This window comes from Spermophilus citellus, assembly GCF_964194105.1.
Source record: "Spermophilus citellus genome assembly, chromosome: 2".
Lineage (NCBI taxonomy): Eukaryota > Metazoa > Chordata > Mammalia > Rodentia > Sciuridae > Spermophilus > Spermophilus citellus.
The window spans coordinates 236,648,597-236,770,492 of NC_138183.1; the positions used below are offsets into that span (position 1 = coordinate 236,648,597).

The 121,896-nt window shown below is 52.3% G+C and overlaps 5 protein-coding genes across 8 annotated transcripts; 3 read left to right on the forward strand and 2 right to left on the reverse strand.

Moving 5' to 3' along the window:
- Positions 1–25,547: 25,547 nt before the first annotated feature.
- SLC35C1 (solute carrier family 35 member C1) lies at positions 25,548–34,610 on the forward strand. The gene is made up of 2 exons (XM_081278840.1): positions 25,548–26,965; positions 31,116–34,610. Exons 1-2 carry the CDS (start codon positions 26,428–26,430, stop codon positions 31,670–31,672), a joined length of 1,095 nt encoding a protein of 364 aa, XP_081134966.1. The 5' UTR covers positions 25,548–26,427; the 3' UTR covers positions 31,673–34,610.
- Positions 34,611–54,821: 20,211 nt separating this feature from the next.
- CRY2 (cryptochrome circadian regulator 2) lies at positions 54,822–89,205 on the forward strand. Of its 2 annotated transcripts, none has more exons than XM_081273139.1 (12): positions 54,822–55,068; positions 62,626–62,734; positions 65,098–65,240; positions 66,987–67,171; positions 68,127–68,215; positions 74,587–74,727; positions 76,347–76,658; positions 76,894–77,045; positions 77,165–77,367; positions 77,698–77,790; positions 78,946–79,125; positions 87,074–89,205. In XM_081273139.1, the coding sequence occupies exons 1-11, from the start codon at positions 54,854–54,856 to the stop codon at positions 79,083–79,085; spliced, it is 1,782 nt and encodes a 593-aa protein (XP_081129265.1). In that variant the 5' UTR covers positions 54,822–54,853; the 3' UTR covers positions 79,086–79,125; positions 87,074–89,205. The 2 variants fall into 2 exon arrangements, with proteins under 2 accessions (XP_081129265.1, XP_081129264.1); XM_081273138.1 differs by having other exon boundaries at positions 78,946–79,087.
- Positions 89,206–91,132: 1,927 nt separating this feature from the next.
- MAPK8IP1 (mitogen-activated protein kinase 8 interacting protein 1) lies at positions 91,133–109,918 on the forward strand. 2 transcript variants are annotated; one of them, XM_081282644.1, is made up of 12 exons: positions 91,133–91,414; positions 101,831–101,936; positions 103,971–104,273; positions 105,761–105,842; positions 106,143–106,955; positions 107,104–107,179; positions 107,626–107,798; positions 108,062–108,171; positions 108,325–108,441; positions 108,543–108,613; positions 108,710–108,808; positions 109,141–109,918. In XM_081282644.1, the coding sequence occupies exons 1-12, from the start codon at positions 91,314–91,316 to the stop codon at positions 109,211–109,213; spliced, it is 2,124 nt and encodes a 707-aa protein (XP_081138770.1). In that variant the 5' UTR covers positions 91,133–91,313; the 3' UTR covers positions 109,214–109,918. The 2 variants fall into 2 exon arrangements, with proteins under 2 accessions (XP_081138770.1, XP_081138771.1); XM_081282645.1 differs by lacking the exon at positions 91,133–91,414 and adding an exon at positions 100,463–100,749.
- Positions 109,919–110,020: 102 nt separating this feature from the next.
- Positions 110,021–111,024, reverse strand: FREY1 (Frey regulator of sperm-oocyte fusion 1). The gene is made up of 3 exons (XM_081279078.1): positions 110,557–111,024; positions 110,306–110,379; positions 110,021–110,155 (listed from the first exon to the last, which is right to left on the reverse strand). The coding sequence occupies exons 1-3, from the start codon at positions 110,658–110,660 to the stop codon at positions 110,034–110,036; spliced, it is 300 nt and encodes a 99-aa protein (XP_081135204.1). The 5' UTR covers positions 110,661–111,024; the 3' UTR covers positions 110,021–110,033.
- Positions 111,025–113,600: 2,576 nt separating this feature from the next.
- PEX16 (peroxisomal biogenesis factor 16) lies at positions 113,601–121,205 on the reverse strand. 2 transcript variants are annotated; one of them, XM_081279077.1, is made up of 11 exons: positions 120,440–121,205; positions 119,812–119,847; positions 118,652–118,728; positions 118,205–118,338; positions 117,970–118,070; positions 116,985–117,065; positions 116,706–116,858; positions 116,527–116,599; positions 116,233–116,352; positions 114,340–114,404; positions 113,601–113,790 (listed from the first exon to the last, which is right to left on the reverse strand). In XM_081279077.1, exons 4-11 carry the CDS (start codon positions 118,276–118,278, stop codon positions 113,732–113,734), a joined length of 726 nt encoding a protein of 241 aa, XP_081135203.1. In that variant the 5' UTR covers positions 118,279–118,338; positions 118,652–118,728; positions 119,812–119,847; positions 120,440–121,205; the 3' UTR covers positions 113,601–113,731. The 2 variants fall into 2 exon arrangements, with proteins under 2 accessions (XP_081135203.1, XP_081135202.1); XM_081279076.1 differs by lacking the exon at positions 120,440–121,205 and adding an exon at positions 120,050–120,332.
- Between the last annotated feature and the right edge of the window lie 691 nt (positions 121,206–121,896).

Genomic DNA, 121,896 nt, shown 5'->3' on the forward strand with positions numbered 1-121,896 from the left:
TGCAGATGCAGGCACAGACACACACTTGCACAGATACCCACAGTGACACACACATGCATGTGCCTATAAACAAACACAACAGGGGCTGGGGATGTGGCTCAAGCGGTAGCGCGCTCGCCTGGCATGCGTGCAGCCCGGGTTCGATCCTCAGCACCACATACCAACAAAGATGTTGTGTCTGCTGAAAACTAAAAAATAAATATTAAAAAAAATAAAATAATAAATAAATAAATAAACAAACACAACAGCAGCAGACACACAGACCCATAAGGACATTGGCAATAGGGACTCAAAAGTGCACACGCAGCTATGTTCAGAGGGAACACACAGAGACCAAAAGACACACACACAGAGGCACACGTGCATGCACACACAGCTACAGCTCACACACACAGACATGTAAGGCCCTTTGCTTCAGAACATGTGATTTCAGAACGTTCCACAAGAGGGCGGCAGGCTCTAGAAGTCAGGAGTCCCCGGTGAGGTGGTCTTCAGAATGGGCCCAGAAGTTACCAGGGACCCCAAACCGAGAAAGCCCAGGACCAGATGAGGGTACTTGTCCCAGGGTCCTACCCAGTGATCCCCTACAGGAATTATGATCTGAAGTGGGGAGTGGGGGCGAATCTATCACTGTCACCTTCCTATTTAGACAGGGAGGACAGGGAAGGTAGGGATATCTCCTCAGGGTTTGTCAAACACTGTCCCTAATTTCCTGGCTGTGGGGTACTGAGGAAGTTACTTGGCTTCTCTGTTCCTCAGTGAGGTACTTGATCCTTGCTTCCCCAGTCCCTCCCGACACCCCCACACAGACACCTTCTGGTGTCCATAGGCATCCAGATTTTCCGATCTCTGTTTCTCCCCATTCAGGTGTCAGCTGCCTGTCGCAGGTACACCTCCCGGAGCCCCCTCCGACGGGGCCCACCCCCATCAGTGTTTTATTTGCATCAACACGGCTGCTTGAAACTGCCACGCTCACTAACTTGTGTGCATGCTGATTGTGTCTCCCCCAGGAGAACGTAAGCTTCATGGGATCGTGGGGTGTCGGGTTCCCCCTCGCATCCGCAGCACCCAAAGTGCCGCGGCAGGTGGAAGTCGGGGACCAGGATGCTCTCCGGGGTCTCTCGCTCAGGCGGCCCCAGCTCTGTGCAGGTGCTGCCCTCTCGTGGCGCTGGGTCCCCAGGGCACTCTTGGCTCTAGTCCAACCGTGGACGCCCTCAGTCCCGGCCCACTCATCACCAGTCTCCAGGGCCCATCTCCGTGGGACTCCGGGATGGAGAGGGAGGTCCACCCCTCCTGGGGTCAATGGCATGAGAAACCCTTCCTGACACCTAGTGTTCCCACGGCCAACCTCACAGTTAATGAAGCGGAGTTCAGTGTCAGCTGTGGGTCTTGGAAAAGACGCCTGGGGGTGGACAGAGTGAGACAGTCCAGCCCACGTCTCCAGATGACGGAAGGGTCGCAGAGGCCCAACCCAGGACAGGAAGGTGACATGGCCCAGCCTGCGGTCACCCTGGAATCCCCCCATTTATTCTCCCGGCCCACCAGTAAGTCCGGGGGCGGGGCCTACTGCCAACCGCGCGGGTTCCTGACCCGTGTCGCACCGGAAACGAATGAAAGCAAAAAGGACGCGATGCCAATCTCCCCCGCGTGGCACGTCGTCCTTCCGTGCGCTCTCTGCCCGGCTCTGGCCCAGGACTGCGCGGCGCGCCCCCCGCCTCTCTCCAGCCCTCGCTTCCTTCCCGGTGTTGACTTCAGGCGCGGTTCCAGCGCCACCACTGAGAGAACGCTCGGACGACACCGTCACGGGACACAGAGGAGCGGCGCAGTGGTGTAACTGCGGAGAGGAGGCGGCCCGCGGCGTCTGCGGCAGAAATTAGAAACGGAGGCGGCGGAACCGCGCCTGCGCCCAGGAAGGTCGCTGCTGCCCGCCCAGGGCCGCGGCGCGGGGGCAGGTTCAGGGTCCCGGGAGCGACTCGCTCGGCTCCTCCGACGCCGAGGTCCCGGAGGGGCTCGCCTTGTTTCCCAGAGAGCGCGAGGCCGGCACAGTTTAAGTTCTCAGGAAGGGTGACCTCACGCTCAGGGGTCCTCCCTGCGTTGTCCTGAACCCCCGGAGGGTGGACACGTAGGACACACCCCGCAATTGCGGAGGAACTTCCGACTTTCCAGCCTCCAGACCCCTACTTACGCAGGGCGGCGACGCCGAAGTCCCCAGCCCCGCTGCTGCTGTGACTCCCCGAGCCCTCCTCGGGGACAGCTGCTCTGGCCCAGTGGGGAGGGGGCTCCCCAGCCCCATGTGGGACCTGCAGCGGCTTCAGATCCCTGTCGGGGGACAGTGGAAGGGGGCGCGGGGTGAAGGAAAACTGGGTCTGAATTAAGTATTTGCAAGACCTTCAGACTCTCCCCGGGGCCAAGGGCGGCTCGTCGGCACAGCCCTGGGGCTGCCTCTCACCTTTCCTGCCAGGACGCGTGCTCAGAGCCCGGCCCGGGCAGAGAGAGGGGAGGGAAGTCCTGCCAGCCCCCACCCTGGGATGGCAGAGGCGGAGCAGCGAGTTCGTCCCGGGTCCACTCCCTCCCACCTGAGCAAGCCCCGTCGAAACCTCCGACTCTACCCTCTGCTTCGGGCACTGTAGATGGCGGGGTGCCCACCCATATCCCAGGACTGTCGCAAAAAGGAAATGAGGTCCCCCAGGGGGTAGCACCTGGCTCTAAGTGCAGAGAAATGCCACCAAGCTCTTGTCGTAATTAGAAAGGCACCAAGTGGGGCAAATATTTCCTAGGAGCCCGGGGCAGGTGAGGACTAGCGTCACCATGAGCCTCAGCAAGTCCCACGGAGAACGACCCAGCCAAGAGGATCCTTCCCACTAATACTTGAATTCACCAGCTGGGAAGTGACCAGGTAAACTGCACAGGGGACTGAGGGCGGGCAGAGGGCCGGGCCCTCCAGTCACTTCCGCCTCTGAGCTCCCTCTAAGACGGGAGGTTGGGGGACAGGAGCCTCTGGCCTCTTTTCTCTTGGGTGCCTATCCAGGTCTGCCCCTCCCTACCAGATACCCCATCCCAGCATAGCAGTCCATCCGCAGACTTGCCTGGTGAGTATGTCCATCAGGAGACAAAGCAATGCAGGTCCTTCACCCCACCCACTAAGCAGCAGGGTTGCCAGCCCCAAAGCGGAGCCTGCTGCCTGCAGGAAGGCCATCTGTCTTCTCCTCTGGACCCCCACATTCCCTAGGAACTTCAGGGCACTCAACAGCCAGTCTGGCCCCATTTCTGCCAGGTTTTAGGGTCCTAAGGGCAGGGAGCATCCAGGTGACTCCGCCCCCCCACCCACTCCCCCACAGAACCTGGATGTTGGGACCTGTCTCCTGATTGGACAGGTAAAGGATGGGTGCGGCAGGACAGGTGCCCAGATGCTAACATACTCCCCACCTGTGGCCTCCAGTTTGTCTCAAGTGTCCACTCAAGACCCAATGATGTGACCAAGAAAGGACTGCCCAGACCCCCAGGTCTCAGCCCTTCAAGAATCTTAATCACTTGTCTTCCTCCTCCCTGACCCCCAGATCCTCTTCAGTTTGTGTCTAGTCTCTCACCTGGAGAGCCAGGCACTTCCTGCTCTTCCTAACCAGCTCTGGAATGGGGACAGTGATGGGGAAGCAGGGGCTTTGGATCTGAAAATCCTATGGAATCCTTTCCTGTAGGGGAAATTCACTGTGTCACAATTGCCCGTGTCCTCCCCATGCCAAGTGACATTCCTGAAGACTATCTTCATTAGTTAAGTCATAAGAAACCCTGGGCTCCAGGAAGAGTGTGAGGCAAGGACAGGTGGTAGGGGAGGAGAAATGTAAGCTGCATGGTGACACTAAAGAAGTCCAGGTCCTGGTGCCAGACCTGAAATTCTCCCTCCAGGAAACCCTTCCAGGCTGAGCGGGAAAGTCCAGGGTCTGGAAGCGATGTTGGGTGTTTCCTGGTGCACATCCAGGAACCTCGTGGCCTGGAGATCCCTTCCTCCAGAGGTGTCAAACCACCCCAGTGCATATCAGAGCCAGTGAAAGTAACTGTTCTCCTAGTGGACCCCAAGCCCTTCCTGTCTGGGCTGTGCTCACAGCTATTGGGGGAATTGCTTGGCCCATATGTCTGCCAAGTGACCTTCAGCCTCTGAGCCTCCTCTTCTACCTGAGGATGGACATGAACTTAGAGGCTCTCCCTGCCCACCCAGGTGTTACTATGCACCAGCACATGAGCAAGATGCCCAGCTTACTCACAGGGCACTGAACATCAGTGTGTTTGTTGAATGGCTGAATGGTGAATTCAGAACTTGGGGACGCAAGATCTAAAGCTTCCTCAAAGGTAAGCCTCTGAGCCTCTCCCACCCTGCAACTGCCCTTCCTTTGCCTTACACTGGACCCATTAAAAAAAAAAAATCATCTTCATAGGTACTAGCTAACTAGCCACATGCTTAGCCTGATCCCAGATAAAAAGATCAAAAAAGTTCAGTGTGACCAGTCACTGGTTTTTCCTTTCAATGTAACTAGTAATTACTATACACCATGGAGGTAATCCAAAGAATAGCAGCAAACTTTTATTGAACACCTACTATATGCCTGCTCCAGGGTACTGCATGCATGATCTTGTGATGATCCATGAGGCAGATCCTATTGTTAGCCCCACCCCACCCCTTTCTATTTTTCTTTTTGCAGTGCTGGGGTGGTCCCCAGGACCTCACACAGACTAGTCCCGGGCTCTACCACTGAGCTGTGCCACAGCCCCTAGCTCCCACTTTCCAGGCCTGGAAACAGGCTTAAAGAGGTCAAACTTGGCCAGGCGCAGTGGCGCCCCCCTGTAATCCCAGGGGCTCAGGAGGCTGAGGCAGGAGGATCGAGTTCAAAGCCAGCCCCAGCAAAAGCGGGCGCTAAGCCACTCAGTGAGACCCTGTCTCTAAATAAAACACAAAACAGGGCTGGGATGTGGCTCAGTGGCCAAGTGCTCCTGAGTTCAATCCCTGGTACCCTCCCCCCAAAAAAACAGGTCAGATTTGCTCAAGGTCACATAGTAAGCTGGTGACAGAATTGGGGACTTGATGAAATCATTCTTTATACATTTTTGTTGTGAGACCTTTGCATCTTTGCATTCCTCTCTCAGACTGTGGGATCTGTTTTAAGGCCATTTGCTGCCTTGGTCTGTTTGACCATGTTTCTGCAAACTGTCAACTTTGTCATCCTAAGAGTGAAAACATTTGTGGGATTTGTAAAAACATAGCTAAATCGTATAGTGGACACGGATGGATGGAAATGAATCTTAAAAATGCAGCAACTTGGAGAGAGTTAACGTCGCTTTCCAAATGCATCTGAAAATTGCAAAATCTCCCCAGGGCGCAGCGACCTTATGGAGACATGAACTAATGGCAGTAAGCATTCATTTCTGACCGAATTCCTTGCGTGTGGAGTAGAAAAACTGTAACATTTGTAATAACTTTGTCAGATACATGCATAATTGCTGGAACAATATTTGAAATTAAAATTCCCAAAGTCGGAAGCTAGGGTGGGAGAGCAGGGGGTATTCACACAAGCTAACCTGCATTTTAGAGCTAGCGCCACGGCACATCGAATCTCATAACCCTCGAAAAACAGAGCCGGAGACTGTTTCCATCAACACTTTTTGGTACCAGCTTCACTGAAGTATAACATACAATGAAACGCCCAGATTCGTAAGTGTAGAGTGAAGTTCTAACAGACGTGCGCACCCCCAAAACAAGCGCACGGTCCAGACAGAGATTGATGTTGACGATGGTGAGGTGGTAAACACTTGTGTCATTCCAGAACATTCCCTTGTGCCTTTTGGTAATCAAGCCACCCTACCCCCGGTCAACCTACCAGCATCCCTCTATCACGGGAAGTTGTTGATCTGTTCTAGAACTTCATAGAAATGGAGCCATACAATAGGCACTCGCTTGGGTCTTCTTTCACTTGGTTGAATGTGCTGAGATGGAGCATTTTGCTGCTTGAACCACGCCTTTTTTTCAGTTTACTGAGTAAGTTTCTATTCATGTCACTAGGTAGTGTTCCATGACAGGAACCAACCATGCTGGGTTATCTAGTCACCTCTTGATGGACGTTTGGATTTTCTCTTTTTTTTTTTTTTTTCTGCTGCTGGGAATAAAGCTACTATGAAGATTTCTGCATGGGCTTTGATGTAGACATGTGTTTTCATCTCTTCTGAAAACAGCTAGCAGCAAGAGAGCTGGGTCGAACAGGAAATGCTAACTATACAGAAGCAGCAGAATTGTCTTCCATGTGGCTGAACCATTTTGCCATCACCCAGCCCTAGGTGAGGATTCCAGCTCTGCGACCCCCACCCACACACACACACACCATTCTGACAAACATTCCCATAGGGTCAGCTTTGTGTTTTTCTTCATTGCAACTTAGCAAGGTCCTAAAGCAACTTAGACCCTGTCTCAAAATTTTAAAAAATCTCATGTGCAAACAAATTGTCTTTTATCCAGCAGTCTGCTCGCTTCTCAATACCACACGTGTGCACGTTGTATGTCCACATACTACACAAATGCAGTTATGCACACACACTAACACCTGCACCCTCATGTGCACCCCCTGTGTGGGAGAGGGGTTGGGGATTGGCTCCTGCCCAGGCACTGACTGACCCTGAGCAGGTCACTTGAAACTGATTCTCCAACTGTCAAATGTAGACAGCGACCCCTGCCCCCCAAAACCAAACCATCACGTGTTGCATGAACTGTGGAAGAAATTTTGATGATTTGGACTTCATTAAAATTGTTTGAAAAGCTCTGCTCTGCAAAAGAAACTGTTAAGAGAATAAAAAGGCAAGCCACAGACTGAGGGAAACCATTTGCAAAACATATCTGATAAAGGACAGTTAACAACTAGTCGAAGAACCCTTAAAACTCAATAATAAGAAACAAACAACCCAGTTTAAAAATGGGCGAGAGGTCGAAACAGACACTCCACCCAAACAGGTGTGCAGATGCAGAGAGGCACCTTGACAGACAACAGGTAGTCACATATTAAAACGGCAGTGAGCTAGCACCACACCTGTCAGGATGGCTGAACCCAAGAAAAGACAATGTCAAGTGCTCGTGGGATTGGAGCAGCAGGACCCTCGTCCCTGCCAGTGGGAATGCAACACGGCTCAGCTGGCAGATTCTCACACAGATAAACATCATCTTACCAGAGGACCGAGTGGTTACACCCCTAGATAGTTACCTCAAGGAGGGGAAAACTTATCCCCAGAAAAGTCTGCCCATAAATGTTTGTGACAGCTCTATTCACAATTGCCCAACACTGGGAGCAACCCAGATGTCCTTCAAGGTGAAAGTGTGGTGTGTCTGTGCAATGAGATCATTCAGGGCTGTGGGCTGAATTGTGTTCCCCCACCAAATTCATATGGAAGCCCCAGCCCCTCTCCCCATGTGACAGTATTGGAGATCAGGTCTCTGTGGAGGTGAAGGTGCCATAGTGATAAACGTACATGCACCTAACAACAGAGCTTCAAAATATGAGGCGCTGGGCATGGTGGTACACACCTGAAATCCCAGCAGCTTAGGAGGCTGAGGCAGGAGGATCACAAGTTCAAAGCCAGCCTTAGCAACTTAGCAAGGTCCTAAAGCAACTTAGACCCTGTCTCAAAATAAACAAATGAAAATTAAAAAGGGCTGTGGATGTGGCTCAGTGGTTGAGCTCCCTTGGGTTCAATCACATATTTTATATATATATTTCAAAAGGGACAAAATTGAAGGGTGAAATACAGTAGTATTTGCATAAATCTAATACAATACAAATTAAGGGAGAATTGGCATCCTTACTACTCAAGATCCTTTGATTCCTGAACATCATACATCTCTCCATTTATTTAGTTATTTAGTGACCTGTCTCATCAGTGTTCTGTGGCTTGGAGCCTACCAATTTTTGATATATTTTGTTAGATTCATCCTTAAGTATTTCAGGTTTTCCCTGCTATTATAAATGGCACTTTTAAAAAACTCAACTTGCACTTATTTATTTCCATATATAGAAAAGCAATTGATTTCTTCTATTGATCTTGTATTCTGCAACGTGCTTAACTCACTTTTAAGCTCTAGTAGCTTTTTAAAACAGCAGTATTAAGACATAAATCACATATCATTTGCCCATTTAGAGCATACAGTTCAATGATTTTTAGTATTTTCACTGAATTCTGCAAGTATCACCACAATTATTTCAGAATATTTTCATCATCCCAGCAATATATAAAAGAAAAAAAAACCCTTCCTGTCCCTCAGTCATCCGGCTCATTCCCTCCACCCCGGGGCCTAGCCAAGCACTGCTTCCTTCAGCTGCTGTCTCCGGAGGTCTTCCTACTCTGGGTGCCATGATGGGTGCTGTTGGAGTTTGTCTCCCGCAGTCATAGTCCATGTATTGGAAACTTCTCATCGTTTGGTGGTGTGAAGGTGGTGGAAATGTTAAGACGCTTGCTCAGTGGGAGGTGCTTGGGTCACTGGGGACACTGCCCTCAGAAGGGATAATGAAGTTCTCATGGGATCTGGGTTTTCCTTGAGAATGGGTTGTTATAAAAACAAGTCTGGCCCCACCCTAGTCTCCGGCTTCCTGTCTTGCTATGTTTCCTCTCCCCCTTACACATGCTCTCATACACCCTCCCACCATCAAGATGCCACCCACCACCATCACGATGCCACTCACCACAGCACCCTCACCAGAGCTGAGCAGGTACTAATGCTCTGCTCTTCGACCTCCAGAACTGTAAGCTAAATAAATTTCATTTCCTTATAAGTTACCCAGCCTCAGGTACTTTGTTATAGTAATAAAAAATGGACTAATACACTGGACTATTGTATAAATGGATTCATACACTATGATTTTTGTGACTTACTTAATTCACATAACAATGTTTTCAAACTTCCTGTATCAGCACTTAATTCCTTTCTTATGGCTGAATAAAATTCCATTGTATGAATACGCTACACTATACTGATCCACTCAACCATTGATGGACAGTAAGGTTGCCTACACCTTTGGATTATTATAAATAATGCTGTTATAAACATATATGTTCAAGTTTTTAGACCATATTTTTTTGTGTGTTTTTTGGAGTATATCTAAGAGTGAGATGGCTGGGTCATATGATAACTCAATGTTTAATCATTTGAAGAATTTCTACACTTTTATCCAAAACAGCTGCACCCCTTTACAGCCCCACCTACAGCTACAGATCTCCCTGAGAGCACCGCTTTTACTGCATCTTATAAGTTTTGGTATGCTATCATTTCATGTTTACTCACCTTTAAGTATTTTCTAACCTCATTTTTAATTTCTGCTTTGACCCACGGGTTGTTGAAGAGCGTATTGCTGGGCTGGGGCTCAGTGGGTGAGCACATGCCTAGCATGTGTGAAGCACTGGGTTCAATTCTCAGCACCTCGTGTAAACAAATAGATAAACTAAAGGTCCATCAACAATGAATAAAAATATTTTTTTGAAAAAAAAAAGCGTATTACTTTCCAGGTGTGGTGGCACACACCTGTCATCCCAGTGGCTTGGGAGGCTGAGGCAGGAGGATCACAAGTTCAAAGCGAACCTCAGCAACAGCAAGGCCCTAAGCAACTCAGTGAGACTCTGTCTGTAAATAAAATACAAAATGGGGCTGGGGATGTGGCTCAGAGGCCAAGTGCCCCTGAGCTCAATCCCTTAAAAAGAAATAATAATAAAATAAAATAAAAAACACTGAAGAAACCAGGAACAGAAGGCACTTACCTCAACATTATGAAGGCTAACCTGACAAACCCAACATCATCCGGAGTGGGGGAGAGCTGAAAGCCTTTCCCCTAAACCAGGAACAAGACAAGGTGTCCGCTGTGAGCACTTCCATTCAATGTAGTTCTCAAAACTCTACAGCCAGGGCCGTCAGGCAAGAGTCAGAGGTTAAAGGAATACAAATAGGAAAGAGGAAGTCAAGCTGCCGCACTCCGGCTGCAGCAAAATAACCCGGGGGTGACGAGCAACTTGTGTACATTGATACAGCAGGAGTGGGAGCCATTTATTGTAGGACAGGAGGGGTATATATACATTCCACACAGCTTATCTTAATTAACATAAGCTAGATACAGCAGTCAACCAATAAGGAATCTCCACACTTAATGGCTCGCTGGCGCCACCTCACAAACCACTCCCTCTGGCAAAATGCCAGGGCAATCCTGATTTGTTTACAGACTCTAACATTAAGCTGTCCCTGTTTGCTGATGACATGATCCGCTATCTAGGAGACCCCAAAAAATCCACCAGAAAATTTCTAGAGCTGATAAATGAGCTTATCAAAGCAGCAGAATATAAAATCAACATTCACAAATCAATAGCATTTCTGTACTCCAACTGTGATTCAGCTGAGAAAGAAATCAGGAAAACCATCCTCCTCACAATAATCTTTAAAAAAAATGGGAATTAATCTAACCAAGAAAGTGAAAGAACTCCTCAATGAAAACTATAGAACACTGAAGAAAGAAACTGAAGAAGACCTCAGAGGATAGAAAGAAAGACCTTCTGTGTTTTTGAAGAGGCAGAATTAATTATTATCATAATGGCTATACTACCAAAAGTATTGAAGAGATTCAGTGCAATCCCCACCAGAGTGTCAACAATATTCTTCACAGAACTATTTAAAAAATTCATTTGGAGGAATAAGAGACCCAGAATAGCCAAAGCAATTCTGAGCAAGAAAAGTGAAGCAGGAGGCATCACAACGCCCAGGCTCAGATTATACTACAGAGCGACAGTAACAAAACAGCATGGTGTTGACGTCAGAGTAAACAGGGAGACCAGTGGAACAGAACAGAAGACACAGAGACAACGCCACAAGCTTAGAGCCATCTGATATTTGACAGAGGTGCCAAAAATACAAGTTGGAGAAAAGACAGGCTTTTCAAAAGATGGTGCTGGGAAAACTGGATATCTTTATGTAGAAGAATGAATTTAGATCCCTGTCTTTCACCCTGCAAAACAATCAAATCCAAATAGATCCAAGATTTAGAAATTAAACCAGAAACCTTGTAACTGTTAGGAGAAAACACAGGGTCAATCCTCCAATGTATAGGTGCAGGCACTGATTTCCTCAATAAGACTCCCAAAGCTCATGAAATAAAACAATGAATCAATGAGTGACATGCCAGCCAGGCATGGTGGCACGTGCCTGTAAATCTCAGAGGCTCAGGAGGCTAAGGCAGGAGGGTTGTGAGTTCAAAGCCAGACTCAACAATGGCAAGGTGCTAAGCAACTCAGTGAGACCCTGTCTCTAAATAAAATACAAAATAGGGCTGGGGATGGGGCTCAGTGGTTGAATGCCCCTGAGTTCATTTCCCAGTAGTGAATAAATAAATTAATAAATAAGTGGCATGCCATCAAATTAAAAACCTTCTGCACAGCAACGGAAACGATTAAGAGAATTAAGACACAGCCTGTAGAATGGGAGAAAATCTTGGCCAGCTACTTCTCTGATAGGAGATTAATTTCCAGAATATATAAAGAGCTCAAAAACCTCAACAACAAAACAAATAGCCCAATCCATAAATGGGCAAAATAACTAAACAGGAACTTCTCAGGAGAAGAAACACAAATGGCCAAGAAATATATGAAAAAAAAAATGTTCAGCATTTCTAGCCATCAGGGAAATGCAAATCAAAACTACCTTAAGATCTCACCTCACTGCCATCAGAACAGCAGTGAACAAGAACACAAATAACAATCAATGTTGGCAGGGATGTGGGAGGAAAAGTACACTCCTAGATTGTTGGTAAACGGCAGATTAGTACAAGCACTCGGAAAAGTCTGTGGAAATGCCTCAAAAACTAGGAACGGAACCACCATTAACTCGCTATCCTGCTCCCCGGTGCTTACCCAGAAGATCCAACCTCAGCCTACATCATGACACGGCCCCACGACCTACAGCAGCACAGTTCACAAGAGCGAAATGATGGGACTGTCTGAGGACAGGTGAGTGGATGAAGAAAATGCGGTCTGTGTACACAGCGGAATAACAGCATTTGCCAGTAAATAAGTGGAAATGGAGAAGATCCTGCTAAGTGAAATAAGCCGGACTCCAAAAATCAACATCAAATGTGTTCTCTCAGATGTGGAGCCGGAGCAAAATAAGGGGGGAAAGGCAGGGGAAGGGATCGGGTGACAGAGAGAGAAGATCAGTGGGTAGATGTAGGAAGGCGAGAGGGAAGAAGGAAGGGTCAGGAAAAGACACAGGAAATGAACTCAACAAAAGCACATTACATTCACACACTAAGACACCAAAGGGACTTCACTTCTCTGTAGAAGAAAGGGAAGAAATACAACGAGGGGAGAGGGAGGGAGTAAAGGGGGTGGAGCTTGAAATCAAGTTCCTTGCATGTATGATTTTGTCAAAATTAATCTAATTAAATTGATCTAATTACTACATATAATTATGATGCTCTGATAGAAATATTTTCTAAAAACTGTGTGTTGCTCAATGTCAACATATTTGCGTGCTTTCTACATATTTGTGAATTTTTCCAGCTTTCTTCTGTTACTGGTTTCTAGTTTTATTCGGTTTTGGTTAGAAGAGATGCTTTTCTAACATAGTCCCTTTCATGGGGGGACACCCTGTGTGCACCAGAGAAGAACTGGCGGGTCCTGGTTGCCAGTGGAGCATCCCACGCGAGTCAGTGGTGTCTAATTGGTGCATGGTGTTGTTCAAGCCCTCTCTTTCCTCTTGATTTTTGACTTGTTGCCCCATCCATTATTGAAAGGAAGATATTCAAGTCTCCAACCATGGTTGGAGGAGTGGCTCTACACACTGAATCTTCCTGTCCTCTCAAAATTCACATATTGAAGTCACCCAATGTGACTATATTTAAAGAAGGGACCTCTCAGGGAGTAATTAGGATTCCACAGGATCATAAGGATGGGGCCCTGACCCAGTGGTATTAATCTCCCTATAAGAAGAGAAACCCAGACTCCCTCCCTCCAAAGGCACAGAGGTCATGTGAGCACAAAGCAACATGGCGGCCAAGAAGACTTTGAGTGGAGCCTGCCTTGCTCTCACCTTGACCTGGAACCTCCCAGCCTCCAGAACTCGGAGAAATAGATTTATGTAGTTGAAGCCACCCAGTCTGCGGTATTAGAGCAGCCCATTAACTGGTGACTTGATAAGGAAATCATGCTCATAATAAAGGGAACAAATGACCATCCATGGAGCACGGATGAACCTTCAAAGCACTAGGGACAGGCATGGATCAGGAATGACCTGGGGAACCGGATTGTTGTGGTATTTACCCACGTGTATGTGTTTGTCAAAACTCACAGAACTGTGCACCCAAGAGCATGTAAGGAATCTGGACGCTGGGGCAGAGATGTGACTTTCTCTGTGCCCTCAGGTGGTGAGGCACTCGGGATCACATGCTCCACGCCCCCCTCGCTCAGGCGTCCCCCGTTTCAGCCCAGGTGGGTGGAGAAACAAGGTGCTTGTTATTTGTAAAGGAAAGGGATACCTCTTCATCTCCAGACACTCTCGTTTCTTTCATGCTCTTTGTATTCTTTATCATGTCTGCGTGGTAGTTAATTCACCCTGGATTTTATTGTACTTCGATAGCAGAATTTTTCTTCCTTGTAAAATTCTGAGGTGGCAAAACAGACATTTTTCTTTTGATACCACAAGATAGGAATGATTCCCAAGCAGACGCTTTCTCAAGAGATTAATGGTCCAAATGGAATTAAATTATTTTGTTTAATGTTAAAAATGCTATTCTGGCAAGCAATTCTATAAAGAGTGGAATTATACAAGATAATTGAATTTCTATTATCCTGCCTAGTATTCTTATTTAAATTTGTGCAAACATTTGTTGGTTCTAAAAGAATAAAATGTTCTTTCTAAAGTTATCCAGCTAACACACTCTTGATGTTCCTATGAACTATCAGCCTCTTTTTCTATTTATTTAAATATTTGAAACTTAACAATTACTTTGGCACATAAAATTAACAGCTTTCAATTATCATTCATTACTGTGCCTTTTCACCCTGGAATAACAAATATATGTGTATCCAGCAACTGATGGAAATCACGTCAACACATCAAGCACAGCAGATTTTTCAGCTCGAGTGACTTCTCAAACACTTACCTGTGTTTGAGAATGAATGTTCCAACATTAATAACAAACCAGAATGACCTGCCTCGTTTGTGTTCCCAGTATGTTTACCGTGGTTAAATACGATGTCCTTTTCCTGATCCCGGGATCCCAATTTTAGACATGAAACGACACCGATAGGATTCAACTGTCTCATCTTCAAAAGGCCGAAGCCCTGGGCTATGTATGGTTTGAGTGTTTTGTGTCCCCCAGGTCTGTTGTGACTTGGTCCCCAGGTGGCACTGTTGGGTGATGGGGGCCTAATGGGAAGTCCTTTGGTCACTACAGGTGTGAAGCAGTTCGCCTGCCACCAGCCTCTGGTGTCCTCTGGAGTAGACTGTTTTAAAAGGAGCAAGCCCGGTCCCACCTACCTTCTTCCTTTCTGCTCCTGTTCCAGATGTGACCACTCACTCTGGAACGCGCTCCTGACATTGCATCTGCCATTCGCCATGAGTTCCCCACCAGAACTGAGCCAAGGCTAGCACCATGCCCTGGAACCTCCCAAACTATGAGCTAAATAGACCTTTTCTCTCTATAAAGGGAGGTGCCACAGGTGCTTTGTTACAGTGATGCAAAGCTGACTAATACGCCAGGTTAAATAGAAGGATTTGGCTGAGTTGGAAGAGGGGAACAAAACGAGTGCATATGGACCTGGGATGGTTCTCATCTAGATTGGAGTCTTTTACAGGAAGTCAAAGGGATCTCTTCCCTACATGCAGGGATAGTTCCACAGCCCAGGTCTTCATTCAGTCAGTCACCAAACCTTCATTGAACACCTACTATGTGCCATGCTCTGTGCTAGACACCAAGGATCCAGTGGTGAACAGGAGAGAGGTGAGTAATCAAAGCCAGCCTCAGTTCCACAGTAAGGTGAGGGACATACTTGACATACTTGAATGGCCCCTCTACTGACCTGCCTGTGGCACAACATTTGTATTCCCCGCTCGGACTCTGGACTGGCCCAGGGACTTGCTTTGGCTAGGAGGATAAACTGTGCCAGTTCTGAGTGCAGGTCTCACGAGGCCTTGCCACTTTTGCTCCGTGTCAGATGTCTCATTGCCACAAATCAGAACAAGCCGGCCCTGCCTCTGCAGGACGAGACATCCATGGAGGAGAGCTCAGCTACCCCGCCTGGCCAAGGACATCCCAAGCCAACCTAAAGCAACTTGACACCAGACGTGTGAGGAAGCTCAGCCAAGATCAGCCGAACTTCCCAGTTGACCCGCAGACTCGTGGGCTCAATTTTAAGAGCTTGGTTACACAGCAATAGTTAACTGCTACAGAGGTTAATGCAACAAGGAAGGATGTCTAATGCCAAGAGGGTACACAGCAAATGGCTTAAAAAAATAACAGCCCAGGAAAAAATTGGCCTAAGGAAAGCCAATAAGAAGTTACTATGAGACAGACACTACGATAGGTGGGATATTATTGCCATTTTATTTTTATAAATAAAGGGTCTGTCTCAGAGAGGTTAAGTAACTTGCCATGGCCACACAGCTTATAAAGAGGTGGACCCAGGACTTAAACGTAGGTCTAGCAGACTCCAGAAATTAAGGTTTTAACTGCTATAGTGTACCTCAAGGAAGAGGAGGGAAAGCACAGTCACAGTGATTCCTTTTTTAGGGGGTTGGGGATACTGAGGATTGAACTCAGGGAACTCAACCCCTGAGCCACATTCCAAGCCCTTCTTTGTATTTTATTTAGAGACAGGGTCTCACTGAGCTGCTTAGGCCCTCACTGTTACTGAGGCTGGCTTTGAACTCCCAATCCTCCTGTCTCAGCCTCCCAAGCCATTTGGTTTATGGGCATGCGCCACCACGCCCAGCCACAGTAATTCTTATTATGGATTTTTGGGGTTGCCGGGGGTTGAACCCAGGGCTTAATAAATGCCAGGTAAGCACTCTACTCTGAGCTACCCCCAGCCCTCAAATTATGGACTCTGTGGCTCCAGAATTGGAATTAGATCGGTTCACTTATGTATTCATTCACTCATTTAATATAATCTATAAGTTAACCATTGGTTCTTTTTTTTTTTTTAAGGATGAAAGGATAGTTTTTTCAACAAGCTGTGGTGGGAAAACTGGAAATTCATATGTAAAAGAACATTGTATCCTGATCTTACAACATGTAAAAAAAATTAACTCAAAATGGATCCAAGACTTAAATGTAAGACCTGAAACTGTAACAGTCTTAGAAGGAAACAGCGGAAAAGCTTCATGACTCTGGATTAGTGATTTCTTGAATGTGACACAAAAGTAAAACAACTAAATGAAAAACAGGTACACATACAACATCAAACTGAAAATCTTAGCCAGGTGCAGTGGTATACGCCTGTAATCCCAGCAGCTCGGGAGGCCAAGGAAGGAGGATGGTGAGTTCAAAGCCAGCCTCAGAAACTTAGTGAGTCCCTAAGCAATTCAGTGAGACTCTGTCTTTAAATAAAATACAAACAAGGGCTGGAGATGTGGCTCAGTGGTTGGGTGTCCCTGGGTTCAATCCCCAGTACCAAAAAAAAAAAAAAAAAAAAACAGAATCTTCTGCTCATCAAATGAAACAATGAAGAGGGTGAAAAGGTGTGGATCAGATATCTGATAAGGTGTTAACATCAAGAATACACAAAGAAACACTATGTAATAAAATCAAATAATCCAATCAAAATGTGCAAGACCTTGAATAGACATTTCTACAAAAATGCTACACAAATGACCAACAAACTTGAAAAGATCTCAGCCTCACTACGCAGCAGATCAATGCAAATCGAAACCACAGTGAAGGGGCTGGGGCTGGGCTTAGCATGTGTGAGGCACTGGGCTTGGTCCTCAGCACCACATAAAAGTAAATAAAGACATTGTGCGTCCATCTACAACTATATAAAATATTTTTTAAAAAAACATAGTGAAGTAACAACTCACCACTATCAACATAGCTTTAATTTGAAAAAAAAAAAAAAAAAAAAAATATATATATATATATATATATATATATATATATATATATATATATATATATATTTGCTGGCTAGGATGTGGAGAACTTGGAAGCTTGTTCACTGTTGGTGGAAGGTAAAATGGGTCTTCCGCTATGGAAAGCAACATGGAACTGCCTCCAAAAGTCAAAACTGGATCCATCAAGTGATTCAAGAATCAATCTCTCTGCACACTGCCCCCACCCCCCGCTTTTTTTTTTTTTTTTTTTTTTTTTTTGGTACCCAGGTTGAGCCCAGGTGCTTTACCTTCGAGCCCAATCCTTTTTATCTATCTATCTATCTATCTATCTATCTATCTATCTATCTATCTATCTATCTATCTATCTATCATTTAGGGATAGGGTCTCACTGAGTCTCACTGAGTTGCGGAGGCTGCCCTTGACCTTGCGACTTGCCCTTCAGACCTCCCAAACTTCGCCTGCGCGGCCACCAGGGGGCACTCGCGTCCCGCCTGAGCCCAGCGTCCGGCTCGCGCTGCAGGCTTAAGCCCGGGGCCGGTTTGAGCTGCCGGCCACCGTGATTGGTCAAGGGCGGACATATGACCTGAGCCTGACCAATCAGAGTGAAGCTCAAAGCTTCGGATGAACAGTGATTTTTGTTTTTCCCCCCCAGACTTAAACCAGAATGGGGTAAAGCCTAGAACGGTAGAGGCCATTCTGCCACCACGTGGGGCCCGAGAACAAAGCCGGTGCTTGGAGAAGAGCCCAGTCCGCGATCTGCGAGGACAGTGTCCCTGTGCCGGATCAAGCTGCACCTAAAGCTGCGTCGCCTCTTGGAGGTTCTGGAGCCTGTCGCCTCGGCCCTGCTCAGCCGCGCCCCCCAGCGCCCCACTCAGGGTCCGAGTTGAGAATCGGCCTCATCAGAGGCCACCAGCCGGACTCCCTCTCCATCTTACAGGTGGAAAACGGAGGCCCAGAGGTGAAGAGATGGGTCAGTCTTGAGACTGAAATCACCAGGCCAGAAACTAGAAGCCTGGGGGGCTTTCCATGGCGCCCAGGTGTCTCCCCAGAAAGAGCGAGGTGCAGTGGCCCCGGGAAGTAGGTGTGAATCAGCCTCTCTCCTCCCAGCCCAGCCACAGCGAGAAAAAGCTATTGCTAATCATGGTCTCCCTGGGACTGAGCAGTCAAGCGACAGGTTTGGGGTTTCTGTTGTGTTGGTCGGGGACCTGGGTTCTGTGCAGGCGTCCTGCCCCTGAGCTGTACCCGCAGTCCTCAGCTTTTGGTTTTTGGACCTGCTCTAGTTTCCTAGAGCTCCCGGAGCAAATTGCCACAAACTTGGTAGTTTAAAAGCAACAAAAAATTATTCCCTCCTTATTTGGGAATAAATCCAAGGGCTAGGGTTGTGGCTCAGTGGTAGAGCACCTGCCTGGCACTCATGAGGCCCTAGGTTCCATCCCCAGCACTGCAAAAAAAAAAAAAAAAAAAAAAAAAAAAAAAAAAAACTGGGAGACTGAAAGTCAAAAAGCCGGGAAATGGCAAGGCCCGCTCCTACTGGAGGCTCCAAGAATCTCTTACAGGCCTCTCCACTTGCTTTTGGTGCCTGCCAGCAATCCTTGGGGTTTCTTGGCCTTGAGTCATATCAGTCCAATTTCTGTCATCTACTTCTACCCTCATGTGGCCTCTGGCCATGTATGTCACTTCTGTCCGTGTCTAAATCTCCCTCTCCTTTTAGGACACCAGTCATAAGTTTAGGACCCATGTTAATACAGTATACTTTTTTTTTTTTTTTTTTTGGTCCTGGGTATTGAATCCAGGGTCACTTAACCCCTGAGCCACATCCCCAGCCCTTTTTTGTATTTTATTTAGAGACAGGGTCTTGCCAAGTTGCTTAGGGCCTCACTAAATTGCTGAGGCTGGCCTTGAACTCACAATCCTCCTGCCTCGGCCAATAAATGCAGCCATTAGTAAAATACTGTTTGCCAAGAGGAAATGACACTGTCCTTCCCATGGATGAGCTGCTAATCTGGGGAAACACATTCCTGTTCAGAGATTAGACAAGTTCATATTACAGGAGTTTGGGAGTCTAACACATTTTACTGCTCTAGATCGCAAAAAAATCCAAGAAGAGCTAGGCACAGTGGCGCAGGCACACCTGTAATCCCAGCGACTGGGAGGCTGAGGCAGGAGGATCACAAGTTGGAAACCAGCCTCAGCAACTTACCAAGACCCTTTCTCAAAATAAAAAAATAAAAAGGGCTGAGGATGTGGTTTAGTGGTTAAGCACTCCTGGGTTCAATCCCTAATACCAAAAACAAAAAATAAAATCCAAGAAAACCAGCACCATCAAAGCTAAGTGCTTAATAGAAGCCGGAGCAGCAAATAAAGGTGATGGCTCTTGTAACTGTTAATTGTTAAAAGGAGCCAGCTCCTTGCTAATTCTGGGCATCTCTCATGGCTTGCCAGGGGATCCCCTCCCCCACCTTGAGTCTTTGGCTGTATTAACAGGCTCTCGCCCCTGGACGCGCAGCTCAAGCTGAAGGATTTGTCAGGCATATGCCACTGCACACAGCTCCACTTCATATTCTTTATTTCATGGACATAAGATTACTGCTGCCCTTCCAGACCTCAATTCTGCATTTTAGAGACAAAGAAACAACAAATACTGTTGCTATATCCAGAAAGCAAAAACTTTCCCAGAAATCCTCTGCTTACTGCTTCTTGACGAAAAAAGACATTTTAGGTGGGCACATTGACTTACAAAATATAGGTAATGTTAGTAAGAAAGGATAAATTAATACAAAGTAAACCAGGAATCTGCAAAGTAGAGCCATAGAACCAAATCTGGCCCACTACTTGCTTTTATTAATAAAGTTTTATTGAAATGCAGCTGTGCCCGTTTGTTTACAACACTTCAGTAACAGTGTTGAGTAGGTTTGAGAGACTCTAAAGCACAGAGTTTAAAGTATTTACTCTCTGGTCCAAAACCTGAAGTAGAGAATTTGTGGTGTATGCCACAAAGACCAACAAAGTAAAGAATTTATTTTCTGGAAACAATTTAATATTTTCAAAAGAGCATTTCAATAACAGTATGAAAAAATCAGCACATTTTTGCTCTGCTTACAAGAATCTTACAGTCTAGTATTACTTTTTATTTTTAATTATGTATGGGATGAGCAAGGAGCCTTATAAACTGTTCAGAGCTTAGACTCAATGAAGTTCTTAAATTGCTGCTGATCCTCAGATGTCCCTACCCATGGCTGGTCTTTGACTCATTGCACAAATAGGTTCTGGGCACCTCCTATGGCAGGTGCTGTGACGGGTCCTGGACAAGGATAGGATGGCTGGATGGGGAGTTGCACACAGATGAGAAACTGAGACCAGAGGCAAGATGTAGAGAGACAGATCAAACTAACAGTTTCATTTTACCTGGAACATTAGTGAGCAGGAAAAAAGAAATAGAGGCGCCACTGGGTGTAGGGGTAAAATCCTACCTGCTCTAACAGAACTGTAAAGTTGCATAAAAACCCAAATCGATTCCTCTATCACAGTCGCCTCAAAGAAGGCAGGTGATCTGCGTCACAGCCAGGGGCTCTTGCTCTTGCTGTCATACTCCTCCCATAGCCCTGAAGACATTGTCCTTGTCTGTATGGTGTGACGGGGTTATAGACACATTTGATTTCCAGGTTATGGGAAGAGGAGGAGGAAACATGAATGAACACACCTATAAAGTTTTAATGCTCAGTCGGCGCCGTGGTGCACCCCCATAATCCCAGCAGCTCAGGAGGCTGAGGCAGGAGGATCACAAGTTCAAAGCCAGCCTCATCAACAGCAAGGCAGTAAGCAACTCAATGAGGTCCTGTCTCTAAATAAAATACAAAATAGGGCTAGGGTGTGGCTCAGTGGTCGAGTGCCCCTGAGTTCAATTCCCAGTACCCCCTCCAAAAAGAGTTTTAATGCCCAGACCTGGGAAGGAGCATATACCACCTGCTGCTGTGGACTGCATGTTTGTGTGTGACCCCCATCCCACCCCCATTCATATGTTGAAACCCTAATCTGTGGCATGATGGTATTTGGGAATAGGCCTTTGGGAAGTAATGAGGTCATAAGATAATGCTAAGTGAAGTTAGCCAATCCCAAAAAACCAAATGCCAAATGTTTTCTCTGATATAAGGAGGCTGATTCATAGTGGGGTAGGGAGGGGGAGCTTGGGGGAATAGACAAACTCTAGATAGGACAGAGGGGTGGGAGGGGAAGGGAGGGGGCAGGGGGTTAGCAAGATGGTGGAATGTGATGGATATCATTATCCAAAGTACATGTATGAAGACAAGAATTGGTGTGAATACACTTTGTATACAACCAGAGATATGAAAAATCGTGCTCTATATGTGTAATAAGGATTGTAATGCATTCCGCTGTCATATATAAATAAAAAATTAATAAAAGAATAAAAAAAAAGAGTAGAGCCCAGATGATAGCATTAGTGTCCTAATATCTACTGTGAGGTCAATCTCAATCTCTCTCTCTCTCTCTCTCTCTCTCTCCCCCCTCCCTCTCCCTCTCCTTCTCCCTCCCTCTCTCTCTAACCCTGTGAGGATACAGACAGGGGTTGTGCCAGCAGCTTCCTCTGAGACTTCCTAGTCATTGTAAGCACTGTGTGTTCGCTGTTTCTGTAAACACACCCATCTGTGGTATTTTTCTTGTAGCAACCCAAATAATCAGACACTTCCCTCAACATCCAGAAAGTCACATGGATCATCCACCCATAAGAGAGGCTGGGAAATGTGGTCTCCGGCGGCACAACCTTGGCACTAGCTACAATCCAATTATTTTGGATGAATGGAAGAACGAATTTTGGTAGAGAAATGGGTGGTGTCTACCACATAGGGTAGGTTATAGGAGTTCCGCTGAACTCAGGGACAGTAGTTGATGACCGTGTTCCCAGGAACCCTCAGCCCTGCAGGTACAGATCCACTGTCCTGTGCACCAGGGAGCTTGGCCCTGGTCACCTTGTCGGTGGAAACTGTCTTCTGCTAACATCATTGGCTCCCAGCCAAGGCAAGAAAAAGGGACACTGCCCATCAAGTGACCTACTTCCTGGCTTATGGCAGCCCTTCTCCTGCCACTCGGCTGACCCTTTGTTCTGTCTCACACCAAATCCACACCCTGGGCAATTACCCCTGGCCAGACCTAAAACTTCCTCCTTTATGCAGTTTTCCTGAGGGAAACTCAAAAGCAAACAGTTGTACAGAGTCCACAACCCCTGATGCTGGGACCTCTAGGAAACATCCCCACCTCCCCGTTCCCCAAAAGGAACCCAAAGGACCAAGCAGGGGAAAGCTGTCAAACTGGCCTCGGTTACAACTTAACCCAACAGCGACCTGAGTGGTAAAATTTCAGGTTCGGTGTGAGGAGAGAGAGTGGAGATGGAGACCCTTGGTCTCCTGGCTGGTGGAGAACCCTGACTGTCCCAGTGCTGACCATCCCCAGGCCGTCTTGGTGAAGAACATCCCACCTCTGTACAATAGGTGTCCCTTCCCAGAGGCTCCAGGTGGTGGCACATTCACAAAATAAATTAATTCTTTCAATGCGCCAAGGAGAGGGCCTTCCAGGTAACCTTCCAGAGGTGAAATTATTTGTCCTGGTGGACTATCGGGCCTCAAAGAAAAGAGACATGAGAAGGCAAGCTCTTTTAGTAAACAGAAGCCCACAGTTCCCACGGGTGGCCTGGAAGCGCACTCTGCAGGTGGGGCTCAGAAGACCACCTCTGTCCCTGTCAGTCTTTCCTTTCCCAAAGGTGACCACCCGTATCCTCCAGGTGGAGACCACTCCATCACTAGGAAGCAGGAAGTCCCACCCTGGAGGAGGAAGAGGGAGTGCAAGTGTCCCTGAGCTGGTAGAAGAGGTCCGGGCCTGGCAGAGCTCACTCTGAGGAGCTGGGACATACTCTGTGGCTGCCAGATGGTGTTTATTTCCCTATAACCCTCCCACTTCCCAAAGCCCTGTAAGGACTGTTAAGCTCAGAAGAAGGTTTGTGCAGTCAGCATGTGAGAGCTCAAAAGTATTGCACAGGCTTTACCTTTTTATTATCAAACTCTTATAATGAATCCCCATGTCCCTGTACCCAGCTCCAATAATTATTAACATGTTGCTTATCTGGTTTTTTTCTATTGACCTTACAAAAAGAAAAGTCTCTTGGCAGAGTGCTCAGTATTTTAAAGCAAAACCCAGACATGACATCATCTCACCTACAAATTAAGCGTTATACAAAAATTATGGGATGCTATTATGCCAGGACCAAACCCCTACACTAGGCCTCAAAAGACCAGACCAAACCAAAATGGAATTACTAGCTGCGACGTAGGAACTTTTAGGGGCAAGCACCTATGCTTGTGGGAGGGGAAGCGGCTGCCTTTTTAGACTGTTAACATCCTTCAAGTTGCTTTTCTTCAGATTAGGCCCTCCAGAGAAGGCTACAGGGAACAGGTTTAGACCAGCCAGAAGTATATAGTCCCTTTTCTAGAGGACCTAGAATAAATTTTGCTCGTTATAATCTAAATTATTATTATTATAATACTAAATTCTCCACCCAGGAGGTGTTCCTCACTGTTGTCTTTGAATAAGACCCCGGATGAAGACGCAAGGTTTGAAATTGCGCATGCGCAGGAAAGCCCCCCCCCCCCCCATGGTGTCAAGTCTTTCCATTTTGGATATAAGTCTCCTGAGTAAAAGTCCCTTGCTTCCTTTGCTCTGAGAGACACTGCTTTGGGAGTCACCCTACCTGCTCTTTCTACTCGCTGCAGGTAATTGACTTTTCTTCACTCTTATTTTCTGGAATTGCTCCTTGGTTTTGCACCACCAAGGGGTGAACCCACGGGGCCACGCCAGAGTCACTGGTGCTAAATGAAGTATGATCAGATGAAACTCCAAGTGAACAGATCCCAAAACAGACCAGTTCTTCTTGAAAACAGGAGATTCCAGTTGACCGAGTTAGAACAATAAGGTCTTTCTGCTTTAATTCTTACACACACACACACACACACACACACACACAGTAATCTGAAGTAATTTTATATGTCAACCAAACCATTTTTTCTATTGTTCAATTTCCTTGTTCCTACTTTACAAAACCCACTGTCTGTTCCTGCCTGATGGGAGCGCCCATTCTGTAGAATGGAGGCCACCCTAGTCCATGAATCATTTATATATATATATTTTCAATCTGTAACTGAGTTGCAATTTTCTTTTGAACAATTGTTTTATTTAATGGCATTTGAAATATTACAAACATGACAGTTCCTTGTTCAACCACACAAGCTTGGAGTTTTGAGCAAGGAGGGCCAGAACCCCTGGATCCCCCCTGCCCCACCCACCCACCCCCACCCCGCTTCCTAGTTTGACAAAGAAGGGGCCTGAAGCCCAGAGGAAACAGGCTGCTCAATGTTGGGGCTAAAGCGACAACAGAGAGAAGTTTGTCCTTCTGGCGGCCCAGTAACAGAACTCGCCCTGGGGGCTGACTTCCCCGGGGCCTGGTCCCTGGGAGGGGCGGGGAACCCTCCACGGTTACCAACGGAATCATCCGCGCATCCTTCTGGGCGCTGCGGGCCTCAGATGCTGTCAGGTCGTGGGACCTGCCAACCGCGATAACAGAATCCAGGAGCCCCAGGCGGGCTAGGGCGGGGTAGCGGGGGCGGGAATGGCCTTGGGAAGACGAGGGAACCAGCTCCCACAATCGGCTGGATAACGCCCCGCCGCCTCCGGCCAGGACGAAGCTAGCTTCGGGTAAGGCTGGCTTCGCGCCGGCGCCCGAGACCGGGCCGGGAGCAGGAAGTTGTCCCCCTGGGGTGCGGCTCCAGGGTGCGGCGCTGCAGGTGCAGCGTAGGGTAGTGCAGGCCGGCGTCCAGTGCGCTGGAGGAGGTGAGCGCCAGGTGCCTTCGCAGCCCGGGAGCGCGGTCTTGGGCACCGGAGCTGGGCTGGCGGAGGGGATGGTATTTTCCCGAATGGGGTAGGAAAGGGGTGTCGAATTGAGGCTGAGAGCTAGGATCGACCCACCAGAAGGGTCCCGAACGCAGAACCGGGGCGGACGAACTGATGTCTGCAAGAGACAGTGTGGCCTCCGGCCTCTGGAATGTTTCTGGGGGTCTCGGGCTTGGGAGAGGGAGTGGGAGCAGTGAAAATGGGAGGGGGACCGTAACAAGGTCTGGAAGAAATGACCTGCGCTCTGAAGAGAGGCGCCGTGTCGGTATAGGGACTGGTAGAGGACTGGGGGCAGTGGAAAAGGAGGCAGGAGGGCGTAACACGGGCCGGAAAAGTGACCTGGGCTCGGCAGAGGGCCAAGAGGTGTAGAGATGGTGCCAAGACTCTGGGGCGCATCCCGATTCTGAGAGAGGGAGAAGATGGACCCGAACGCAGCCAAATGGGTAGTAGAAGGAGCATCTGGAGCAAACAGTGAGGATGGGCGGGAGAGGGTGGTAGAGCCCCTCCAGGAACCGGGCGAAGCTCAAGCACCCAGAAAAACCTTCGGTGACTGTGAACTGCAGAGCTCTGCGGCAGGGCAGTGAGCTGGGGCGCAGAGGCAGGTCAGACAGGCCAACGCGGGCTCCGGGAGGCTGTGGCTTTAAGAGCAACCCGGGGCGTGCGGGCTCTTTAAGGAGGGGGCTGGGGGCGTGTCAGGAAATGAGCCTGGGCCCGCCTCGCCCGGGAGGCGGCCTCGGACGTCCGGAGGCTCCGGGGCCCAGCCGAGCGGGAGCCCGCGCCGGGGAAGGCGCGCGCGGCGGCCTAGCGTCCGCCCGGCTTCCACCCACATCCCCAAAGCCCTGCTCCCCGAGCGCTTGGGACCCGCGCTGCTCCCCTCCTGCGCCACCCCACGGCGCGCCCTCGGCGCCGCCCTGGGCCGGCTCCCCACTCCCCGTACACCCCTCGCCCTCGAGCCCACGCCTCGCTCCCGCCGCGCGCCTCCGCACACGGCCCGCGGCCCTCTCCCCGCCCCGCCCCGCCCCGCCCCGCCCCGCATCCCGGCGCTTCCCCCCGCCGCTCCTGCTCCTCTCCCCCGGTTTCCCCCTGCAACGCCTCCCCACTAGGCCCCAGCCCCGGTCCCTCGCTGCACCGCTCTCCCGGGCTCACCCTCCAGGGTCTTTCTCCTGAGCTCCCAGGGAGAGAGCCAGCGGTGGAGCAGGACAGCTGTGCTCACCCCAAAGCAGAACTTCATCCAGAAGGAAGGAGGCCATTAGGCCACCCCTATGTGACAATCGAGGGCTGCGCCTGCAGAAAGCAGCAGCTCCCTGCCCTGTCATCCAGGGAATCCGTTCTGGCCGCCCTGTGACCCAACTCCTCTGCTACCATGAACAGGGCCCCCCTGAAGCGCTCCAGGATCCTGCACATGGCGCTGAACGGTGCCCCCGACCCCTCTGGAGAGGCCGAGGCAGGCAGCGGGGAGAAGCCCTTTCTGCTGCGGGCACTGCAGATCGCTCTGGTGGTCTCTCTCTACTGGGTCACTTCCATCTCCATGGTGTTCCTCAACAAGTACCTGCTGGACAGCCCCTCCCTGCGGCTGGACGCCCCCATTTTCGTCACCTTCTACCAGTGCCTGGTGACCACGCTGCTATGCAAGGGCCTCAGCACGTTGGCCACCTGCTGCCCTGGTGCTGTGGACTTCCCCACACTGCGCCTGGACCTCAGGGTGGCTCGCAGCGTCCTGCCACTGTCGGTGGTCTTCATCGGCATGATCACCTTCAATAACCTCTGCCTCAAGTACGTAGGGGTGGCCTTCTACAACGTGGGCCGCTCTCTCACCACCGTCTTCAACGTGCTGCTCTCCTACGTACTGCTCAAGCAGACCACCTCCCTCTATGCCCTGCTCACCTGCAGCATCATCATTGGTGAGTGATTGGCTGGGGCCCCACCGAATAGGTAGGGCCGGCACAGGGCCAAACTGTAAAGAGCAACCAACCCTTCCAGGCACCTTTGTCCTAGTTCCCTTGGTTCAGCAGTCAAAGAGGAAGAGCCTGGGGCCCAGAAAGAACACATAACTGCCCAGGGTCATGTAGCAAGGTAGTTGCCCAGCGTGTGCCAGAGTAATAATTGCAATAATAATAGCAACAGCGGCAGCAAAAGTGATTGACATTGAGTTCTTAAAATGTGCCAGGCACACATATCCAGGCACTTTACCCATATTAACTAATACTCATAACAAGGTCGGATTATAACCCACATTTACAGAAGGAAAGCTGGGGCGCGGAGAAGTTCAATAACTTGTTCAAGATCACAACGCTGATCACTGGCGAAGCTGGGATGTGAACGCAAGCGGCCACATGCTTGACCTCTGTAGCATGTTGTTTCCCAAAAGCTCAAGTGTCCTGAGTACCCATCCCACTCTCTTTGTAGAGGACAGTGCATCTTAGTAAATACACCATCACCCTCTGTCCTTGCTAGCCCTGATACCATCATCTCAGACTTGACCCTCAGAAGACAATTACTGATAGTGGTTTTATGCTCTCATTTCACATACAACATCTCCTTCGACTGCCTAGAAGTCCTATGTGTGATGGTATCCCATGATCATCTATCTCCATGCAAATGAGGAAACTGAAGCTCAGAGAGGTTAACTTACTAGCCCGGGACCACAGAGCTGGCAAGTAACCAAGCTAGGATGTAAATCCGGATTGGCCAGACTCCCAGGCCTATGCTTCCAGTCTGCTCTGTTCTTGAACACTGGAGGCCAGAGCTTTACTGTCCAATTCAGGAGCCACTGGTCACGTGCACATTTAAATTGGTTAAATGAACTTTTAAGTATTCGGTTCCTCCTATGCAAGGGTTATCACCAGATTCTGCAGCCACGTTTCCCTTGCTCTGTGGCCTCATGTGGCTAGGGGCTCTTGTGTTGGACAGCACAAGCCGTAGAACATTTCCTTATTGCCAAGGGTCAGGTTGGGCAGCACTGCTCTGCCACCTAGGAGTAGGATCTTTATTTGCACCTGCTCAGGTTTTTCCTCAGCACCATAACGTGTGGCTTATTTGGCCTACATACTCTTCCCTGGTGTCCCAGAGTCCCCGACTCCATGCACTAATGGAGGGGGAAGGGCCCCTCCACACCATCTGTCCTCGAAATTCTCTCCCCTGGTTGAACAGCCATTGGACCTAGGGCTGCTGTGTCTTAGGCCCAAGAGGGGAGAAGAAAGAAGGGCAAGGTTATCATGGGAGGAGTGGCCAGCAGCCCTCCCCAGGGAACCCCCCAGCCCCTGCTGCCTCCCTCTGGGCCTCACCTCCTCTCTGTCACCCCAGGGGTCTCCACTTAAGTGTCTCTGCCTCTACCAGACATGGCGTGGGGTGGGCCTCCTGGTGGGAGAATTTGTGTGCCGGAAGAGAACTGAGCCCAGGTCCCCAGAGTAACCCAAGTGGCCGTTGGCAAGATAGCTGCTGAGAAAGCGCCTGCTGTTGCAAGACCTGCCCCTATCTGCAGGTCCCCTTCCTTCCTCCTTTGGGAAGTATGTCTCAGCTACTACTCGAAGCCCTCCTCCTGGCCTCCCATGTCACATAGAACCTCCAAAGCTCCCTCTGCTGGACAGTGCCCTGGGGTCTGGAACCTTGAGGTTGCAGTCCCAGTTGGCTGGGGGGCTGGGGGTGCTCCGGCTAAGCTGGAGTGGGTAGCCAGCCCTGTGCCCCCCCACCAGCAGCCTGTGGGTACCTGTGTGCCGGGGCTCTGCCAAGACAAGGAGGACTGCGTGTCCGGGGCCTGGGACCTAATAGGTGCCTGCCGTCCTTTTTCTTTTTTTTTTTTTTTTTTAGTTGTAGTTGTCAATACCTTTATTTATTTTTTTATGTGGTGCTGAGGATCGAACCCAGGGCCTCGAAGGCGCTAGGCGAGTGCTCTACCTCTGAGCCACAACCCCAGCCCCTGCCGTCCTTTTTCTGAAATAGGTTTCCCTTTCCTTTGTTGTCCAGGCTTGTCTTGAACCCCTGGGCTCAAGCGGTCCTCCTGTCTCAGCCTCCCAAGCTGGACTACGGGTGCGCACCAGGCGTTGAGCTGTGTCTCCTTTAATACATGCACCCGCTGTTCAGCCAGCAGCGATTAATTGGTCACTAAGCATGTGCCGGGCTTTGGTGTCACAAATTTGGAAAAGGTAGCCTCAGTTCCCATACTCAGAGGGCCGGGCCATAGTGCCTGGCAGTGATAACAGCTCTGCCCGGGGGGTAAGGGCAGCGATGGGGACCCAGGAGGTGTTTGGGGAACCCTGGAGGAAGGGGAGTGGGAGGGGGCCATCTAAGCAGACTTTCTGGGGAAGCCCTGCCTGACGCCAGGCTGCCCAGTTAGAGCTCAAGGGTGACCATGCGGTGCAGGCCTTGGGGGCCCAGGTGAATGAACCGAATTTTTCTTGACAGCAGTTGGGAGCCACAGAGAGGCCTTGCACCTGCCAGGACCTGGGCAGGTCTGTGCGCGGGAAGATTCCTCAGGTTGCAAGGTTAAGAGTTGGAAGGTGCTAGGTGCCGTGGGGCGTGTCTCTAAGGAGGAGAATCCCAGGCAACTTAGCAGGGCCCTGTCTCAAAATTAAGAATAAAAAGGGCTGGAGATGTGGCTCATTGGTTAAGTGCCCAGGTTCAATCCCTGATACAAAAAAAAAAAAAAAAAAAGAATAAAAAGGGCTGGGGGTAGCCCAGTGGTAGAGCATCCTGGGTTCCATCCCTAGTATCCCCCCACCCACAAAAAATAAAAAAGGGAATAGATTGGTTAGAGTGGGGAATCAAGAAAGTGCCCCAGATCTTTACAAATGAAGGAAACTGGAGCTCTGAGAGGTTAAGTAACTTCCCCCAGGCCACTCAGCTTCTGAAATGCACAGCCCAGTTGGAGGTCAGGTCTCTCTGACAACCAAAGCTGTTCCTGCTACCCCATCTTATTGGCTGCTAGGGCAGGAGATGTCATGTGTAAAATCCAGCCCCCACCTTCTGGGAGCATGGGGTCTGGCTGAAGAGACCAGTCTATCAGATGCCTAGCAGCCCAGACCAGTTAGAGGTCAAGGGCAGGAGGTGTCAGAAGGGATTCCTCCTGGAGAGGCCAACTTTGACCTTGAAGAGTGAGTAGAATCCCTCTGGAAAGGAGGCGTTTTCTGGGGCAGACATGAGGCAAGGACACTGAGGCCCGTGAGAAGCAGGGAGATCCAGGTGCTTGTGACCCCCGGAGGGTGCAGCAAGCCAGTGTGCCCGCCCAGGCTCAGTGCAGACTCGCTGGTGGGCAGCGGGGAGCTGTGAAGGCTCTCAGAGCAGGAGGTGAGTCTTGGGGTGACTGTCCCCAGGTGCCTCAGGCCAGAGTGATTCCAGCTTAATGCTCCTGTGATAAGGTCCATGGAGAAGGAGCCAAGCCTAGAGGCCCTGGCCCTGGCCCAGGGTCACCTTAACACTAAGTGGCATTATCCCAAAGCTGCTCCTTCCAGATGCCCAGGGCCAGCACAGCACGCTGTTATCCTATGGCCTCTTCACAGTGTTTCCGAGGCAGCTGGGGCAGTGGTCCGTGGAAGGACGTTCCCCTCTGCTGGATAGGAACGGGGCCTCACTCGGGCCTCTCCCCCAGCCCTGGGATTTTGCTGGGGGGAGAGGGCCGGTGGATTTGTGGAAGGAGGTATGGGGAGGGCGGCGTGGCCAGGGCCACACAATGGACTGTGAACTGTGGGGTCAGAGTCTGTCCCTCTCCCCTGCCTTGGTCCACGAGGCTCCTACAACAGCATGTCGCAGACCAGGTGGCTGAGGAACGGCTCCGAGTCCCCCACGGTGCTGGAGTCTGGGAAGTTCAGGATAGGAAGGACATCGGCAGAGTCAGTGTCCCTGGGCCGAAGGTGGTGCCTCTGCTGACCTGGCATGGTGGGGCACAGGCCCCTTGCAGGATAGCACTGTTCCCATCCCTGAGGCCCCTGTCCCTGAGGTCGAGGCCTGCGGCATGAACCTGGGCACTGTGCCACTCCACCTCCGGGTGCAGTCTGTCTCCAGTCCTCACGGTGCTCCTCCCCCTCTGCCCCCGCCCTGCCCCTCTCCCTGCTGCAGGTGGCTTCTGGCTGGGTGTGGACCAGGAGGAGGCCGAGGGCACCCTGTCCTTGGTGGGCACCGTCTTTGGGGTGCTGGCCAGCCTGTGTGTCTCACTGAACGCCATCTACACCAAGAAGGTGCTCCCGGCGGTGGACGGCAGCATCTGGCGCCTGACCTTCTACAACAACCTCAACGCCTGCGCCCTCTTCCTGCCCCTGCTCCTGCTGCTCGGGGAGCATCAGGCCCTCCTGGACTTCGCGCAGCTGGACAGCGCCCACTTCTGGGGGATGATGACGCTGGGCGGCCTGTTCGGCTTTGCCATCGGCTACGTGACCGGGCTGCAGATAAAGTTCACCAGTCCCCTGACCCACAACGTGTCGGGCACGGCCAAGGCCTGCGCCCAGACGGTGCTAGCCGTGCTCTACTTCGAAGAAACCAAGAGCTTCCTGTGGTGGACCAGCAACGCCATGGTGCTGGGCGGCTCCTCCGCCTACACCTGGGTCCGGGGCTGGGAGATGAAGAGTCAGGAGGACCCCGGCCCCAGAGAGGGCGAGAAGAGCACTGTGGGGGTGTGAGCCTCCTCAGGGACCTGCAGCCGCCAACCCCAAGGGTGAAGTCGGGGCTGGGACGGCACCGAAGGCTCTTCCTGCGGACCCCAGGGTGAAGTGGACATTGTTTACAGACAGATCAGAATACGGGGCTGAAAAGGAGCCAGTGTTCCAAGTAGATCAGAAAGTTGCCAAACCTGTCCCCACCCCTGTCCTATTTATGGACACCATACTGAGGGGAGCACCCTTCCCGTCCCCCACCAGGTCCTCTACCTCCATCATCCCTGGGGTTGGACAGGGCTGCCCCCTCAAGGGTAGTATTGGTGAAGTGAAGTCTCACTTCTACTCAAGGAAGATGGGGTGACCCCAACAGCCAGCCCAAGCTGGTCGGTCACCTCACATCTCCCAGGCCCTGGGCGGGAGGGTAGCCCTGGCCCCGCAAACCAGCCTGTGTTGGGAGGTTGTGGGGCCGAGCCCAGGGGGCAGTGGACCAGTGCACCCCATTCTCTGTGTTGAAAGCAGCAAGCCACGAAAGCAGGTGAAGGGTCAGTTGTGCCCGTGCCTGACCTGGGAATGGGCTGGGTCTTGAGAAAGTGCCACCTCTGTGCCCAGGCTTTGCAGCTTTGGAACGTGAGGGAGCCACATGTCTCTTTCAGGTTAAGTGGAGACATGAACCGCTCCCTCAGTCCCTGGGCTGAGATGAACCTGCCTGAGTCCGCTGCCCTGGGAGGGCCACTCTGGTCTCCGAGCATCTGCCACAGGTACCTGGCTGAAGTGACAGTCTTCTCGAAGCCACTTCTGCCTCCCCCAACGCCTCCATCCCCGGGAGGGGCCGTGGGGCCAGAGGGGAAGCTTCTGCCCGGGATGCTCCCCCTCCCGGCTCTGAGCCTCTCTGTCATTAAAAGATCAGCGCCTACACATGCTTCCCTGGGGTCCTGAGGTCGGGGTTCACAGACCTTCCTGTCCCTGCCTTGGTCCCCCGGGCTCCTACAACTGCACGTCAGACCAGGCAGCTGAGGAACAGCAGGAGCTGAGCCCTCAGTCCTGGAGGTGGGGAAGTTCAAGATAAGGCGGGCGCCACAGGGTCAGTGTCCCTGGTCGGAGGTGGCCCCCTGGCATAGTGGGGGCACCAGCAAGCCCCCTTGGCCTCTAATCCTGTTCCTGAGGGCTGGGCCCTGCCACCTAATGTCTCTAAACAAACCCCCAGACCAGAGGGGGCCCCTCGCCACAGCCTGAGGGTTTCTTTCACTGCCCTGTCCCTCCCACTGGACATTGGCACCTCCCGCCTGCTGGGGTGGTATCTGGTGTTGTAGGAACAGCAGCAGAAGGCCAAGGAGATGTCTGCCTGCCAGCGTCCCCTCCAGCCCCCCCCCCGCGTCCCAGGTGGTTCTCATGAAGTTGGTGGGCCAACGCCCCAGGCTCTGCGAGCTTTAATAAAAAGAGAAAGCCCCCGTGTGTGCACCGAGGGTGAGGCCACAGGTCCTCAGGGGACTTGGGAGCATGGCCCTGGGGAGAAAAGCTCTTAGGACAGGGGTTGGGTCCAGATCCACGCTTCCTGGGAGGTGTGTGGCCAATGGCTGCTGCCTGGGGCTCTGTTTCCGTCACTCATCTTCGGTGCTCCCCTACCCAAGGTGCAGGCCATCTGCCCCCCATTGTACACACGAGGACACTGAGACTCGGAGGGGGGCTCCGCTTTCCATAGTGCTGAGCTGTGACCCAGCACCTACTGTGTCCCTGACCCCCGCCCAAGTCTATTGAATCCGTGGGTCAGGGCTGACCTGTGACTTGCTCAACAGAAAACAGATCACTCAGCTTCTAAGGACTTCATTAAGCCCAGAGCTTCCACTCTGCCTGCTTCCCACCTGAGGTCAGTGGCCCCTCCCCACAGATGAACACAGCCACACAAACTGTAGGTGAGACCAGCAGAGGGACCAGCCAGTCAACCAGAATCTAAAGAAATCGTAAACTGTTGTAAGCCTCTAGATTCTGGGGTTTTTTGCAGCAATAGTTAACTAATCAGTAGGTGGGACAGAGTTCTGTGAAGGAAACAGGTTTCAGAAGGGCAGGAGCCAGCATCCTGTGGCCGGCAGCAGCAGGAGTTCACAGACCTCCAGCCGGAGCACCCCACAAATCCCCACAGCTCACTTGCAAGGTCATCCCAGCCCCTGAAGGGCAAGGCACCCCACTTCCGGGCAAGGACAGACCATTGCTGGAGGGCCTATGGGTAGGCCCCAGAGGGTGCTGGGACAGCAGCACCCACAACCCTGGAGTGTTCCCTGTGGTGGACACTGATGGGTGAGAAATTGTGACCCAAAACGTTCTGATTTTTTTTTCCTGATTTGATATTTCTTTGTTCAGAAAATCCTCTTTGGTTTTGAATTTGCCCAAGCCCTTTATTTTGAATTGAGGAAACTAAGGTATAAAAAGGTTAAAAGAAGTTTCTGAGGTCACGGAGCAAATGACTGGCTGAGCCCAAAGTAGAACATGTGTCTCCAAGATGCTGTGTTTGCTCAAGGTCACATGGCTAATTGGCTTTGAGTTATTTTTTTTTAATATTTACTTTTTAGTTTTTTAGGTGGACACAATGTCTTTATTTTATTTTAATGTGGTGCTGAGGATCGAACCCAGTGCTTTATGCATGCCAGGCGAGTGCGCTACCACTTAAGCCACATCCCCAACCCTGAGTTATTTTTTAAATTAAGCAAACACTTAACCTTTCCTAGGTATGAGGCACTGTTGAAAGTATTTTTACAAAATTTCAATTCATTTGATCTTCCTGACAATCCTATTGAAAATGGGTATAGTCATCATTTCCTATCTTACAGACGAGAGAAACTGAGGCACAGAGAGACTGAGTAATTTGTCTGAGATCACACAGCTAATAAGTGTCAGAACTAGAAGTTAAACCCAGGCAGCCTGGCTTTCAACCAAAAAAACATGGTGCTTCCCTAGTATAAAATATATATATATATATATATATATATATATATATATATATATATATATATTATTTGGGGGTTCTCTATCATAATAATCCCATAATATAAATAAAGGTAAGATAATCTAAAGGTGAAAAGAGTCCAAGTGTTAGGGTCAAAAGATCCAGACTCAAAGCATTCACTAGCTGTGTGGGTGTAGCCAAATCACTTACTCTCTCTGATCTTATTCCTCATATGAAAGAAAGTTGTTCTATATTAAGAGAGAACATGGTGACTTAAGGAATCAATATATGTGAATTTTAGTTGCCAGATGGGAAAACTGAGGCCCCACAGGGTCAAATGACTTGCCAGTACATGACAACAGAGCACAGCACCCCACTCTCCTGGTCCACCTTGACTGGCCAGCTTCCCACGGTACCTTGAGGATGAGGAAGCTGCCTGCTTGGTCCCAGTGTGTCCCCCAAAGTTGAAAATTTAATCCCCAGTGCAAGTGTGGAGAGGTGGGGGCCCCTGGAGGTGTTCAGGTCCTGGGGACGGAGCCTTCGTTAACAGATTAAGGTCGTGACTGCAGAGTTGTTATTTGGGGAGTAAGTTTCCTATAAAGGCAATTTCAGGGCTGGGGGCTGTGGCTCAGCAGTAGACCACTCGCCTAGCACGTGCAAGGCCCTGGTTTGATCCTCAGCACCAAATAAAAATAAATAAATAAAATAAAGGTTTTGTGTCCAACTACAACTAAAAAATAAATAAAAATAAAAAGCAAGTTCAGTGAGCTGGCATGGTGGTGCACGCCTGTAGTCCTACTCGTGAGGCTGAGGCAGGAGCATCCCGAGTTCAAGACCAGCCTTGACAGCTTAGCAAGACCCTGTCTTAAAAGAAAAAAAAAAAAAGAGGGGGCTGAGGCTGTATGTGGCTCAGTGGTCAAGCACCCCTGGGTTCAATCCCCAGTATCAAAAAAAAGTCCCTTGCTGCCCCCCCATCTCCTCATCCTCCCCCTGCCACGGGGTGAGGCAGGTGGAAGGCCTCCCCCGAAGCTGGCCCCCTGACCCTCTCTCCCCTGACATCAGAACGACAAGAAGTGCATCTCCATCCTTTGTAAATTAGAGTCTCCTTGTTCCATTGTGGCCGGACAAGGACACCTCTCCCCAGACACCGTCCTCACCCACCTGCCCTTTGGTTTCTGTGAAAGGGCTAAATTTAGGACCTGAAACCAGCTGAAATGGGGACGCAGAGCCTGCTGTGTAGAAGCAGCTGGTGGGGGGGGGGGGAGGGAGGGAGAGGGTTGTCACCGACACCCAGTGGGACATCGTGGCCTTGGAGCTGGGGATGGTTTGGAAATCAGTCCAGCCCCAGATTCTCCTGTCCAGCCCCGGGGCTCTGAGGAGCCATGTGATGGGCAGAAGGGGCCAGAGCTACCCGGAACCCTCCTTCCCGGCCAGTGCCCTCTCACTGAGCATGACCATAGTTTTTAAATGTGACTGTGGTTAGTTACTGACATGAGTTGAGCACTCACTGCGGCCACGTGCTATTCTCAGGACTTGACGTATTTACACCTGAGACAGAGTCTAGTAACATCCCCGTCTCACAGACAAGGGGACCGCAGAGAGGTCAGCTGCAGGCCCCAAGCCACTCCGTAGAGGATAATAGGATTCTGACCCACGGCCTTTGCAACCGTCAGGCCTGGCAACTGAGCCACCCCTGCAGCGACTGGCCCCAAACAGCAGGACTTGGGCAACAATGGCCAGTTTCCTCCTTCCCCGGCCCCACGGCGCCATCCAGGACCAGTCTATCAAGCGGCTGCCCGCCTCCATCTCCCGCCTCCACTCCAGCGGCAGCCCACCCACCTGAGCTTCCCCTTTCCCCCACTCTAAAGCTGTCCCCTCCTCGGCCTGCCTTAGAGACTGTGAGCGGGGCTGTCTAAATGGACAGTGGTGGGCCCTCTTGCTACGGCCAGCTCTGAACAAATAGCCTCTGTGTTTGCATTTGGGTGGCCAACCAGGGGCCGGTGGACCTCGCAAAAGGCTAGAAATTTCAGATTTTCAAAATACCACTGGGGACCTGGTTTACCCTGCTCCTGGCCATTCTCAACTTCCAGGCCTCAGTGCAGGGTGGCCCTTCGCTGGAACCTGGGTTAGTCAGCTGTCACTGTGGCCAGATAACCACCTTATGCAGGTTTAATCTGGCTCACGGTTTGGAGGTTCTAGTTTGTGGTCAGTGGGCTCCATTGCTTTGGGGCCTGTGGTGAGGCAAGGGGGACCAGGGACAAAACAGCTCAGCTCCTGGCCAGGCAACAGCAGAAAGAGGAGGGGACTGGGGTCCCACGATTCCCTTCAAGGACATGCCCCTGGTGACCTAAAGATCTCCCACTAGGCCCCACCTCTTCAAGGCTCCACAGCCTCCCAACAGTGCCTCCCTGGGGGTCAAACCTCTTTGGGTGAGTAGCAGAATCCCAGTTCAGCATCTGTTAGCTGGGTGGCTTCATGTGAGCAGAGTTAACACCTCTGCAGCCCAGTTTCCCAGCTATTTCCAAGCTATGTGGCTATGGGCCAGTGACTTGACCTCTCTGAACCTTGCTTGCAGGGTGATCCTTCCTATTCCAGAGCTCAGTGCAGTGATGGATGAGATTTTCCTGTTGTATGTGTGGCAAGGGATCTGGGACACAAGCAGCAGATGTGATCTCTAGATGGAAGTTCACAGCAGAAAGAACGATGAGGCTCAGTCCCCAAGGCTATGTGGACCTGCGGATCCAGCCTGAGACCTGCCGGAGTAGCTTCCAGCCTCCTGGGTGGGAGAGCAGTGCTGGCAGGAGCTGGAGATGCCTGGGCACTATTGCTGCATCCTTTCCCGCCACCCTCGACCACTAAATGCCTCTCCGCTGCCTCCCTCCTTTGTCAGTCTCAGGAGAGATGAAACTATTTATCACAGCAGAACATTCCTAATGAAAACACCCTGTGAGACAACTAGTGATATCCACAAGGACCAGCTGGATGGAGTGGACAGTTCTACCCGAGGGAACCACTGCTCAGCTCCCATCGGGTCTGCCACTTGGGCATGTGGGTCTTGTCTTGGTTCATTTGGGGTTGCTATAACAAAATGCCTGATATTGGATAATATGTAAAGAAAAGAGGTTCATTTGGCTCATGAGTCTGGGGGCTGGGAAGGTCCAACAGCATGGAATCTGGAAAGGGTTTCCTGGCTATGTCACAACATGGTAGATGGCATCACATGCGAGAGTGTCCTGGTGTAAGAAGTCACACAACCAGGAAAGAAATAAGAAACCCGAGGACGGCAGGCCTCTTCTTTTATAACAACTCCCTCTTGTGGGGACTGACCTACTCCTGCCAGACCTGGCCCACTCTGAAGACCAGCATTAACCCCTTCAGGAGTGCAGTAGCAATCCCAGTCACCTTCTACGAGACCCTGCCTCCCACGGGTCCTACCACCTTTTGGTATCATTTGGGGACGAGCATTTTGCTGGGGCGGGCGGGGAACCATGTCCAAACCATAGCAGATCTATTTTGCTAGAACTTCTCGTTTTTCAAGAGGAACCAGAAACCTGAAACTTTCTGTGCAGTCTCCTGATTTTTTAAAAATATTTTTTAGCTGCAGGTGAACACATTGCCTTTATTTTCTTTTTATTGGTGCTGAGGATGGAACCCCGTGCCTCTCGTGTGCTAGGCGAGCACTCTGCCTCTGAGCCCCGCCCCAGCCCTCAGTCTCCTGATTTTTGATCAAGGTTACAATGTTTAAAATGCCTTCTGGGCTGGGTGGCGCCTATGCGGCTGGCTTCTGCTCGGGCCACGGTTTCACAATTTCTTTCTTAGTATTTAAATCCCTTGGAAGCGCATCACACCTGTGAGAGGTGGAGTAGGCACAGGACCCCTGGGGCAAGGCGACAGCATCTCTGGGAACCAGGAGCTAGTGAGACTGTGGATGTGGCGTCGGTTGACAGGTTGACCAGTGCCGTCTTTCTCCGCCTCCCAGGCGGCAGGCTTCCCCTAGGGATCTGTCTGGCTGCTTCCAGGATTTTCCAGAAGCATGAGGAGAATAAGTAATCGCAGGCCCTGGAGTGTGGGAAAGGCTGTCCTGTCTCTCTTGACTGGGTTCTTAACACTGTGCAGGGGAGCAGGAGGGAGCCCATCGGGGTTCTGTGGTTCTTTTGCTAGTGCTGATAATAACAGCGGAGAGCAATAATAATAGCGACAGCGCCTTCGGTTACTGTGAGGAATTCTTGCACAGGGCCTGGTGGTATATTTTGAAAGGGTGAAACAGTGACTTCTGTCCGGCCAGTTTCCTCCCCCAGTTTCCCCAGGCTCACATTAGCTAGTAAGAAAGACTTCACCAGCCGGTTTGGGCACTCTGGCAGCCATCGCTGGGCGTTTACAGATGACAGCCTCTTCCTGGCCAGAGACCCTCATTTTGTTCAGAAGCCAGGGGACCTCTTGCCTCTTTGAGGCCAGGCCCTGCCCCAGCCCCACGGGTGACTCATGATTGGTCTAAACTTTGTCAGCAATTCTTACATATTGGCGGGGCGTGTGTGCGATTCTGACCGGTGAGATCCAAGGGCAGGTAAAGGGGGTCTGTGCTTGAAGATTTTCCTCTCGCTTACAAAGGAACTGGAGGAAGGGTTTAGCAGGGTGCCTGGAACTGTAGTGACCACTTTGCTGCTACAAGGATAGTCAAATCCTAAGGTTGATGAGCCACAAGAGAGCAACTGAGTGCCTGGCCTGAGTTCATGTCACTTAGCATCCTAGTCTTCTAGTTTCTCAGGTGCCCAGTGCTCCCAGGTGCCACAGGACCTTTGTCCGTTCTACTCCTTCTACCTGCAGGACTATTTTTCCCTTCTTCCTGGTTAGCACCTCTTGCCCCCTCAGATCGTAGATCCAGTGATATCCAACAACAAAAAAAAAAACACCCAGACTTAGATAGGGAGAGACTTCAGTTGGAAACAGAGACTCTTGCACTGTGGCTCTTCTTAATGACACTGTATTGCACAGTTGTGATTGGCTGAGCGAACAGATCTTAAGTGTTTCTGTCACAAATAAGAAAGTAACTCTATGAGGTGATGTCCAGGCTAATTGTTTCAATCGTCGTAATCATTTTACAACATATTCAGACATCAAAACATCCCATCGAACACCTTACATGCATAAAGATTCTCATTGTCGATGAGGCCTCAATAAAGTGCAAAAGGAAAGATGGGAGGGAGGGGTGGGGAGGGACACAGGGGAGGAGGGAGGGGAGACGTTGCCATAGAGAGAATGTTCCCGGCTCAGAAATCTACAAAGCATCTTGGAATCAAGCAGAAAAAGTTTTTTTTCTTTTGCAGGTGATGTTGGAGCAAGCAGAAGTAAGAGGAACCTTTTTAGAGAAGTGGAGCATGCGAAGGAAGGTGGCCCCGGGGACTGAGTGGAAGGGTCTCCCTGTGGGGAGCTGTTCCCAGCAGAAGGTGGCCCGGGAGGCACATTCCACTCCCCTTTTGCCCTCGCTCAGGGTCAGGAGAGCAGAACTCAGGAGCCTACGGGAGAACCCCGGGTACACTTTGATAAAAAAAAAAAGCGAGATTAAGAAATGGGCAACTGAACACTTGGTCAACCAAACCCTCAGTGAAGCCCTTCCTCATCCTCTCAACTTGAACCCCGAAGCCAGACTGCCTGGATTCAAGTCCCAGCTCCACCACCTACCAACCCTGAGACCTTGGACAGATTCCCCAGCTTTTCTGCGCTTCTCTGCATGATGGTGAGTCACCGTGGGATTGAATGAGTTGAACGGGCCCCTGGTACACAGTAAGTGCCTAATGAACATCAGCTGCCACAGTAGGGTCCCTGGGCCTGCGGAGAGCTGCACTCAAGCCCCTTGCCAGCAGGACCGAGGCCTCTCTGGCTCATGACCAAGCTGGTAAGGCGGCTGTTGCGTAGAAGGTTCTTAGTAAATGTTTTAAATGACACCAGCTTGCAAGCCACGGAGAGTAGCAGTGGAAGGAGAGGAAAGCTCATGAGCCCTCTGGGCTGGCAGCAATTTGGTGAGAGCCCCAGGAAATCCTGTGATTCACCAAGACCTGCCAGTTGTCCAGGGAGCCAGCTTCTCTGGCCTGCACCTCTGGCCGGTCCAACCCCATCCCCCAATGGAGCTTCACTTGCTCTTCCAGGGGAAGGAGGCCGGCACCTTCTGCAAGGCGCCTGAGTGATGGGGCCTGGAAGGGAAAGCTGTTTTGCCTGTTGGGCAGCTGCTTCCTGCCCCTGGTGAGGAGGGCCCTGCCTCTGCTGTTCCTGTGCCTGGCTGGCTGGGGGACTTGTTTGGGCTCCGTAGTTCTGGTTTTATTGACCTGAAGTTTTTAACATCAATTTATCCCCCTGTTTTTTTTGGGGGATACCAGGGATTGAACTCAGGAGCACTGGACCTCTGAGCCACATCCCCAGCCCTATTTTGTATTTTATTTAGAGGCAGCGTCTCACTGAGTTGCTTAGGCTCTGTTGCTGAGGCTGGCTTTGAACTTGTGATCCTCCTGCCTCAGCCTCCCAAGCCACTGGGATTGCAGGTGTGTACCACTGCACCTGGCTAATTTATCCTCTTTTTGTTTCTTATTTTTGGCTCCTTTATCAGTTTAAGCACCAGAAGAAGAAAAAAAAGAGAGAGAGAGAGAGAGAGACAAAAAAAAAAAAAAAAAAAAAAAAAAAAAAACTCAAGGTGGCTGAATCAGGAGTCATCAAACTTTTTTTGTCCAGGAGTCAATGGTGACTATTAGGCCTTGGAGCTCCTAAGCTGCAGCTCTACCTTTGTGACTTAGGCCATCTGTAAAGCAATGTTCAGGGCTGTGTTCTAATAAAAGTTTATTTGCAAAACAGGTGGCAAAAGATTCCAGTTATATGAACCCTCTGGAACTGGAAATCTCTAGAGGCAGAAAATAGCTGGGCGGCTGCCTCGGGCTGCAGGTGGGAGGTGAGGAAAGATCTGCTGAAATTACCTCCTGGGGGTGGTTGCCCAGCTCCCTGACTATTATAAAAGGTGCTAAAGGGGGGCTGGGGTTGTAGCTCAGCGGCAGAGAGCTTGTTTAGCATGTGTGAGGCACCAAGTTTGATTCTCAGCACCACATAAAAATAGAAGTATTGTGTCCATCCACAGCTAAAAAGATATTTTTTAAAAAGGTGCTAAACTGAACAGCAAATGGGTGCATTTTTGGTATAAGTCTTTTTTGGTAAAGCTGTTTAAAAAGAGGAGCTCTGGGCTGGGGATGTGGCTCAAGCGGTAGCGCGCTCGCCTGGCATGCGTGCTGCCCGGGTTCGATCCTCAGCACCACATGCCAACAAAGAATGTTGTGTCCGCCGAGAACTAAAAAATAAATATTAAAAAATTCCTTCTCTCTCTCTCTCTCTCTCTCTCTCTCTCTCTCTCTCTCTCTCCCTCTCTCTCTCTCTCTCTCTGTCTTTAAAAAAAAATTAAAAAAAAAAAGAGGAGCTCACCAGGACTCAGAGAAGCACTATTCACAATAGCCAAAAGGTGGAGACAGCCCAGATGTCTGTCTCTGGATGAACAGATAAACTAAGTGCCAGGTACCCTCACGATGGGACCCTTGCCTGTGTCACTCATGACAGGGATTCGTTCTGAGAAATGCATCCCGGGGTGTTTTCACCATCGTTTGAACCGCAGAGAGCACTGACACGAAGCTAGAGGGCGTAGGACCATCTCTCCACGTGGCCTCTGCGTGCACAAGCCGATGAGCTTGTGCCAGCGTAGCACAGCATGCTGCTCTCCAGTGGTCATTTTTTATAAGTAGGCAGAGTCCACTCCAAAATAAGGAGGGAAAGATGACATAATGGATACTCAAAGCAGGAGCAGTCCCTTGTCCTCCTCAGCGAGCTTGATGACGCAGCCGGTTGCACGTGCTATGGTTTTACAGAGCTGGTGGGGCGGCACGTATGTCAACACCAGCATTACCACAGACGGGTGAGTGTCGCGTTGTGCCACCAAGTTACGAGGATGACAACGTCACTAGGTGACAGGAATCTTTCAGCTCCCTTTTAATCTTCTGGGGCGCCCGTGGTACAATAGGCAGCCCATTATTGACCCAGACATCGGGATTGCATTGGTCAGCCCTAGAAAGTCCCGACACAGGAACAAACAGGCTCTTGCTCCTCCCCGGTTGGCAGGTCAGTGGACTTCCCAAGGAATGAACTTATACTACTTTTGTGTGGGGGGCGGTGCTGGGGATGGAACCCAGGGCCTTGTGCACAGGAGGCCAGCACCCTACCAACTGAGCTCTCTCCCCAGCCCTTGTACTCCTATAACTGAAAAGTACATTCTGCTAAACAGAAGCCCAGGGGTAACGCCGGCCCTACCACCTCTGGGGGCTTCTGGCCCACTTCTGCTCAGAGCCCCCTCCTCCTGGCCCTTCTGGGGTCTCAATTCTGTCCTTGAGCCCTAGCACATCCATGTTGACTCCCTCCAGGATGAGCCCAGAGGTTCCCAAGTGGAGGTCATTTGACAATTTCTGGAGACAGGTGGTTGCACAACCCAAGTGATCCCAGGGTTCCTCAATGATTGTTACAGCATCTGGTGAGCAGGGAACAGAAATGCTGCTAAACATCCCAACGTGCTCAGGATGCAATAAAGAATGGTCTGATCCAAAATGCCAAGGTGGAGAAAACCATGTGCCTGAGCCAGAAATAATAACACGATCCCCACTAACCACCATTCTGGAGGGTCTTCCAGAGGCGGGGCACCAGGGGATGAGCACTGCACCATTTAGCAAATGAGAGCCATCCAGCAGCCCTAAAAGTGAGGTCAAATGGTGATCTCTATTTTGTAGATAAGTGCCGCAGTTTTGGCTGGGCACAGAATCACGAGCCACTCAAGCAGGAACAAAACTTTATTTTGAAAAAGCCGCCAATACTCTGTAGGCGCCGGCAAGCCAAACCCGGTCCTCCCACGCGGGCGTCTGCCGGAACTGCGAGTCTCCCAGAACCGGGGGTCCCCGGACCTCCCCCGGAACTTCCTCCTACTATCCTTCCCCAACCAATGGGAACTCTCCATGAGTCCCGTAACATGAGTCCGGTAGCAGGCCAAGGTGAACAGCGGGAGTCCAATTTCCATATGAATGTAAATCTTAACATAATCATATCTCAGTGGCTAGCTGGCGTCACTTTACAACCAAAGGTGCCATACATCATATATTTGCTTGTGGCTCCTAGCAGATAAGGAAACTGCAGCCCAGAGAAATTAAGTACTTTGTCCCAATCACACAGCAAGTATCAGAGCTGGAATTCAAATCCAAGTCTATTTGATTCCAAATCCCATTCAAACTCCCAAGGGACCTGCAAACGTGCATCACTCCCTCCTCCCTTGAGTTAGGGTAGGTGCTCTTTTCTTGGGCAAGAACTTGTGGAACTTCTGGTTGAAATAAACAAGTCCCCGGGCCTTGTTGTTGGGGTTGGAGCCCCTGCTCCTAGGTTTGCGTTCTTGGTTTGTCCTACACCCAGAATGCGGACGCCATTGCCCCAGTCAGATCTTGACCTTCAGGGGAGGAGTTAAGGGCAGCTTTCCTGAGTGGTGAAAGCCACAGAGTCTCAGCCCCAGGGGATCTGCAGGCGGCCTCCAGCCCTCTTCCCATAGGCCCCAAGTTCCAATGGCTCCTCCCTGGCTGGAAAGGCAGGGCCTCCCACTCGCAGTGTGCTGGGGCAAACCTGTGGCCCATTTCCTCCGCCCTTTTTGCTCAAGGTCTGCAGAGTTCGAGGTCTCAGAGACCAGGTCCGGCCTCATTCAGTGTCAGCTCCTCCCTGACAAGAAAGAGGCCATTGGCTACTCCCTACCTTGGGAGGAAGCCTGCGTGTGTCTTCAAGAGCTGAGATCCCACCTGTCAAGCCTCCTCCCGCCATGCCTAGGGCCGCTCCAGGGAGCCATAGTTCCTCACTGGAGCTGGTGGCCAGGGATGTCTTGACTCTGCAGAACACAAGACTAATGGGCCCCACTCTCTTCCAGAGAAGAGAGGGACAAATGAGTGGGGCTCTGAGTTCACCTCACCAGACCCGACCACCACCTTCCTTTCTGAAACCTCTACATTGAAGCACAGCTCGTGTGCAGGCGAGCAGACGGATCGTAGACACACACGTCCTCATGACACCACAAAAGGAGCACATCTGGGTGAGCACCATCCAGGTCACAAAACAGAACATTAGCATCTCCCCAGAAACCCTGCCAGGTGCCCCAGGCTGTCCTGCCCGTCCTAGTCCATGGCACCCAGTATCCTGAGACCAACACCATAGTTTTTGTTGTTGTTGTTGTTGTTTTTAATATTTTTTAAGTTGTAGATGGACACGATACCTTTATTTTATTTATTTTTATGTGGTGCTGAGGATCGAACCCAGTGCCTCACGCATGCCAGGCAGGCACTCTACCCCTGAGCCCCAGCCCCAGCTGTTGTTGGGTTTTAACTTACAAATTTAAGTTCTTTTGAACACGGACACCTATAGATTCGTGTATTTAAAACATTGTAGGTACTAACCCAGGGCAAACAAAGGACCCCATGACAGCAAGGAAACACTAAATTTGCAAATAATGCAAATTTGACTTGGAAGCAATGTCTTTGGACCTTAGAATTTCTGAGTAGAATATCTGTCTTTTAAAAGTCCTGTTCTTGGGCTGGAGTTGTGGCTCAGTGGTGCAGCCTTACCTAGCATGTATGAGGCCCTGGGTTCCATCCTCAGCACCACAAATAAATATATAAAATAAAGGTCCATCTACAACTAAAAAAAAAAAAAGTCCTGTTCTGGGAATGGGGATGTAGGTTACTGGCACAGCACTTAGGGCACTTGCCTAGCAGGAGCCAAGTCCCTGGGTTCAATCACCAGTACTGCAAAACCAAAAATAAATAAAGTCCCGTTCTGGTGCTGAGGCTTATTGTGCTTCCATTTACGATGCTTTGTGATTTTTCTAATCATGGCTTTGTTGAGAATCATTGAGTACTCTATACAATGACCCACTGTCATGATTTAGATATGAGATGTCCCCCAAAAACTCATGTGAGAATTCAAGAATTTCCAGAGGTGGGCTGGGGATGTGGCTCAAGCGGTAGCGCGCTCGCCTGGCATGCGTGCGGCCCGGGTTCGATCCTCAGCACCACATACAAACAAAGATGTTGTGTCCGCCGAGAACTAAAAAATAAATAATAAAAATTCTCTCTCTCTCTCTCTCTCTCTCTCTCTCTCTCTCTCTCTCTCTCTCTTTCTCTCTCTCTATCTTTAAAAAAAAAATTCCAGAGGTGAAATGATTATGCGCGGTGTAACCTACCCAGTGGATTAATTCACTGATGTGGATTAACTGGCTGGTAACTGTGGGCAGGCAGAGTGTGGCTGGAGGCAGAGGTCACTGGAGGTACGCCTTTGGGGTTTATGTTTAGCCCTTGGTGAGTGGAGCTCAGCTCTCTCTGTGCTTCCTGGTGCCACGCCCATCTGCCATGATGCTCTGCCTCCCCTTGGGCCAGAGCAATGGAGCTGGCCAGACAGGGACTGAACCTCTGAAACCGTGAGCCTGAATAAACGTCTTCTCCAAGTTGTTCTTGTCAGGCATTTTGGTCACAGTGATGCAAAGCTAACATACCAGTTCAAGTGTCCACTCCCATGGTCTTAACATAGCCACAGGGTTGTAGAACCATCACCACAATCAATTTTAGAATATTTTCATAACCCCATTTCCTCCTCAGCCCTCGCAGCTCTAGAAAACCACGCTCTGTCTTTGTGGATTTGCCTACTATGGACATTTCATAAAAAGGAAATTCTAAAATGTGTGATCCCTTGGGACTGGCTTCTTTCATGGAGCACAACTGTTCTCAAGATTCATTCACGTGGTAGCCTGGAGCACTACTTCCTTTTTATTGCTAAATGATAGTCCATTGAATGGATATACCACATCTTATATACCCATTCATTGGATAATGGACATTTGGTTTCTCCTTTGGCTAGTCACACCACATGCTAGTTTTGCCAGGCTATGACTTTATATAGCATACTATACACATGTAAATGTTTTCTTTTGTGCCTGGCTTCTTATCCATGTCGCCACCAGTCACTATGGGTCGTTCATTTTCACTGCTGTATAGGATTCCTTTGTTTGGGTATACCAATTATTTTTCTACTCTGCTCCTTATAGACATTTGAGTTGCTTCTGATTTAAAACTATTGCTAACAATACTTTCATGAACATTCTGGTAGGGTCTTTTGGTGCACATGTGCACAGGTTTCTGTTAGTATGTGTGAGGAATGAAATGACTGGGTCATTGGGTGTGTAGTACACATTCGTAGAGACTTTGGTTATTTCAAAATTGGTATATAATGCCAGTATTCTAAAGTGGTGTGTCCATGGACACTCCCATCAGTTGCTCACATCCTCCTCGAGGCTTGGTTGCATCAGTCCTGTAACGGCCTCCAAGCTGGCCGGCCTGTTCTGGGACCTCACTGTGGCTTTAACTTGTGAATGAATGAAGGTGGAACTTTTGTGTTTCATTGGCCACTTAAATCTCCATCCCTGGGGGTGGCGGTGGGGTAAGTGCCTGTTTAAAGCTCTGGCCTAGTTTCATATTTTGTCTCTCTACTGGAATTGACTTGTGTGAATGTTGTAAGATAAAGTCAAATTTCACTTTTATACTTTGGGAGATCTGAATGGCCCACCACCATTACAGGAAAACCCACCTTTCCCCTGCTTTTTACGACGACATCTTTATCATGTGTAAAAGGTCCAGATTCATGTGGTCGGTTTCTGGTTCCTCAATTCTGAGCCATTTGCCTATGTATTTTGCTCCAGTTCCATGCTACACTTGAAACATCGTCACCATTGTCACCATCGTCACCATCGTCATTATCATTTCCATTTCACAAATTAGGAAACTTACTTAAGAGTTTGCCCAAGTATGTACTCGATTTGATATTTAATGGCAGAGCTGGGACCGAATTCAGGGAGCCTGCTTTACAGTTCACGCTTTCAAAAGGCTATATGGGTCACCCATGGTGGTGTACTTTTTTAATCCCAAAGACTCAGGAGGCTGAGGTAGGAGGATCTCAAGTTTGAGGCCAGTGTGGACAGTTTAGTAAAAACTTGTCTCAAAATAGAAAGGGCTGGACTGAGGTTGTAGTTTAGTTGTAGAGCGCTTGCCTAGCATATGTGGAGGCACTGGGTTCGATTCTCAGCACTGCATCTAAATAAACGAATAAAGGTCCATCAACAACTAAAAAGTTAAAAAAAAAAAAAAAGAAAGAAAGGGCTGGGGATGTAGCTCAATGGTAAAGCATCCCTGGATTCAATCATTGTAGGGAAGAAAATCTTTACAGGGCTTGCTTTTTTTTTTTTTTTTTTTTTTTGTGGTAGCAGGGATTGAATCCAGGGGTGCTCCCTGAGCCACATCCCAGGCCTTTTTGGTTTTTAGTTTTTTTTTTTTTTTCACTCCCATCCGCCTTTTTTTTTTTTTCATTGTTCTTTTTAGATACCCAGTCCTTTTTAATATTTTATTTAAAGACAGGGGCTCACTCAATTGCTGAGGCTGGCTTTGAACTCACTATCCTTCTGCCTCAGCCTCCCAAACTGCTGGGATTACAGCCCAGCTACTTTATGGCTTCTTAAGATGAATTGTTCAAAGAACACAATTTTTTAGAATTTATTTATTTATTCTAATTTGTTATATATGACAGCAGAATGCACTTCAATTCATAGTACACATATCCAGCACGATTTTTCATGTTTCTGGTTGTTCACAGAGTAGACTCACACCATTCGTGTCTTCATACATGTCCTTGGGGGTAATGATGTCCATCTCATTCCACCATCTCTCCTACCCCCTTCCCCTTCCTTTCCCTTCCTCCCCCTTTCCCTATCTAAAGTTCCTCCCTTCCTCCCATGCTCCCCCCATCCCCAATATGGATCAGCATCCACATATCAGAGAAAACATTCTGGGGATGGGCTAACTTCACTTAGCAAAATATCCTCCAACTTCTTCCATTTACCTGCAAATGCCATGATTTTTTTTTAATGCCGAGTAATATTTCATTGTGTATATATACCAATTTCTTTATCCATTCATCTACTGAAGGGCATCTAGGTTGGCTCCACAGTTTAGCTATTGTGAATTGAGCTGCTATAAACATTGATGTGGCTGTGGGAGAGCTGGGTCAAATGGTGGTTCCATTCCAAGTTTTCCAAGGAACCTCCATACTGCTTTTCAGATTGGTTGTACCAATTTGCAGTCCCACCAGCAATGTATGAGTGGGCCTTTTCCCCCACATCCTCGCCAACACTTATTGTTGTTTGTATTCTTAATAGCTGCCATTCTGACTGGAGTGAGATGAATTTTTTAGAGTAGTTTTGATTTGCATTTCTCTAATTGCTAGAGATGTTGAGCATTTTTTCATATATTTGTTGATTGACTGTAAAGCTTCTTCTAAGAAGTGTCTGTTTAGTTCCTTGGCCCATTTATTGATTAGGTTATTATTATTTTTTTGGTATTAAGATTTTTGAGTTCTTTATATATTCCAGAGATTAATGCTCTATCTGACTAATGTGTGGTAAGAATTTGTTCCCAATTAGTAAGCTCTCTATTCACCTCACTGATTGTTTCTTTTGCTGAGAAGAAGCTTTTTAGTTTGAATCCATCCCATTTATTGATTCTTGATATTAATTCTTGCACTATAGAAGTCTTATTAAGGAAGTTGGGGCCTAACTCGACAATATGGAGACTTGGGCCTGTTTTTTCTTTTATTAGGTGCAGGGTCTCTGGTTTAATTCCTAGGTCCTTGATCCACTTTGATTTGAATTTTGTGCATGGTGAGAGATAGGGGCTTAATTTCATTTTGTTGCATATGGATTTCCAGTTTTCCCAGCACCGTTTGTTGAAGAAGCTATCTTTCTTCCAATAAAAGGTTTTGGTGCCTTTGTCTAATATGAGATAACTGTATTTATGTGGGTTTGTCTCCGTATCCTCTATTCTGTACCATTGGTCTACAAGTCTATTTTGGTATGAATTACTATTGCTCTGGAGTATAGTTTAGGGTCTGGTATAGTGATGCCACCTGCTTCACTCTTCTTACTAAAGATTTCTTTAGCTATTCTGGGTCTCTTATTATTTTTCCAGAAGAATTTCATGACTGCTTTTTCTATTTCTATGAGGAATATCATTGGGATTTTGATTGGAATTGCATTAAATCTTTATAGTGCTTTGGTAGTATGGTCATTTTGACAATATTAATTCTGTCTGTCCAAGAACAAGGGAGATCTTTCCATCTTCTAAGGTCTTCTTTAATTTCTTTCTTTAGTGTTCTGTAATTTTCATTGTAGAGGTCTTTCACCTCTTTCATTGAGTTGATTCCCAAATGTTTTATTTTATTTTCTTTGAGCTATTGTAAATGGGGTAGTTTTCCTAGTTTCTCTTTCAGCAGATTGTCACTGATGTACAGAAATGCCTTTTTACTTATGGGTGTTGATTTTATATCCTGCTCTTTGCTGAATTCATTTATTAGTTCTAGAAGTTTTCTGGTGGAATTTTTTGGAACTTCTAGGTATAGAATCATATCATTGGCAAATAGATATTTGAATTCTTCTTTTTTTCTTTTTATTTTTTTATTATTAGTTGTTCAAAACATTACAAAGCTCTTGACATATCATATTTCATACATTTGATTCAAGCAGATTGTGAACTCCCATTTTTACCCCGTATACATATTGCAGATTCACATCGGTTTGAATTCTTCTTTTCCTATCCGTATCCCTTTAATTTCTTTCTTCTATTTGCTCTGGCTAGAGTTTCAAGAACTACATTAAATAGAAGTGGTGAAAGAGGGCATCCCTGTCTTGTTCCAGTTTTTAGAGAAAATGCTTTCAATTTGTCTCCATTTAGAATGATGTTGGCCAGGGGCTTAGCATAGATAGCTTTTACAATGTTGAGATGTGTTCCTATTATCTCTAGCTTTTCTAGTGTTTTGAACATGAAGGAGTGCTGTATTTTGTCAAATACTTTTTTTGCATCTATTGAGATGATCATATGATTCTTTTCTTTAAGTCCATTGATGTGGCGAATTACATTTATTGATTTCCATATGTTGGACCATCCTTGCATCCCTGGGATCGTGGTGCACTATCTTTTTGATATGTTTTTGATATGTTTTTGTATTCGATTTGCCAGAATTTTATTGAGAATTTTTGCATCCACGTTCATTAGAGATATCAGTCTGAAGTTTTCTTTCTTTGATATGTCTTTGGTTTTGGAATCGGGGTGCTATTGGCCTCATAGAATGAGTTTGGAAGTGTTCCCTCTTTTTCTATTTCATTAAATAATTTGAGGAGTAAAGTATTAGTTTTTCCTTGAAGGTCTTATAGAACTCCACTATGTATCCATCTGGTCCAGAGATTTTCTTTTTTTCTTTAAGAGAGAGAGAGAGAGAGAGAGAGAGAGAGAGAATTTTTTAAATATTTATTTATTTTTTTTTTAGTTCTCGGCAGACACAACATCTTTGTTGGTATGTGGTGCTGAGGATCGAACCTGGGCCGCACGCATGCCAGGCGAGCGCGCTACCGCTTGAGCCACATCCCCAGCCCTGGTCCAGAGATTTTCAAAGATAATTTTTTGTTACCACCTCAAAGCAGGCTTTGCATGAAGTCTCAAAAAAAAGCTACTTGGCCCGGGTGCTCAGGCAGATAACTAAGCATAGGAGCCCTAAAGGGAAGAGCTGCTTTCCCAGTCCTACCACTAGAGGGCGCGGGTAACTTAAACTCGCCTAAGAAGAGCCTGCCTGGTCACCTTTCAACCAATCATCAATATTTACACAAAGCGGCAGTGCAAAGCCAAGGTAGAAAGTAGTCTAATATACAACTTAAAAAAAAAAAAGTAATCTAATCTGGACTCCATGCAAGACTGCCTAACAGAGACAAAACGGAACTGATCTGTCTTCCTAAATATCTTCAGGGAAGAAAGACTCCTTAGCTAATTTGCCTCATCCTTAAAGCGCCTTATCCTAAGAAGGTTCTGCCTCACCTTCCTGGGGTAAGCTAAGCTGGAACCAGGAGCAGCTCTTTGGCATCCTCACTGCAACCATTTCCTGGAGGTGCTTGTAAATATTAACCAGGTGTATACCTGTGAGGTCGTCAGTTCTTACATCAAAGAGAAATAGTACCCTATTGTTTCTCTTTAGCAATTTACAGTTTGTCTTGATCTCTCTCCAATCTCTCTAAGCCCTTTTTAGAGAGTCAAAACCAAAAATGGACTTTGTACTCCCATCTTCTATATGGTCCTAGATTTGTATCATATACCCGAGCAATAGGCTATCATTCAGTAAAATAAGTCATATTTATCAACTTGATAACACAAGCCACACAGAACAAAGACAATGGCAAAGCAATGAAGAACATGCTTAATATTCTAAGTTTAATGAAGGTAAGGCAACACTTCATCTCAGTTTTGGTTAACATTATTAAATGTATATGTTTGTGGACAAAATCTAGAAGGCAACATGAAGATAAGAAACAATTGAGGACTTGGGAGGCTGAGGCAGGAGGATCTCAAGTTTGAGGCCACCTTCAGCAGCTTAGGAAGACCCTGTTTCAAAATAAAAATTTAAAAAAGGATTGGGGATATAGCTTAGTGGTAGAACACTCCTGGGTTCAATCCCTGGTACACATACATACGCACACAAGGAGAAGAGAGAGAGAGAGAGAGAGAGAGAGAGAGAGAGAGAGAGAGAGAATCGATCTGTTAGGTTTGGGGGGTTGATTACTTGTCTATTTTTCATTGTTTCTATAATTTTTAAAACTTTAAAAAAGGAAAAAATGAATAAAGTCTTTTATTGATCAGTTACGCAGCATGCAGTACATGTAATATTCAGGGTCAGATATTATATGGAAGGCAAAATCAGACACAGGTCCTGGAAATACTATTGATGTTCAAAAAAGTCACTGACATACATGCTTATAGACCTGGGAACTATTATCATCTCTATGTTTCAATTAACAAAGTGAGAAACAGAGAAGTAACTAGCTTATCCAAGGACATAAAGAATAAAAACAGAATCAGAATTGAACTCAGACACTCCAATATGCAAGAACTTGGTCTTAATCATACTGCCTCTCAGGATAGCCTAATAAGATAGGAAGAGACAAATGACATTGTTTTAAACATTGAGCAAATATTTACTGAGCACCTACTATATGTGAGGTGCTAGAGTAGGTATTAGAAATACATTGATAATCAAGACAGCACAGTCCCTGAACCCAAGGAGCTCACAATCTATAGATACAGCATTATGGGAGTCAGAAGAGAAAAAGAGAAGAGTACCCACCTTGAGGATATTTAAGAAAGAATCATCTCCCTATACTCTGTATTCTCTTCTGAGCAAAGCGTCAATCTTGTGGAGAGAAAGGATTGAAGAGGAGGGAACACTAATGCCTCAGAAGAAAAGTAATGAGCTGTGGCATCAATTCATCCAGCAAACATTTGGAGAGGAAATCCAAAAATAAGGACAGGATCAGGCAAGGAGATAGCAATAGACCTTTAAGGTCCCTGCCAATCTGAGACCCTTTCATCCAAATGGTCCTTGAGCACTAAGTGCCAAGCTAGACCCTGGAAATACAACTGTTTATAAGCTATGTTCCTGCCCCCTGGGAAATTTATAGTCTAATGGGGCAGGCAGGCAACAAAGCAAGAAATTTCAGTACCATATGTTAAAACCTGAGGTTAAAAGAAACACAGAAGGAGATGAGACATTGTGCAGACTGGGACCAGACAGCAAAGTGACATCTATACTCAGCAATGAGGTAAACTGGAGTTAGGGTGTGAGGTAGGGTGTGTGATCTATGCTGAGGGAACAGCTTGTACAAAGCCCTGGAAATGAGAGAAAGCCTAGGATTGCAATGACGCTCTGGTTTATAGAGTGGTACCAATTAATGCCACTAAATTGCTAAATTCCTTCATTACTCATTCCTGAGTTCAGGAAGGGTTCTAGGCATCAGATTGACGTAAGGCCAACTTGAAACAGACTGTTCTCCACCTGATTACTCCAGAGCTCCAGCCTAACTAGTCCATCTGAGCCCAACTTTGGGCTCAACATTTTGCAACTGGTGTTTATATCTTCTCTGGCCTTTCACTAATTCGTTCAGTCAGCCAATCAGCAAGCCCTGTATTAGACTCCAGGAAAATAAGAAAGTTCCACCTGCCTCCCCCAAGTAGGGGCAGGTAGATAGTGCCCTCCACACCTCTGAATCCCACGGAACACAGTTCAGTGCTTTTACACAATGGTACCATTTGATCTACTTAAACATAGACTGAAAGAAAATATATTCATCCCATGTCATAATTACTATCTCAACCCACATCTCCACATTCCCTAATACCACCCCACCCGCCACAATGCTGGTGCCTATAAGGGCACTTCCCCCTCATTCCCAGACTGCCAGTTGCAAGTGCCAATGACCTCAGCACAGATAAAGTACAGCTTCCTGTGTTAAAAGGAGAAGCTTTGAGGGCTGGGGTTGTAGCTCAATGGTAAGGCACTTGCCTAGCACGGGTGAGGTCATGGGTTCAATCCTCAGCACCACATAAAGATAATCTAAATAAAGGTTAAAATCTTAAAAAAAAAGTAATGTGGGTGGAATTCTCTTATTAGCTTTATAATATTGAGCAAGTCATTCAACTGGCACCCTCAGTTTGCTTCATCGGTAGAATGAGAATAATAGCAGCTCTTTCTTTGGAGTTTGTTGGATGAATGTCACTGGCTGAATTGAGAATAGAAAATAAGGCAGTTTATGTAAGGAGATTATCGTGTCGCTTGAAATATAAAATGCACTTAGCGAATGGCAGGTGAGGGAGACTTATAGATGATGATGTTGATGATGGGGATACAGGAAGGCAGGTCGTCGGTTCTGTAAGTCACTGGTGGGAGTCACAGCAACCTCTGCCTATTCCCTCTGGCCCTGAACAGGACACGTGTAAGAGATCCCCAGTCTCTTGAGACTCGGCCCACGCCCCAGCCTCCGCTGGGAGTGCCAGCCTGCGTCACTCACCCGGCTGGCCGGCTTCGGGAGGGCGGCACGACACATGGTGGGAACGTGAGGGGGCGTGGCCGGATCCGGCACCGCTAGACCAATCGTGCGGCGGTAGGTTCCCAGCCAATGACAGAGACGCTTCAGGGCCCCGGGGGCAGGGCCACAGAGAGGAGCGGCGTCGTCATAGGTCACTGGGCGGGCTCTGGGCGGGGTCCGCGGCTCCGACAGGGGCGGAGCAGCGGCGGTCGGCGCAGTCCGGGCAGTGATGGCGGCGGCTGTGGTGACGGCGGCAGCGACCGTCCCAACGCCGGCAACCAGCGCGGATGGTGCCTCCTCAGTGCACTGGTTCCGCAAAGGGCTGCGGCTCCACGACAACCCGGCACTGCTGGCGGCCGTGCGCGGGGCGCGCTGCGTGCGCTGCGTTTACATCCTTGACCCGTGGTTCGCGGCCTCCTCCTCAGTGGGGATCAACCGATGGAGGTGAGGTGGCCCGGTGCGCTCGCGGGGCCTGGGGACGGAGTCTGTCCCCCGCGGCTCGGGGGAAGCGGGGCTCAGGGGAAGCGGGGCAGGGAGACGGAGCGGGCTGTCCAGAGGGGAGAAGCCTGGACCTGAGATTCACTGGTCGTCGCACTCCTGCCCTCGGTGGTCCAGGGCCCCGCCTGACACAGCGCTTTCCCTCTGAGTGCCTTTCCCTCCGAGTCCCACGACATGCCTGTGGGACAGACATCATGGTCCCCATTGTACAGATGAGATCCTTGATCCCTGGAGACGCAAAGTTGACCTGCTCAAGGACTTGCAGCCTGTGAGTGGCAGAACGGGGACTTAGGGGTGTGTTGAGGGAGGGGCCGAAGGCGGTGATGTGGTGTGAGGGCAGGGACCGGTTTTCTCTGTCATTCTTGAAGTGAAGAGCGTGTTGTTGGGCTGCTGAAGGTCATCCCTAAGCGTCTGGTTTGTTTGAATCGATCCTTTCACCCATTTTGGCTTCCTTCCACCCAGACAGACCTGCCTCGGGGTGTCCAGAGACCCTGGCTTAGCAGGGTCTTCTCCCCTGTATTATAGCTAAAGGACCCCGAAGGCATCTTCAGGCAGCTTGTATCTTGAGCTCCAGAGCAGTATTCAACCCATTTTAGAAAATCCCTTAAGCAGCTATGACCTTGCTAGGAAAAAAAAAAATTTTTTTTTAAAGAAACCCAAGTAGCACCCTCTTCCTCTTCTTCTCAAAGATGATTTTAGAGGGCAGTTGAACAATTATAGATTAGATTCTGATAAACTGATATGATAAAGATAAGGAGCAAGAAAGCCATGATATCAAGGGCTTCTCTTGGTGCCTCTCAGGAAATGAGTTCTCTCCCAGTATCATGGGGAAGGATTATCAGGTATTGGTGTGTTTTCTCTGTAAACCAGCGTTTAGAAGCAGAGAGTTTGGATACATTGTGTCCCCAACACTCTTTTAAAAAGGCCCTGCAGCTGTGGCTTGGTTTGTTTGCATTTTTCAGAGGGATGTTTACTCGTGGCCTCATTGCACAGATGCACAGGGTTATTCCCAGGATACAGTGCCTCTCAGCACCCCATTCTTTCCTCTCCAAGGCATGTGTCCTGCTAGGAGAGGCAGTACTCCTAGCAGTGGGTCTATTAAATGCCCCCTCCGGCCACATTTATACAGAGGGAACAACTAAATATAGTCCTGTGGAGAGCCTGCCCACACTGTTTTCAGGCTGCTCTATTGCTCTGTCTTGCTCTAGTTTCTATAGATAGGAGGTTGGGTTTGACAAACATCCTCAAATGACCATCTCCAGTGTGGACATTAAACCAAGCCTCAGACTTTGTCCCTCTCCTTTTGGCAGTGTTCCAGTCTGAGCACAGTAAATAGAACCAGCTACCTGGTTACATTATTATATTGTCATGAAGGTGTTTCTCTTTTATGGGGTTTAGGGGAACATTGCTAAGACTACCTGCTTCTTTGTGGTTGAGATTAAAAGTGAAGGACAAAAACTCTGTTGCTGATTAAATTCAGATTTATTAGGAACTAGGCAATTAGGGGTTTTTATGGGTCACCCTTTTATGATTGTACTTTCAAGAGGGTGAAGGAGAAAAAGGAATATGGCAGTTCGGATGCCTGAGTTAAATCCTGACGTCACAAGCCATATAGTAATGTAGATATTAATTGAGTGATTATTTGGTGAGTGCCTAATATCTGCCAAGTACTGTTATAGGTGCTACTTGGGGGGGGTACAGCTGTAAACAGGCAGATGCACACAGCTGTGCTCCCAAAGCCCATACAGTCTACACTGTAGTGGAGAAAGGCATGTAAACAGGCATAATTTAAGAGAACTAAGTGCCATGAAAAAATAAGACAGGAGGACAGGACAGACTAGAGCAGTGGTTCTCAGTTTTGGCTGCACATTGGAGTCACCTAAGGATCTATAAAACATGGCTGGGCCCTCTTCCAAATCTGATTGAACTGTTCTGGCCTAGGAATTGAGGTTTTTAAAGTGATTGCAACAAAGCTTGAGAAGCCCTGGACTAGAGAAGCACAGGCCCAAGCCAGACAGCCTGGGGAGTGTGTTGCTGCAGTGTACTGGCAGGAAGTCTAATTAGCATTGGCATCAGGAGAAGGAGGTGAAATCCACAAAACAGACTGACTGTGGTAACTGCTCTTAGGCCTGGCAACAGATTTGCTCCTGCCAGCCCCACCAGTCCCTCTTCCTGGGTAGATTGAGGGCAGAGCTGCATACTGTTTTGTGCACAAGGTTGGGGGTGGAGGGGAATGGTGGCACAAGGCAGCTGTACCTCTGCATAACCACAGTTTTCTGGTGTAATCTTCCGGTGGCTGTTTCTGGATCCCGGGAATGGTCTGGGTGTGCTGCCGTGTAGCCTCCTTGTTCTCAGTTGCTTGAGTTGCTATCTCTGAAATGTTCTCAGTTGCTTGAGTTGCTATCTCTGAAAAGCCCTTTTAGGAAGATTAGGGTCCATCTTTAAGAAGGGGGGAAGGAATCAAGGTCTGCCGTCTCTGTTACCTTCCTGCACACCCTACAGACTGGCTCCTACGCAGTATTTTTCTGCAGATGGAATCAGATTAAAATAACCATGGATGACACTCTCTAAAAGAGAGCAGAGAAAGGCAATCAAGAAATGCGTGTGTTTCTTGGCAGAGGAGGCTAGCATGCTCCTTGCCTTGGTGGTAGTAGGAAGTCTGTAGCTATGTGAACCTCAGGAATTTTTTTCCAAGCACCAGTTGGCTGAGCCCTTTGCCATTGCCCCAACCCTTCCTTGCCCAAATTCACTGCCTCTGGAAGAAGGCAGTACAGCCAGAGCCGACACGAAAGGACAATGCGAACAACATCTAGATTTTACTAGACTGACTGGTAACTGATTGTGGTATGGTAACTGATAGGGCTTTGCAATTTTAAATTACCTTTTTCTCCCTGCTACAATGTAGATAGAGTTTGGCAATGATTCTCCTCACACTTTATTTAAATCATTTTGTCCCTGGCTCGGGTGCTGTGCCTCTTTTGGGAGCTTCCGGTACAGAGGGAGTTGGTAGAAATAAAATATGTTCTCTCTCAGCCCATTTTTCTCAGAATCAGTAATGAGGTAAACTGGGAACTTCTCAGATGCCTGATGAGAACCAGTGTCTCTTCACAAGTGCTGGGAGCTGAATGCTGGTGGACGGTAGGAAGTGGGTGTCCCCACTAGACCTTAGTCTGCAAGAAGAAGTTGAGGACTGTAGTCTGCTGTGGAAATTTTTGCATTTCTCTAAGCAAGACTTTTATTGTTCTGCTGCTTGGGGTGTATTTCTGTTTGCTCAAGAGGCATGAAAACCTTCATCTTTCTCTTTGGAAATAGGAAAGAATTGATATATTTTCATCTAGATGATACTTAGAATTCAGTCCTTGTTGTGGATTATGAGTTTAGGTTATCCTTTTCCATGGGGCTTAAGCTCTCTTGATTACTTAGGAGAAATTGATTTCTATTAATGTCCTATGGAGCCAGTGTGTGCCAGTCATTGGTATTATCATTAGAGCTAGAGAACCTTGTTTTGAAAGAGAGGAACTTGGTCAAAGGGGCTCTGAACCCAGAAGAAGAATTCACTGTCATCCTTCCCCACCCCATTAACAACAAGAAAACAATATATTTCTCCACACAGAATCTGCTAGCCTGAGAGAAGTTGTTCCTAAATATAAGTACTTAACCAAAGAATCTGCCTGTCTTATTTAAAGGGTTCCTCATGGAGTCAATGAATTACAGAGTCCTCTCTGTATTTTTGGAAATCCCAATTTGGTTTTTTCCCCAGTTCTGTCTGCCTCTGGCTCTAGAGGACTTACGTAATGCAGTTCAGTTGCACGTGTTGTCTAACTCAAATGGTGAGCTCTACTGCGCCCGCAAGAGTGCTCCGAATTTGGGCCATGTGAACTCAGCTGGGAATTGCCAAGGGTGGGGTGCCAGCCCCTAGCACCACCACCCCCCCAATGCCCAGGGCTGGTTTCCTTTGGAGTCCCCCGCATTGGAGTAAAGAAAAGCTGTGGAGGAGGAGGGCCAAGGGCACACGGAGGACCAGGCTTCTCCTTGATGAAAGAAGCTTACACCTGCCTGTGCGAGCATTCACAGTGGCAGCACTGTCCCAGTACCTTTGGTACAATGCAAAACTGTCATCTGGCAGGCCTGAAAGGTAGTACCAAAGGGAGGCCAGGGCTGCCAGGGCTCCTCCTCATGTCCTTTGCCTCCTGTGAAGTCGTCCTGAGCCCTCCCTGCAGGGCTTGACTGAGGAGGGTAGTTGGAAGTAGAGCATTTGTTCAGACCCAAAGACGAGGCAGGAGCCAGGGTCTCTGAGAGAATATTCAAGAGAAATGAATTCAAAGGAAGGAAAGGCAACTTGTAAACTAAAGCTGGAAGTCACGTCCATTTTCTGAGATGGGGCTTCTGAAACTGGAATGTACAAATAAATCTCCGGTGATCTTGCTAAAATGCAGATTCTGATTGTAGAGGCCTGGGGCGGAGCCTGCATTGCAGCAGGCTCCTGGGCGACTGAGAGCCCACTTTAAGCCTCAGATCACACTCTGAGAAGCAGAGATGTGGCCTTGGAGCTGGACTGTGGCGCTCCCTAATGGGCGGCGCTCTCTCACTGCTCACCACTCAGAGGCAGGGGAGCTTGGTGGTCAGGAGTGCACACACCAAGCCAGGCAGGCGGCCAGGTTCAAATTCTGGCCAGTTACTAGGTACTGATTTTAGGCATGTTGGTCTTCCTGTGCCTCATTTCTTCACAGCGCTGTTTGAGAATTAATGAGACAATGGATGCAAACCAATAGAACAGTTCCTGGTTTGTCGTAAAGCTCATTTGTTGTTGCCCTTATTACTATTACTACTGTTTTGTTGCTGGGTTCAGAGTTGTGCCTTCTGCTTCCTGCCTTGGCAATCGACATCTCTTGTCAAAGAGGAAAAGGGTTCTCTGTTCTTTGAAGATGCTGCAAGGAAGCTCTCCTTTTAGTAAATGAGGCCTAAAAATAAAGGTTTGTAGAAGGCAGATTGCAACATGTTCTGGAACCTAGATTTCATGTGCATTTCAGTCTTATTTATAGCTTCAAATTGAAGTTCTTTGCAGCCTGGTAGACTCTGAAGGAAGGGACCCCCACCCCCACCCCAAAGTGCCTGGCAGGGACATTCCTGAGCCTCAGATGGAGCACCCTCTGTCCTGGAGTTGTGGGATTTAAATGACCCCTTCTCTCCAGGTGTGAACTCTGCGGTTCAGGTGGCTGTGTCTGTTTGCATGGGTCTCTGTTATTTTCCTTGAGTAGGAGGCCTGGGAGAGGCCAGTGCAAATGCGTCACTGTCACTCACAGATTACTTAGCATCAGAAGATATCAGTTTTTCAAAAACAAATTCACAGAGGCGGAGCTTCGGTTTACTACAGCATCCTGCGGCCTGTCAGAGTCCCCATCCGCGCGCCTCAGCGACCCCCTCCTCCTGCTCTTCAGCTGACAGGATGCTGTGGGCTGGGACCAGGGCTCAGCTCATGCTGGAATGTGGGCCTGCAGCATTGGCCTTGGGGTTGTGTCACGTTGTGTACATCAGAGGCAGCAGTGAGGGCTGGCTTAGTTGGCATCTGGGCATAGTCCCCGTCCCTGGAATCCTCCAGTGGTCAGGGAGCATGATGTGCTGCAGGGGTGGCACTGGGTTTCATTGTGTTCAAAATAAAATCTGGTGACTCTTTTTGTTGACAGAGACAAAGGATGGTGGGGATGAGTGGCAGATGCCAGGAGGTAGACAATAGACCCCTTAGATGGGTCCATGACATACACAGGTTGACCTGTCCAGGGTGGGTACAGATAAGAATGTCAGTGAATCACCTCTGTGAGGCTTGTGTCCATCAGAGAAAGGGATTCATCAGGAGATCTGCAGACTCTCAGCCATGGAACAGTGCTGGTCCCCTACTAGAAGACTTTAGAAATGGGACACAGAGGAGAAACATGGGCTTAAGAGTCTGACTGAGCCAGGCGCAGTGGTGCATGCCTGGAATCCCAGAAGCTTGGGAGACTGAGGCAGGAGGATTGTGAGTTCAAAGTCAGTCTCTGCAACTTAGCAAGGCCCCAAGCAACTCAGTGAAACCCTGTCTCTAAATAAAACATTAAAAAGACTGGAGATGTGACTCAGTGGTTAAGCACCTCTGGGTTCAACCCCCTATACCAAAAAAAAAAAAAAAAAAAAAAAGTCTGACTAACCTGAGTTTCTGTGCTAGCTCTGTCACATAATATCTATGCTCTTAGGAAAATTAATTAACCTCTCTGTCTCATTTTTCCCATCTGTAAAATGGGGATAGTACAATTGACATTAAAATGTGTTGAGAGAATTAAGTGAGGAAATTCTCTTAAAAAAGCATGACAGATTCATAAGCAAACTGATTGCCTTGGCTGCCACTGAGGAGGGAAACAGGTGGACACTTTTTACTGTGTACCCTTTTGTCACTGGGTTTTGACCCACATTTATAATTATATGGTTAAAGTATTAATTTAAAAATAAAACCAAAGCATTCAACAAAAGTCCCTTTCCTTTTCCCCTGGTGACCCTGCTGTCCTGCCACCACCACCAGTGTACACAAGCCCACTCGTGAAGGTATCTATAAGAAGTACCTTTTTTTTTTTTTTTTTTCTGACAGGGGATTGAACCCAGGGGCCCTTTGCCAGGGAGCTGCATCTACAGTCCTTTTTATTTTTCATTTTGAGAAGGGGTCTCACTAAGTTGCTCAGACTGGCTTCAAACTTGTGATCCTGTCTCAGCTTCCCAGGCTGCTGGGATTTTAGGCATGCTCCATCGCACCTGATTCTAAAAGTGCTTTCTAAGATTAGGTGAGAACCTGGTGGCCAGAGGCCTGAAGACAAAACGCTGGGGGCCAAGGACCCAGCCCAGGCTCTGTGTGGGGTTGTGGCAGTAGAATATACACAGGTCACAGCATGAATGCAGAGGGGCCAGGAGCTGGTTGGACAGGGTGTGGGGGGGAATTTTCTCTCCCAATGGGACCTTACTGCTTCCGTGTCACAGTGTCACAAGTATTCTCAGGTGGCTTTCTTATCCATCCTCCCATTTGATTCTCACAACAATCCTGTGCTGCGCCCAGGGCTGAGAGGGGACGGGGGCTTTGTCTTTGACGGTGTAGCACACAGCAGTAGGAACAGCTCACATTGAGCCCACGATTTCTGTGTGCCAGGCTCAGTGCTAACCGCTGCCTTGCAGTGTTTCTCTTAGCAATTCTGTGAGTCCTAGCGTCTCTGCAGGTCCCCTGTGCTCACCTCAATCCCTGTTACAGAGAGAAACAAGCCAAGACATGAAGTAACTGCCTGAGGTCACGTGGCTAGTGGGCCACAAGGCCAGGATTTCCCCCAGGCAGCACTGACCCACCTCCATCGCTCCCTCCCAGGCGCCCCTGCCCTGGGGCTCCGCACAGCCACTTGTTTGACTCAAGGGTGGGCCGGTTTCTCCCTCCCTGGTTAGGAAGAGCTCCTGTTTTTCATGTTGTCACTGACCAGGCCCGTGTGTTCCCTTCAGGTTCCTCCTGCAGTCTCTGGAAGATCTGGATACAAGTTTAAGGAAACTGAACTCCCGCCTGTTTGTAGTCCGGGGACAGCCAGCTGACGTGTTCCCAAGGCTATTTAAGGTGAGCATGTGGGCCCCAGAGAAGACAGGGAGAGTCTGCTCCTGGGGGTTCCCCGCAGGTTGGGTGAGCTGCTAGTCTGACCAAGGCCATGGAAAGGCTGGGCGGGTCTGGCCATCTGATGGCTGCTACAGAAATCGGAAGCCAAGGCAGCTGGTCAGCCACCAACCAGATGGAAACTGTGCGAAGGAAAATTTTCTGTGAAACTAGTGTCTTGTTGGAAAGTTCCCAGCTCAGTCCAGACATGCGATGTGGTAAGCCATTCCACTCCGGATGCCACTGGCTTCCTTAGATGTTTTCTTGGCTCAAGCCAGTAAGATTTATTAGAGCTCCTTCTCTGCCAGGAGGGCAGGGTTTCCTGTCGAGCAAGGAGTGGTTCCCGTTTTGCTTTGACTCCACTTTTTGGGGAAAAAAGTCAGTCTGTGGGAGTGTCCTGGTGCCCTGGGGTAAACCGTGGATGAAATCTTCCCATGAGTGCCACACGGGCTGTAGGTTGTGATATCGGGGCAAGCCCACCGCCCCCCCCCAGTGTCTTCAAAAACCACATTTTAAGACCCAAGTAGAAGCAAAAGTATTCGTGGACAGAGGGCTCTAGGGAAGACGCCCTTCATCTTCAGCAGCGCGCATGGTTGTGATGCCCCTTCCACCCCAACTCATGACAGGAAAAGTCTGATGTCAAAGCACGCGGCTCCAGGAGTGTGTCATTACCATTCACTTGACTCCCCACACCCTCCCCATGTAATTACGCACACACACAAGCACGCACAGATCACTCAGCACTAGTGGTTGCTAGCACTCCTTGAGGGCTGACTGAGTGAGCGCTGTTCCCAGCACTCACATGCATTACCTCACCCCTCACAGCACCACCAAGAGTCGGGGGCTCTGTCCCAGTTTTACAAGGGAGGAAGCAGTAATTTGGCATGTTCAGAAAGCTAACAAGTAAGTAATGGTCTTGAGTATCTGATTTTAGAGCTCTGTGTGTACCCACCATACCTTATAAGTATTTGGGCTGGGGCTGTAGCCGAGTGGTAGAACAGTTGCCTAGCAAACATGAGGCCCTGGGTTCTATCCCCAGCACTGAAAAAAATAATTGCCCGTCTTATCCCTCCACATTGTTTCTTCCCCAGCAACTCAGGCCTACCCAGTTACAGGCCAGAGGCATAGACTGATCATCTGGTCATTCCTTGTGTATTTGTGGGGCTACTACTATGTTCTAGGCCCCTTACTTCGTAGCAGGGTAACTGTGAATGAAAGCATGATTTCTGCTTTGAGAGTTCACACGCTAATGGGAGAAACTGGCAAATAATGGGCAATTTCACTGCTGTATGTTAAATGTTATAATGAAAATAGGACAAGGTAGAGGAGAATCATATTGAAGGAAAGGGGTGTCATTTAATAATAATGATGTTATTATAATTCACAGGATTGTCATAAGTATTTAATGATGTAATCTATATGACTGCTAAGCATAGTACCTGGCTTATAGTAAGGGCTCAATAAATGAGTGCTTTATCTTGGATGAGGAAGAACCCACCCTACTAAGGACCCACTCCCCCAGGCAGGGCTGAGTCAGGACTGGAGCAGCCCGAGTGTAGCCAAGACAGTTACTCCTGAGGCTCAAGCTTTAAGGGACCAGAAACACAGACTTTGGTTAAAATGTGTTCTTCTTGCTTGACACATGCTCTAGGGCTTTCTCTGGGTTTTCTGTATAGCCTTTTGGCAGGCCAACTTTCTCCTGTTGTTGCTAGGCGACAGAGAAATTCCTACCAGCAGCGACTGACTGAGGACTTAAAAGAATCCTCTTCTCAGCTGGGCCCCTCTGCTCTGTTTCTCTGACCTCTGGACTGAGGAGCGCTCCTCCTCCTTCGACTCTGAGAGCTGGGGCCTATTAGCTCTGTTTGCTGCTGCCCTCAGGAGTGTTGCTGTGGAAACCATTAAGACACTTCACATAGCTCAAGTCTGCCAAGAAAACTAGGCCACAAGTTTGCAGGCTGTGCGGAGCTCTGGGAAAGGCTTGCCAAGCCGGCGGGAGGTGGTGATTCTGTCTCCCACTCTCCACTGTGAGTCAGGCCTCTTTCTGAGCCTGGGGGCTCCCCCGGGTGTATTGTATTTATAGCTTCCTGCTGTATTCTCCTCCCTCAAGGACACAGCAGATGCACAGGGTCACCCTCTCCTCTCCCTTCACTGATGGCCTTCCTCACACTTTCTGAGCCGCAGGTTGTTTGCCGTCTGGTCCAGATCACTAGCCCTAGTTTATTCTACAGCCCATTCAGGCAGGGCTGGAGACTGCTCTGTGACCTTCCAGGAGGTGCCCAGAGTCCCTTACCCTCCCCAGCATGGCTAAGCATAACATTCTCTCCCTTCAGGAATGGGGGGTGACCCGCCTGACTTTTGAATATGACTCTGAGCCCTTTGGGAAAGAACGGGATGCAGCCATTATGAAGATGGCCAAGGAGGCTGGTGTGGAGGTGGTGACTGAGAACTCTCACACCCTCTACGACCTGGACAGGTGAGAGGCGGGGCCCCGGGGTCAGATCGCCCCTTGTGAGGGCTGGTGGTCTGGGTTCCCTGCCGGGTGAAACTCAGAGAGAGGCTCAGCAAGCCACCTGGTTATGAGGAGCAGTGTATTCTAGAAACTCCAGAGTCGGGCATGTAGACTAGGTCACAAAGAGCTGTACCCGGTTTGGGTGGCAGAGATGCCTAAGCTACAGAAGCAGTGAGGATCACACTCAGGATCGTCTCCTAATAGATCTGCTCCTCATCTGCTCCTGTCCCATGTGCTCCCACTCTGTCCTGCTCTCAGTAGATACCCCTCTGTCCTCAATGAACCCTATCTCCCTTTTTCCCCTCCCAACAGGTCTCTGTGTCCTCCCCACCCCCCGCAGTACTGGGGATGAAAGTCAGGGCCTCACTTATGCTGGGCAAGTGTTCTACCACTGAGCTACACAGCCCGCCCTTTATGTTTTTTATTTTGAGGCAAGGTCTCAGTAAGTTGCCCAGGCTGGCCTTGAATTACCTACCGATCCTCCTGCCTCAGCTCCCAGGCAGCTGGGATTCCAGGCATAGACATACCTCTGCAGCCGGCTAGATCTCTGTCTTATAAGCCCAGTTTCTTTCTAGAATGAGTGCCTGGGCTCCCTGATCGGGGTGTACAGTGCTGCTTAAGGGGCCTCTAGAGAGCCCTGCATGGAACTTAACCGCACAGGAGCCTCCTCCCCTGGTGACAGGCCTCTGTGCTTTCGGCCAGGGGGGAACCTCCTCCCCTTCCCTGCCAGAGCCGTCACCCTTCTGTTGCTGCTGCTGCTGCCAAGCCAACAGCCACCACTGCTCCTGCCCCCTCTCCCAGCCCAAGGCTGGCTGCCAGGAGGCTGAGTCACACAGCGGTGCACGTGAACTAGGCCTCAGGAGGGGAGTGTGGAGCTCTTCCTCCTGCCACGTGCAGAGGAGGGGGAGGCGCTGTAGAGGCAGAAGCCAGCCTCCCGGCTCCGTTAATGGAGGGAGAGCAGAGAGGACAAACTGAGAAATAAACTCGCCCCACCAGTGGGTCTTGCATAAGCTGCTTCTTTGGCCAAAAGAGCCCCAGGAATCTGGCTGCGAACCATTTCAGTTTATCCTTATGTAAACAGCCTTCCTTCTCTTCCTCGCCCTCTAATATTTTTCCTTCTTGCATGAGTGCAGTTATGTCCCCTGCTCATGAAAAACACTTTGTAAACTGTGAAACTCTTTAAGCATCAGCTGTCTCTGTTTACTCCAGCTCTGATTCAGGGAGGATCAGCCGGCCTTGCCCTCTACTCCAGTGCATGGGGCTAAAAGGAGGAGAGCCTTTCAACAAAGAAATATGTTTACAGCTCTTAAGGAACTTCCTCACGCTAGAGGAGGGAGAGAGGTCCCTGGCCCCGTCAGAAAGGCCAGGTCCTGGGAGGCTAGTGGGGCTCTTCTGTGATTAGAGAGGTATGGTCAGTCTCTGTCTCTAGACAGCTCCGTGTGGACACCAGGGAACCTGGAACTGAGTCCCAGCTTTGGCCCTGCCTTGCTCCATTGCCTGAGGCACCTGCTCCAGCTCTCTGGGCTTCAGTTTCCCTCTCGGTAAAATGGAGACGCAGCCTCCCTTGCCTCCTTTCCACTCGGGTGGGACCTGTGCGCAGATGAGGAAAGCATCCTCAAAGTCTTCAGGGTCTGGGTTCTTTTTTTGGGTAGGTGGGACCCAAAACCAAGGGCTCTGTGGGTAATGCCAGGTGTGCTTTGGGCTCCCCAGGATCATCGAGCTGAATGGGCAGAAGCCGCCCCTTACCTACAAGCGCTTCCAGGCTATCATCAGCCGCATGGAGCTGCCCAAGAAGCCAGTGGGTGCTGTGAGCAGCCAGCAGATGGAGAGCTGCAAGGCTGAGATCCAGGAGGACCATGACGACACCTATGGCGTGCCCTCCCTGGAGGAGCTAGGTGCGCACATCCCGCCCGGCCTCTCCGGCTGCTGCTCTTTCCTGTTGTAGGAAGTGACTTGTTGGGGTGTTTTCTTCTTTGTGGAAGTAATGTATGTTACTAAAGAAAGTTTAGCAGATACAAAACCATCAAGGTGAAGTCACAACCACTATTTCCCCCGTGCCACTATTTTCTTTTTTTTTTTTTTTTTGGCGGAGGTTGGGTGGGGTGGTGGTCCCAGGGATTGAACTCAGGGGCACTCAGCCACTGAGCCACATCCCCAGCCCTATTTTGTATTTTATTTAGAGACAGGGTCTCACTGAGTTACTTAGCACCTCACTTTTGCTGAGGCTGGCTTTGAACTCGTAGTCCTCCTGCCTCAGCCTCCCGAGCTGCTGGGATTACAGGCGTGTGCCGCCGCACCCGGTACAGAGAACCACTATTGATTTTTGAGCATGTCTTGTTTTTGTGGTGCTCGTGCTCATGAGCTCTGTTTCGAGCTCATACCTCCATGTGTGTGCTCTCCTCTCCAGCAGTGTAGGTGCAGTCTGGGATTGGCTTTCAGCGGGCTTCTCAAGACCAGGATGAGACTAGTATTGTCTTGGGTACTGACTCCACCCCTCCTCCCATACCCCACTCCATCTTTCAGTCTGAACAGTGTAAGCCTTTCTCACCTGAAAACCACAATCACTGCCAGCTAATCTAAAAGGGCAAGACGTCCGGGATCATTGTCACCTGCCTGGAATGATAGGGGCTGGAATGGGGAGGGCAAGAGAAAGGAGAAAATAGTGATAGTGGGAAGAGAACCAGGATGACCCAGAAAATGCTAAAACTTTAAGGGCTGTCTCAGTTCCAGTAGCACCAAGAACAAGAACTGCGCTCTAGTTCTCAGAGAGCTTTAAGAACCAAACAGGGTCAAAACTGAGCTGCTTCTGAAATGACTTAACCTCCAGCCCTTTATCTGCACCTCCTATAGGGTTCCCCACTGAAGGACTTGGCCCAGCTGTGTGGCAAGGAGGAGAGACAGAAGCTCTGGCCCGCTTGGATAAGCACTTGGAACGGAAGGTATGGCCCCGTTTCTGCCACAGAACTGCTGCCCATGCTGCAGGAGATATGGGTCACATTCATGTCCCTTAGTGCCTCTTAGCACCAATTGGTTGCAAAATGGAAATGAAACAAAACACAGCCATCCTTATGGCAAAAATAACAGCAGCAGCAAAGTCAGCAGCTGCCACGTGGAGAGTCCTTACCTCCACCTGTGCCGGTCACTGGGCTGAACATTTCTGGGTTAAGCACCTGCTTGCATTATTTCCTTCAGTCTTTCCAGCAGCCCTACTGTGTAGGTATTAGGCTCTCCATTGTATAGATTATGAAACTGAGGCTTAGAGACGCGAAGTAATTTGCCTGAGGTCATACAGAAAGTCATAGAGTGAGATATTGGTCTAGGTGCTCATAAAGCTCATGCCAGATTGCCTGCCTGCCTCCTGTGGGCAGCTTTCCCTTAGTAGGAGGGTATCCAGTCAGTAAAGCCCGTAAGATTCATTCTTATGGGTTATGTACCCCTGTCTATGGTAGGTCTCTTCCAGGGCTTTGATGTCCATTTGCTCAGACCCAGAGAGCCCTCATCTCAGGGCAGTGAAGATTAGCAGGAAAAACAAAAGAGGCTGAGGCCCTAGGACACCTCTCAACAGTGTCCCACAGCCCCCACCAGCCTGTGACCAGAGGGGCAGAGAAGGTCCTCCCTACTGAGAACGGTCAGCTCCTAGCTCCTTTCTTGAAGCTGGTTTATAGACTGGGCCCTTAAAGTTCCAACTTTTTTCTCTCCCTGCTCAGATGGAAGGTCATTTTTCCCAGCAGCCAGATGGTCATAACGGAGGCTGGGGAAGGCCTGCTAGAGGACAGTGAGCTCCCAGCCCACGGGAATGCTGTGCTGTGGCCTCAGCCCCACTGAGCCCGGCAAACTTAATGTTCCTGTCTTGGTGCTTCTATCATCTGGGGCCAAAACTAAGCCCACTAGACTTGAAAGTCGAGACCTGATGTCCAAGGGCTGTGAGGGGACCTGCTTTCTCTGTCTACAGCAAGAGATGTAACCAGAGATTCTTGGGCTTGGTTTAAAGACAGAAATTGAGCCCAAGGGCAGAGGACAGAGATTATAAATGGGATGGCAGAATAGAATAAGACTTTAAAAAGTAAAGAGCTAATCTAGCTAACCTGTGATCCTATGGATTATGGTTCTTTTTACCTTGGAAGTGTTTTGTAGAGGACTTGCCCCTCAGGTCACCAAGTCAGGATTCATCTTACACACACCCTTAGAGACCCTGTCTGTCACGGACCCATTCAGACCCAATGGTAGCCAGAGGACATACTTTGTCCTATAAATCTGGGAGAACAGAAGGCACTGTGTGAACAGGAGTTGAACCCAACCAGGAGGTTTACCTTAAATACATTAGCTTCCCAGATGTGAAGTGACCAGCTCATCATGCCAGGTTGTGCTAGTTTCTAGAAAGACTGCCAAACAAGACAGGCATGGAGTCTGTCTCCATGGAGTTGATCATTAAACAGGGAATTACAGACGTCCTGAGGATTAGAACAGGAGAGGTTCCTAGGAGGATTGTGAGAGCAAAGAACAGAAGAATTACATCAGTCAGTTCTTGTTTGCAACTTGCTTTTGAAAATCAGGAGTCACATAACCAGGAGTCTAAGGTATAGCCTTCAGGCACAGCTGATTTTAGTGTCCAGAGAATGCTATTAGGAAGGCATTATCCATCTCCTAGCTCTGCATCCCATGTATCATTTTATTCTCAGGCAGACTTTCCTAGAGCAGTGGCAAAGGTGACCACCCAGCCCATTTTCCATTTAATTACTAACATAATAATTATTAATTATTATGCTCTTTTCTAAAAGCTTCAGGAAAAGTTCCACGAGTATTTCTATTGATCTGGGTTGTGCTGTGAGACCTTAAATCACTGTGGCCAGGGATGGGTGCTTTCTCTAGCAAGACTCGCATCGTGAACCCACTCCCAGAGGTAGAAAGTGGACGTGGCTCTGCTTTACCCGTGGCCCTAAGATTAGGGAAGGCCAGTTCTCCACAAGAAGATTACATGCTGTTACCAAAAAAGGAAGGCAAGAAAGGAAGGAAAAAAAGACAAACTATGATCTTTACCTCGGTTAGTCAATAGTAGATGAGGGTAAGCATCTCTCTGTAAAAGTATCCTGATCATAAAATGAAAGTGGAATGATAGAATTAGAATACCACCACTTTGCAACACCTATAATGACACACTGGGCACGGTAAAGAGAGACAGATGGGCATTATGTGCCCCCTTAGACTTCCTAGAGGACCAACTCAAGCTCACTCCAGTCTCTGGGACCAGCTACTGGTTTGCAGCCCCTACACAGAGAGGTATGGTGAACTGCATGTGTGCATAGTCACCAAAGTCCTGCCCAGAATCTCACAAGTCCAGTGGCTGGGTTCTTCCACAGAAAAATGGATAGGAGCTGGGCAGGTGGCATATACCTGTAATCCCAGCAGCTCAAGAGGCTGGGGCAGGAGGATTGGGAGTTCAAAGCCAGGCTCAGAACTTAGTGAGGCCCTAACTCAGTGAGTCTCTTCTCTAAATAAAATATATTTAAGTGCCCCTGGTTTCAATCCCCAATACCAAAAAAAAAAAAAAAAAGGGCGGGGGGAAGATGACAGGAAGTATAGATTAAAAGAAATTTAAAAGAATTAAAAGAATTTTTTAGTGGCCTGAACTAAAACTATGGCACCTAGGGATGCGTGTGCAGGTGAAAAAAAGCAGCTACTTAAAAATGCAAAGAGTAGCTGAAAGGAAAAAGCCCTTCCTCCCAATCATGCTTTGCAAAAGTAGAAAAATGGAAGCATTTCAGAAATGCAGAAGGCTGGGGCTGTAGCTCAGTGGTAGAGCGCTTGCCGAGCATGTGTGAGGCACTGGGTTCAATCCTCAGCACCACATATAAATACACAAACAGAGGCATGCTGTCCATCTAAAACTACAAAAATATTTTTAAAAAAATAATAAATTGGGGCCGGGATTGTGGCTCAGCGGCAGAGCGTTCGCCTAGCATGTGCGAGGCCCTGGGTTTGATCCTCAGCACCACATAAAAATAAGTAAATAAAGATATTGTGTCCAACTACAACTAAAAAATAAATATTTTAAAAAATAAATAAACAAAATAAACTTTTGAAAAATGCAGGAAACAGCTGGGTGTGGTGGCATGCCTGTAATCCCCAGAAACTCAGGAAGCTAAGGCAAGAGATCAAAAGTTCAAGGCCAGTCTCCATGGTTCAGCAAAGCCCTAAGCAATTTATTGAGACCCTGTCTCAAAAATAAAAAAGGGCTAAAGATGTAGCTTAGTAGTAAAGCCCTGGGTTAAATCCCCTGTGCCAAAAAAAAAAAAAAAAAAGGGAAATGATTATGAAAGTTGGGCCAGGTATGGTGGCACATGATCCCAGTGGCTTGGGAGGTTGGGACCGGAGGATCACAAGTTCAAAGCCAGCCTCAGCAATGGCGAGATGCTAAGCAACTCAGTGAGACCCTGTCTCTAAATAAAAATGCAAAATAGGGCTGGGGATGTGGCTCAGTGGTCAAGTGCCCCTGAGTTCAATCCCTGGCACTAAAAAGAAAAAAGAAAATTAGTGTCCCTTGTTGGGAGGGGGACTGCACTGGAGTGAGCATATGAATCGACTCCTGGGGTGACTGGCAAAGTCCTGTTTCTTGAATTTGGTGGTGGCTACCTGGGTATTTGCCTCAGAATAATTTGTTAAGCCACAATGCCACATGTTTGTGTGCGTTTCCATGTCTACGTTTCATTTAAAAGAAAAATATGGGGCTGGGGATGTGGCTCAAGCGGTAGCGCTCTCACCTGGCATGCGTGTGTCCCAGATCCTCAGCACCACATAAACCACATGTGTCTGCCGAAAATTAAAAAATAAATATTAAAAAATATTAAAAAAATATCTCTCTCTCTCTCTCTCTCTCTCTCTCTCTCTCTCTCTCTCTCTCTCTCTCTCGTCTCTCTCTTAAAAAAATTAAAAAATAAAAATAAATAAAAGAAAAAGATGAGGGCTGGGGCAGGGCTCAGTTGTAGAGTGCTTGCCCAGCATGTGTGAGGGGAACTGGGTTCGATCCTCAGCACCACGTAAAAATATATATATTAAAAAAAAGAAAGCCGCAGGTTGGGGTGCGGGGCAGTCAGTGCCTGTGTGGGCAGAAACACCCGTTAGATGTGCTGAGGTTGAAACCTGAAGGAGATGGTGCTAAGTGAGCCAAGGTGGGAGGGCAGGCTCAGGCGGGAGGCTCAAGGCTGGAGAGAGTGCGGTGCCTCCGGCAGAGGGCCAGAGGTGAGCTGGGCATGGGTGTGCTTTAGGTGTGTTTAAGACAGAGGGACCCAAAGTAGACACAGGGAGGCCCGTCACTGCCTGTCGCCAATGTGCAGTCTAGATATGATCTTACCCGAACAGATTGATCCCAGTAGAGAATAGAAAGAAGAGGATGAATTGGAGAAATGAGCGGTAGAATTGCAGGACCTGGTTAGGGGCTGGTCAAAGGCGATGGTCAGTCAGGGCAACTAGGTGGCCACAGTGCATTTTCTCAGATAGGGGAGGCTGGTGGAAGGATGGGTTTAAAGAAGAGCATGTTACCTTCAAAGCAGCTGGATGAAGCCATGTGGCTAGAGCTACAGACATGGTGAATGTCTGCACAGAGAAGCTATTGGGAGCCATAGAACCTGCGGACTAGGACAGAGCCCAGCTGCTCACACATAGGGGCAGGTAGGGCAGGCCAAGCCTAGGAAAGACCCAGGGCAGCCTGCCAGCGGGAAGGCACCCAGGCGTGTTTGGAGGCAACGAAGCTCAAGGAAGGGAGGAAATGAGACGGGAACAGACAGCAGGGTGCAGTGCTGCCCAGAGGTCCAAAATTATAAACACAGAAAATGCCTTCAGAATTCAGTGGCGTGGAAATTCTAGGAGACTGTGGATGCCAGTGTGGTAGACAGGGTAGCCTGAAGCCAGCCATGGACTAGAAAGGAGCCGTGGGTGGGGAAGAGGGGGAGCCTAGTGTGGAGCCCTCAGGATACCAGAAGTCCTTTGTACTTGGTTTGTTTTGACATAAGAAACATGAAATCATTTTTCCAGTGTTCTAGAAAAAGAAGAGGGGAGGGCTGCAGAGCCAAGTGGAGGCCTTGACCTTGGGCAGCATGAGGGGGGTATGCAGGTGAACCTGGAAACTCAGTAGCCGAAAGATGAGGTGCGTCCCATCTGATGGCTTCCCTTATTTTTATCATAAGGCAAGAAGGTCATCTGCAGAAGGGTGGTGGGGAAGTGTGGTCTGGGAGGTCTCAGGAGGTCAGGTTTGTGAAACAGCTGTCATAGAGAGAAGGAAAGGTGTCAGGAATTGAGAGCAAAGCAGTTACCAGCTGTGATGGAAAGAGACCGGAATCTGTCGCCAGAGGCCCAGGCTCTTTCCAGCCCTGTCTCTGTTTTTTTGTTGGGTTTGTTATTTGTTTGTTCATTTTTGTTTGTTTTTTAGTGCTGGGGATTGAACCCAGGGCCTTGCACATGCTGGGCAAGTGCTCTACCACCGAGCCACACCCCCAGCCCCTCCATGTTTCTTATCCTCTCTGTAACCCCAAGAGTCACAGAACCCGCAGGAGCCTAGTTTCCTCATCTTCAGAAGAAGGTAATGGTAAATGCTGCCCAGAGAATGGTTAAGGTCAGGTGAGAGGACACAGGGGACAGTGAGTTAGGAAATAAAGCACTAGCACAGTGGCTTTGTTTTGTTGTTGTTTTTGAGACAGGTTGCCAAATTCTAAGGCTGACCTCGAACTTGCAATACTCCTGCCTCAACCTTGTGAGCCAGTGGCTATTGATGAAAAAGACAAGACCGATAGTACATGACAAATGAACCCAGGAGGGAATGACTCTGTTGGTCTCGGAAGTGGGTTGGGAGTTTCTTCCTTCCCTGAACAGAACAGTGGTGAGAAGTCCCTAGGTGTTTGTGACACAGCAGCAACAGCCTTGGGCCCCTGGTGCCTAGAGCAGGAGCTGAGTGAGTTCCGTAAAGTAGAAACTGTTTCTTTGTTTCTTCTATATAATTACAGCTTGTTCAGGGCTTTCAGAATTCATTTTCATATCTCGCTCGTTTTATTTCATCCCCAGCGATGGGGAATTTTGTTCTTATTTAGTAGATCATCAGCTAAGGACTGAAAAACTCATTTGCAGTCTTACCACAAGTTAAGTAGGAAAGTCAGGGGCAAGCACATGGGCACCCTGCTTGGCACGGTGGTGTTCCCCCCACAGTCACCGGGCCTGAAGGAGTGGCTTTCTATTGTTTGACCTTAGGCAGAACTACCCACCCGGGGCCCCTGTCTTTAACTTCTGTGACTCTTCTTTTTGTCACCTCCCCTGTCTGCTACAGGCCTGGGTTGCCAACTATGAGAGACCTCGAATGAATGCCAACTCCCTGCTGGCCAGCCCCACAGGCCTCAGCCCCTACCTGCGCTTCGGCTGCCTGTCCTGCCGCCTCTTCTACTACCGCCTGTGGGACCTGTATAAAAAGGTGAGGGCACAGTGAGGGTGACACCCCTCCCCCCACTTGTAGCCAGATGGATCACAGTTTTCTGGGCCTGCCAATCACCCTGAAAAGGATCCCTCCCTCTCCAGCCCTAGACAGGGGCTAGGTTATGGGGTCCCGGAGGTGCACGGTCCAGGGAGCTGGAAAGAGTTGATTTTCAAGAGGTGGCAGAAGGAGCACACGCTGAGTCACTGATCCTGATGAGCCCAGATTTTCCTGTAGTGCAGGAGAACAGGCTGAAAAGCAGGCCTCAGGGTGTGACCCTAGAGGGGGCAGAGTCACTGGCAGCAGGTGGGTGGGGGCAAGGTCCTAGGTGGGAAGTGGGGAGTATGAGGCTGAAGCCAGATGTAAACAGTAAAGGTGCAGCTGCTGTCCCTGGGGCCATGGCCAGAGCATTTAGAGGGGAATCCAGGAATGATAAGTGTGCTCAGTGATTGGGAGAATCGCCTGGAGGGGCTGCATACAGGGCCATGCCACAAGGGCAAGAGGGACATGACCCTGTTAAAGCATTTCTAGGAGGACAATGTCTTTAGCCTTCATTTTCCTCAGCTCATCCTGTGTCTACATTTTTTTTCTTTTCTTTTTTTATATATTATATAAAATATATATATATTTAGGTGTAGATGGTCATAACCCAATGCCTTTATTTTTATGTGGTTCTGAGGATTGAACCCGGGTCCAGCCCATGCTAGGAGAGCGCTCTACTGCTGAGCCACAATCCCAGCCCCTGCATTTTTTTTTTAACAGTACTAGGGATTGAACTCAGGGTCTCATACCTGCTGGGCAAGTATAATACCACTTAGTTGCATCCCACAGGTCTTTTTATTTTGAAACAAGGTCTCACTAAGTTGCCCAAGGTGACCTTGAACTTGTGACCCTCTTGCTTCAGTCTCCCAAGTAGCTGGATTCCAGGTGGGTACCACCATGCCCACCTGTGTCCACATTTTTTTTCAATGTTATTTCCCCATCCTTCCCAATATCAAGATATTGTGGCACAGTGTAGCTTTGCCAGTTTGATGGATTGTCTTGTGATTGTCGGAAAATCTATTTGCGAGGAGGTCGAATTCCCTAATTCCCTCATGACCTCAGACCTAGGCCGTCATATAGCTTATAGAACCAAAATCTAGACTCAGAGCTTTTATGCATGCTGATACAAAAAAAAAAAAAAAAAAAAAAAAAAAAACACCTTCAACCTTTCAGAAAGTGGAGCCAAACCGGGCACTCTGAGGACAAGGATCGTGACGAAGTCTTGGTAGCTGAATTCCTGCAGCAGTGTCATCTCCCTGCCAGCTCTCAGTGTCTTTTTATTGTTGTTTGTTTGTTTTTTGGTGGTGCAAGGATCAAGCCCAGGCCCTGGTGCATGCTAGGCAAGCTCTGTGCCACGAGCTGCACCCAGCCTTTGCTCAGAGCAGTGGGCCAGCAAATGGGGCTGGGTGTGGACTCCGTAGGTACACTGGGTCACTTCTAGGGGATAGGCCCTCTGCATGTCCAGGGGATTTGGAGCCACCAAATTTGGGGGTCTATAGGTTCCTTTGTGAGAGAGACCCAAGTGACCAAAGCTAAAATCTGGGCAAGGTAAATTCATGTGGCACCCTGCCCCTCAGGTTAAGAAGAACAGCACACCTCCCCTCTCCCTGTTTGGGCAACTCCTGTGGCGAGAGTTCTTCTACACGGCAGCCACCAACAACCCCAGGTTTGATCGCATGGAGGGGAACCCCATCTGCATCCAGATCCCCTGGGACCGCAACCCCGAGGCCCTGGCCAAGTGGGCCGAGGGCAAGACAGGCTTCCCCTGGATTGACGCCATCATGACCCAACTGAGGCAGGAGGGCTGGATCCACCATCTGGCCCGGCATGCTGTGGCCTGCTTCCTCACCCGTGGGGACCTCTGGGTCAGCTGGGAGAGCGGGGTCCGGGTGAGTGCCCTCTCAGCGGAAGCCGGCCCATACCCTCTGATCAGGCCCAACAAAGGGCAGCCCCTTTCTGGGCTGCGGGATGGGGTGGGATCTCTGGGACCAGAAGATCCCCTCCAAATCCTCCATGGCCTGCCCTCAGCGGAAAGGCTTTGGCTCCTTGGGACACTGTGGTGACTTGGGGAGGACAATGGCAGTAGGTGCCCAGGGAAGCTGATTGTCTCCCCACCCCACCTAGGTGTTTGACGAGCTGCTCCTGGATGCAGACTTCAGTGTAAACGCGGGCAGCTGGATGTGGCTCTCCTGCAGTGCATTTTTCCAACAGTTCTTCCACTGCTATTGCCCTGTGGGCTTTGGCCGCCGCACTGACCCCAGTGGAGACTACATCAGGTGAGGCTGCAGACCAGGCTCTGATCTGGCCATTGTTGCTTCCTTCTGGGATGGAATGCCTGTGGTCCTCTGGAGGAAGGCCTAGGTGTGCTGACGGGGTCATCTGCTATATGATCCAGGCGGTACCTTCCCAAATTGAAAGGCTTCCCTTCTCGATACATCTATGAGCCCTGGAACGCCCCAGAGTCCATTCAGAAGGCAGCCAAGTGCATCATTGGCGTGGACTACCCACGGCCCATCGTCAACCATGCAGAGACCAGCCGGCTCAACATCGAGAGAATGAAGCAGATCTACCAGCAGCTCTCGCGCTACCGGGGACTCTGTAAGGAGCACTCCCATCCTCCCCGCCCCCACCATTTCCTAGCTGAGGGAAGGACAGCACTGTAGGCCCTGAGACCCATAGAGGGGGACTTCCAGTGCTTGCCAAGGGAGTGCGAGTGCAGTCTTTCAGGCTGTGGAGCTGACCTGGCTTCCTGGGGCACAGGTCTCTATAGGCTGGGCTGGATCAGGCCTCCCTGGGTAGTAGTGAGGCAGTGGGAAGCCATGGAGCCTTGGAGACACAGTCCTGCCCTCCCCACCCCTCGTTTCTCTTGCCCTGCACTTCTGTACTCCACAGGGCTGCATTCTGATTACCTCGCTGCCTCTCCCCTAGGTCTACTGGCATCTGTCCCTTCCTGTGTGGAAGACCTTAGCCACCCTGTGGCAGAGCCTGGCTCCAGCCAGGCTGGTAGCATCAGCAGCACAGGTGAGTAGCAGAGCTGGCTTGTGGCCTCCTGTCGCCTGTGCTACCACTTCAGTCTTCAGGGCTGAAGCCAAAATGAGTCCTTGCCTGGGGGAGCTCATATTCCCCCGGGCAGACAGGTAGTAAGGGAACCAAGTAAAATCCTTTCAGGTCACAAGTGCTTTTGAGGAAATCCAACTGAGTGGCTGATGGAGAGGGCTGGGGAGCAAAGGGTTCCTTGGGTCCCTTTGCTGGGAGCAGTCAGGGAACACATTTCTGAACAGTGGTTGATTACCATGTGATGAGCAGAAGTCAGCTTTTCCAAAAACTGGGGAAAAGAACATTCTAGGCAAAGGGAATATCAAGAAAAGGCCCAGAAACAGGAATCAAGCCCACTCAAGGAACAGGAGAAGGCCAGAGTGGCAGTGTGTCGTGCATGAGGAGCTAGAATGAGCTGGGGACAAGGTGTAGCAGGATCTAGAGGCTCCATGTCACTCTCAGGGGAGCAGCAGGGTGAGGCATGTTTCCACTTTTTAAGATATTTTTTGCGGGGGAGCGGGGAGCTGGGGATTAAATCCAGGGCCTCATGCATGCTGGCCACGTGCTGTGCCACTGAGCCACACCCCAGCTCCCACCAAAGTTTTAAAAGCTCTGCTGGCTGCTGCATGGGAGCAGACAGTGTGGAACAGGCAGGAGTACATCGAAGCAAGGAAGGAGGTGCCGACAGGCGTGCAGACAGGAGGTGGCAGTGAGAGGGAGAGCGTGCTGCATCCTGAACCTTGGGCTTCGGGTTGAAGGTAGTGATGTGAAGCTGACAGGATCTCCACGGGTTTGTCCAGTCTGCCCAGCCAGGCCGCACCGTGGGTTGGAGTCCTGCTCATCTCTGTTCTGGGAGACCCAGGGTGACAGGGGTAGTGCCTCACCTTCAGAACAGGGACATTATACAGGCCAAATCCATCTTTAGCCTGGGACCCATGGGATTTGGGGGCAGGAAGCTGGCTCTGCTGCCAGCAGCCCTGGCCATGTTCTCAGAAATCTCCAGGCAAGGTCACTGCTGAAGAAAAGGTCTGAGGAGCAGTTCGTGACGGGCTCCCTGTGGCCAAAGAGCTGCTGCTGCATAGGCCAGGGTCATCTTGGCTGTAGGTTGTCTCTGTGACCCTTTAACATGCTTCCCCACAGGCCCCAGACCACTATCCAGTGGCCCAGCATCCCCCAAACGCAAGCTGGAAGCAGCTGAGGAGCCACCTGGCGAAGAACTCAGCAAACGGGCAAGGGTGGCAGAGTTGCCCACCCGAGAGCTGCCAAGCAAGGACGCCTGAGAGTGAGTGACAGCAGCCTGGAGTCATCCTTGGGAGAGAGGTGGGGCTTGGTTGGAAAAACCCTGTCTGTCGGCTGGAGGTGAAGCAGTGAGGTGCAGTCTGGCAGGGGACTGCGGGTGTGTGAGATTTCAGCTTGCAGTCCCTCCACACTGACTTTCATACCTTCTAAAATTGAAAAGGAAATTTAAAAGTTGAAGCCATTTGCTTTGTTTGCCAGCTAAAGAGAAGGGAAAACCTATTGGTTGATTGGTTGGGGGTCTTTTTGATGCTTTCTACATGTTAAAAGTGAGTTGATGTGGTTCAGTGGTAAGAGCGCTTGTGTGTGAGGCACTGGGTTCGATCCTCAGCACCACATAAAAATAAGTAAAGGTATTTAAAAAAAAAAAAAAAAGTGAGTCGAGGCCAACAAGAAGAACACAGAGCCAGATGTGAAGCAGTGCAGTAGCCCTGGGAGTGTTGGGGAGGCTCCCCAGCCCCCGTCCCAGCAGGCTGTGTTCTGAAGGCAGCCAGCGGAGGGCAGCACTGGCCTCCAGAAGACAGGAGAGGACAGGGCAGCACCACCCAGCCTAGCCCCACCTGAGGACAAGGGACCAGCCTCTCCAATCACCGCCACTCCTCCCTTCTCACCTTCCTCCCAGTGGCTTCAGCTCTGCACTTGTCAGTCAGCACTCATCTTGAATGCCATAAAAACAAAACAAAACCTGTCTCTTCCTTCCCAAAGCAGGAAGAGCCTTTTATGCTTTTCTCAGGGAAATAAATATAAATCACCGTCCTCTGAGTCGCTGTTCCTTAGATGCCATGACTGTATCAGTAGATTGGAGGGATATTTCCTCAGTGGGGCTGTTTGGTTCTTTTTTCCACATCCCTCTCACCTTGGGGACACACAGGGGCCATCTAGTGTGAAGGTGTAGGTCTGTGTGCTCAGTGAGACAGTGGCATTTGATGCTTGTACCCTCTACCTTTCCCGGGCTGTTTAATGTAGTCACCGCTAATAGGCAGATTGTGCTGTCTTATTCTTGGGACTACCTACCAGCAGAATCCTGTCCCTATTGTAAGTCTGGAACTTTCCAGGCCCATGCTCTAATTTTCAGGCAAGGTCAAAGAACAGAAGTCTAATGTCTGGGGTATGGCTGCTCAGTAAACTGGTGCATCTAACTCAGCGTGGCATTGTTGCCAGCAGATGTATGAGGAAGGAGAGGCATAAAAATGTGGTATGGTGTCCATCCCTGGATCTCAGCATTGCTTAGAAAAGGAGTATAAATAAGCAAGGTGAGGTGGCACCTGCTTAGGATCCCAGCTACTCCAAAGACTGAGGCAGCAGGACGGCAGGTTCAAGCCCAGCCTGGGCAATTTAGCAAGAACCTGTCTCAAAATAAGAAATAGGAAGGGCTGGGGTGTAGCTCAGTGTGAGAGTGCTCCTGGTATGTGTGTCAGTTAGGAATGTATGGGGCTGAGACCCATTAGAATCCTAAACCCTAGATTCTAAGATCCAGAATGCTCTGAAATCTAAGTTTTCGGGTTTTTTTAATCTAAAACTGTTTGAGCACCAACATAATGGTCTAAAGTTTTGAATTTTGGAGCATTTTAGATTTCAGATTCTCAGATTAGGGATGCTCAGTCAGTAAAGTCTATGCAAATATTCTGGGGAAAAAAACCCTCTGAAATCCAAAATATTTCTGATCTCAAGCATCTTAGTGAGGGATGTAAGACCTGTACTTGCATCCACATGTACAAAACCCAGTCAAGTGGCTACATCAACTAGAGGTAACCAGGCACAGTGGCTTACTCCTATAATCCCAGCAATTTGGGAGGCTAAAGCAAGAGGATTGGGAGTTCAAAGCCAACTCACCAACTTAGTGAGACCCTGGCTCTAAATTTGAAAAATATAACATAGAGCTGGGGATGTGGCTCAGTGGTTAAGCACCCCTTGGTTCAATCTCTGGTACAAACAACAACAAACAACTAGGGTATATTCTTCTCACCTAACGAAAAGTCCAGAGATGGGTCTTGCTAGTTTGTGTTTGGTGGCACCACAGTGGCAGAGTCAGAGATTCTATTGACCATTGCTTAGGGGTCCCCAGATGGCTGCTCCAGCTGCAGCCATTGGTATCTCTTCATGGCAGGAGACAGAAGGACGGCAGGGATAGTTCTCATTTATCCAATTAACAATGTCCATGTATTCCCACTCATACGACAGGTTCTAGGCAGTGGAGGTGTGGCAGAGAACCAGACTGACAGGCCCTCCCCGGGGTGTGTATTAGTGGGAGAAGACAGACAGTAGAAGGACAGAGAGAGATTGTAAGTGCTATGAAGAAAAATCGAAGTTGGAGAAGAAAATAGAAAGTAAAGGTTGGGACACAGGAAAGATTGCAGTTTTGTGATCTGAGGGTTGTTGGTCTAGGGACTGCACTTTGAGAACCATTGACTTAGACCAGTCATGACCCACTGTCTGAACCAGACCTGTGATCCCCTGAGCAGAATCCAGCTTAGCTTTGAAGAGCAGATGCATGTACAGAATGCTTAGCCCAGGGCCAGCTCTTAGCCTGCAGCAAATGGTCATTCTTGTTATGATGGATATTATTAGGTTATTGCCTTTAGAGGAACTTAAGGGGTTGGGTCTAATCCTAAAGGGCCATGAGGTCTGGCAGATGGGTCCCTTGGGGGACTCTCTAGGAGTGAGGAAGCCTGTGGAACAGGGATGATTTAACTGGCATTTTGGGGAGACAACCCACTAGATTGGGCCTTGCAGAGAAGTAGGTGCGTGAGAGGCAGCCAAGTGATGGCATCACAGGTGCAGAGTAAGCCCCACCTCTTGCCCTGAGTCCAGGACATCGTGTGTCAGCCTCTTGGGGTTTCAGGGGCTGCTTCTTGAGGCTCACCGTGTTCGTAATTGGTGACTCGCTGGGCAAGTGAGGCCAGGGAAGGTAGGAGTTAGAGCCAAGAGGATGTCAACAAGAGCAGACCTCCCGCCAGGACCCCCTGAGAGAAGATGCACTTGTCTCTGCAGAGCTTGGGCCTGCACAGGGGTAGTATCATCATCTGTGGAGTGGCAGGGAGGCCTCCCATCAGCTGCCTTGCTCACTGTGTATACATGGGGGGATGAGAAGCCATCCATGCACAAGCTTTGCATAAGTCAAGTGCACCGTGCAGATGAAATCGCAGGATCATCTGCATGTGCTTCTCATGGTGGCTTTGATTGTGCTCCTGTTAGTTCAGTCAGAGCTAGCACCCTGTCCTGAATCGGCCCAGACGGAGGCTCTGGGGCTCAAGTTCACACAGTATCTTGCCCTTCCTCCCCACTTGCTATGCCACTTTTGGTTGTGTGACTTTGGGCTGGATCCGGAACTTTCTGAGGTGCTTCAGGTTTAAGGTGTCACCAGTCATTCTTTAGCAAGCTGAGGGCTTCATCCTGAACCTTTCAGGGGCTCGTCACCCTGCGCTCTGTAGCTTTGTGGTTGTGGAGTGACGGCACACAGGATGGACTTTACAATTTTAAGCTGACACTGTGGGAAAACAGGTCTGCCGCCCGGGATTCCACGCCTGCTTCAGATCCACACCAGCGGACACGCTGCCTTTAGTTCAGTTCACAGCCCCGCCCGGCAGTCCGTCAGCCTCCCGTTGTGCCTGGACTCCTCTCACTGCCCCAGCTGACCTACCCTGCGGAGAGTGTCTCGCATGTTCGCTGCCCCTGTGCTGGAATCGTGCCCTCTGCTTACAGAGGGTTCACAGCCATGGAACCCTCCTGCCCTCCTGGGCCTGCAAGGTCAGCCCCTTGGCTTGCGTGAGTAAAACCTGAGTGCTCGCAAGTCCTTGCTGTCGTCTTGACACTTGTTTCATTGTGTCCTCCCCCTCGCGTGGGACAGGCACTGGTGGTCTGGAAACATGGACGTGGAGGCAGCCTGGCTTCCATAAGTGTTGAGGGCTCGACTCAAGCCCGCGGCCACATGCCAGCCAGTCCTGCTACTCCCTGACTGTGTGGCCTCACACACATTGTCTCACTTGTCAGTTCCTGAAAATGAGAAGGACCTCAGTGTCCCTAGCACTTTCCCTGGCACTTAAAATGTAGTCGCTGACTGACAGGTGTCCCTTGTCTGTTTAACATGACTTGTGCGGTGCTGAAGGGTACAGGGTGGTTGATGGGTGGAGACTGAGCTGAGAGCAGCAGCCTGCTCCAGCCACCCCATCTCTTTACTTCCTGGTCCTGACTGGGGGCTGGGGAGCAACCCTCTGCCTGTCTTTGCTCTTGGGCACTGTGCTTCCCCCACACAGTGTGGAGAAGGGAACATGGGGACTTGTTAAGGCTGCAGACCCAATCTCCCACAGCCCAGCTGCCGCTGACACCAGGGGGCGCCCCATTTGGTCTCCTCAGCTCCTTTCTGCCGACGTGTGCCCTAGCTTAAGAACAAGGACACGGTCCTCTGCTAAGCGAGCAGTTAGAGGAACCTGTTGAAGAGACCTTTGCCTCACTTGGTAGACAAGAGTAAGCTGGTATCCTGTGACAGTGGCTGTAAACCCGCTGTAGAGGGCCTGGGTGACTGGGGCTTATCTGAGGCCCACCCACTGGCACTGCCCTTCACGAACTGCTCCAAACTAAGTGTTCTGTGTTATCACTGCATCTCACCCCGTTCCTCTAAGGTAAAACTGGATCCTAAACCCTTTGTGAATCCCCTGCCTTTGGAGATTCTAATGGAGGATGGAGCCTCTCCCCAGAACACTGCACAGGTTCATGCGCACCAAAGCGTGTGAATATGGCACACATGCATGCTGGAGTACTATTCAGCCACAAAAGAGAATGAAATCCAGCTGAGCATGGTGGCACATGCCTGTAAGCCCTGCAATTCTGGAGGCTGGGGCAGGAGGATTACAAGTTTAAGGCCAACCTCAGCAACTTAGCAAGGCCCTAAGCAACTTGGCAAAACCCTGTCTCAAGATTAAAATAAAAAGGGGGCTGGAGATGTGGCTTGGTGGTTAAGCACTTCAGGTTCAATCCCAGTATCAAAAAAGAAAAAGGAAAAGGACCAAAGTCCTGTCATCTGTGACAACAAGGATGGAACTGGAGGTATTTGTGTGAAGTGATAGAAGCCAGGTCAGCGAGACGGTGCGAATGATCTCAGAGCTGGGATTTTGTTTCCTTTTTTTCTTTTAAGATTGATCTCATGGAAGTTGAGAGTAGCCTGGAGGTGACCAGGTGGGGAGGTGCGAGGAGAGGCTGCCATGGTGTCCTGGGGCTGGGTCACAGGGTGAGGGGAGATGTCCCCGGGCAGGGGCACTGCTGGCCACTGTAGGCGACAGTATGCGCTGTGCACTCCGCACAGCTGGGAGAGAGGAGCTGGAGTGTTTGGCCGTGAAGGAATGAGGCATGTTTGAGCAGACGGCTGCATTGAGCCTGGTGGAAGTCATGCACAGTGTTCACAGGGATCAAAACAGCACATGGCACCTTAAAAAGTAATTTTTAAAATGTGCCCTTAACTCCAGGGTCCTCATCGACTGCCCCTTAAGCCTATTGTTAGGCTCCTGAAGGGTCCAGGACCCCAGAGTACTTCCCGCCTATGGAATCTTCAAGCCCTCATCTTCCCCAGCCCTGAAGGGGGAGAACAAACAGAAGTGGGTGTGTTGGGCATGCAGGGCCCACTGTGGGGTGTTCTCCAATCATGAATTTTTTCTGGTTCAGAAGAATACTCATGGCTTTGGCTGAACGGCAGGGCAGAGACCTGGAGTCTGGAATGTACACTCCGATCAGCATGTTTCAGCAAATCATACAAACACCTTAGGAACAAATTTACTACTTTGTAATGGGAAAGTATGGCTATTACAGTACAAGCCTAACAGGAAGAAGTGTTGGAATAACACGCATTTTAAAGAATGACCCACTCTGCTGTGCTCTTCATCTTCCGGCTTCTAGATGGATCACCACCATCCAGATCAGATCTGCTTCAGCCTCAGCGTGTGGCCCTAAAAGGACTCCATGTGCTGGAGGGCTGAGTGAGGATTCGTATCTCCAACATCTAACGTTTAAGAGCAGTTTCCCTTTTCTGAAAACATCCTAACCTCAATTTATGCTGTTTGGATGTTAATCTTTATGCTACCGTTTGCCACAGAGCGCTTGCCTAGCACACACAAGGCCCTGAGTTTGGTCCTCAGCCCTGGAAATAAATAAATAAATAAGGCAACATCTTTAGAGTTCATGGGGTGGCAAGTTGTATGAGTCTAGAAGGGCTGCCATAACATGGCACCAGGGGCCATGTGGCCCCAACCACAGAAACGTATCCTCTTAAGAGTTCTGGAGGCTTGAAGTTCAAGATCATGGTGTCTCTCTTTGGCTTGTAGATGACCTTCAGCCTGTGATTTCACGTGGTTTCCCTCCATACTGTCCAGGTCTTCATTTTCTCGTCCTATAAGGACACCAGGCATATTAAAATTAGGGGTCATCCGAGTCTCCTCCTTTTGACTTAATTGCCTCTTAAAGACCCTGTCTGCATTGGGCCTGGTGCCACCTGCCTGTTCATCCCAGCAATTTTGTAGACTGAGGCAAGAGGATCACAAGTTAGTGAGACCCTGTCTCAAAATAAAAAACAAAAGTGCTGCAGATATAGATGTAGTGGTTGAGCACCCTAGGTTTGATCCCCAATACCAAAAAATAAAATAAAAATGAAAATACTCTGGGCTGGGGCTCAGCAGTAGAGTGCTTGCCTCGCCTGTGCGAGGCCCTGGGTTCCATCCTTAGCACCACATAAAAATAAATAAAATAAAGGTATTGCATCCAACTACAACTAGAAAATAAATATTAAAAAAAGAGAAAGGACTGTCTTCAAATAAAATCATATTCTGAGGTACTGGGGGTTACAACTTCAGCATATAAGCGGGGGCGTGCAGCTCAGTCTTGGCACAAGTGTGTGGCGCCTGACTCTCAGGAGGCTGGGCAGGCTGCTGAGTAGCGGCCGCCTCTCCAGCTCTCCGCAACCAATGCTACTTGTCTCTGTAGATTCTCAGACACACTAAACCTATTAAACAGCAGCTGACATGCTGGGCTTACCCTGTTCTCTGTTATCAGAGATGAGGCCCTTTCTTCTCTCTGCCCCAGATTTGGGATGTTATAAATCTTTAAAATGAGTCATGCTGTGTCTCCTGTCCCTTCCTGCCCCCGCCACTCCCCGCCACCTTCCAGCCATGTGCCAGGGTTCCTTCATCTATACATGGAAAATTTTTCACCTGCAGATTCTAAATCGAGCCCTTGCCTTACTCTTCAGAATTTCTGGTCCCAGCTGGGCAAGGTGGCACACACCTGTAGTCCCAGCAATTTAGGAGACAGGAGGATCACAATTCAAGGCCAGCCTGTACAACTTAGTGAGACCCTGTTTCAAAAAAAGGGAAAAAAAGAAAAGAAAAATGGCTGGGGATGTAGCTTAGGGGTGGTAAAGCACCTTGGGTTCAGGCCCCAGTATTGCCCGACCCCCCCCAAAAAAATATATATGTTTATATGTTTATCCCAGTGGCTTTTTTTTTTTTTTTTTTTTTGGTTGTAGGTGGACACGATATCTTTATTTTTTTAATGTGGTGCTGAGAATTGAACCCAGTGCCTCACATATGCTAGGCAAGCACCCCACCACTGAGCCACACCCCCAGCCTCCCAGTGGCTTCATTTGAGCCACTGTTTTCTGATTCTCTGTCTCTGGCACCGGCTGCCGTGCTTTGTCATAGCTGAACTAGTGTCACCCGAGGCTTCCAAGGAGTTACATAGCCTTGTCCTCTGTTGCCCTCAGCCCCGGGTGGACAGTCTGCAGGCGAGAGCTTGTCCTATACTTGTACTTCAGAGGGAGAGTATTTAGTTGCCCCCATTGCCTCCCAGCAACAACCTGTCCCCAGGTACTATGGCCCATGCAGCTCATTCTTTGGTCTCTTCCCCATCAGTCCCCAAAGGAGCTTGTGTGGCTGAGCAGCTGAGCAGCCTCCTGACTGACTGCCCTTTTGCACTTGTTTTTCTCTTCCAGCTGCTGAGCCTCTGCTCCCTAAGCAAAGCCCGGGTGCCCAAGCAGCCACCACGGCCACAGAGTGCAACCTACAGAGAAGCCGGTCACCGTGGGAGACGGAGGGGACGTGTGTGTGCGTGTGTGCTGAGGAAGGAGTGGTGTGCCGTCTGCGTGTGCATGCATCTGTTTCCACTCGAGATCCCGAATGCCGCCTGGGCTGGGAGGCCCTGGAACTCCCCTCACCATGAGCGCAGGCAGTTTTCTGGTCTCCAGACAAGAGGCCCAAGGTGTCCATAGCCTTGACCCCAGCCAAGACCCGTCCTGGCGTGTCCCCTGCCTTGTCTAGTAGAACACAGTAGTAGGACCCCAGCTAGAACTCTGGCAACTCCTCCCCACACCCACTCCCTCCTCACATCGGTCTGAGGGGTAGGGGATCCACATAGTTGGCACTTGTCCAAAGCATGGGATTCTTGGCAGCCAGAGTCCTGCTGGGTTCTCAGCTCTGAGGCTGGTGACTGGGCGGGCTGAAGCTGACGGGTGCTGTGCAGATTTAGCCCTGGCCTGGTTTCTTATTCTAAAATTTTCTGGGTACCCAGAACTGAGCACAAGTTGTAGACAGATCCGGAAAGTTCCCACCATTGTACGGGAGTGCGCCTGGCTGATGTGGTGCGTCCAGCGTGGAGATGGCAGCTCCAGACGCATATCTGCCTTTTCAGGACTTAGGAGCCAAGGTCAGGACTAGAGTCCCATTTCTCACTGTTCCTTCCCCAGAAGATGAGAGAGAGCCAGCCTCAGCTTCTACCAAGAGCTGTGCAGGGGCCAGGGTCAGAATCAGTCCCTCAGCAGGAGACCAGGTCCAGGTGGCTTAAGGCTCCTGGGCTCCTCTGGCCACACTCCAAGGCACCAGGTGCTCCAGGGAGGACAGTGGACGCCAGCCAGGGAATTTGGTTGGTCTTGGTTCTTAGGTTTCCAGGGCCTGCTCTGAACTGGCCAGCTGTCCCACTAGCTGGGCTCTAAAGACAAGGGACTGAGAGGTGGGCACTGCCAGGCAGTTGGCAGAAGTACAAGTAGAGCTCACACCCAGCATACCATCCAGAAGCATCAGGGGAGGTTTGACCAGAGAAGCCGAGCGAGCCTCACATTCCAGGAGCGCCGGCTCCCACCCCTCCGCCCACCACCAAGGCCTGTGTTGAGGACAAGCAATGGAAAGCAGGAATGTGCGGTCACCTAGGCAAGTCTTCCTTCCACCCCGTGGCCTGCACTTGAGCCACAGAGTGTGGTGTGTGTGTGTGTGTGTGTGTGTGTGTGTGTGTATGTGCGCGCGCGCGCACAAAGCTGAAAGGCTAATTCCTGTAAGGATTTTTGTTTTCACATGAAACATTAAGCTGGCCTCTGGGCCCTTTCTTCTACCTCCCCTGTGACCTTTCGTAGCCTCAATGTTGTTAGCTCCCTTGGCCCTGGTCTTGACTGTCCTCTGTCCCTGGGCCAGGTTCCTGTATCCTAGAGCTGTCCAGCACACTGACTGACAGGCTTCTTCCTGAGATGTCCTCAGGTTTTCTCAGCCAGAGAGCTGCCTTTAGAGTCCAACTGTTGTATGCGTGTCACCCTGACTAAAATGTCCTGTTATCACATGGGGGAAACAGCACAGGTGACGGTGTTTTCAGAGCTTCCTGTTCCCTCAGCCCCAGCCAGGAGGAAAGAGCTGCGGCCCACTGCCAGGACAGAGCAGGCTTGGAGGGAGGTCCGAGAGCAGAAAGTCCAAGGCGAAGGGCGCGTTCAGTGGTTACCTAGCAGCACTTCACCCGTCGGGACGGTTCCCTTTCTTGCCTGTTTGCTATGGTTCTTCCCTAAGGCACCACACTTGTCAAGACCACGTCCCCTACTCCTCTGCCAGTCCTGGCATGCTGGCCCACTCCAGGACAGCCTCTCAGGGGCCTGGAGCTCCACGGTGGCTTCTCATCTCCTCCGTACCCAGGTGGCCGTGAGGACGGCCACAGAGTGAAGCCCTAAACCCTGTCTCAGGGCCAGCGTGGGGAAGAGGTGGTCACAGGAAGAGTGCACTTTACAGAGGTTTCCTGTTGCTGGGAAGGTGTGTTTCTCCTGCAGTTTGTGAATATTCACTTGTTTTATAAATGTCTGGTCCTGTCAGTAAAGCCGTGCCGTGGTCATTCTTGTGGGAGGCCTGGGAGTGGAGGTTGTGCTGCTAGATCTGAGTGAGGCTTAGGCAACACCACCATGGCTCCCAGGGAGGTCCCACTGGACTTGCCAGGAGCTGTGCAGAGCACTCAGGGCTTAGGACGAGGTTCCTGAGTGCTCCCCTGCAATGACCCATGGGTCCCACCCCCCAGTCCACCCTTCACCTATGTGTAGTGGGTCAGCAGCAGCCGTGCAGTGAGGGGCATGCTCAGATGGCCTGCTGGAGGTGGGCAGCAGCCCAGCCCCGGCCCTGGATGCTGGCTGTGTCTCATGCCATCTGGCCGAGGAGTGCCATGGGAAACCACACACTGCACAGAGGGAGAAGGGAAAAACTTGACCCCGTTCTACACTCTGCTCTGAGGCTCTTGCTGGCCTTCGCTCCCTTCTCCCAGCTCCTCATGTGGCTGTGGCTTGGTCCTGGGAACTAAGATACCTTTGTTCTTGAGTAAAAGGTTCTGGAGGAGGGAGATTCCTCTTTGCACACACCTCCTGAGCACACATTTGTTAGCCACAGTGATTTCCTGGGAGGAAAAGACATGGCAGCAGATGGCTAGTGTGAGGGGCCTGAGCCAAAGTACAAAGTAGCAGGAAAGTGAAGTGACCATCTTTCCAGGCCTCAGTGGCAGGAAGAAGAGAGGCAGCCAGGGTGAGCTCCAGGTGCTGGAGCTTCTTGGGGCTGGAGCAGGGGTCGCTTACTGCAGGGAGGGTGCCTCCAGCTCCTTGCTAGGCACTACATGGAAGGAAAAGGAGCCAGCATCACCAGCTGGCAGTCAAGATCCTATTTGCAAATAGGACCCCACAAGCCATGAAAGTATGCCCTGCCCCTTTGTAACAGGCTGGGGGAGATCAGAGTCTCTGCAGTTGTCTGCAATGGCCAATAAACAGGCTAGAGACCTTAGGACCCACGAACACTGGGACCCTGGCCCTGGCATTCCATGCTCTGTGAGAGAACCTAATCCTGAGCACAGAGCCCTGAAGGCTCACTCTTGGCCTCTGATGAGAGATTAGGAAGAAACCAAAGCTACACCTGGTAAGGTGGAGAGAACAACCACCAGAGGTATCCCAAGAAGTAACAGTGGGGACGAGATGAAGGTTCCAGGTCTTAAAATGTGAGAAAGAAGTTCTGAGGTGTCTGGGTGCAAGAAATGCAACCGAGGTACTAAGGAGGAAGAGGCTCTGAGAGGCTGAGAAGCCAAGAGGAGGGCACAGGCCAACACTGGTAGCTGTTTGGGTCAACTTTTAGGCTGCACCCTCTAGGGAGAATCCTTGCAGGGTCCTCTCAAAGTAGGACAAGAATGAGGTGACGCCTGGGGCCCAGTTCAGGAAACAGGCTGTTCCCAGTGATAACACGTTTCTATTATGCCTCGTCTTCACAACAGCCAATGAGAGGGATCATTATTGTCCCCATTTCACAGATGAGAAAACCAAGCCCCAGGGGTGTGAAGTCGCCAATGCAGGGCCCTATCGCCTATCCACTTGGGAGCCAGGCTGTGAATTCGCACCCCATGGCTCCAGACCTGTCTGCTCTTGGAGTCCACCGGCAGGCCCCATGCTTTCTCCGCCTTCTGCGACCCTCACATTCCCTCCCGCCTTTGTCTCTGCTGTTGGAGGGCCAAAGATGCACTTGGGGACCAGGGTCCGCCCTTTAGTCTCCTGGTACCCAGGCTCTAGGTCCACCCCTTGGGGCAAAGCCCATGCGGGCGACCGGGGGCTCTGAGGAGGGTCCGCCTCAGGTCGAGTGTGGGCGGGGCGAAGCAGCGGCCGCGGCTTCAGCACCTCGGAGAGCGCCGTGCCGGGGGCGGGGCGGGGCGGGGCGGAGCGGGGTGGGGCGGGGCCTCGAGACCCCGGCCGGGCCCGGGGGCGCGCGCGGGCGCTCTCGCCGGGCCGCGAGCCGTGCGCGGTACGGAGCCGCGCCCTGCCCTGCGCAGGTGCGCCCGCCGCGCCCGCCCCTGCCCGAGCCCCGCGGCGGCGGCGGCCTTCTCGCCGCGCCTCCGCCTCCTTCGCCGCCGCCGCCGCCGCCTCCCCGCGCCGCGCTCCGCCCGGATGGCCAGGGCTGCGCCCGGGAATGGCGGAGCGAGAGAGCGGCGGCCTGGGCGGGGGGGCCGCGTCCCCGCCCGCCGCCTCCCCGTTCCTGGGGCTGCACATCGCGTCGCCTCCCAATTTCAGGTGAGAGTCCCCGGTCGCGCGCGTCCCGCCCTTCGGCCGCGGCTGATCTGCTGGCTGCCCTCCCCGCCCCCAGCGCCTCCGGATCCCGGAGCTGGGGAGCGGCGAGCGGAGGAGTCCCCCCGCAGGACCCTTCCCCAGCCCCTCGGCCTCCAGTCCAGTGGGCGGCCGCCGCAGATTCCTGGTGCAGCTGGCCCCGCCATTCCACGTCCTGGGGTGGCAGGCTCTGGGCTGGAGTTGGAGGAGGGGGCTCCTCCTCCCCGACTGGGCGCTGCGGCTGGGTCCGCGGGTTGGACTGAGATCCCAGCGGAGGCCGCCAGGCAGCCTGGGCTTCGCCCTGCCGGGTCCAAACGTTTCTGACTGCAGATGGGAGCCGGCTGGGGTGGCCCCGGGGTCCCAGTTTCAAGGGGTAACAACCTTGATGCGGGGAGAAGGAAGTCATGGGCCCTTCCCCCAGACTTGCTTGGCCAAGTGGCCCAACTGCCAGACTGGCATGGCCAGGATCCTCTGTGGATTTGGACAGCGCCCATCTACCTGTCAGGTGTGTCTCAAGGCAGGTGCAGAAGGCGCAGTCTGAGCCAGGGGATCCTAGACCCGCTGTGGGTAGGGGACTCTTCCCAGGAGACCAAGAATGGTGTGAGTGTGGGGGGTCCTGCTGGGTAAGTACCCAGGACCTGCCCGGAGCTCCCCTTCCACCTCACCCCCAATCTGGTGTTGGGCCACTGGGAGTTCAGAGAGGAAAAGGGTGACGTTGGGAAAAGGATTGATGTCCCTCCCTCATAATTCTGACGCCCCCCTCCCGCCTTGTGAAGGAGGAAGTGGAGGATGTCACCGCTCCAGAAACTAGAAGAAAGCCAAGGCACCCATTGTTGCCCTGTGGCAGGGCCTGGCGCCTTCCCCTCTCCTGGGGCTCCTGCCCCAGCCAGGCCCCAGCTGGGTTCTGGCGCCAGCCCCTTTGACCATGGGGTCACTGACTCCCAGGTCCTCAGGTGGGCAGCGTCCTCTGGAGATCTCTAATGGCATCGTCAGGCTGGGAAAGCTCCCCAGAGTCCTTGAGCCCAGCCAGCAGGACCAGAGGGAGGGGGCCAGAGGGAGGTGCCAAGGAGAGAGCCTCAGACTCCAGCCTCCCTGGAAGGCCCGTGCGTGGAAGAGAAGGGAGCTGTGGGTCTCTGGGTTCAAATCCTGCTGCCACCAGGCAGGGCTTTGTCCTCTCTGGGTCCCATCTGTTAAGTGGGCTAATTAATATTGATTCCTGCCTGGACAGGGGAGGGTGCACATCAAGCCACTGTCCAGCAGGGATCCATCAGCCCTCCACGCTAGCAGGCATCGCTAGCAGGCATCGTGCATGGCTTCGCTGTGGCGGGTTTCCTAGACGTGGGTGGAGGAGATCCAGGAAGCTGGGAGGCTTGCCCGAGGTGCCCAAGGAAGTCAGAGGCTGGGTCCAGACAGGAGCCTAGGTCTGCGTGTGCTCAGTCCACTACTCCCCAGGCCCTGCCCTGGCCCCGAGGGCAGCTGTGCCTCCCCACCTGCTCCCACCTCCCCCTGGCAAGCAGCCACAGGCTTCAGTGAAGCGAGCTGAGCAGGGGCACACCGCCTAGGGAGTGTGGCCTGCCTGAGCCAGGTGGGATGAGGCGGGCAGTAGGCCAAAAGGCTGAGGCGTGGGCAAGCCCTCTAGGACACCTCGGCCTGGCTGTAGAGACAGGGCCAGCTGGTGGGAATAATGAAGGTCAGTGTCTCAGGCCCCACGTGGGCTGCCCCGCCTGCTCCTGCAGCCCTCACTGCCCCTTCTCTTGTCCCACCTCTTACAGCACCTGGCCCAGCTCCATTCCACCCTGGGTGGCTTGTGCTCTCTTGGGGTTCTTGGGTTGGGTTGTGGATCCAACAGGCCTGGGTTTGAATCCTGGCCTTCCTTTATAGCTGAGTGCCCCTAAACTGCATTTAACCTCTCTGAGCTTTCATTCCTTCCTCAAGGTATCTGCTTTTGGCCCTTGCTCAGAGTGGTCCTAAGGCTCAGATGAGACAGCACATGTTGAGTGTTTCAAGGCCATGTGCGCGTGTCCCCATCGCTCAGTGCAGAGTAGGTGCTCAGTAATGCTTTGGCTGTTTATTATTTAATTAAGGGTGAAATTGGGGCTCTTCTCCTTGAGAGAACAGAGACAGCAGTGGTAAGTGCTGGCACAGGGGAGCACTTGAGTGGCCCAGGCACCATCCTAAGGGCTCTCTGTGGCAAGAGCCTTTACTGCCCCACAGCCATACAGACGGAACCTTGTCATCGTGTCTACTTTTCAGATGAAGCAGTTGAGGCGCAGAGAGGTTAGGTGAGCGAGCAGAGCTGAAATCCGAACCCAGACAGTCTGATTTCAAAGCCACCCCCAAAAGGGTGAGCCTGAGATATCAGAGAAGCCCCATGGAGAGGGAGCACGTGGCCGGGCTAGGAGGATGGGCATCTGTTTGTTGATAGTTGGTTTAAATAAATAGGTGAGTTGTTTTCCGATTACATAATTCCGTTGGTTTAAATAAATGTGTGCTGATCTTGTTTTATGACTAGTGGCTACCATTGGGTATGGTGTAGGGTGAGGATTTTCACTCCTCCTTTTACATACTTCCATTTTATTTGACTTACTTTTACAGTGTGTCTATAGGTAACTTACAAAATAATAAGAGGAAGTTTATTATTCAAGTGAGTTGTTGTTCAGGGTAGAAACTCTACAAGAGAATTTAGAAACATACACAATGGGTACATTGGTGCCGGGTGAGTGGGCTGGAGGGGGAAAGCACAGCCATCTGTGTGGGAGGACTCTCGGGACACGGGACAAAGGGTGTTTATGGCAAGCAGAGTGTGCAGCGAGGCCTGGGTGTGTGGAAGGGAGTCCTGGATGAGGGACCTTAAGTCAGCTGTCAGGGCTGGGGATGTAGCTCAGTGGTAGAGCACTCGCCTAGCTTCTGACCCCAGTCAAAGAAAGAACAAGAGAGAGAGAAGGAAGAAAGAGTTCAGCTCCCCCGACCAGCCACGCTCGCCCACAGGAAGAGGCGCAGGCCTGCAGGCCCAGCAACTTGGGAGGCTGAGGCAGGAGAATCTCAAGTTGGAGGCCAGCCTGGGCAGCTTAGCAAACCCTTGTCTTGAAATAAGAAATAACATGGGGGGCTGGGGATGTGGCTCAAGCAGTAGCGCGCTCGCCTGGCATGCGTGCGGCGGCCCAGGTTCGATCCTCAGCACCACATACAAAGATGTTGTGTTCGCCGAAAACTAAAAAGTAAATATTAAAAAAATTTTTTTTCTCTCTCTCTCTCTCTCTCTCTCTCTCTCTCTCTTAAAAAAAAAGAAATAAAATGGTCTGGGGTGCAGCTGGGAGGGAGAGCGCCACCCCAGGTTTGAACCCCTGGCACTGCAAATAGCATGGTAGCAACAACAGGAAAGGGGAGGACCCGCAGACCCTCTGGGACGCACGGGTGTGGGTGGCAAAGCTGGACGGAGCCCACCCCAGGCTCCCTGGGGGTTCCCGGCTGTCCTGCCACACCAGCTCAGGGACGAGCCACCAGGCCAGCCAGGCGCAGGGACCACCTGACATGTCTCTTCCGGGTGACACAGTAGCACTCCTTCCTGCATGGACAGTTGTTGGCTGTTGGCCAGGCTCAGCAGGGAGGGAGGCAGTGAGCGGAGGCCCTAGGTGGGTCTGGCCATGGGCCATGGGAGAGAGGGGAGGCAGGCTGGCTGCGTGTGGCAGTGACCTGGGCAGGCCGGCCTGGTGGGTGGGCAGAGACCCCCGAGAGGAGGAGGCCAGGCGATGTCCCGCCCTGCAGTAGGCAGAGCAGAATGGAGCAGGAGCTTGGAGGCCATGTTAGGATGCGGCCTCTTCACCCACACGCAGTGGGGTGAGGAAGGGTCAGCAGACGACCCGCTGGGAGACTGGCCATCCTGAGGTGACGGGGGGATGGGGACAGGATGCAAGAGTGATTAAGGGTCAGATTAGAGCCCCTCCAGGAAGGGTCTGCTCTGGGGGTGAAGGGGAGACAGGAGTCATCGTCCAGTATGGTGCTGGGCTCCTGGGGCGAGATGTCTGGTGGGAGATGAGAGGGCGGGTGGCCAGGGTGGACAGAGCACATGGCCACTTGCTGAATCCCAGAGCGGTGGTCACTGGGGACCCAGTCGGAGGAGTCAGTCAACCAGTGGTTTTGGGTCTGGAGCTTCAGGGAGGATTGGGCTGGGAGTGTCCCATGTAGAGATGGTCTCTGTCACCTCTCTTGTCACCTCTCTCCCTGGGTGGGGAGGGACAACCTCCCCACCCAGGGAGACTAGGCAGAGGGAAAGAACAGGCCCAGGACTGGCACCCGCCGGGCATCCCCTTGCTCTGGGGGGTGGAGGGCAAATGGTGCTGCAGCTCTGAGAGCAGGGGCTCTCTGGGGAAGGGTGCCTTGCCCCAGGCTCAGCCCCGCGCTCTGAAGTCCGAGCCTTCAGTTGTCTCTGGACTCCTGGGAATGGCCACGGCTCAGTTCTTGCTTGGGCCCAGTGGCTGCCACAAATGGGTGACCACTGCCATCCCCAGGCGAGGCCCCTGGTCCCCAGGGCCAGCTCACTCTGCCGCAGTCTGCAGGGATGCCCACGGGCCTGGCCTTGTCTCTGGAGGGTCCTGCTGCAGCCCCAGCACCTCCTGCACAGGCAGGTACTGGTGTCCCCGAGGGCCCGTCCGGGGCTGGAGCAGGTGGGATCCTCCAGTCGAGAATGGGCGGCCCCCGGGACGGACGCAGCCCTGGGACCCGCAGGTGCCCGGGAGCGCTGGGTGGTGTGAGCAGCGCTGGAGGCTCGCCCAGGAGGGCCCAGGAGGAAAGGTCCCCAGGTCCCCACACGGCGCAGCTGCCCCGTGTTTGTCACCTCCTGTGTGTGACCGTCGTCCCGGGAGGTCAGAGCCCCTCTCCTGCTTTTCTTCGTTCTCTTGGTTGCCGTTTCCACGTGGACACGCAGCTCTGCAGGGCCCACTCCCGACGGGACTGTCACCCCCGGGGGCCGGGGCGCCTGGCGCAGGGTCCTCAGCTGCAGTCGCCGCGTCCCAGAGTTCTGCCACCTGTCTGCACCAAGGTGTCCCACACATCACACAGTTGTGACCCGGGTGGGGCTGTCCCTGGGAACTCATCCCTTGGGGTGGATGCTGTTTTCACAGGTGACAGCGTGGCTCGGTCAGGAGGGCATTCCAGCCTGACACCAGTGTCCATCCCCAGCGGGGTGCGGAGGAGACCGGTCCTGAGGCTGAGGCTGAGGCTGGGCCTGGCTCTCCCCCCCCCCCCCCCCCGTTTCAGCCAGGGCTGTCCCAGGGCCCCCAGCCAGCCCCAGGCCCCCAGGTGTGGGCAGGACACAGGAAGTTGAGTCCAGTAGGGACCAACTTGGAGAAAGATCCAGCTTTTTTATTAATATATTTATTTTTTCTGAGTTGTTGATGGACTTTTATTTTTTTAATTATTTATTGATATGCGGTGCTGAGAATCGAACCGGTGCCTCACATATCAGGCAATGCGCTGCCGCTGAGCCCCAGCCCCAGCCCCAGCCCCAGCCAAGAACGCTCAGGTGTCGTGGAGAGAGAAGGATCCTGTCCTCTGGTCTAACTGCCTCTGGCGAGGGGAGGCCACTAGGTCACATGACTCAAAGGAAACATTTGCCACTCCAGAATTACCAGCAAGAGGGACCAGGGGCACCAACAGCAAGGTGCATGGGTCAGAGAAGCCAGAGCGGGTGCAGGAGGGTGGCACGGAGTGTGGGGGAGGAGGGGGACCAGGCAGGCCGCAGGTGAAGGGAGGCCCTGGCCTCGGGCACAGGCGAGAATGTTTGCCCCTTTCCTTGGCCCAGGGAGCCTTTGGGGGGCCTGGGTAGGGGGGAGTAGCAGGATCAGACTTGCATCTTAAAGGTCAGAGTCCCCTTTGCAAGTGGCCCGTCGCCCAGGTCCTGGTGGACAGTGGCCTGTAGGGAGGCCAGAGGGCGGTGGGGAGCCTCTGAGAGCTGAGCAACAGCCCCGCATCCTGAGGACCCCCAGGAGCCAACCTGTGCTCAGCACTCAGAGGGCTGCGGGGACGGCCGGGCCCCCGACCCAGCGTGTTCAGTCACGAGAGGCTCACAGGACCCAGGGTCACCAGCTGGCAACCTTGTCTCACCACAGCACCTGGCCAGGAGGCCCCGAGTGGCTTCTGGACAGCCAGCCACCTGGCTCCATCTGCCGGGCCCAGCCAAAGCCCCACCCTCCACTCAGCCTGCCCCGGGTTGAGAGGTAAGTTAGAAAGGGCCAGAACTGCTGTTGGGAACAGGGACAGCAGGGGAAGGTGACCTCACAGGGCAAGGGGGAAAGGCCATGACAGCAACATCAGGACATGAGCGCCATTGCGCCAGCTCAGGGTCAGGGGCCGCAGCATGGCCAGGACAGCAAGCCAGGTGCCAGCGGAAGGGCTGGGGCACCTGGTGGGAGGTGAGGTTAACGCAGCAGGAGGGGCCTTGGCTTGGAAGGTAGTCCCAGAGGCCAGGGAGGCACCCAGAGACCAACCTGTGACACCAGACACTAGGGTGGCTGACCTCCGTCCCCACTGGCAAGCAGCACAGGTCGGGTTGGTCCACAGAGGCTGATCCCGTGGGAGGCTGCCCAAGTCCCTGGGGCCGGAGGGGAGGGCGGCCTACCTGTGAAGGAAGGTCCCATCCTGCAGCTTGGGGTGGCCTCCTGGAGCCCAGCCTCAGCTCTCCCAGAAGGTGGATCAGGCAGAATCAGGAAGGCTCTGCCCTCTCCTTCCCTCCTGGCCTTTCCAGCTTCTCCCCGCCACAGTGGCCACCCCCGAGCCTGGAGGGTCTGGACTGGGAAACCCTGTGGTAACTAGAGAAGTGAGGAAGGGGCAGACTTGGGCGTCGGGCCACTTGCAAAAGGGACTCTGAGCAGTTGACCCCCTGGATCTTGCGAGGGACCTCCCAGCCCCCTGCAGCTCCCAAACACCCACTCTGCTCATGCTCCAGCGTTGGGGGCAGGGACAGGCGGCCTCTTTCTCTGTGGAAACTGAGGCCTAAGGCCCGTACCTGGGCCTTAATGCTTCTCCTCTGTAAAATGGGTGAACAGAGCCCTCCCAGGGTGGCGACAAGGACTCAGGGATGCATGGCGATGTGGAGGTGGGGGCCAGCACAGCCGCAGCTGGAGGGTCAGTCAGGCTGCGCCCTGGGGCCGCCTGCTTCCAGGCCTGATGCAGGATGTTCCGCTGTCCGCCCTGCCCAGGAGGGGCACCCAAAATAAGGCACCACAGCGCCCGAACAGGGCAGGCACCTGTGACCCCGAGTGGGGGCTGCCTCTGGGGAGTGGGTTCCTGGGCTGGGTTCAGGATGAGGCTGGGGATATCACCCCTGCCCAGGGGAGCCGGGGTCAGGCAGGCCCCCTGACTCGCAGCCCGCGCCCCTCCCAGCATTCCCAGGCCAGCATAGTTCCCATCCAGGTGCCGTCCAGGGCAGTGGGCACCTCAGGGGCTGCTGGAATATAGACATGTCCAGGTCACCTCCCATCCTGGCCAAGCCAGGCCCCGCCACCTTCTCTGACTGCTTTGGTTAGGGAGGAGGGGTGGACGCTGAGGTCACCCTCTCAAACATCTGGCCAGCAGGTCCTGAGTACCAGTGTGTGAAGGCGGCCTCACCAGCTCTGCCCGCCAGTAGCACCCAGGCTGGACAGAGCTGGGAGGGAGGGGACGTGTATTGATCACCTGTGGATGCAGAGTGGGAGGGCCATCTACCTCTGGAGCAGTGTGGCATGGGGTGCAGTGTCTCTGACGGAGGCGGAGGCTAGGTCCTGTCTGCTCTGTCATCCTGCCTTACATCCAGGTAGATGGTGACACCAGCCTCGTGGGAGGGCCAGGAGGGCTTCCTGCAGGAGGGGCTTCCCTGAGCACTCCTCTGGCATGCCTGGTTCCACCTGCCATGTGCTCCATCCAAGCCCTGGGGACACAGATCAGTAAACAGGTGATTACCCACAGAGCTGGGCCCTCAAATGTCCAGCATGGGGCGCAGCCCTAGCTAAGAGCCTTGGAGCATTTGGGGGCAGCAGGGATGACAGGGCTTCATCAGTTTTGCCTAAGAGTGGCATGTGGCGCAGGGCAGTAAGGGGTGGGGAGCCTGGGGCATGCAGGCCAGTGTGGGGGGCCTGGGAGGGCAGAGGCCAGCCTGCACCAGGGCATGGCAGTGAGGAGACAACTGTGTGCAGGGCCTGGCCGAGAAGGGGCTTCTGAGGGCACCTCCAGGTGGGCACCCAGCGTTCCTGCAGCTCCCAGGTGTTGAGTCCCAGGGGCTCCTCTTGCGCCTTTGGCCTTCCTAGTGACCTTCCGGGGGGCACTGAATGCTGGCCACCAGCTTCTTGTCCCTGGCTCCGGGCAAGGCCCCTTCCCCAGCTCACTGCCCGCCTGCCACGGCTGGGAACCCACTACCCCTGGGCTGCCGTGAAGGAGGCCTAAGGAGCATCGCTCCCTTGTCAGAGTCCCCTGTGCAGTTCCACCCAGGAAGTTCATGACCACCCAGGAAGTTCATGACCACCCAGCTGCTCTTCCCGCCCTGCTCCAAGGGGTGCAAACACTGGCCGCCCTTGGTTCTGGATCTAGGCCCTCCCTTCCTGGGTCCTGAACTTTTGAGCCCTGCCTGGGGAGGGAGGGACTCAGATGCCACCCAGCCACACCCTCTGACCTTTCCCTGGGTCCCTGAAGCTCCCTGAGGAGGTGTGGGGGACTGAGCATGTGACTGTGAGGACAGGGGATCTGCTCTTGGGGAGTTTTGGAAGCTCCCCCATCTTCTACCTGGCACCCAAAAAATGGTGCTGGCCCTTTAACACAGATCAGAGGCTGGCTTTGGGGGGAAACATCCTAGATTTCTGCCATCTGCTTATAAGCCTGGGCCAGGGAGGGGGGTCACCCCAGCCCCCAACAGGGGCATTGGAAGGGCAGGTGGAGCCTGTGGCATTGATTGCAGTAACCTGATCCGCGGGGGAGGCGGTGACATCGGGCAGTGGAGTCTTGGCCTTGGGAGGAAGCTGCCGGCTGCGGAGGGCTGGGCTGGGCAGAGCTGGGCTGGGGCTGGTGGGCAGCTGCTGCCTCCCTCCCGTCATCTATTTTTAATGAGCTCCCGGGGCTTTTGCAGCGGCCAGGACGCAGGAAGGCAGGCCCAGGCGGTGGAGGCTGCAGGCCCCGGCCCTGCCTTGAGCCCTGGCCCCCCCACCCTTCTGGGCATGAGAGGGCAGCCCTGGCGCCCTGCAGCCCCCCGGCCGGGCAGGGCTTTCCATGCAGCTGGTGCTGAAGATGGACTCGAGCCCAGACAATGACAGCTGGCTGGAGGATCAGTGGGAGCACTGGTAGGGGATGGGGGCCGGGAGGGGACTGGGGAGGGACTTGGGGGCAGCTCCTTTGAGCTCAGGGTCCCTGTTTGGTGCGACTGAGGTAAGAGGCAGGGTGTAGACCTCCTACGGTCCTCTGGGCATTGGGCCACCCCCCTCCTGGGTGACCTTGGAGCAGTGAGTTCCCTTGCTCCATGCCTCAGTCTCCTGGTCTTCTTTGGGGAAAGGTTCAGACGTTCCCCCCAAACTCCCCAGATGTTCCACTCACCCAGATCAGGCAGAGTCCCAGGGCTAGGGGGGCAGTGGGGGGCCAGGCAGGTGCTGCGGTGCCTGACCCAGCCCTGCCCTCTGAAGGGGTGCACAGAGCTGTCTTGGGATGTCCTGGGGCTGGTTGGTGTTCCTGTGCCCAGGGCTCTTTCTGGTTTGTCTCCCGAGCTTACAGCACCTCCAGTCCCAGCCCCAGGCCTTTCTCGATTCCACCACAGGATCCTGGTAGTGGGCAAGAAGATGCCCAGGTTGGAGAAGGCAGCACGAGGGCATAGTTTCTCCTGGAATGGGCTCAGTGTACCGTGTTGACACCAGATTTCCTCCACCCATTCCTCGGGCTCACAGGCGTGCGTCTTCCTGGGCTGGGGACATGGGGCGCTCCTCTAAGGCTGTTGTGCCCTCTGGCAGCTCCTGGCATCTTGTTCCTGTGACCTGCACAGGGCCCCTCCTCCAGGCATCTCTTGGAGTCTCTTCTTGACTCTGCATTCTCCTTGGGTGAACTGGCCTTGGCACCTGCCTTGACCTGGGAGGCCAAGTTCTGGCCAGCTGGGCCTTCTAGGCACTGTCTCCTGGTTGGCAACAGGATGGGCAGCTCCCAGCCAGGTTGGGGTAACCCCGAGCCCCTTCCTCCTGTGCCACCCTAGGAGACTGCCTTTCAGCTTGAGCCCCACATTCTTTCCCTGCCTACCCACTACACTGGTGCCGATGGACCCACTCCCATCCTTGGGGGGCTGTGACCTTCCAGAGGCTGCCCCTTGGACAAGGTAATAGGGAGAGGCTAGTAGACCTAGCAGTTCCCTGAGTTGTGACTCTGGCTTCTTGTCCCCACCAGGCTCACCCATGACATCAGCCTGGAGGAGTTTGAGGATGAAGACCTTTCAGAGATCACTGATGAGTGTGGCATCAGCCTGCAGTGCAAAGATACCCTGTCGTTACGGGTAAGGGCCCAAATGGGGTAGCAGGATGGGTAGGGACAGGAGTGAGGGCACCCCATAGCTGTGAAGGTGCTTTCAGGTTTGCACGGCAGCCTTGGAGAGAAACAGCAGGAATATTAGCTAATGCTTGGCACGTCTTGGGTGGTCAATCAGAATTTTCAAAAAAAATTAATGTATTCATTTATTTGCCAGGGCTGAGGCAGACAGTAGCTTCTTCAGGTCCTCAGGAAGACAGGGCAGGAAGTCTTGAGATCTAGGGCAGTGTCCTGAGGGCCAGAGTTAAGGGAAGGCCCTTTGAGGAGTGGCCCTGGCAGAGGGCCTGTGGCAGCACAGGGTGGAGTCCAGTGGAATCTGCAGTGCTCTGGGAGAGGACAAAACAGCCAAGGCACTGCTGGCCAACTCCCATGGCTGCAGGCCACCACTGCACCAGACCCGCCACACCACGCGCCTCCTGGGCCTTCTCTGTCCCCACTGAAGGGCTGGTCCAGCACTGCTGCTACTGAGTCCCTTGGCTTTGCCATAGAGAGATGGCTCTCTCTTCTCCCTAAAGAGCTCAATGCTGCCAGGTTCTCAGCCTGATCAGATGGGCATCCCCACTATGTCTTTTCAGAACAGAAAGATGGGGCAGCTAGCCAGGAAGTGAAAGGCAGAGTACAGGGCTAGGTTTTATTTCATTTTATTTTTTGGTAACCGGGATTGAACCCAGGGGCACCTAATATTCCCCAGTCCTTTTTTATATTTTATTGAGAGACAGGGTCGTGCCGAGTTGCTTAGAGTTTTGCTAATTGCCGAGGCCGGCTTTGAACCCACCATCCTCCTGCCTCAGCCTCCCAAGCCACGGGGATTACAGGCGTGTGCCACCATGTTCAGCCAGGGCTAGGTTTTAAAGCACTTCTCTGCCCCAGGAGGGTGGGTGGCAAGACGTGGTGTTGGGAGAATTGCAGCGTGAGCTGGGGAGGGGGGTGACTGAATCTGTGTTAACTTCCTGCTACCCCCAGAGTTTCTGTAAGCTCTGCCAGGCAAGAGCAAACCAAGGGCTGAAGATAACGTTCCAGTTTCCATAACCCAACTCTCCACCCTCTGGCCAGGCCAGAAGGGGAAGGAGGCAGGAGCCAAGCACTCTGGACGCGGGGAGTGGTCCCAGGGCTCTGGCATGGCTTCTACACCTACTCTGGATTCTGATACCATCCCCTCCCGCAACGTGCACAAGCAGGGACCCGAGGCAGCACTAGCTAGGGTGTACCCCCATGGGCCTTAGATAGGCTCTGGGGGCTTTCACACTGCAGGGTCCTCACCTCTCTGGGAAGCGGGGGCGTGGTAGTGAGGAATGGAAGGGTCAGGGGCTCTGTCCAAGGTGCCAGGAAGTTGGTAGCTGAGCTGGGACAAGCATGGGGTTCGGGCCATCAAGGCAGGGTTGGAGGGGCCTGGGCCCCAGGGCCTGGGAGAGAAGACGTAGGGCGGGGGATGCCATCTCCCGAGTTCCAGGTGCCGCCTGCGTGCCCCGCCCCCGCGTCCCTTTTCGGGTCGCGGCGGGTTCCCCAGTCGCACTGCGACCCTCCCGCAGTCTTCCTCTCCCAGAGGAAGGCTCAGCTTTCCCAGTTTCCTCACGACCCTCTTCAGATACTGACTCCCCAGCTCCACGACCAATTCCTGGCGGGCCCGGAACTACTTGGCGACCCCTGAGTTCCCATGGCAACAGTGGTGATTTCACTCTGGGCTCGGCTTACAACCCGGGTGAGGTCACCGGCCGTTGCCAAGGGAACGGGAGGGTGCCTGGAGTCGGAAGGGGGTGGCCCGTGGGGAGTGGAGAGGTGCGGACCAAGGCGCCCACTGGAGTGGGAGGAGGACGCCTGCGCTTCCTCGCAGGCGGCGGGCGGGAGCGGCCCTCTCTGCCCAGCACCCGCCGTTCTCCCTCGGATCTCCCCTCGCGCCCGCGGAATGGACTCGCCCGGCGTGGGGGGCGGGGCGCGGCGGCCTCGGCCCCGCCCTCCCTGGCGCGGCGCCGCCCCCTGACGCCCCTCCGTCCCCGCCGCGCAGCCCCCGCGCGCCGGGCTGCTGTCTGCGGGCGGCGGCAACGCGGGGAGCCGGCTGCAGGCCGAGATGCTGCAAATGGACCTGATCGACGCGGCGGGGGACACTCCTGGCGCGGAGGACGACGAGGAGGAGGACGACGAGGATCGCGCGGCGCGGCGGCCGGGAGCGGGGCTGCCCGAGGCCGATTCCGGCCAGGAGCCAGCGCCCCGCGGCCAGGGCCAGAGCCAAGGCCCGGGCAGCGGGGACACGTACCGGCCCAAGCGGCCCACCACGCTCAACCTCTTTCCGCAGGTGCCGCGATCTCAGGTGAGGCGCCAGCCCGGGACTGGGGACTGGCGGGGTGGGGGGTGAAGGGGGCGGTGCCCTGGGGGCCGCCCTGGAAGGTGCGGGGCGCTGAGGGCCTCCACGGCCCAGGTCCGGCCTGCGGAGCCCAGAGCAAGGTGGGCTGCAGCGGGAGGGCAGGAACGGGTGCTCCGAGGGGCGGGGAGGTCTGCCCTAAGGGACAGGGTTGAGGCCACCCACTGGGCGTGGAGCCTTGAGAAAGGGTGGAAGGATTGGAGTAAAGAGAGAGGTAGTGGGTTAAGAGACCAGGGCTTTGAGGGTGTGGAAGGAGTTTGAGACCTCTGGCCATGATGGGGTTTCCATTTAGATTATGGGGCTTCTGGTGACGATGGGGCAGAAACAGGACCTGGAGGAAAGGAGTCTGAAATGGTGTGCCCGAGGAGAGGTCAAGGGAACTTGTGGCAAGGTGTGGAGGTGGCGGCAGCCAATTTGAAATCTGGGCAGTTGGGAATCTCAGAAGGCTGGGGAGAGTAATGAGGGATGGAGCTGCTTGGCTGAGTTGGGGGCCTAGGCCCCTAGCACGTGGCTTGATGCCAAGGAGAGTTGAATAGGGTGGGGAGAGCTGGCTGTGGCCCTTTGTCTTCAGGCCTCCTCAAGAGCTGGGAAGTGGGCTGCTGGTGCATGGTGCAGGGGCTGCAGGAAAGGGTTGGTCCCTTTCCCAGCATCCTCTGGCATGGCTTTTGGCAACTCAGCTCGTGAATGTGCAGGCTTTGGAGAGTGTTCTCTGGGAGGGAGCCCAGGTTGTATGTGGGAGCCTCGTATGTGGGCACTGTGGAAGGTCCCAAGGGGCTGAGAGTGTGGACAGGCAGGCAGGAGATTCAGGAGGGAGGCTGGTGACATCTTCATCTGTCATTCCTCAGTCCTGTGCAGCTGTGGGGAGGGGCCAGGTTATGGAGTCATCGTTCAGATGTTCAGATTCGTTCCAGTCCCCCAGGCCAACTGCTGGGGAGACCCTTCTTTGTGCTTTTTTCAGGTGCTACCAGAATGCCCCTGGCCCTTCCTAGGCCATAGATTCCTGAGTCCCAGGGCAGGGCATCACTTGGTCCTCCACTAGGGCTGGATTTGTGTCTTACATGTAACCCCTTCATGTCCAGAGTGTGGAGCTGAATGTCTCTAGGGAGCCCATTCTTGTCCCCCTCAGCCTCCCCTACTCACCCACACACTAGCCATTGCCACTTTGCTGAGGCTGATGGGGGCACCTCCCTGGGGGCTGGCCAGCATTCCTGAGCCAAGAGGGAAGGCCATCTAGTACCAACAGGCCTGGTGGGCAAGACTGTTCCTTGCACCCTCTTGCCTGCTCCAGAGGAGGGTTGGGAGAGAGGCCTTGGCAAGGGGAAGCTGATGGGTGCAGCACACAGCCTGGGGATGGCCTGATGGGGGCAGGGCCAGGGCCTCCCTGTGCCGGGCACTGCTGACTGCTTCTTCACAAGGGCCTTTTGTTCCCTGCACAGGACACACTGAATAATAATTCTCTTGGCAAAAAGCACAGTTGGCAGGATCGGGTGTCTCGATCATCCTCACCCCTAAAGACAGGTGAGTTGAGACCCTTCTCCATGAGCTGGGCCTCAGCCTGCCCTGACTCAGTCTCTGCTGCTGAGAGCAGACCCAGGGGTCTCCACCTTCCAAGTGGAGGTCAACTGCCCACCTAGTACACTCTACAAGCCCAGCTGGGAGCTGAGGTCAGCTGTGACATGAGCGAGTCAACTGGCCCCAGAGTCTTCGAGGGGCCTAGTGCCTGGGGAGGCTTTGTCTCAGTCTCTGTGTGGACCAGCTGGTGCAGAGGGAGCAGGTAGCCGGGGTCCTGCCCTCAGCACCAACCTGCCTGCCCTCCAGGGGAACAGACACCGCCACATGAACACATCTGCCTGAGCGATGAGCTGCCGCCTCAGGGCAGCCCTGCCCCCACCAAGGATCGAGGCACCTCCACTGACAGCCCTTGTCGCCGCAGTGCTGCCACCCAGATGGCACCTCCAGGTGGACCCCCTGCTGCCGCGCCTGGTGGCCTGGGCCACTCCCATCGAGACCGGATCCACTACCAGGCAGACGTGCGGCTAGAGGCCACTGAGGAGATCTACCTGACACCTGTGCAGCGGCCTCCAGACCCCGCAGAGCCCACCTCTGCCTTCCTGCCGCCCACAGAGAGCCGGATGTCCGTCAGCTCGGATCCAGACCCTGCTGCCTACCCTTCCGCTGCAGGGCGGCCACACCCCTCCATCAGTGAAGAGGATGAGGGCTTTGACTGCCTATCATCCCCAGAGCGGGCCGAGCCACCAGGCGGAGGATGGCGGGGGAGCCTAGGGGAGCCCCCGCCACCTCCTAGGGCCTCGCTGAGCTCCGACACCAGCGCTCTGTCCTACGACTCAGTCAAGTACACACTGGTGGTGGACGAGCATGCGCAGCTGGAGCTGGTGAGCCTGAGGCCATGCTTTGGAGACTACAGTGACGAGAGCGACTCAGCCACCGTCTATGACAACTGTGCCTCCGCCTCCTCACCCTATGAGTCGGCCATTGGGGAGGAATATGAGGAGGCCCCCCGGCCTCGGCCCTCCACCTGCCTCTCAGAGGACTCCACACCTGATGAACCTGATGTCCACTTCTCCAAGAAGTTCCTGAACGTCTTCATGAGCGGCCGCTCTCGCTCCTCCAGTGAGTGAGCAGGGGAGCTGCGGGGCAGCCGGGTGGGGAGAGCCAAGACGCGGCATCCTGGTTTGACTAAGAGCACAGAACTCTGCCTGCCCTCCTAAGCCTCAGCCTGAGCTGGGCCACCCTCCTCCAGCCTGTCCCCTCCCCACAGGTGCAGAGTCCTTTGGCCTGTTCTCCTGTGTCATCAATGGGGAGGAGCAGGAGCAAACCCACCGGGCCATATTCAGGTGAGGGCTGTACCCCTCCCTGCCTCTGCCCTCACCAGCAGCCCAACCCAAACCCTTGCAGTTGACATCTACTAAGCCTCAGGGGTCAGAGTCCAGCTTCTAGGAACTCAGAGCATGGCGACCAAGCACTGAGGTGCCATGAGGAAGCCAGGACTTGTATACCTACCCTGGCTGGGACAGGGTGTCCTGGAGGGAGACCAGAAGGATGACCCTCATCCACTCTCCAGCCCCCTCCAGCCCCAGTGCTCCCCCCATGACCTCTGCGTCTCTCCTGTCCTGGCCCCTGGCTTCCTAGATGGAAGATATGGATATGACTGGTGCTAGTTCCCCAGGAGCCTGCGCTGTGACAGGCGTACATGATACTTTGCAAATGTTTATTGAACTAAAGATGCCACTGGCTGGAGAGGTCCTCTGAGGAATTCCTTACATGCCCTTGTTGGGGACAGGTTTGTGCCTCGACATGAAGACGAACTTGAGCTAGAGGTGGACGATCCTCTGCTGGTGGAGCTGCAGGCTGAGGACTATTGGTACGAGGCCTACAACATGCGCACTGGTGCCCGAGGCGTCTTTCCTGCCTACTACGCCATTGAGGTCACCAAGGAGCCTGAGCACATGGCAGGTAGTCTCCCTCTTTCACCTGGTGCCACCAGCCCTGGCATCTGCCTGCCGGCCTTGCTGCCAGGTGAACGTGTGCCCCAGATCCCAGGCAGCCAGGGAAGGCGGGTGATTTCAGGTCTATCTCCTAATGCAGAGTGAGGCCCAGCCAGGTTGGAACTTCTGGGGATTGTGGCACCCCCTGCTGGCCATATCACTCCCTACGCCTCCCCCTCCCTGTGCTGGGCTGCCAAGCCCGCTCCTGCTCACTTCACATTTGCTTTCCAGCCCTGGCCAAAAACAGCGACTGGGTGGACCAGTTCCGGGTGAAGTTCCTGGGCTCAGTCCAGGTTCCCTATCACAAGGGCAACGACGTCCTGTGCGCTGCTATGCAAAAGGTACCTGGATCCGGCTTCCTTTGTGGGTGCCACCTTCAGCCCAGTGCACAGTTGTCTCTTGGGGAAAAGGGCACAGGGGTCTAGAGACCCTGGGACAGGAGAGACTGGTTGGGGGGACAGATAGCACCTGACGAGTCCCTGTCCCTCACCCAGATTGCCACCACCCGCCGGCTCACCGTGCACTTTAACCCGCCTTCCAGCTGCGTCCTTGAGATCAGCGTTAGGGGTGTGAAGATAGGTGTCAAGGCCGATGACTCCCAGGAGGCCAAGGTGACAACTCTGAGCTGGCCCTTCGTTCCTCAAGCCAATAGCCCTCCCACTAAATTTGCCATGACAGGCGTGCCCCTGAGGCCTCTTTCTTCCTCCTGTAGGTGAATAAGTGTAGCCACTTTTTCCAGCTGAAGAACATCTCTTTCTGTGGCTACCACCCAAAGAACAACAAGTGAGTGGGGGCGGAGGCAGAGGTGGGTGTTGGGGAGGCCCGGAGCCATGCTGGTGTGGGGAGTGAGCTCCGCACTCCTGGACCCCTCTTCCACAGGTACTTCGGGTTCATCACCAAGCACCCTGCTGACCACCGGTTTGCCTGCCATGTCTTTGTGTCTGAAGACTCCACCAAAGCCCTGGCAGAGTCCGTGGGGTACGTGTGTGTCCTGCCAGTTCCCACCAATGGGGCAGGCCCTGGTTGCAGGCCTGGGATCTGGTCCTCCACGCTGTCTCCCCTCAGTGTGCCCTGCAGCTTTGGAAACCCATCTCTAGACCCTAGTGTGGTGGCCTGGAGGGAGGGCTGGGTGGTCCGGGTGGTTTCCAAGCTGTCAGTTTCTGGGCCCTTCCTTCAATGCCAAATTAATCAGGAAGCCAGTTCCACAGAGGACAGAGCTCCGGGGCTCCCACCTGACATCCACTACAACCCCGGTTGGGGGTCTTGTGGCCCCGGGGAGGCTGCCTAGTGACCCGCGGACCTCCTCCTAGGCGAGCCTTCCAGCAGTTCTACAAGCAGTTCGTGGAGTACACCTGCCCCACGGAGGACATCTACCTGGAGTAGCAGCGCCGCCCTGCCCTCCGCATCCCCTGGGCCCTCAGGCCAGGACAGCTCGCTGCTGACAGGACATGGCACTGCTCAGGAGGAGGATGGCCACCAGAGGACGGGAGAGTGGGGGCTCTTGGCCCGGGTGGGGGGGGCAGGGTTATAGGAAGAGGCAGATGCAGTTTATTGTAATATATGGGATTAGATTCATCTATGGAGGTCAGCGGCCGCTGGGGACTGGGAGGGGCAGGGCAGGGCAGGGCAGGGCTGGGCGTCCGGCCTCTGGTGTGAAGGATGTACCTTCTGGGAGCAGAGGCTCTGCCCCCGCCTGGGCCGTACTTCCTCTGCCAGGGGCTCTGGCTCTCTGGCTCTTGGCTTCTGCCTTCATGAAGCCCACGCCACCTGCAGATGCCACCTTCCCCCTGACCCAAACCCCACGAGCACCCTGAGCCCGGCTGAGCCCCGCCACCTCCCAAGGACTCTCTAGTAAGGAAATGGCAGCAGGTGGAGGTGAAGTCCCTGTTCCCAGCCATCGTGGGGCCTTTGGTGGCTTCCACCTCCACCTCACTAGCACGCCGGCCCCTGGCAGGCTCGGGAGCTCCCAGGGCAGCAGCAGCCTCCAGCAGGCCCTGCCCAGCAGGGGCAGCCTCCCAATGCCCGGGCCAGTTTGTCATGGTCTTGTCACCCTGGCCATAACAATTAAAGTGCCATTTCCTGTCTGGACCACAGTGGCTGTATCTTCGGGCACACACCCCCCACCCCCCTCCCCCGCATCCCTTTGCACGTGGCAGGAAAGCCGAGCCTCAGCTGCACAGAATATCTTTATGCGGGCTTCCCGTCACAGGTGTGCATCGTAGTAATACTCAGCCATGTCTGGCCCGTCCCGCTTGCGCTGCTGGGCCTGGGAGAGGAGGGGCCGAGGCCCTCGTGGCCAGGGGTGCTTGGGTCGGACCCCATAGTCTAAGGAGAGAAGAGGGAAGGAATGGGGGGAGGATCCACTGTGTGGTCAGCTTAAACAGGGCTGCCTGGGGCGAGGCGGCCCTGGGGATCTTCTCTTGGGCACCTCCCCTGGGGACCAGGGGCGGGCAGGGGAGGGAGGAGGAGGACTACCATCCATCAGTCCGGAAAGTGGCTGCGAGAGTTCCAGCGGGGCGGAGAACTCCTCAGGAACAGACCGCTGAGACCTGTGGGAGATTTGGGGGTGCTCAGCCTGACCCCAAAGGCTTTGCCACCTCCCTGTGAATGGGAGGTGGCCCGGAGTGAGGCAGTTGGCAAGCCCCCGAGCCCAGGATAACAGGGCCAGCCTGTCCTCTGGGAGGGCAGGGGCAGCACACCCTCCGGGTGCTGGGGCCTGGCCTTACCTCAGGGGCTGGGGGCGAAGGAGAGCCGCTGCCAGGATGAGGTACAAGAGGAAGAGACTGAGCCCAGCCCTGGGGTACAGAGCCCCCATCATGGCGAGAACCATCTCCTACACAGGCCCTGGTCAGGCTTTTGCCCACCCCTCCCCCAGGACGGAATCCGTTGCCAGCTCCCAGGGCCACCTCACAAAGGACAATAGTTCCGGGGCTCAGCGTCAGCACTTGCTTTGAGGCATGGCCAGAAGCTTCCACCCTGAGGCACGTTCAGTTTTACTGACCCTGTGGGCCAACAGGTCCCAAAACCGATCTAGTGTAAGTGCCCAAGGGGAGCAAGCCACCCCGACAAGTCACTTATCTGTGCCTTAGTTTCCCCTCCCGTGAAGTGCCCATGGTCCAGCAGACAGCACCACCCAGAGGTTACTGCAGGCTCGCTGACCAGAGTGTGACCAGGCCCCCAGCCTCCCCACATGCTCCCCCACCATCCCCACGTGCTCCCCCACCATCCCCACATGCTCCCCCACCATCCCCACGTGCTCCCCCACCATCCCCACGTGCTCCCCCACCATCCCCACGTGCTCCCCCACCATCCCCACGTGCTCCCCCACCATCCCCACTTCCCCTGCTGGCACGTCAGCCCTGGGAAGGTCGGGCTGGCTGAAGGAGCCAGAGGGGGCCGCTCAGTCCTAATGGCCCGGAGTCCTTGGGGTGAGGGGCAGCAGCTCGCACAGCACTTCCTACATTGCTTCCTGTGGCATAAACACATCAGGGGACTCCACAGACACTGGCCTTAGCATTGGATATAGGGTTTCCAAGAGGGGACAAAGCTTTGGACCTGTTCCCTAGAGTACTAGCTGCAGGAGAGCAGGGACAGGCTCACTGTGGAATCCCTAGCGCCTGATGCCTAGTAGGTGCTCAGCTGAGAATCTATGAGTGGACAGTTGTGTCATGAGAGAATAGCAGACACGGAATGCCTTTGCAGGCTGGAGGCAGAGTAGTGGCCACCACAGCAAGGTCCTCTCTGCTTCCTGATGCCTTGACCAGAGCGCCTGGCCCCACATCCCTGCGAGGCGCCTGGTTAGCTCCTGTGGCCGCCAGGCGCCACACCCACTCCCCCACTCCCTGCAGTGGTGGTGCCCAAACCAGAGGGCTGGGCCTTGGGGCCAGGAGCTTGGGAACCCGGCTGCTCCTGAGACAACAGTCCCGTCAGCTAGCCAGTCCTCTTTTTAACTGCGGAGATACCCAAGGACCAGAAAGGGATGTCCCTTGTTTCTAACCCTGACTCCTGGTCCCAAGTATCCCCCTGAGGCAGACAAGTGCTGGGGTTCCAGCACCTCACCCCCAGGCCCTGAGCCACAACTTCCTAGTGGCCACCTCCCTGTCGTATAGACATCTCTTCCACAGAACTGTGTCGCATGCCCTATCCCCAGCAAGGTGCTAGGGACCTGGAATCCCACTTACTCCGTCAACTCGAGCCTCTCATTTGTCACGCTCCTCCCTTCCTACCTACAACAGCCCCCAAGGCCTTCTGGAGCTGCACCTTGTCCCCCACCCCACAGCCGGGATCTGACTCACCAGCCTTCCACGGAGGCCTCTGCCCCAGGGTCAAGGCTCCTCTTATCCCGCCCTCCAGCCCTTTCAAACACACCCCTTCTCCACACCCAGGCCTGTGGTTTGGACCTTCCCTCCAGCCTTGTGCTACCTGGTCCTGCCCACTCCACCCTTCTGCCCTGTGACAATAGTGCTTCACACTGTTCCACATCACTGTGACACTGCACAGGTCATCTTCTGCACATGGCCTCATCTTCCCAGACTGTCAAAAAACTGATGAACACTGGGAGAGTAGCTCGGATACTGGGCTTGACCCCCGGCACCAAACTGGGAACAAGTAAACCAAACCCAGAGCAACAGAACTGGGGCCGGCGTGCAGCTTTCTTAAGGCACTGCTCACAGCCAGTCACCACTGGGACACCAGCTACAGCACTGCCCACCCCCTGCTGGTACACTTCCATTTGTCACAAGGACCCTAGTGTGGCACGTGCACACTACACACATCTGCTTTACTACTGTGGGCACTGGAAGCGGGATCCTGGCTCTATGCACCTCTGACCACACCGTGGCGCACAACCTGGGATGGAACTGGTGCCAGGAACACTTGTTGGACTAGCTGAAGGTCACGAGGACAGGCTGCCCTCTTCCCTGCCCAAGGCCTGGGCATCAATGCCCCAGCATGGGGCCCAGGGTGCTTCTCACAAGGACTTAGGGAGAGCCACGTCAGGGTGAGGCTGCCCCTCCCAGGGCCCTTCACCAGCCAGGGCAGCCCCAGGAGGCGAGCTGAGTGCATGGTGTAGGCGGAACCTCCAGCACCTAAGGGCTGGAGAGGATCAGGAACACCAGGAACAGGAGAGTCAGGTCCCTCCCGCTCCACAACAGCCTGCAGGGCCCCATGCAGACTTGGTCACCTCGGAGCCCACCGAGCAAGTGCAGGAGATCTCAGCTCACACCCCTGAACTGGCCTGGCTTTCCTCAGAGCCCCAGGCTCCTCTCTCCCCTCACCCAGCCCAAGACTGCCTGGTGCCTGCCCTCTTCCTGCTGGGGGAACGGCTTTGACTCTCAACTGGAGAGCTGGGGTCTGCACAGCATTTTCATCCCATCCAACAGCTGTCACAGGAGTCTGGAAGCGCTGTGGCCAAGAGCACAGGACCCTGCAGGGGAAGGACAAATGGAGGCCATGGCCACACAGCAGAGTGGGCAGTTGTCATCCATTGCACGGTTGGTTTGGCGGCTCTGTCTTCTCCGGGACCATTGAGCAGTTACTCCCACAGCTGCCGAGGCACGCAGCTGCCCAGCTCCAGAAGGCGAAGTGCAACTCTCTGTGGCTAGAGGAACCAGGACCCCAGGCCCAGCGGGTACGAGCCGCAGGGTTCCATTACAGGAGGGTGCCGCCAGTCAAGGTTCTCCGAGGGACAGCATCAGTGGTGACCAGGGCTGTACAGAGCCTGGCCAGAGCAGGGGAGGTGTCAAGCAGTGGGCATGGAGAAGCCACATGCTTGGACGGTGCCAGAGTCAATTTTATTAGGGAAGAGGGACGGAGGTGGGGGGACTGAAGGCTGAGGTGGCCCTGTCCCGGTGGCAGAGCATGTCATCCTGCTCCCCCCGCATCCCAATCCCAAGATGTCTGTCAGCCCCAACTGTAGAAGTAAATTTTCTGCCAAGTAGGCAAGTAATCCATGAGCGGCCCTGCAATGAGAGGGGCCGGGTCAGCGCAGGGCCTGGGACGCCCCGCCCCGCACAGGCCTTCCTCAGCCCCTACCACGCACTGCACTTGTCACTGCCAGCAGCCGCCCCTGAAGCCCTCTCCAGCCCCAGGGTGGCAGCATCAGCAGGGATCTCTGTCCCCATTTACAGACAAGGACCCTTAGGCTCAGGGCAGCCAAATGCCTCAGCCATTCATAGGCGCTGACAGGACTGGGTGGAGCCACACTGCCCTCCGCTGAGGTGGGATGTCCAGAGGGAGGACCCCCCCCACCCCAGAGTCCTCCACCCAGGGGGGACGGCCTTGCCTTTCTCTAGGATGCTAAGACGGGGAAGGCTGGCAGCACGATGTGGCCTGGCTATCTCCCACCAAGGGCACCCTCTGCCACCAGCAACTGTCACCCACCCAATCTTGCCTTTGGGCCCCCTCTCTAGGATGTGCCAAGGATCAAATTACAGAGAAAAAGAGCAAACAGGGAGATGGGGCCGCGTGTGTCCCTTGCTCCAGAGCCACAGAGTGGCTGCCACACTTACTTGCAACCAGGCCGACACCGGGCACGTGGTCTGCCAGCAGCTGCAGCAGGAAAAGGATTTTGGCCCTGGACAGAGAAACAGGGAGAGGCTAAGTAGGGGTGCGGCGCCCCTCGAAAGCCTTCACTGACTCCTGGACAACAGGGTCCCCCGGAAGACAGGAGCAGGCAGGACCCAGGATGAACGGAGAGGCGCTGCACTGGCCCTGGTCTCTGTCCTTGCCCGCCCCGTTCTCCTGGAAGCCCATGTTGGCGGTCGGTGCACATGGCCTCCCAGACGCCCTCCTCCGGGTCCTCCTTTCCCTTTTCGCCCCTCCTTTCTACTGATATTCAACAACAGTGGTCTCCAGAGCCCGCAGCAGGGCGCGGGCAGTATGCTGCAAGCCCCCAGGGAGAGGATGCCCCCGTCCCCAGCAGCCCCCATCTATCAGAAGAGCTGAGCCACACAGAAATCTCACAAGCCAACACTGAGCAGGCAGGGCCCCGGGAGGGGACACAGTGCTGAAAAGGGCATACTCTGGCCTGTTTTCCAAGAGATAAAAAGGGGAACTTGACACAAGAGGACGATGATGTCCAAGATAACACTAAGAAACGATGAGGGCCACGATGAGGGCTGTGTGTGCGGGCGGGCTGTGGCTCACTGGTCGGGTACAGCCCTAGCCCTGGGTGAGTCCCAGCACCAGAGGAAGTGGGAAGTATAAGGCCATAACATTTGTCAAATGCTTCTGACATATCTGGCATGACCATGACCCTATGTATTGAGTCATACCTCAGTAGCCTTGGGAGGTGGGGACTGTCATCATCTCCAATTTATAAATGAGGAAACGTGGCACAGACAAGTCAAGGAAGTGGCTCAAGGCCACAGAACCAGGAGGCAGGTCCGCTCCAGAAACTGCTGGACAAAGGGGCACTAAGACCGCCCCGTGTGGACTGCGTCCCAGGGCCCGCTGGGCTCCTGCTTCCTATCCCAGGGAATCAAGAAGTTTCTGTGGCAGATTCATAGACACGTCTCAGTCAGGCCATTGCTCTGGTGGGTCGTAGGCTGCTTGGGTTAGGAGAAGAGTGAGCCACAGGGAAGGGCTCACACCTCCAGGAGCCACCTCTGCAGTCATTGTCTCAGAATTCCTCAGTATAGGAATGGGGGAGGGTCACGTTAGTATCTGAAACATTCTCTTCCTGTGTATGGAAGAGGATTTTGCTTTAGTCCCCTACAAATTTTAAAATTTATCTGAAAACAGTGAGGCAATATTAAATGTGACGTAAGTTTGTTCTCTATTGTCTCAAGAAAAAACAGGGTTTGGATGGTCATAATATTATTATTTTTGTGGTACCAGGGATTTAGCCCAGGGGTACTCTACACTGAGTCACATCCCAGCCCTTTTTATTTTTATTTTTAAAATTTTGAGTCAGAGACTCACTAAGTTGCTGAGGCAGGCCTTAAACTTTCAATTCCCCTGCCTCAGCCTCCCTAGTTGCTAGGATTACGGGTGTGGGCCACAGCACACGGCTACCTGGTGCCTGTCTTTCAGTCCCAGTCCTCTCTGAACCTCAAGTGCCTCCTCTACATCTCTTGGGCTGGAAGATGTAGGGATGAAGCAGAGAGTATGGAGATCCTGCACCTGCCACTGGTAGTGGGTGCCCCTTACAATGCTCTCTAGCTTGCCCTGGGTGTCTCTCCTGCAAGCATGGAAGCTCACATAGGCATGCGCTGACGGCCTGAGAGCTGAGGCTGGCATTTGGTGACTGCTTCCTGGATAGAACATGGTGGGTGCTTGGTGAACCCACACAGGGGAAGGAAAAGGGAAGGCATGGGGAGGGGTGTGGCAGCCCGACCGGCCCCGCCCTCTCCACCCTGGCCTGGCCTGGCCAGCCTGTCCTGGCAAGGTGGGGACCTTACTCAGAGAAGCGGTCGTAGAATGGGGAGCGCAGCAGGTAGAAGAGCAGCACGATGGTGCGGCGCCGCAGCTCCAGCCGCTCCCTGCGGGTCAGGCCCTTCCTGTCACTCAGGAGGCTCAAGCTGGGAGTACGAAAGGATGCCGTCAGGGCTGAGCCCAGCTGGCACTCACACGAAGGAAGGAGCCACAGGGGATGCAACAGGGGAAGCACGAGCCACTGCCCGACCAGGTGAGGCCCGGCCTGCGGTAGAAAGCCCTGGGGAGGGAGTGAAGCCCCCAGGAAGACCCAGGCTCACCTGGTCACGTCCACAACAGCAGACAGGAGCCAGGGTGTCCATGACCGCTGACCCCAAAGGCCTAGGCTGAGCACTGACGGCCAAGGTGTCAAGGATGTCTCTGGCAAAGGGCCTGGCTCCGCCCACTCCCATGATCTACTCCCAGCCCCCAGGGCCAGTCCCCATGAGGCTAAGGATACAGTGCAGCAGGGGACGGGTGATGTGCAGGGACTCTGCGATGGTTTCCTGCAGCCCCAAGGGTGTGGGGGGGATGCTCAGCTCCTCATGTTGCTGCGGCTGTCGCTGCTCCCGTTGCTGGGGGGCTCCCCAGTGCCTTGAGTGCAGGGAGGGGGCTAGAACACAGGACAGCAGACAAGCCAGGTGAGGGCAGGGGACGGTGGGCACCAACAGAAGCCAGTCCCTCAGGTCCACACTGACCTCAGCACCTAGAGGCCCGGTCCAGCTACATCTTCACTTACTGTTCTGCAGGGTTCGCACCACTCGGTTTGACCGCTTCCCCACATAGGACTGCTCCTGGCTTCCTGGGCTATGGTCACCATCTAGCAGGGACAGACAGAAAACTGTACTTTCTTCGCAGGCTGGAGCCTGCGAAGAACACGTGTGCAATGAATGATCAGGGCTACAGGGAGGATTGAGAGGTTTGCACTAAGGCAGCAGCCAAGTCCAGGAAACTGGAGCCAGGAGCTGTGGTTCCTGACTGCACCTGTCCACAAGAGCCAGGAGCTGTGGCTGCACCTGTCCACGGGGAGAAGCATTCTGGAGCCTCCCAGTCCTGAGAAAAGGTTAGCATCATCTGTAGCCAAAACTAGCCAAGAACTCGGGCTTGCCAGGTAGTAGAGCAAGGCTGGGAGGGCCCAGCCCAACCGCAGCCATACGACTACTGCACCACACATCCCTCAGTCCTCTGCTTTCAACCCGACTATGACGAAGAGCAAAGCACTGCGTGCACTCAAGGTGGGAAAAGAGGCCTGGGCCTGACAGATGGTGGCCTGAAGCCCCAAAGGGACAGAGCTGCGAGGTGCCCTGCCTCTGGCTTGTGACATAGAACCAGGCCCAGAGGCGAGGCTGACAGAACCCCTAGCTCCCGCTGATGCTCCATGCCCTCTTCCTGAAGCTCACAAAAAAAGACTGAGGACTCTGGCATCAGGAGTCCCAAGTTCTGGGCTGGGGCTGTAGCTCAGTGGTACAGGACTTGCCCAGCATGCCCAAGACCCTGGGTTCAATCACCAACCCCAGAAAAAAAAATCCCAAGTTCAAGTTTTGATTTGTTCCCAATCTAATCATTTTTTTCCTTCTCTGTAGAATGTAGAGTGATGGGAAGAAAATGAGTGGACGGGATAAATGTACTCCATATGTGGATAATAATGTATTCATGCTTGTGGGCTCTAAGTCCACAGACCAGTCCCGTGCCCCATTCCACTCCAGAGCCAGGAAGCAGCTTACCCGAGGACTGTGCCTGGGTCTCCCTGTCCAGCGGAACAATGGGGGGTGAGGTCTGGAGGCCAGCCTTGAACCAGATCAGCAGGAACATCCGCAAGACAGCCCTGGGTTGGGGAGTATAGCAGGGCTGGGAGGAGGTGGCTAGCCAAGCAGGGGACAGGAGTGCTCTGCTGAGCACCATCCTTACAGCTGGCCCAGGTCACCCCACCCAGATTCTGCCCTCCACAGCCGGACCTACTTGGCCAGCTGGATGAGGGCAATGACGAGCCAGCGGCCCACTTCGCCCCACACCTTGGCAGCCCCCATTTCCATGAACACCTCCACGCACTCCAGCACGCTCAGCCATGTCAGCAGCTTCTGCTGGGATAGAGACTGCAAGAATTCCAGGCCAAGAGGTCAGGGGGTTGCCCCAGTTCCAAGCCCTCCCCCTGTGAGGGACAAAGCTCAGTCCCCCAGAGTACATAACCCTGAGTTCAAACACCAACCACCACTAACAGGCTGGCCTTAGGGATAGGTGCCTCCACCTCTCTTAAATTGCCTCTTCATCTGAGATGGGGGTGCTAACACCTGGTTTGAGGCTCAGGTGGAGGTAGGTCTTCTCATACCAAGAGAGTAACATGCGTGGCACACAAACTTGCTCCCAAGTCCCTGTGTCCCCACCCTCAGCACCTGGCAGAATTCTCACCACAGGCAACTTCTTCCGCAGTTCCTTCCGAAGGATTCCGTCATTGAGCAGCACAAGCAAGTTAGAGGCAGAGTACACTGAGGGGAAGAGTGCGGCCTTAGCAGACTGGCTCTATGGCTCCATCCCCCTCACCTCTCCAGAGCTCCAGAGATGACCCATCACCTGCTGTGCTTGGCCTCCTATCCACAGACTATGTGGAAACCAACCTGCCTCTCTGCCCTATTCCTCAGAGCTCCACACTCCCTATATGACCTCGTGTGAGTGGTGGGACCAATAAGAGAGATCAATCTCGGGCAAACCCGCTCCCATCCTGTTAGTGCTGGTCATCCAGCTCCTTACAAATAACTGCCCAGAGTGCCCCCAACAACCACAAGTGTGGGGCTCCATCTCCTCTGCTCTCCCCTCTCTAGTCTGCCCTGAAAGTCTACACCATTTGTACCTTTCAAAACCCACCCCACCTTTCAGGACTGTCACCTCCAGTGCTCATTTGGCAAACACTACTGAGGCATGTATAGTTTGGGAATCCTGGAATCTGGATTTGAATCTTGATTCGGGCAGCATCTGTGGCTATACCTAACCTCGTTCAACTTCTATTCCTTCAACTGGGCAGTGAGGACAGCAGGGCTACCTGAATTTCCTCTCTAGATCCTAAGTCTGATTAGGCCTCAGAAACAAAGAGTGGCCATGTGCCGGAGGCCTCCTGGCTTGGACGACCCCTGCCTGGACCAGGCCACCTGGCTTGGCTAGAAGAGCTTCTGGGCAGGTTGGGCTGGATTCTCCCTCCAGCCTGCCTCAAGTCACAGGGGAAGAGAATTAGACCAGTCCAACAGGTACTGAAGACATAGGAGGCCAAACCTGGTCTCAGGCCCAGAGGACCAGCACAATTTCAACAGTGCCCACCTCAGTGTAGGGAGGCCTAACTGGCATAGGCAGGAAAGGTGCTTAATCCAGGGCATAAACGGTAGCGAACACTCAAGTCCTCACACGTGTCTCCCAACTTCGGGACAGAGAGCTCTGGACCGCGGCAACGGACCTTAGTCGGATTCCGTCAGCGCACAGAACGATCTAGTGGACAGCCGGTGCTCAGGCCGGTGATCGCGCCCGCCCGCGGCAGCCCTCGCAGGCCCAGGCCGCCCCTCCCCTCCCAGAGCCCGACTCACCCAGCTCGGACAGCTCGTGCGAATCAGAGAAGCGACCTGGGGAGACCGCACAAGAGACGTCGGTGAGCCTGTGCCTCCCCCAGCAGCTTCGCGACCCCGGTCTTCCCCTCCCTACGCCCTAAGGGAACTTGAATGGGACTTCTCAAGCACAGAGATGACTCCTCTGAGTCCGCAGGGAAGGAAGCCATTGGGGTCATAGGTTAAGGCCCTGAAGGAATGGGTCAAAGGTCAGTGGCACCTGCCAGCAGGTAACTGAGGCCCCGCACTGCCGTCTCCAGCTGAGCCGTGGCGGCCGGATGACGAGTCACGTACTCCTGGTAGCGGAGGCCCAAGAGCCGCAGCTTCTCCATCCTGCCCTCGGGACCAAGAGAGCCACGGACCGACAGAACAACGGGCTGCGGCGCCCGGCTTCCTGTGCCCTCCTTCCTGCTTCCGGTACTGGACCCGCCTCCCCGTTGCTTAACTTCCGCCGGCCAGAAGGATGGTGACGTGAAAAGCCTTTGAACCACCTTTCACCCGATCTCTGAAGTCACCTCCCGCTCGGATAGCGCCTAGAAACTGCGGGCCTAAACCCGCCTTCCCTCCTCCTTCAAGTCATTGGCTAACACACTCTCCGCCCCCGACTCACCCAAAGCCGTCACGACCCCGCTCTTAGGCCTTCTTGGTTGGTTGCCCTGGCGCCTGCGCAGTTGAAGCTCAGCGGCAGCCTGGGCAGTTCATTCTAGAGCAGAGGGTATGAACCTTGAGTCTTTCCAATAGAGCGCCGAGAGGTTCCAACGGGAAGACCTGTTCGAACGGGTTTTAAGGGGCTGGGAGACAGCGTGCGGAGAAGAGCTTCGATCAGACTTGGGGAGACTCAGGGAGTCTAAAAAACAGCCAGGGGCTGGGGATATAGCTCAGTTGGTAGAGTGCTTGCCTTGCTTGCACAAGGCCCTGGGTTCAATCTCCAGCACCACCAAAAAAAAAAAAAAAAAGCCAGATTGTGTCTCGGCAGGTTTGCATTTAGCCAGTTGCCCCGTCTCCAGTCCCCCACAAGAGGTGGGGCTTGGAAAGAGGAAGCAGAGAGGAGGCCAGCCTCCCAGGGCAGCCTCATTCCCCTAGTCAGCTTAGTGCCCTGGCTTTGACTCAGATCCCTCAAGAACTGAATATCCCAAGATCGCGCATCTGGACGCCCACGTTCGCGGAGGAAAAAGCAAAAACAAAAACCAAGAAAACCCTGGCCAAGCTTCTGCTTTCAGCTCGGGATGACCTTGGGCTCTAGTGTCCCTTCTCTGGGCCTCAGGTTTCCCTGTCTATAAAATGGTTAGAAAACAGACTTGGTCCTTGAACTCGGATCAATCTCAGAGAGCTTCGTAGCCCTCGGACGCATCTCTCCTGGCCCTCAGCTGCGTCCCAATGAACGGGAGTTGCCTTCCCAAACCGAGCAGTCGCCCTGCAAGGGGAGGTGGCGGCCGGGCGGCGCTTCCGGAAAGGAAGCTGATTGGCTGTGGGACAAGGGGCGTGGCTTGGCTGCGCCTTTGAGTCCGCGGCCCGCGGATTTATGGCACCCTGAAAACAGTAATACATTATTATACCAGTTCCCTTTCAGATACAATATCCAAACGAGGAAAGAGTCTACTTAAGATCCACTGTCTAGGACTTTGAAAAAAGGTTACACTCGCGGGGAAGCCACAACCCTTCCTTCCACTCCTTCCTCCCCAATCCTTCATGGGGAATTAGAGCTGCCCTCAACTGTGCGTGCCAAGGAATCAAGACATGGCCGGGAGCCTCAGAAGAGGCAACGGTCTTGGAGAACAGGAGACCATCATGGCATATTCGAGGTCATTTGTGGTCACCTCCTAGGTACCATGCTCACTTACATTCTCCCCTTGGCAGCTTTGCCAGTTTGGTAGAACTCCTGTCCATAGATGGAGAATTAGATGACTAAGGAAGGGAAAAGACTTGGCACAGCAAGTCATTGATCAGAGGGGCTCCCAACAGTGTCCTCTTGCCTACTGCCCTCAGCCCAGGAGGAATATACATTGAGGCTCTTTGGTCAGGAGGCAAGCTGGCAACTGGGATTAGAACCTGGGCAGTGACTCTTTC

Excerpts from the sequence above, each read along its gene's own strand:
- SLC35C1 (XM_081278840.1), top strand. The coding sequence starts at position 26,428 with ATGAACAGGGCCCCCCTGAAGCGCTCCAGGATCCTGCACATGGCGCTG. Across the intron at positions 26,966-31,115 it reads CACCTGCAGCATCATCATTG|GTGGCTTCTGGCTGGGTGTG; the intron begins GTGAGTGATTGG and ends TCCCTGCTGCAG.
- CRY2 (XM_081273139.1), top strand. The coding sequence starts at position 54,854 with ATGGCGGCGGCTGTGGTGACGGCGGCAGCGACCGTCCCAACGCCGGCA. Across the intron at positions 67,172-68,126 it reads GCCCTCCCTGGAGGAGCTAG|GGTTCCCCACTGAAGGACTT; the intron begins GTGCGCACATCC and ends CACCTCCTATAG. Across the intron at positions 77,046-77,164 it reads CCCAGTGGAGACTACATCAG|GCGGTACCTTCCCAAATTGA; the intron begins GTGAGGCTGCAG and ends TATATGATCCAG.
- MAPK8IP1 (XM_081282644.1), top strand. The coding sequence starts at position 91,314 with ATGGCGGAGCGAGAGAGCGGCGGCCTGGGCGGGGGGGCCGCGTCCCCG. Across the intron at positions 106,956-107,103 it reads CGGCCGCTCTCGCTCCTCCA|GTGCAGAGTCCTTTGGCCTG; the intron begins GTGAGTGAGCAG and ends CCCTCCCCACAG. Across the intron at positions 108,614-108,709 it reads TACCACCCAAAGAACAACAA|GTACTTCGGGTTCATCACCA; the intron begins GTGAGTGGGGGC and ends CCTCTTCCACAG.
- FREY1 (XM_081279078.1), bottom strand. The coding sequence starts at position 110,660 with ATGGTTCTCGCCATGATGGGGGCTCTGTACCCCAGGGCTGGGCTCAGT. Across the intron at positions 110,380-110,556 it reads CTTCGCCCCCAGCCCCTGAG|GTCTCAGCGGTCTGTTCCTG; the intron begins GTAAGGCCAGGC and ends AATCTCCCACAG. Across the intron at positions 110,156-110,305 it reads ACTTTCCGGACTGATGGATG|ACTATGGGGTCCGACCCAAG; the intron begins GTAGTCCTCCTC and ends TTCTCTCCTTAG.
- PEX16 (XM_081279076.1), bottom strand. The coding sequence starts at position 120,161 with ATGGAGAAGCTGCGGCTCTTGGGCCTCCGCTACCAGGAGTACGTGACT. Across the intron at positions 117,066-117,969 it reads GACCCAGGCACAGTCCTCGG|ATGGTGACCATAGCCCAGGA; the intron begins GTAAGCTGCTTC and ends TGTCCCTGCTAG. Across the intron at positions 116,859-116,984 it reads GGTGCGAACCCTGCAGAACA|CCCCCTCCCTGCACTCAAGG; the intron begins GTAAGTGAAGAT and ends CCTGTGTTCTAG.